Raw genomic sequence first — 136,882 nt, 5'->3', positions numbered from 1 at the left:
AGCAAAATAGACATGGTTGTGTGTTTTTTATCTGACAGCCTCTATTAAAAGCAATCAACGAAAGATAAGTAGCAGGGTTGGGCTTGAGAAGTCAGAAGGGTGCATTTCCAGTTCTGAGCACTAGGAAGTCCGCAAGTTAAATTACAAGAAAAGAGGACAAAATAAATAATGAAATTTATATTGCAAAGTTTTCTGAGTATACATTATTAAACCATATATATTAAAATCTCAAGGTGTTTACTGTGCCTTTAGATACTAGTAGATGATGACCCACCAATACCCCCAACCTCTATTACAAGTGGCACGCTATCACTAGCACAGGCGCAATATTGTGCCAGCATTAACTTGCACGTCTATTACAAGATCAAAGTAAACATGCAACGTTGAGCGCAATCTAAGTTTGCGTTTGTCGTGTTACTGCAACTGAAGACATTGCCTAAAGGGTTAGGGCTTTAAAAAAATTGCACCAAGCACAACTATATACACTATCTGACAAAAATATTCATATAAATTTATTAATGCATACATTTATAGACATATATACACAAGTATACATATGCATATATACTTTGGAGCCCTTTCCACTCAAATACCTTTAAACATGGAAAATAAATTTTATTGAATATTAATATTTAACCCTTTGATGACAGGGTTAATTTGTCTACATCGGAACAACGTTCCGATGTAAACAAATTGAAATCCTGTGATCGTGCACGCGATCGCGAGATTTCAATGATGGGATTGGGTTAGGGGGACGTCCCTGTGACGCTAGGCACGCCCTCCAGACCACAATCACATAATCGGAAGCGCAGTTGGCTTTAGGACAGCTCCTATAAAAAACTTACCAAGCCTATCACTCTGGGCTGAGTTATTGTCCTCTTACCTTGCTCCTGAAACCAAAGCATGCTTACCTGATACCTGTGTATGCTCACCTTGCTCCTGAGACCAAAGCATGCTTACCTTGATAACTGTGTATGCTTACCTTGCTCCTTAGACCAAAGCATGCTTACCTTGATACCTGTGTATGCTCACCTTGCTCCTGAGACCAAAGCATACTTACTGTGTATGCTTACCTTGCTCCTGAGACCAAAGCATGCTTACCTTGATACCTGTGTATGCTCACCTTGCTCCTGAGACCAAAGCATACTTACCTTGATACCAGTGTATGTTCACCTTGCTCCTGAGACCAAAGCATACTTACCTGATACCTGTGTATGCTCACCTTGCTCTGAGACCAAAGCATACTTACCTTGATACCAGTGTATGTTCACCTTGCTCCTGAGACCAAAGCATACTTACCTGATACCTGTGTATGCTCACCTTGCTCCTGAGACCAAAGCATACTTACCTGATACCTGTGTATGCTCACCTTGCTCCTGAGACCAAAGCATGCTTACCTTGATACCTGTGTATGCTCACCTTGCTCCTGAGACCAAAGCATACTTACCTGATACCTGTTTATGCTCACCTTGCTCCTGAGACCAAAGCATACTTACCTTGATACCAGTGTATGCTCACCTTGCTCCTGAGACCAAAGCATACTTACCTAATTCTTGTGTATACTCACCTTGCTCCGGAGACCAAAGCATACTTACCTGATACCTGTGTATGCTCACCTTGCTCCTGAGACCAAAGCATACTTACCTGATACCTGTGTATGCTCACCTTGCTCCTGAGACCAAAGCATACTTACCTGATACCTGTGTATGCTCACCTTGCTCCTGAGACCAAAGCATACTTACCTGATACCTGTGTATGCTCACCTTGTTCCTTAGAACAAGTATACTTACCTTGCACCTACGTATTCTCATCTGGTTTCTGAAAGTCAAGCATAATAACCTGATACCGGTGTATGCTCACCTTGCTCCTGAAGCTGTGCCTGCTGTCAAGAAGACTTTCAGTTGTTTTGTGTATCTGTTCCTGCATTCAGAGTTCCATACACCCTAACTCCCTCACAAATAGTATAACCTTTTCGACCCAATTTTTTTCTTTAATGAGCAGCAATTTTATAGAGCAGCAATTTTAAGCAACTTTCTAATTTACTCCTATTATCAATTTTCTTTGTTCTCTTGGTATCTGTATTTGAAAAAGCAGGAATGTAAGCTTAGGAGCTGGCCCATTTTTGGTTCAACACCATCAATAGTGCTTGTTGATAGGTGCCTACATTTAGCCATCAATCAGCAAGTGCTACCCAGGTGCTGAACCTAAAATGGGCCGGCTCCTAAGCTTTTATTCTTCCTTTTCAAATAGAGATACCAAGAGAACGAAGAAAAAAATGATAACAGGAGTAAATTAGAAAGTTGCTTAAAATTGCATGCTCTGTTGGAATCATTAAAAAAAAGTGGGTTCAGTATCCCTTTAAATTGATAGATCCAATAAAGTTCAGTCCACAACAGAACAAATATGAATAAACCACGTCTCAATACAATGATCTTTAGATACCAAGATATCTGTAAAGCACAAGTCCAGGCTGCTCCTCTTCAATTCCCAACTCCGGATCTTAAAACTCTGCAACTATGAATAAAACAAGGAGGGCGCCTCGTGTACATATCAGTGGTTCCTTCGAATATTCATCAAAAAGAATATACAGATTACTCACATATAGTTGCAGCACCCTAGTGTGCTGATAGAGACGTTCTGGAGAATCACAGTACTCCAGCTCACTAGGGAGGTTGTTCCGTATCACAAATTCTTATAATAGGTAGCAACACAATTGTACACTGATACTGGGTGTAGTATAAAGTAACAGTTTAATAAAACAAAGATAAAACAATGTTTTACAATGCGAGGGGAACTATTAGAAAGTTAACCCCTCATATGCTACGCGTTTCTCGGCTAACACGACATTTCATCAGGCATATTGAACAAATGTATCAAGCTACCTTAAATATACGTAACAGCCAATCATAGATTCCTAATTACAGGGCCCAGCTGTATAGGATTTACATACGTGAACCCATATCCACTTACCTATTTAGGGCTAGATTACAAGTGGAGCGCTAATTTATCACGTGCAAATTTGCTGTTTGCCGGTGTGCAATAAATAACCAGCCATTACAAATTATTGCTACCGCAAACTCACGGTAGCAATTAGTGCTCAGAAAGTTCACCAGAGATCAGATCTCTGATTAATTTTCAAAGAGTGCCCCAAATGTCCCTAAAATAGAGGGTCTTTTAGGTTTTTATGGGGGAAAATGTAGCATTTTATTCCATAAAAAACAACTGCACTAGGCAGTTTTTAGGGGTTAATTCTGGTGGGGTGAAATAAAAGTGCCTATACATTGTGGTATATGGGAACCTTTTTTTCCATGTAATTATATATGTATATTCTTATATACATATATATGGAGCCTATGAAAGCGTGCTCTTGTGAGCGCAATGCTTCCCACCAATGCAAATGTGAGCTTGCATTCGCATTGCGCTCAACTTGTAATACCTGTGCCCATTAGCGTGCGCTGGTATTACTCAGTGGAGAGCAAATATCGCTTTCGCATAATCTAGCCCTTAGTAACTAACCCATGATCCGACCACATACCATAACATCCATCTTTATTTCTTATATAGATAGATATATATTAAGGCTATTAGTCGAGTAGCCTGGTCCCTGTAGCCCTCTCGTTGTAATTTGAAAAGGGAGAACAGCACATTGGGACAGATCTAACCCTCATCTCAAGGTGCAATCCACTAGGTCCTGTTGCACCCAGGATAAGTGAGGTACTGTTTTCTATGGTTATGTGCAGGAGACTCCGGTAGCCTATTTGGAACAGTTCATTTTCAACCTTATCTGTTTGGAAAGGAATGTACACGAAACACAAACGTGCATGATCTCAATACTGCAGTCAATTTATTAACATTTCATTTTGATTTTTAAGCCACCTATGTGAAGTTGGCACCCCATGTTTGTAAAAACTGACTTAAAAATATACCATTCGTTTTTGTGCTGCATTTGTGCTGATTTGTGCTGCAAAAACAAGCGTTTGTTCCTTTTTGGTTTAGGAGATATTGCACATTATTTTTTTATGAAACCCCGCCCACTTTGCACCCCATGTTATGCAATTTTAAAAACAAATATACCATTTGTTTGTGCTGCGTTTGTGCCGCAAAAACGAACGTTTGTGCCGGTTTAGTTCCGGAGATATTACGCATTATATTTGCTTAAACTCCGGCCCCCATTTTAAAAATAAATATATCATTCGTTTGTGCTGCGTTTGTGCTGATTTGTGTCGCAAAAACGAACAATTGTGCCGGTTTGGTTTAGGAGATATTGCGCATTATTTTTTTATGAAATCCCGCCCACTTTGCACCCCATGTTATGCAATTTTAAAAACAAATATACCATTTGTTTGTGCTGATTTGTGCTGCAAAAACAAACGTTTGTGCTTGTTTGGTTTCGGAGATATAGCGCATTATTTTTTATGAAACCCCGCCCACTTTGCACCCCATGTTATTCAATTTTAAAAACAAATATACCATTTGTTTGTGCTGCGTTTGTGCTGATTTGTGCTGCAAAAACGAACGTTTGTGCCGGTTTGGTTTAGGAGATATTGCGCATTATTTTTTGTGAAACCCCGCCCACTTTGCACCCCATGTTATGCAATTTTGAAAACAAATATGCCATTTGTTTGTGCTGCAAAAATTAACGCTTGTGCCAGTTTGGTTTTCGGAGATATTGCGCATTATATTTGCTAAAACCCCGCCCACTTTGCACCGCATGTTATGCAATTTTAAAAACAAATATACCATTTGTTTGTACTGCGTTTGTGCTGCAAAAACAAACGTTTGTTCCGGTTTGATTTCGGAGATATTACCTATTATATTTGCTGAAACTCCGCCCACTTTGCACCCCATGTTATGCAATTTTAAAAACAAATATAGCATTTGTTTGTGCTGATTTGTGATGCAAAAACAATTGTTTGTGCCGGTTCGGTTTCTGAGATAATGGACATTCAAGCTTTTTAGATTATGTAAACTCAAGTACCGCCCACTTTGCACATATGTTATTAAATTTAAAAAACAAAAATCCTATTTGTTTGTGCTGATTTGTGCCACAAAAAGAAACGTTTGTGTCGATTTGGTTTAGAAGATACTGCATATTATATGTTATCAATCCTCACTGACTTTACACTTTATGTTATTAAATGTTACATACAACTATATTCATTTGTTCCCTGTTTGTGCCGAATTGGTGGATATTGCACATAATATTTTAGTTATCTGTTTATTTTTGCCTACTGAGATATTACACATGTGTTAGGACATGTATCCTCAGTCTGCAACCAGTAATTAATTGTAAATAAAAATACACTATTGTGCTGGATAGAGACAATTTGTGGATGTTTTTTGTAAGGGAAATATAGAACACCAGTGATTAAAGGGACATTATACACTCATTTTTTCGTTGCATAAATGTTTTGTAGATGATCTATTTATATAGCCCATAAAGTTGTTGTTGTTTTTTTAAAAAAAATTGATAGTTTTTGCTTATTTTTAAATAACATTGCTCTGATTTTGAGACTCCTAAACAAGCCCCAACGTTTTAGGAGAATACCGAAGTATACCTACTCCAACTTGCTTCTGTTTGTGTAAAGTCTTTTCATATGCAAAGGAAGGGGGAGGGGGAGTGTCTGATATTTCCCACTTGCAGTGGGTGCTCCAGTAACCTTTTAAACAGAGCTAAACTGGAAGCTTTTAAGTAAGTTTTTGAATGGTTTTATACTGGATTTTTATATCAGTATCTGCATATTATTCTTTATAGTAGTGTCTATTACATGCAGTTATATGAAAATTGGTGTATACTGTCCCTTTAACACTGCACCAGAAGGTAAAATGTAAGAGGGTTAACATTGCACCAGAGAGGTTAATGTGGCATTTACAGGGCCAGATTTGTAATGAGGCAGAGTAGGCATGTGCCTACAGGCACCCTCCATAGAGGGGAGCCATGCCCGTGCCTAATTGCTGGTGTTCTGTCAACTAATTCGACAGAACACCGGCAACAACAAGGAGGGTGCGCTCTATATAGAACACTATTCAGAGCGCACTTCCTTCTTTTCCATGACCAACGGCTTCCATGGGGGCAGAGAGGGACCTTGGTGTAGGCTGCCCATTAAAAAGCCTGTCCAGCACAGGCAGGCGTTTCATTGGGCGGCCTACACCGGTGTCCTTCCCTGCCACCACGGAAGCCGCTGGTAACAGAAAACAAGGGGGATGTGCTCTGTATAGTGCGCTCTGTGCCTATGGGCGCCCGAAATGTAAATCCGGCCCTTTGCATTAAGGGATTAACATGGTAACATACCGGTTTATACGGCATATATGGGGTTATTGAAGAGTAATGGATGGGAAGGAGCCCAAACCATAGCTTAAAGGGACAGTATACACTTATTTTCATATAACTGCATGTAATAGACACTACTATAAAGAATCAGATGCATAGATACTGATATAAAAATCCAGTATAAAACTGTTTAAAAACTTACTTAGAAGCTCTCAGTTTAGCTCTGTTGAAAAGGTAGCTGGAAAGCCCACTGCAAGTGGGAAATAAGTCACTCCCCTCCCCGCCCCCTTCTTTTGCATATGAAATGACCCTTTACACAAACAGGAGCAAGCTGGAGAAGGTAGCTGACGGTATTCTCATAAAACTTTGGGGCTTGGTTAGGAGTCTGAAAATCAGAGCAATGTTATTTAAAAATATGCAAAACTATACATTTTTTTAAAAAAAGACAAACTTTATGGGCTATATAAATAGATCATCTACAAAATATTTATGCAAAGAAAAAATGAGTGCATAATGTCCCTTTAAGTAATTTAACTGCAAAGTGAATAAGTAGAAACCCACTACTTAAATGAAAAAGGACATTTTTAATTAAATTGCAGTAAAGCCCTCTTCAACCCCATTAGGCCTAATAAACCTCCTTTAGCCAATATGGGCCTCCATTACATATAGAGCGTCGCCCGCAAAAGCCGGCAATGCCGGTTTTTGCGTGTTTTTGGTATCCTATATACAGCGCCACATCTAAATGCGGCACGTATATTTCACCCGTCGCTCGCAATTTTTACTCCCATAAGCTAACATGGGACCGCGTCGTAAATCGGTATCCAATATCCAGCGCAAGGCCTTACGTGGCAAAAATGGAGAAATCTTACTCCATTTTCACCTCGCCATAAAATGCAGCCATAGCAGGCCTTGTGCTGAGTATGGGAGCACTGTAACTCCCTAAAATGCCTGCAAAAAAAAAACTAACACCTAACGCATGCGCAATATCTATCTACCTGTCAACCGCAATCCCCCACCGCAATAACTAATAAAGTGTATTAACCCCTAAACCGCCATAGCCCACACTGCAATAAACCTATTCTATTATTAACCCCTAAACCGTCATAGCCCACACCGCAATAAACCTATTCTATTATTAACCCCTAAACCGCCATAGCCCACATAGCCTATTAAATCTATTAACCCCTAATCTGCCACCGCCAACGTCGCTGCCACTATAATTAACCCCTAAACCTAAGTCTAACCCTAACACCCCCCTAACTTAATTATTATTTAAATAAATCTAAATAATATTACTATTATTAACTAAAGTATTCCTATTTAAAACTAAATACTTACCTATAAAATAAACCCTAAGATAGCTACAATATAATTAATAATTACATTGTAGCTATTTTAGGATTTATTTTTATTTTACAGGCAAGTTTGTATTTATTTTAACTAGGTACAATAGCTATTAAATAGTTAAAGAGACACTGAACCCAATTTTTTCTTTTGTGATTCAGATAGAGCAGCAATTTTAAGCAACTTTCTAAAATACTCCTATTATCAATTTTGCTTTGTTCTCTTGCTATCTTTATTTGAAAAATAAGGCATCTAAGCTTTTTTATTAGTTCAGAACTCTGGACAGCACTTTTTTTTTTGGTGGGTGAATTTATCCACCAATTAGAAAGAACAATCCAGGTTGTTCACCAAAAATGGTCCGGCATCTAAACTTACATTCTTGCATTTCAAATAAAGATACCAAGAGAATGAAGAAAATTTGATAATAGGAGTAAATTAGAAAGTTGCTTAAAATGCCATGCTCTATCTGAATCATGAAAGAAAAAAATTGGGTTCAGTGTCCCTTTAATAACTATTTAATAGCTACCTAGTTAAAATAATTACAAAATTACCTGTAAAATAAATCCTAACCTAACTTACAAATACACCTAACACTACACTATCATTAAATAAATTAAATTAATTAACTACAATTAGCTAAAATTAAATACAATTAACTAAAATAAACTAAAGTACAAAAACACAATATAGAGAATGGTGTACACAAAAGCACACCACACCCTTTAGGGTGCGCCTCCCAATTACCAAGCTAGCATAAATGGTATAAAATCAGCTATAATTCAACTATTAAATGATGGCAGTGTAATCCAACAGTGACATATGGTAAAACAACGATCACAATATACTTTACAGTTAATAATAGTATGTGAATGTCCATCAAAAGAAAAGTCCCAAACAAAAAAGCGGCAGCACTCTGTCAAAGGATGGTCGTCCTGATGGTCAGAATCTGAGAAAAGAAGAAAACAGAGGCGCCACCATGGCCCAGTACCACCAAGACAAGTAGATGTGAAGACAACTAACAATAGATATACTCACAAACATACAGCACCCAAATGGTGCTATTGAGGCGGGCTGGAACTTCACAGTAGTCCAGCTAACTGTTAATCCTTAGCAAAGATCCAGTATACATTATAGCCTGATGAAACAGCCCATAGGAGGCTGAGAAACGCGTCGCTGTGTTATTAAAGATTTTATGATTTCTACATACACTTGCTTGTGTGTTATTTCACCCAAGATTTAGCTGTGGTGCACCACTGCACTATCCTCTGCTTTACAATCTCTCTTTGCTGGAAGCTGGGGATTACATGTTGTGGATTGTCTACTGGGCGACTTTGTGGTTCCAGCTTGCTGGTATTGCACCTGGAGGTGCTTTGGATCCTAAGAGTATACTCATTTGGTCACATCCTCCCTTTGCTCAAACGTTACTGGGCCATGTTGGTTTGCCTTTTTCTCCTGTAGGCATCTCACCTCAGGCCTCCCTAGGAATCTCTACAGGAATCTCTACTGGATCTTTGCTAAGGATTAACAGTCAGCTGGACTACTGTGAAGTTCCAGCCCTCCTCAATAGCACCATTTGGGTGCTGTATGTTTGTGAGTATATCTATTGTTAGTTGTCTTCACATCTACTTGTCTTGGTGGTACTGGGCCATGGTGGCGCCTCTGTTTTCTTCTTTTCTTAAAGTACAAAAACAAACAAACACTAAATTACAGAAAAAAAATTACAAGAAGTTTAAACTAATTACACCTAATCTAAGCCCCCTAATAAAATAAAAAAGCCCCCCAAAATAATAAAATGCCCTACCCTATACTAAATTACAAATAGCCCTTAAAAGGGCCTTTTGCGGGGCATTGCCCCAAAGTAATCAGCTCTTTTACCTGTAAAAAAAAACTACAATACCCCCCCCAACATTACAACCCACCACCCACACACCCCTACTTTAAAACCCACCCAATCCCCCCTTAAAAAAACCTAACACTACCCCATTGAAGATCACCCTACCTTGAGCCGTCTTCACCCAGCTGGGCACAAGTGGTCATCCGATCCTGGCAGAAGTCTTCATCCGATGGGGCAGAAGAGGACATCCAGACTGGCAGAAGTCTTCATCCCATCCGGGCAGAAGAGGACATCCGGACCGGCAGAAGTTTTCATCCAAGCGGCATCTTCTATCTTCTTCCATCCGACGAGGAGCAACTCCATTTTGAAGACATCCGGCGCGGAGCATCCTTCCAGCACAAAAGACTAACGACGAATGACGGTTCCTTTAAATGACGTCATCCAAGATGGCATCCCTTGAATTCCGATTGGCTGATAGGATTCTATCAGCCAATCGAAATTAAAGGGACAGTAAACCTAAAATATAATGTTATATAATTCTGCACATAGTGCAGAATTATATAACATTATATTAGTGCTATCGTTATAAAACGTAATATTCCCTTTTAATTTTTTATAAATATGACAGTTTCTCAGACCCGCTCTCTGTACTCTGCTGAGCGGGTCTGTTTTTATTCCACAGCGCATCGGGCCAGCTATATAGTCACAGCCCGGCCCGAACGCGCCATTATACACAAAGTGCAGCTTGCTCCTGCTGTCAGACAGAGCAGGAGCGAGCTGCACTTAGTGTTATGGTGCGGTCGGGCTGGGCTGTGACTATACAGCTGGCCCGATGCGCTGTGGAATAAAAACAGACCCGCTCAGCAGAGTACAGAGAGCGGGTCTGAGAAACTGTCATATTTATAAAAAATTAAAAGGGAATATTACGTTTTATAACGATAGCACTAATATAATGTTATATAATTCTGCACTATGTGCAGAATTATATAACATTATATTTTAGGTTTACTGACACTTTAAGGTAGGAAAAATCTGATTGGTTGATTTAATCAGCCAATCGGATTGAAGTTCAATCCGATTGGCTGATTGGATAAGCCAATAGAATGCGAGTTCCCTTGCTTGCGCCAAAACCTACGCCGTATATATCGGATCGCGTCCATTACCTCTTTGTTGCCATATTAATCGCCTGTAATGTCATGTTAACCACAGACAGCCCAATATTAACTTGCTTAGAGTTAACAAGCACTTAAAAGCAGTCAAGCAAGTTTTCTTATATAAGTCACTTCTTTTTTAGTCACTTTTTTTTTTAAAACATTTAGGGGGGCATTACATCCCTGGCGATGGGGAAAAAATTGTCTCACTAGTTTTCTATGCAGCGCAGCAGTGTAGTTACGCAGCGCACCAGTCTAGTTTCAGAGTAACTAGACTGTTGCGCTGAGCAGCTACACTGCTGCGCTGCATAGAAAACTGAAGCAGGTTTTTTCCCAGTTGCCAGGGATGTAATCTCCCCCATATGTTTTTAAATATTTTTTTCTGGTGTGAAAGTCACATCTGTTCTTTTGTATACCCCAAAGTTTTATAATTCTATTTGTACTTACAAACATTTTTGTTATAATACTTTTGAATCAAAGAGTACATGTACACATAATGCGCAATATCTCCGAAATCAAACCGGAAAAAAAGTTCATTTTTGCAGCACAAATCAGCAAAAACGCAGCACAAACAAATTGTATATTTGTTTTTAAAATTGAATAACATGGGGTGCAAAGTGGGCAGGGTTTCATAAAAAATAATGCTCTATATCTCCGAAACCAAACCAGCACAAACGTTGGTTTTTGCGGCACAAATCAGCACAAATGCAGCACAAAAAAATGGTATATTTGTTTTTAAAATTGCATAAAATAGGGTGCAAAGTGGGTGGAGTTTCAGCAAATATAATGTGTAATATCTCCGAAACCAAACCGGCACAAATGTTCGTTTTTGCGGCACAAATCAGCACAAACAAATGGTATATTTGTTTTTAAAATTGAATAACATGGGGTGCAAATTGGGCGGGGTTTCATAAAAAATAATGCGCTATATCTCCGAAACCAAACTGGCACAAACGGTTTTTGCGGCACAAATCAACACAAACGCAGCACAAACAAATGGCATATTTGTTTTTAAAATTGAATAACATGGGGTGCAAAGAGGCTGGGGTTTCCAAAAAATAATGCGCTATATCTCTGAAAACCAAAATGGCACAAACGTTCGTTTTTGCAGCACAAATCTCCACAAACGCAGCACAAACAAATGGTATATTTGTTTTTAAAATTGCATAACATGGGGTTCAAAGTGGGCGGAGTTTCAGCAAATATCATGCTTAATATCTCCGAAACCAAACCGGCTCAAACGTTCATTTTTGCGGCACAAATCAGCACAAACAAATGGTATATTTGTTTTTAAAATTGAATAACATGGGGTGCAAAGAGGCTGGGGTTTCATAAAAGTAATGCGCTATATCTCCAAAACCAAAATGGCACAAACATTTGTTTTTGCAGCACAAACGCAGCACAAACAAATGGTATATTTGTTTTTAAAATTGCATAACATGGGGTGCAAAGTGGGCGGCATTTTATAAAAAAATAATGTGCAATATCTCCTAAATCAAACCAGACCAAACATTAGTTTTTGCAGCACAAATCAGCACAAACGAATGGTTTCATAAAAAATAATGCGCTATATCTCCGAAACCAAAATGGCTGCACAAACAAATGGTATATTTGTTTTTAAAATTGCATAACATGGGGTGCAAAGTGGGCGGAGTTTCAGCAAATATAATGCGTAATATCTCTGAAACCAAACCGGCACAAACGTTCGTTTTTGCAGCACAAATCAGCACAAACGCAGGACAAACAAATGGTATATTTGTTTTTAAAATTGCATAACATGGGGTACAAAGTGGGCGGGGTTTCATAAAAAAATAATGTGCAATATCTGCTAAACCAAACCAGTACAAACGCTTGTTTTTGCGGCACAAATCAGCACAAACGCCGCACAAACGAATGGTATATTTTAATTCAGTTTTTACAAACATGGGGTGCCAACTTCACATAGGTCTTCTGCCGGCTTGGATGAAGACTTCTCCCGTCCCGGCTTCGTTGAGGACTTCTTGCCGATTGGATGAAGACTTCTCCCGGCTTCATTGAGGATGGATTTCCGGTCTTCAAAACTGTAAGTGGATCTTCGGGGTTAGTGTTAGGTTTTTTTAAGGGTTTATTGGGTGGGTTTTATTTTTAGATTAGGGTTTGGGCTGAAAAAGAGCTAAATGCTCATGCAATGCCCATACAAATGCCCTTTTCAGGGCAATGGGGGTCTTAGGTTTTTTTACTTAGGTTTTTTATTGGGAGGTTGGTTGAGTGGGTGGTGGGTTTTACTGTTGGGGGGGATTGTTTGTATTTTTTTTACAGGTAAAAGCTGATTTCTTTGGGGCAATGCTCCGCAAAAGGCCCTTTTAAGGGCTATTGGCAGTTTAGTTTAGGCTAGGGTTTTTTTTATTTTGGGGTGGCTTTTTTTTTGATAGGGCTATTAGATTTGGTGTAATTAGTTTAAATATCTGATAATTTATTTTTTATTTTGTGTAATTTAGTGTTTGTTTGTTTTTTGTAATTTAGTTAATTGTATTTAATTAATTTAATTTATTTAATTGTAGTGAAATGTTAGGTGTTAGTGTAAGACAGGTTAGGCTTTATTTTACAGGTAAATTTGTATTTATTTTAGCTAGGTAGCTAGTAAATAGTTAATAACTATTTAGTAACTATTCTACCTAGTTAAAATAAATACAAACTTGCCTGTGAAATAAAAATAAAACCTAAGATAGATACAATGTAACTATTAGTTATATTGTAGCTAGCTTAGGGTTTATTTTATATGTAAGTATTTAGTTTTAAATAGGTATTATTTAGGTATTAATAGTAGGTTTTATTTAGATTTATATTAACTACATTAAAGTTAGGGGGTGTTAGGGTTAGGGGTTAATAACTTTAGTATAGTGGCGGCGACGTTGGGGCGGAAGATTAGGGGTTAATAAATGTAGGTAGGTGACTGCGATGTTAGAGGCCGCAGATTAGGGGTTAATAAGTGTAGGTAGGTGGCGGCAACATTGGTGTGGCAGATTAGGGGTTAATAAGTGTAGGTAGGTGTCGGCGATGTTGGGGCGGCAAATTAGGGGTTAATAACTGTAATTTAGGTGGCGGCGACATTGGGGGCGGCAGATTAGGGGTTAATAAGTGTAATGTAGGTGTCGGCGATGTCGGGGACGGCAGATTAGGGGTGTTTAGACTCGGGGTTTATGTTAGGGTGTTAGGTGTAAACATAAATTTAGTTTCCCCATAGGAATCTGGGGCTGCGTTACGGAGCTTTACGCTGCTTTATTGCAGGTGTTAGACTTTTTTTCAGCTGGCTCTCCCCATTGATGTCTATGGGGAAATCATGCACAAGCACGTAAAACCAGCTCACCGCAGCGCTGGTATTGGAGTGTGGTATGGAGCACAATTTTGCTTTACGCTGCAATATTGCCCGCTAACGTCGGGTTTTTGTAAACCTGTAATACCAGCGCTGTAGGTAAGTGAGCGGTGACAATAACTTGCAAGTTAGCACCTCGCCGCTCATAACGTAAAACTCGTCATCTAGCAGTTAGGTTGTTGTCCTTGTCTGGGATTCTCAAGTTGCAATTCACTGATCAAGGGTGATAAGTCTGCACATCCAAGATTAGGTAAACTATACAATATAAGAGATTTTTCACCTGTGATTCTAGTTATGTAGTTTATCTCATTAAATGTCCGTGTTCTAGGATCTATATTGGCGAGATGACTAGAAAGGTATGTGATCGCATCCGGGAGCATAAATCAAATATTAGATGTGGTAATGTTGAAGCTCCGGTTTCATCACATTTCCTGGAAGCAGGGCATTCAATCAGTCAACTACAGGGGAAAGTAATAGATCAGGTTAGATTACCTAGGAGAGGGGGGAACAGGGAATTGTTATTAAAAAAAAAGGGAGTTATATTGGATATCCACTTTAAATGCATTGAAATCTTATGGAATGAACAACGGTTATGATGTTTCAGTATTTAGATAGAATTGAAATTGTACATAATTCTTCTCAGTATACAATGTAATGTTATAATGCCCCCTATTGATGAAAGGTGGCATTATTTGTGAAGTATGGAACCTATTGTTAACCTCTAGGTGGTGTAAGTCTTTGGTGATTGTTATATGCCACTCAATTGCAGTCAGGTCTTGTTGCACTTTAATTATGAGATTTGGGTTGCTATATATAGAGATGAAGGGGCATATGTATCAAGCTCCGATTGGAGCTTGATGCCCTGTGTTTCTGGCGAGCCTGCAGGCTCGCCAGAAACAGCAGTTATGAAGCAGCGGTCACAAAGACCGCTGCTCCATAACCTGTCCGCCTGCTCTGAGCAGGCGGACACACATCGCCGGAAATCAACCCGATCGAGTACGATCGGGTTGATTGACACCCCCCTGCAGGCGGCCGATTGGCCGTGAGTCTGCAGGGGGCGGCGTTGCACCAGCAGCTCTTGTGAGCTGCTGGTGCAATGCTGAATACGGCGAGCGTATTGCTCGCCGTATTCAGCGAGGTCTGGCGGACCTGATCCGCAGTGTCGGATCAGGTCTGCCAGACCTTAATAACTAGAGGCCGAAGTGTGAACAGTATTATATGGCATGACTAAGGGTGTACTACTCGAAACGTTGCATTTTGTAACCTGGATATGAATCCTTAATAAAAGAAATATACATTAAGTGAGTGCTGTGGACATATTGTTTGGTGGAAAAAAACTTCTAAAAACAGTAAAAGTATTTTAAATAAGAGCAACAAAACACTTGCCTGGCCAGACCGGTAATGCTTCTCCACTTTCCCCTATTTAGGGCCAGATTATGGGGCCCGATTTATCATCGGTTTGTCCGACATGATCCGCTCATCTATGAATGCCGACAGCATACACTGTTGGCATTTATCATTGCACAAGCAGTTTTTGTGAACTGCTTGTGCAATGCCGCCCCCTGCAGATTTGCAGCCAATCGGCCGCTATCAGGGGGTGTCAATCAACCCAATCGTATTTGATCGGGTTGATTGCTGTCTGCCGCTCAGAGCAGGCGGACGAGTCTTAAAACCGCTGCTTCTTAACTGCTGTTTCCGGTGAGCCTAAACTTGATAATACGGCCCCTATGAGTGGTGAGCTAAAAGTTGCACGTGATCGATATCAGGTTTATCGCGCCTGTTTGCACACGTTGGAAGTAGTGCGCATATTACAAGTTGAAAGTTGAGCGCACGTCGGGTTAACGCGACCTCAGAGCCTTGGTTAACTGTTATGCTTGAATAAAAATTACATGAAAAAGTAAAGTTACCCTCATAACGCCATCCAATAAAAAAAATATATATATATATTGCACAAAAAAAGTTATAAAGGCTCAAAGATATGAAATCTCAGGTGTTTGAAAAAAAAGCTGCAAAGGACTTTAACATAGAGACACATACATCTACATGTCTAAATATGTGTGTGTGTATGTATATAATATATATATATATATATATATATATATATATAAAAACATATATATATATATATATATACACACAGAGAGAAGTACACTCACAGGAACGAGCAACTGGCTCAATACTATTGTTAGCCTGTTCTATGGCGATTTACCACCTGGGTGCAGCTTCTTTTAGCCCAGTATTGCTTTTCACAGAGAAGAACTTTCCTGTAGTATATCAGTCTGATTCCGCCTATTAGGTCAGTCCAGCGCCAAAATACCAGGCAATTCCTCTCTGAACAAGGAACACAGCAACCCCAGACGATCGTTTTGGCCTTCATTGGGCCTCGTCAAAAATTCTGGTGTTTACTGTCCCTTTAATTAAAATGTAGTCACGGTTTAAAACAATTGCAATCACCATCCGCTTCTGGGCTTTAGTCCTTAGTACATCTCGAATCCAGGAGTGTACAAAAACCAGTATCGTTCCTTTCAGTCCTTGCAAGAGAACGCTCCTCCACAGACAAATGAATGCATACACTAGTCCAATCCTACGCGTTTCATCTGCCTATGCAGACTTTCTCAAGGCGATCTCGGACTGATTGTGTATTGATTTGAGGATCCCCGTCTGTTTAAGAACACTTATTGACTCCTCCTTTTCCTATGACGATTCTCCCGCTGACTGGCCGGCTAGAATCACAACAAACACGCCCATAGCCATGTGCTTGTCACGTCACACTTCTTTCATCGCACACACCATGCTGCAGTCTGTGAATACACAGTTCGTTTGCAATCGGCCCAGGTATAAACCTTCTTCTCCACACTGAGCGGGTTGCGTTAGAAAACCTAAGTGTCTCTCCCTATAGGATTAATATCCTGCACTCTCTTGCTGACTATGGTGCATTGTGGGGGCTAAAAGAAGCTGCACCCAGGGGGTAAAACGCCATAGAACAGGCTAACAATAGTATTGAGCCGGTTGTTCGTTCCTGTGAGTGTGCTTCTCTCTGTGTGTATTTACACACACACACATATATATATATATATATATATATATATATATATATATACACATACATACATATATACATATGTTTGTGTGTAAATATGTATTTATATGTGTATATATGTATTCACAGACATACATACATATTAAAAACACATAGATACTGATGTACACATATATAGACATATATAAGTGCATTGGAGCCCTTTGCAGTCAAGCAGAAGAAAACATTTAAAAGCATATTTATGCAATATTCATATTTAATAAAAGTTGTAACTGTGTATTTACTGTAAATATTTCACATCCCAATATATTCTATTTATATCTGTATATATCTATACCTTTATATAATCATGTGTGTATATATATATATATATATATAGATATACAGTATATTATTCCAAAATACCATCATATATGTATAGAAATATGTATATATGAATAAATATAACATTCTGCTATGTGACTAGTATTTGAATGTGAAATATTCATATTTTCAAGTCAGGTTAGCGCATTTGACAATATGTGATCTGGTTAGCGCGCAAGAAGGGTGTTAGTTTTACCCCCACCTTTTTTGCCCCATTTACTTCTATGAGCGAATACGTGTTTTAATTAAATAAAGATACTTATATGATGTATGTGGAAATTATTGTGCTTATATTTAGTGCTGTTTCTTTATTAAAGGGACATGATACCAAAATGTTGAAACACCTGAAAGTAATGCAGCATAGCTGTAATAAGCTAACTAGAAAATATCTAGAAAATATCATCTATGTAAAAAAGAAAGATATTTTACCTTAAAATGTCCTAAGTATTCACACCCCATTGTAAAGGACTTTAAGCAGCAAATCAGTCCCAGGACCTGCAAGTGAGCATGCCTCATGTACACTTATGTTATTTCCCTATTTAGTTTAAGGAAGTTTACTATGATATCTCTTTCACAGTAAAAGAGTTCATGGCCTCAGCACTGTGGATGCTGATTGGCTGCTGTTTATTTCTTGCTTTTTTGTTTTTACCTGCAGCTGGGCAGTAACTGAAAGAGAACTATTTATACAGCACTTACTCTGGTGAGCTGAGGAAATTATAAGGTAAAATATCTTCCTTTTTACATAGAGATGTTCAGGTGATATTTTCCTGTCAGCGTTTTACAGTTATGCTGCATCACTTTCAAGTGATTTAGCATATGAGTATTACGTCCCTTTAAATATCAAGTTACCTGAGAAATCAGATATCAGTATAGTGAAATCTGCCATCTGTTTTCCATTGACTGTTTTACCGCCAAAATTGACTGATGGGTGTGTGGCTGATCAGTCCCCTACTTGTCAGCTCTAGTGAGCACCACTGCTAAGATTGTGGGGGTTGGATCTAACAGCCTTACAAACTCCTGAGCATCAAGTACCCTCTGTATGTGAGCTTGTGAACCCTAGACCATTTGGAATAAAACCCTTTTACAGTTCTCATAGTAATTTCACCAATTTCTTTTTCTAGATTAGTAAAATTGAAAACTATTCTCCCAGCAAAGATGCTTGAATTGAACCTCAATATCCTGTTGGCACAGGGACCCATAGCATATTCAAGCAATGCTGTCCATTACTGTAAGATTATTCCTACTTTTATGGCTTTTTCAGCCCTATTGTGACACCAATGTGAAAAGTTGTTAAAACTGTTTGTGGGCATACTGCCCCACCATTTCTGCTACAGACATATTGGCCTAGTTTGCTTTGAAAAACCTGTAGGAACTTTCACTGTGTTAAAATTATTCTGTATTAGGACAAGAGCAATTGAAACAGAACGTGGATTTTCAGTGGGACCCATTGGCATTTTATCTTGTCTTATTACTTGTTTTGGCTCTTTCCTTTGTGACAGCAGTCTGCATTGTTCCCAGAAATATCATTAATTATGTTTTCTTGTTTAATTCTATTTTGTAGCTCCTTTACATTAATGTCTGTTGTCATCCATTAGCCTTACCTGACATAATGTAACTCTCTCTATGTTGTTAGTTAGAGCAGATATTTTAATACAATCTCTGTCAGTCTGTGTTTGACCTAATTTGAAATCCAGATCTTTATTTTGCTCTGCCAAGTCTCCAATGATGTCCCCTTATTGTACAAACAACTGCCTGCACTACCAGACATTTTCTTTTGTTATTATTAATATTTGTAAGAGTCTGCACTTGCTGGACTTTCATAAAACAATAGTTTATCATCAGAGGGACAGTTGGCTCCCCGAAACGTCACTGTACACAATAAATTATTGTTTTTTGAAAGTCCAGCGAGTGCGGATCTATTACTTGGAATTGGATATTGCTGTTCCTGACACCCTGGCTCGTATCTTAAGAAGTGAGAGTGCAAATCCCTATGAACTTTCGTATATATATCTATCTCATCTTTATCTTCTCAAACAGCGCTCCCATTCAGATGTTCTGCAGTGCTCACACCCTGATCTTTTACAAACAGTGCTGCCGTTCAGATCTCCCGCAGTGTCCTCCTTCTACAACCATGCTTCTATCCTGATCCTTCAAATATAGTTCTCTAATGACGATTGTATGAACACACATTGCTCCTTTCCTGAAACTATAACCTTGATATTTATCTTTGTGGTCAACTTTTTTGTACCCTTAAAAGTTTATGAACTAAAGTGTATGGCTGCTATTATACAAAGAGGGATGGATGATAAACTGATCATCAGATCCAAAAGAAATGTACACTTTTGCCTTGCTAGTCTCACAATCCGTGCGTCCGGTGACATTTTATTTAAAAAAAGTGGGCAGAGCCTCTTTGTGCTGACAAGTGGTGTTGTGCCTTCCATAGGAAATAACAGGGATTGTTGCCTTTCAAGGGTTCTCCCCACATTGCCAGTGAACATAGATCTTGACAGTTTGGAGGTAGAACATTTTCATAACATCTTTACAAAACGTAGAATGTGCGTTCACTAAAAGTAAAAATGGTTTCTCTTTAGAAACAGTTCAAATAATAGATATGTAGGCTAAGTTACACTTTACGTTCAGTAGATTTCTTAACAATTGCTAATCTCTCCACTGAAAGCGTGGTGAAATAGGTGCAGCTAAGATGGTGGATATTGTTTAAAAAAATTAAAACTCCCGGTGATGTCTCCCCATTAAAATACAGATTACTCACCTGGAACTCCCACAAAGCTCCTATGGAACACCAATAGAACGCCTATATATTCATTATGTATGTGATCACCAATGTTAACAAAGAACAAAAAAAAACCTTAATAATAAACTTATAGGAGCTGGGGATCTTGTGTGTATTGTACATGTGTATGTAGTTTGTTATATGCACATATCATACGTTAGAAAAGTAATTTAATTATTTAAACAAACATGTTTTTAACTTTTAGGGGTCAATTTATCAAGCTCCATACGGAGCTTGATGCCCCATGTTTCCGGCGGCATTGCACCAGCAGTTCAAAAAAACGATGTGCAGCGGACATGATACGCTACATCATATCATGTCCACTCGCACTTACATAAATTGACCCCTATGTGTGTTGATTTCTATTTTGTGTACGGTATCTTAATATCCAATAGAAAACAGTAACCACAGAATTGTCAGAGAAGCATTGCCTCCCACAGAGAAGTGTAGTGATAACACCTCTAGTTGAGCCTACCTTCAAACACTGATTTCTGCCATTTATAACATTTAAAAGGAAATCTCTATTTCAATATCCTTTAGAAAATAGCGATTTTGTCACAATGCTTTTAACATCGGGGGCAGGGAGAGAAGCGCTCAACCAGGAATGAACAATGGCTGAGTATCTTGTTCTTTAGCAGTCAACACCTGGGAGAAGCATCTTTTAGCCCAATTGTGCCTTTTACAGAAGGCCAAAACAATCGTCTAGGGTTACCATGCTCCTCTGATTACCTGGTATTTCGGGGCTAAAATTTATTTTTTAGACGGCATCAAACTGATATATACATGGGGAAAGTTCTCCTCTGTGAAAGGCACAATTGGGCTAAAAGAGGTTGCTCCCAGGTGGTGACTCGCCAAAGAACAAGATACCAAGCTGTTGTTCGTACCTGGTTGAGAGCTTCTTTCTCTCTACATGCATGACTGTTATTACCTTTGACCAGAAGACTTTATCTTAATATTGAAAGAAGGGGAGACGCACAATAGAAAGCAATGAATAATACCAGTAGTGGGGCCAGGGTAAATACCAATAGGGTGGCTGAGGTTAATTGTGGAGTAGTTCTGGTATGGTTAGGGTTAATTGGGCTTGACAATATGGCACCATTAGGGGAGATCCAGTGCTGTTAGAATTCATTCTGAACCAGATATTGCCCCAGTTTTCATCTGCTGTACACTAGTTATGGCTTACACCAAAGTAAAACAAAAAAACAAAAATGTCATTTAGAAAAATATTAACTTTAATATTAACGTATTCTACAGATTTCTCAATATAAAATGGTAATAGTTACAACATGTAAATCAACAATTTGTGATCCAGGATTGTTAACGGATTCTATACCATTCCTATGTGATTCTTATATATTCTTTATCTGGTCCTTATACAATCTCTCTTCTCGTCAGTCTGCCTTTAATATCCAGGGCCCTGTAAGCAGGTCAGATACCATCCTGTAAATAGAGGTATTTCAGCTTATTAACACATGTATGCTGTTACGGTACCAACAGTGTACCAAGGGTTAATACCAGATGAACAATGTCCTGCATAGGGAATCAGCAATTCACAACCCAGCCAGTTTCAGGTTTAAAACAGAATGACATTTATTAAAGGCTAGATGCCTAGTATTTATACAGGTTTGACCCCAGATGGGGGGGTTGAAAGACTCTTGTACATTTAGATAAAAAGGGGAAGACGCCCTTTTATGAAAACAGTAGAATTACATTACTTAAATACTTTACTTAGGCAGATAACAACTTAAACACATTTGGCTTGTCTTATCACCTAGCGTCTGCTCTCTGAGGGTGATTAAACAATGGCCTGTTTATTACTTAAATGTAATTATAGCACACAATAGCTGAGGCCAGAAAACCTGTCTTTAGAAATTAGTTTCTTAGCTAAACACAATTAACTCCTTCAGTCCTGACAGAAGGGTCTGTCACATATGCTTATAACCTGCCTCGCTTGGCCACATGTTGAACAAATTCTTGTGGGTTATCTTCTCGGTGACATAAACTTTATGGTTCTCTTACCTTGATGCCTTTCTCCAGTTCTTCCAGCTCACGCTCCCACCCCAAGAACTGTACAAAGCGTCTGATGCCAGAAGTCACCTCTGTGAGTTCACTCACATTGATCCCCCGGGAATTATGCAAGAACGGTCCCACTGGCTCCCGATTGATTAGCAGTCTTGGAGTGGATGTGCTGACTGCATACACCAGGCTAGCAAAGGGTTCGACCTGTCAGAAGCACAATAGTCATCGACTGTCTGTCAACCGGTTTCACATCTCTTTTGCTGTGTAAGGTATAAGTAAATTCAATCTGTGTAAGGTATAAGTAAGTTCAATCTGTGTAAGGTATAAGTAAGTTCAATCTGTGTAAGGTATAAGTAAGTTCAATTTGTGTAAGGTATAAGTAAGTTCAATCTGTGTAAGGTATAAGTAAGTTCAATCTGTGTAAGGTATAAGTAAGTTCAATCTGTGTAAGGTATAAGTAAGTTCAATCTGTGTAAGGTATAAGTAAGTTCAATCTGTGTAAGGTATAAGTAAGTTCAATCTGTGTAAGGTATAAGTAAGTTCAATCTGTGTAAGGTATAAGTAAGTTCAATCTGTGTAAGGTATAAGTAAGGCTTTGGGTAACACACACACACAACAGTATTTCTTTAAATCCTTAAATACCAGCACTGATTTTTATTATTTTTGTATCCGTGTAACTCAAAGCAGCACTTTTTAACCTCCTTGGATGCTTTTGAAACATACTATTTATTTTTTCCCAAAAATTCCCCTGCATGTCAATAACACACATACAGCAATTACACACAATGCCAGTATCATTGCTATAGCAGTAATTATGTTGCCAAAACATACAGCACTGAATTTTTATACAGTAAGTTACCAAATTATTAGATCTATTGGTCAAAAATCGTAATTTTGATATTAATTTCATATTTATTTTTATTAGTGTTGATTGATTTTTTTTAGTTTTGTAACCATTTCTTATTCCATGTTATATTAGGAACATCTGCAATACATATTTATGTGCAATTTGATGTAATATTACTAAAATATTCGGTAAATTAACAAATGTGTATGTTTTAACAGATGGGTAAACAAAGTGACTTGTTATTAAAGAAACTGGGTCAAATTGTCGCTCTATTGAAGGTGAAAAACATGCGGAAATATAAAATTGCTGACATTGGACTAGATTACAAGTGGAGCGCTAATTTGCCTGTTTGCAGGATCCGATAAATAACTAGCCATTACAACTGGCTGGTTACTGCTACCGCAAGCTCGCGGTAGCAATTAGCGCTCAGAAAATTAACCAGAGATCCAATCTCTGGTTAATTTTCTAAAAGTGCCCTAAATGCCCCCAAAATAGAAGGTCTGTTTGTTTTTTCATGGATGCTAATGTGTACAGGTATTACAATTAAGCCCAGGGCTCGCGTTCGCATTGCTAGGAAGCACTGCGCTCACGAGAGAGCGCTTCCATAGGCTCCAATGGGAGCCTTGTTCTGATGCCGTCAGAGACAGCACAGAACCTAAGCGCAGTGATGGCAGCAATATTAAATATATATGTATATGCTTATATACATATATATGTATGTGTATATACAGAAATTAACACATAAATATATATGTAAATAAGCATATACATATATATTTACAGGGGACACACAGTTCCCATAGACCGCAATGTAAAGGCACTTTTCAGTGCTGTTTTTTTTCTAACACCCCACCCCCGTAAACTTTACCCCCAAAATACTGCCTAGTGCAGTAAGTTTATTAAAAAACAAAAATGCTACAATTTTTATTTTTTTAATAAAATACACTACACTGTATTTTGGGGGCATTTGGGGCACATTTATAAAATTAACCAGAGATCTGATCTCTGGTTAATTTTAAAAGCGCTAATTGCTACCAGCCACATGTAATGGCTGGTCATTTATTGCGAGCCCACGAACAGACAAATTTGTCCGTTTGCGGGCGGCAATAAATAAATTAGCGTTCCACTTGTAATGTAGCCCTTTATGTTTGCATGTTTATCCCAAACCTACGTCACATGCTGTGTTCTTTCATTTTAAATCTATGTGTGTCTAAATTTATCTGTCTCGTTCCCTTCTCTCTCTGTATAGCTCAGTCACAACCTTCTATTTCTCACCTCTAATGACGTCCCAATAACAATCAGGAGATCTGCCCGTGGAAAGTCTGTCAGGTGCAGGAGAAAGCGAGGAGGCAGCTGCTCTCCAAAGAACACAATGTCTGGCTTGATGTATCCTCCACAGGATTTACATAAAGGAACCCGTAACTCCAACACAGCATCCTATGTATGAAAGGTAAATACAAATGTAGCATGAGGTCTGTGATCCGAATATATGTATCTCTAACAGAAAATGTATCATCATTGCACATCACAGACTATGCGCATGAGCTAAAATTCCGTAACCTCATCATGTGACCAAGACACCAACGGCACATACATAGCACTGTCGCCTGCTGTGAAGTTATATAACTCACACCAAAGGTTTCCCCTGGGTAGGATTTAAGACACTTGGTACATGTCGCAGATGAAAAGGTACCATGAGCTTCCACCAGCTTTTCAGGTGAGATTCCAGCCACTGAAACACAAACACAAGATGTAAGTAAAATCCCAGACAGACTAGAGATAAATAAAACTATATAATTAAAGGGACATAAAACACAAAAATTTTGTTTTATGATTCAGATACAACTTATAATTTTAAACAACTTTTCAATTTACTTCTTTTATCTCATTTGCTTCATTCTCTTGGTATCCTTTGTTAAAAAAAACATAATTTATGTAAGAACTTACCTGATAAATTCATTTATTTCATGGTGGCGAGAGTCCACAAGCTTGTTACTGATGGGATATACATTCCTACCAGAAGGGGGCAAAGTTTCCCAAAGCTCAAATGCCTATAAATACACCTCCAACCTCACTCATACCTCAGTTTAATGTTTAGCCAAGTTGGTGAGGTGAATAAGGAGCAAAAGCAGGAAAAAAGATGTGTTTTATATAACAAAATCAAAACCACACACAAAAAAAATGGGTGGGCCTCGAGGACTCTTGCCACCATGAAAGAAATTAATTTATCAGGTACATTCTTACATAAATTAAGTTTTCTTTCATATAGATGGCGAGAGTCCACAAGCTTGTTACTGATGGGATATATTACCCAAGATGTGGAAGTCCACGAGTAACTATAAAGGGAGGGATAAAATAAAAACAGTTATTTTCACAGAGAAATTTAAATCCAAAAATAATATTTAAGTCTTTTTAAAATAAAACAATCTAATTATAGGCACTAGAATCAAACTGAGACAGCTGCCTTTCTACCAAAAGCTGATTCTGAAGAAGCATAAACATCAAAATGGTAACATTTAGTAAAGGTAGGCAAAGAGCAAGTGGCCGCTTTGTAAATTTGATCAACTGAAGCCTCATTCTTGAAAGTCCAAGAAGTGGCAACTGATCTTGTAGAATGAGCTGTAATTTTCTGAGGCGGAGACTGTCCCGCCTTCACATAAGCTTTGTGAATCAAAAGTTTCAACCAAGACGCCAAAGAAATGGCAGAGGCTTTCTGGCCTTTTCTAGAACCATTAAAAATAACAAATAGACTAGAAGTCTGTCTGAAAACCTTAGTAGCATCTACATAGTATTTCAATGCTCTAACGATCTTTCCAAGAATGTAAAGATCTTCCAGTAGAATTCTTAGGATTAGGTCATAAGGAAGGTACAATTATTTCCCTATTAATGTTGTTAGAATTCACAACTTTAGGCAAAAATTTGTGGTGTTTACAAACCAGGTAGGCCACGCAAATGAGGCCCCTTGAAGAATAAAGTGGCCAAGTCAGAGAGAGTTGAGTGTTGGGATTTAAGAATATCAGTTGTGATATCTGAGTATAATCCCTGCACCATTGGTGCAACATGCAAAGCTGTAGATATGAAAACGAGCAAAGGGGATCTTGTCCGATGCTGCAAACATAAGACCTAAAACTTCCATACACATAGCCACTGAAGGGAATAATAGAGACTGAAGGTTTATACAAGCTGAGACCAGTTATATTCATCTCTTGTCTTTCAGAGTCATGGATACTGAATCTATCTGAAAACCTAAAAAGGTGACCATTGTCTGAGAAATCAAGAAACTCTTTGGTAAATTGATCCTCCAACCATGTTTTTGAAGAAACAACAATAGTTGTTTTGTGTGAGATTCTGTTAAATTAAAAGATTGATTAATCCAAATAAGGAAACACCGCAATACCCTGTTCTCTGATTACAGATAGAAGGGCACCGAGAACCTTTGAGAATATTCTCGGAGCTATTGTTAGGCCAAATGTAAGAGTGACAAATTGGTAATGCTTGTTTAGAAAAGAGAATCTCAGAAAACAATAGTGATCTGGGTGGATTGGGATGTAAAGATAAGCATCCTGTAAATCTATTGTGGACATATAGTGACCTTGCTGAGCAAAAGGCAGAATAGTCCTTATAGTCACCATCTTGAAAGAATCGATTTAAAGTTTTCAGACCCAAAATTGGTCTGAAAGAATTTTCCTTCTTTGGGACAATGAAAATATTTGAATAAATACACAACCCTGGTTCCTGAAGAGGAACTGGGACAATTAACCCCAAGAGTTCTAGATCTGAAACACATTTCAGAAATGCCTGAGCTTTTAAAGGGTGTTTTGGAACATGGGTTAGAAAGAATCTTCCCATGGGAGGTCTTATTCTGAATCTGATTTGATACCCCTGAGAAACAATATTCTGGATCCATGGATTTTAGACAGATTCTGCCACGATATTCGAAGTTCAGCTTTTTGCACATCTAGGGTTAGCGCTGGTGTGAAAACTTTTTATTTTTAACTTGTAATATGTGCGCTACCCAATGCACGCAAAAACCTTACTTCTAACGGAGTTAGCATGAGAGCGGGAGCGATAAATAGCGTTCCACTCATAATCTAGCCCTTTTAATGACAATGTTTGGCTATCTTGATACAATAAGACAAATCCATATTTGTATATTACTTTAGTCACAACACGGATGCTGCTTGCCATAGCAACATGGTGTGGTCGTGTTTTGATGGAGCCCCCCACGCTGCCGACGCCGGTGGATGTTGACGTGAGGGAATATGACCAATCACAAAAGGCTCACTAGTTGGATTCAACAGACTATCAATGTTTTTCAGTAAAGTGCCTAGATGCAGCACAGATCGTGATGTCATCAGTGGACGGATCTTGGCAGCCATTTCAAAGTGGCCAAACAATATTAATTTTAAAATAGCATTTTTGCCATTCCTACTGCATGATATAGAAAGTGGTGCAGGTGGCTATTTGCTGCTTAATCTAAGGTAAGACTTTAAGATGACTAAGGTGTAGACTGTCCCTTTAATATAAATAATTTCAATATGTATTATTCATAATTTTTAAGTTTTACCTTTTATTTCTTTTTTTTTTTAACTTAATGTGTGCAGTGTTCATTACTTCCTGTCATAGCCCTACAAGGTGGCGGGACTCTCTACAGGAAGGCATATACAGCTTGATGTCATAAATCTATTATTTTTTAGTTGAATGCTTAAGAAACAGGAAGTCGATTTTTTCCCCATGCTCAGAAGAGGCAGAATGCAACTTGAGTTCTCTACATGTCAGCTCTCCAATCTCCCCAAGGGCAGTGGCTAAACTAAGATTTTCTAAGTTCTCATTTTGCAAGAAAACAAGTAAGTTGTTTGCTGTTTTTAACACATTGAGGCTTATTTATCAAGCCATCAACCGCAAATATGCTGGAATTTCGCATCGTAATTGTGGCAAGCCTGATTCCGCTTATTTATCAAAGCCTACAGACCGGCAAAAGTTTAAATCTGTGACGTAACATACGATCCGCCGGTCTCAGTCCGACACAGATCGATGCTTACGTCATTACAGATGTTCCGAATGCAAATTCGGCACTATCTGAAACTTTTGCTAGTTAACAAATATCTAACAGGTACGCTCGCCACTATTCCGGCCCAGCGTACCTGGTTTTCAATCCGCCGCCCTGGAGGCCGCGGATGCCATAGGAATCAATGGGAGTCTGAAAGCAGCGAAAGCTCATGTTCGCTGCTGCCCGATATCCCTTTGATTCCTATGGGAGAATAAAAATTATGTTTACACCTAACACCCTAACATAACCCCCGAGTCTAAACACCCCTAATCTGCCGCCCCCTACACCGACGCCACCTACATTATACTTATTAACCCCTAATCTGCCGCCCCGCCACCGCCGCCACCTACATTATACTTATTAACCCCTAATCTGCCGCCCCAACACCACCGCCACCTACATTATACTTATTAACCCCTGATCTGCTGCCCCGACACTGCCAACACCTACATTATACTTATTAACCCCTAATCTGCCGCCCCAACACCGCCGCCACCTACATAAAAGTATTAACCCCTATCCTGCCGCTCCCGGACCCTGCCGCCACCTAAATAATGTTTTAACCCCTATCCCGCCGATCCTGGAGCCCACCGCAAATAAATAATGTTATTAACCCCTAAAACCCTGGCCTCCCACATCACTACCACTTACTAAACCTATTAACCCCTAAACTGCCAGCCCCCCACATCGCCATAAACTAAATTAACCTATTAACCCCTAAACCTAACAACCCCTTAACTTTACATTAAATATTACCTCATCCCTATCTTATAATAAATTAAAACTTACCTTTAGATTTAAATTAAACTATATTAAACTAATAATTAACCTACCCTATTGTACTAAAATTACATTAAACTACAAATTAAATTAAATATATTATATAGTTAAAAAGCTAACCCTACTCAAATAATTTAAATCTACTATTAAAAATTACAAAGTTACAAAAAACTAACAACTAAGTTACACAACATAACAAACACTAAGTTACACAAAATAACAAACACTATCTGATCTCTAATAGCTTTAACATGCAATTACCCTACTATGCAGCTAATGAAGTCGATCAGCAGCCTACAGAGCTCCAGTACGTGTGTGCAATTATTGATAAGGACTTGATAAGCCTTACATCTACACTAGTAACAGAGGAGAACCATACGGCTGACCCGGTCGGCACTGTAGGAGAAAACTCCCGAACACTTCAAAAGCCTAGCTCCACAGTTGAGAATGACAAAACATTCAGAACCGGGGCCGACCAGAGGAGTGAACCTTGGAGAGTACGGCTAGATTTGGAGGACCGATCTATACCGGCAAAGACACACTGGTCTGGCGATAACACTACATGCCAGGAGATAGAACAGTATGATATGAGCCAGAAGCAGCGGGGCATGGGTGTTCTCTATGTGGATAGGATCTGGTCCTCTGAACGGCTAATGGGGCGACTTACTCTACTCGGTGGATTGGCAGACCACCATGCTACTTCTGCTATTGGAGTCTTTCACAGCACAGGGGATCTGACTGATACTCCTTCAGTGACTTACAGCGACAAGACCGGTATTGGTTGAAGCCCCAGCACCACATAGGCACTGGAAACTGGTATATGTTTCTCTGTGACTAAGTATATTCCTTTGGAGACTATCTTGCCCTCATGACGGCGATTGCGCCTGATGTCGGAGAGACTCTAAGTGCCAATAACATACCCAACGGGAATGGTCTCCGCTGGTAACTACAATCTGGGGGCTAGCAAACTTTACCAGATCCTTTGTAAAATAAGTTTCCAGATTTGTTGACTTTGCTTGGTCGCTCAATTATCCTTAACAGGCCCTGGGGGTACTCTGTTTTAAGTGGGTCTGTTTATACTATGTCAGATTTGACTATATCATGGGAGAGCCGTTATTTAAATCTATACCTTATTTAGGTTCACCCTCCGTTTATCACATATTTAATTATGGTCTGTGCAGGGGTTCTATATGTTGTATTTCCTATATTATATCCCTCTTGCACAATACATGTCACTTATGAGCAGACCTTACTCAACTCTCACAAACGTAATAAGGAGGAAGACTTAGCTTATGCCTCACTGAAACCCCTGAACATGGCCCTCCCTATCTAACTACCTTCTTACTCTTATTCCTCACATGCTAAGCAGACTGTTGTTATTATTTACTAACCATATAATATGGTCTGCCAACCACAGTTATACCTATAACTGGAAATAAGCCCAGCTAGATAATTTGTTATTATCAATAGAACTACATGCTCAATTTTTACTAATGCATCTATACCCATAATTCAGTAGTACAGTCCTACACCCCCCCCCCCCCCCATTTATGTGATGGCTCACTGAGCAAATTATTATACTTACACTAATTAGTTACAAGTTCAGTTGGGGCCATTAGCCTACAATCGCTTTATTTTATTCATTTCATTATGGTTGCCTTTTTGGTTCTGAGATTGGTACAGTCCTTTTGGGACACATTTAATATATTAACCCTTGAATTAACCACTCAAGTTTTTTCATTAGACCCAAGAGTGGTCTGCTTTGTTTATACAAGGGAGTCAGGGACTAAAAAATGAGGATTTTATTTGTTCATTATTATGTAACTGACAGGTTCATGTTAAGAAGACATGCTCTATCTTGCTTTATACTTTGTTTTTCTGTTCTTATGAAAATGCATGTAACTATGAAGAATGTAATCTGATTTCATGTCTGTAAATCATTTATTTTTCCTCAATAAAAAAATTAAAATAAAAAAAAAATAACAAACACTAAGTTACACAAAATAACAAACACTAAGTTACAAAAAAAACAAAACACTAAGTTACACAAAATAAAAAATAAATGATCAAATATTTAAACTAATTACACCTAATCTAAGAGCCCTATGAAAATAAAAAAGCCCCCCAAAATAAAAAAAAACCCTAGCCTACAATAAACTACCAATGGCCCTTAAAAGGGCCTTTTGCGGGGCATTGCCCCAAAGAAATCAGCTCTTTTACCTGTAAATAAAAATACAAATACCCCCATTAGTAAAACCCACCACCCACACAACCAACCCCCCCAAATAAAAACCTAATCTAAAAAACCTAAGTTCCCCATTGCCCTGAAAAGGGCATTTGGATGGGCATTGCCCTTAAAAGGGCATTTAGCTCTTTTTCCTTGCCCAAACCCTAATCTAAAATTAAAACCCACCCAATAAACCCTTAAAAAAACCTAACACTAACCCCCGAAGATCCACTTACAGTTTCTGAAAACCCGACATCCATCTTCAACGAAGCGGCAGAAGTCCTCATCGAAGCCGGCAGAATTCCTCATCCAAGCGGGCCGACGTCTTCATCCAACCGGGCAGAAGTCTTTATCCAGACGGCATCTTCTATCTTCATCCAGGCGGCACCTTCTATCTTCATCCATCCGGCGAGGAGCTGCTCCATCTTCAAGACATCCTTTGAGGAGCATCCTCTTCTTTTGACGTCTTCTTTACAATGATGTTTTCCTTTAAATGACGTCATCCAAGATGGCGTCCCTTAGATTCCGATTGGCTGATAGAATTAAGGTTGCAAAAATCCTATTGGCTGTTGCAATCAGCCAATAGGATTGAGCTTTCATCCTATTGGCTGATCCAATCAGCCAATAGGATTGAGCTTGCGTTCTATTGGCTATTCCAATCAGCCAATAGAATGCAAACTCAATCCTATTGGCTGATTGGATCAGCCAATAGGATGAAAGCTCAATCCTATTGGCTGATTGCAACAGCCAATAGGATTTTTTCAACCTTAATTCCGATTGACTGAAAGAAATCTATCAGCCAATTGGAATCTAAGGGATGCCATCTTGGATGACGTCATTTAAAGGAACCTTCATTGTTGAAGAAGACGTCGAAAGAAGAGGATGCTCTGCGTCGAATGTCTTGAAGATGGAGCCGCTCCGCGCCGGATGGATGAAGATAGAAGATGCCGTGTGGATGAAGACTTCTGTCGGCTTGGATGAAGACTTCTGCCTGCTTGGATGAAGACTTCTGCCGGCTTCAATGAGGACTTCTGCCGCTTCGTTGAGGATGGATGTCGGGTCTTCAGAAACTGTAAGTGGATCTTCAGGGGTTAGTGTTAGGTTTTTTTAAGGGTTTATTGGGTAGGTTTTATTTTTAGATTAGGGTTTGGGCAATTGAAAAAGAGCTAAATGCCCTTTTAAGGGCAATGCCCATCTAAATGCCCTTTTCAGGGCAATGGGGAGCTTAGGTTTTTTAGATTAGGTTTTTACTTGGGGGGTTGGTCTGTGCAGGGGTTCTAGTTTAGTTTAGGCTAGGGTTTTTTTATTTTGGGGGGCTTTTTTAATTTTGAATGGGCTATTAGATTAGGTGTAATTAGTTTAAATATCTGATAATTTATTTTTTTATTTTGTGTAATTTAGTGTTGTTGTTTTTTGTAATTTAGGTAAATTGTATTTAATTTATGTAATTTATTTAATTGTAGTGTAAGGTTAGGTGTTAGTGTAAGACAGGTTAGGTTTTATTTTACAGGTAAATTTGTATTTATTTTAGCTAGGTAGTTAGTAATTAGTTAATAACTATTTAGTAACTATCCTACCTAGTTAAAATAAATACAAACTTGCCTGTAAAATAAAAATAAAACCTAAGCTAGCTACAATGTAACTATTAGTTATATTGTAGCTAGCTTAGGGTTTATTTTATAGGTAAGTAAGTATTTAGTTTTAAAAAGGAATTATTTAGGTAATGATAGTAGGTTTTATTTAGATTTTAATTATATTTAAGTTAGGGGGTGTTAGGGTTAGACTTAGGTTTAGGGGTTAATAAATTTAGTATAGTGGCGGCGATGTTAGGGGCGGCAGATTAGGGGTTAATAATATTTAACTAGTGTTTGTGATGCGGCAGTGCAGCGATTTAGTAGTCAATATGTTTATTATAGTGGCGGCGATGTCCGGAGCGGCAGATTAGGGGTTAATAAGTATAATGTAGGTGTCAGTGATGTCAGGGGTGGCAGATTAGGGGTTAATAAGTGTAAGATTAGGGGTATTTAGACTCGGGGTTCATGTTAGGGTGTTAGGTGTAAACATAAATTTAGTTTCCCCATAGGAATCAATGGGGCTGCGTTACGGAGCTTTACGCTGCTTTTTTGCAGGTGTTAGACTTTTTTTCAGCCCGCGCTGTAGGGAAGTTAGCGATGCAATAACTTGCAAGTTATTACCGAGCAGCTCTTACCGCAAAACTCGTAATCTAGCCATTAGTGTTTGTTATTTTGTGTAACTTAGTTGTTAGTTTTTTGTAACTTTGTAATTTTTAATAGTAGATTTAAATTATTTGAGTAGGGTTAGGTTTTTAAATATGTAATTTAGTTAATTTAATTTGTAGTTTAATGTAATTTTAGTATAATAGTTAGGGTAGGTTAATTATTAGTTTAATATAGTTTAATTTAAATCTAAAGGTAAGTTTTAATTTATTATAAGATAGGGATGAGTTAATATTTAATATAAAGTTAGCGGGTTGTTAGGTTTAGGGGTTAATAGGTTAATTTAGTTTATGGCGATGTGGGGGGCTGGCAGTTTAGGGGTTAATAGGTTTAGTAAGTGGTAGTGATGTGGGAGGCCAGGGGTTTAGGGGTTAATACATTTATTTAGTTGCGGTGGGCTCCGGGATCGGAGGGATAGGGGTTAATATCTTTATTAGAGTTGTGGTGGGCTCCGGGAGTGGAGGGATAGGGGTTAATACATTTAGTTAGTTGCGGCGGTATCGGGGAGCGGCGGAATACGGGTTAATAAGTTTATTAGAGTTGCGGTGGGCTCAGGGAGCGGCGAGATAGGGGTTAATAACTTTATTTAGTTGCGGCGGGGTCGGGGAGCGGCGGAATAGGGGTTAAACAGTTTAGTATAGTGGCAGTGTTTGGTGACAGTATATAAATAAAACTAGGAAAAAGCTGAATAGCAGCGAGATCGATGACTGTTAGTTAGCAACAGTCCGCTGCTCATCGCCCCGTACTTGGGGCTTTTTGACAGCTTTTTACATAAATATGGAGAGCATATTCAGGTCTGCGGCCGCGATGTTAGGCGATATCAGGCGAGCGTATTGGTGCCGTCGAATGCAAGAAAGTTAACGGCTTGATAAGTAGGTCTCATTATGTTTTTTGTTATGTTTACTTTGATTTGACATATTTGTTGTTACTAAAGGAGCACTGTTTCTATATCCCTTTAACCTCCACAGAAGTGGTAAAACTACTGACACCAATAGTGAGTAGCAAGCTGGCAAGCAGGAGTTCTTGGAGAATTGAAGTCTACATTGCATTCTCATAATCCACATAGAAAATGCAATATAAAAAAAACAACAATTTACTTTCACAAAATATAATTTGCAATCCAGTACTTTTTAGCGCATACTATACTTTTTTTTTTTTTTTAATAACTTTATTTATATAATTACTGGCTCCACCACAACATGAAAACAGTATACAGAGAGTCACTATTACATAACAGAAGTTGAAAAGCAAATGCTGCTAACAGCAAGATTCGTTCCACGTTGCTACAGAGTCCAGCATCTTTTTCTATTATGACAAACATTTAAACAAACATTAACTTAACACAAAACAAGAGAGAGAAATCTCCTAACCAAACCATCCACTCCAGGGGATAGGGGTGGGGAGGGGGGGGGTACTCGCACCCCGGCACACAGGTGAAGAAAAGGCAAGTGTGATAAGGTCAGATGAGGTCTAAGCACAAGAGGGAGATAAGGCATAACTCTCAGGATGTGGAGGGTAAGGGAGGGAGGCACCATCTGCCATGGAGATTTTCTTCCAACATGAACAAAGAGTTGCGGAAGGGGTAGATTATCCTATTTCGCACCTGCGGGGGTACATGTAAGAGGTAGGGTTCCCATTTATGTATAAAGACTTTAATTATTTTCTCTAAATCCCCCTGTACATCTGATTGTTCTATAAGCACTTGGTTATGTATGGCGTGTAGGAGCTTTCTAAAGGGGGGGGGGGCCTGCTAGATACCCAGAATTGCAAAATTAGTCTCCTAGCAAGGAGGATAACAGAGTAGAGGAATTTTCTGTGTTTCAGTGTAACCTCGAAGTTATGTAAGAATATGATGTTGGTAGACGTCAAGGCTACTCTATCGCCTAAAACCCTTTGTAACCAGTAGCTCAGTTTACCCCACAGTCCAACAAGTTTGGGACAGTCCCAAAGGAGGTGTATAATGTCAGGGGACGGGAAAGAGCACTTACTACAGCTGTCAACTGCCTGTGGTATCATCTTAGCTCGAAGCTTCGGGAGGATGTATGCCTGGTGGAGAAGTTTAGTGTGGGCTTCCCTCGAATACGCTGAGAGAGTGGCCGTGTGAACCTTGGAGAAGCTATCAGTTAGGTCAGGCATAGTGATAGATATTGTCCTTCTTCCCTGCCATTTGTCATGTATTGTCTGTAGGGCCTGTTGCTCCAAATGGGTCACTATCTCGTTGTATATATTGGTAATGGAGTGTGAGCCTCGTAGTGTAATACGATATAGCCTATCTATGCAGGAACTAGTATTTGTGAGCTGGTTAGTAGTAATGAGGGCCTTAACATAGTGTCTACATTGAAAATAGGCAAACATAGTGCCCGGTGGAATGTTGTGTGTCTCTCTCAGGGCCTGGAAAGGTAGAATTTGAAGTGTAGTGGGGTTAAGAAGTTGCGCGATAGACGTCAAGCCAAGGGTCTCCCATATTTGGAAGGCCCTTGTAGAATATTTCCCGGGATGAATTTGGGGTTCCCTTGGAGAGGTAAATACTTGGTGGTTTCATGATCAATTTTCCAGAATCTGCACATTCTGTGCCACGCTCTGAGGGGGTCCCGAAAGAGTACGTTTTGAGAAATGTGGGAGGGGAGGGACGACAGCCTAGCATGTGGCAGATAAGCCGCATTGAGGGGTGCAATTAAATAGAGTTCTACAGCGGGGCTGAAGTAGGTAGATCTGGTAAGCCACCCTATGGTCAGTTTAGCCAACGTCGCCCAATTGTACCATTTTATATTGGGAAACTTGAGGCCCCCCGCATTCACTGACATAGATAGTTTAGTTTTACTAATCCTATGTTTCTTCTGGTTCCAAACAAATGAAGCAAATGTAGCAGAAATGTTTTGAATGTCTCTGTTGTGGAGCAGGAGAGGGAGCATCTGCAAGGGGTATAAAATTTTTGGAAGGATGATCATTTTAAGGAGGTGAATTCTACCATGTAAAGTTAATGGGAGCCCCCTCCAACCCTTGATAAGAGCCTGGGTACTAGCTATGACTTTGGGAATATTGAGGTTGTAGAGGCGCATAGGGTCGACATGGAGCAGGATGTCTAAATATTTAAAAGACCCAGTTGTGACATGTACATTCGTGTCGCTGAGTGTGTTATTTTTATTATTTTGGAGCCATGTCACTTCCGATTTGTCAATATTTATTTTATAGCCAGTGAATCTACCAAAGGTTGACAGGATGTCCAGCAGTTTAGGTATGTTTATGACAGGATCGCTTACATATAGTAGCAAGTCATCTGCAAAGAGAAACAAGTGTAGGAGTTGCGAGTGGATCTGGAGGCCAGCACAATGTTGGCGTATGTAACAGGCTAAAGGCTCAATTGCCAGATCAAATAGGAGCGGGGACAGTGGGCAACCTTGCCTAGTTCCCCTACCCAGCTCGAAGGAAGGAGACAAACCACTATTTATGACTATGGATGCCGAGGGAGAGTCGTACAGCCTTTGTATGACCTCGAGGAAATGCCCTGTTATTCCAAATTTTGCCAGCGCTGTATAGAGATGGTCCCATTCCACCCTGTCAAACGCCTTTTCAGCGTCTACTGCAAGAAGGCAAGCATCAGGCAGTCGGGTATCTATGGAGGATGCCTGGGCTCTGTGATAGTGGTCAATGACCGCAAGCGTTTTCCTCAAATTGAGTACCGAGGAACGATGCTTGACGAAGCCTGTTTGATCGGGGTGCACCAGAAAGTGGAGGACTTTTGCCAACCTATTAGCCAGAATTTTAGTTAGTAATTTATAGTCTCCATTTAGTAGGGAGATCGGCCTGTAAGAGGAGGGCACCGTGGGGTCTCTATCAGGCTTGAGTATGACACAGATGTTCGCATCAGAAAATCTGGAGTCGGGGACAGAAGCCCCAGAGAGATACTCAGAGAAAAGGGTCGCCAAAGTAGGGGCTATGTCAGGAGCTAAAATTTTGTAGTACTCTGCGGGGAGACCGTCAGGTCCCGCCGCTTTGCCAAGTTTAATGCGCTTAATGGTGTCTATTACCTCCCGCGGCTGAATGGGGGCATTGAGAGAGGACAGTTGATCCTGCGTCAAGGTAGGGACACCTACATCATTCCAGAATGAGCATTTGTCAGGTTCTGAGATCTCTTGCTTAGAGTACAGGTTGGTATAGTAAGAGACAAATTCTCGCATAATTGCCGGGGTGTCAGTGCATAGCTTTCCCCCAACAGCCAGCGCTGGGATATAAGTTTTAGGTGTAACCACTCTGACCATGGAGGCCATGGTTCTACCAGCCTTGTTTCCGTACCTATAAAACTTCCCTTGCCTGTGGATAGCATACGCGTTATCTATCATTTGAATATGTGTGTCTCTCTCCTTTTTAAGGTCGTAGTACTGCTGTCTAGTTTTAGGTGTGGGATGGGAAAGATAGTTATTATACGCTGTTGCAAGATTAGTAAACATCGCGTCTGTGATCTTTTTGCTCTTGCGGTTGTGGTGTGAAGTATATGCTGTAATTCTCCCTCTCATAACAGCCTTTGAGGCATGCCAAAAGAGGTCTGAACTGTCCCTGTGTTGTGCATTGTCTGCATTGTAGTCTATCCAGAAAGAACGTAATTGCTGCCGAAAGTCTGCATTATTGTAAAGGAAAGAGGGGAATCGCCAAGTTTTCTGTAAGTTAGATGGTGGAGTGAAGTCTAAAAGGAGCAGAATAGGTGCGTGGTCTGAGATGGTCACAGGAAAGATCTTAGTGAGAGGGATATATGGTGTGAGGACGGGAGCTGTCAGGAAATAGTCAATCCTAGACATAGTATGATGCGTTTTAGAAATACAGGTATAGTCTTTGTCTGTTGGGTTGCGCAATCTCCACAAGTCCACCAATCCTAAGTCAATTTTGAATCTATCAGTAAGTTTTACCTCAGCTTTCTGTCTGCGTGAAGCAATTCGTAGGGGCGGTCCCGTCAAGACTTCCACAAATCTGTCAAGTGGCAAGAGTTGCGTCATGTTAAAGTCGCCCCCTGCGATTATTGGGAGCTCACTCCTTCTCGCTAAGCAAAGTTGTAAGTGTTGCCAAAAATGAGGCGAAAGGTTATTCGGGCCATATACGTTACAGAGTAGATATGATTTTGAAGCGATACATAAGGTGGTAATTATGTAGCGTCCCCTAGCATCTAATTGTATGTCTTTGAGGGTGACATACTATACTTTTAATGGATAGTGCAGGGAGCGCTTTTAGTTAAAGGGACATTATACTGCTAGGTATAACTACAGTAGCACAGTTACTACACACCATGCTGTTGTTTATCTTGCGACTGCAGCTCTCTTTAAAGCTGTTCTCTTATTTTATCCCCTTTACAAGTGCAGGTTAGTGAAGCTCTGCATCTTCACACTGGGCGCGGCCATCTTGGTATTTAAGTATTCTTCTTGTACCCTGTGACAGAAGTGCTGGGACATTCACAGATTAGTAATATTGTTGTCTTCAGGGGTGGACTGATCAGCCGGGCAAATAGAACCTGGATCGAGGGCCCAGCATGTAGGGGGACCCACAAATGGCATCTCCATGTGTCTGGTGTGCTATTTAACCTGGGGTTGACAGCTGCCCTGTCAGTAACTAAGCAGTTGAGTGTGGGTTTAGTGAGGGCCCTGGCTGAATGTGGGGTTTGTTGCTTGGGGGGGCCAGAGTGGGGATCTTGTGCCTGGATGTGGGGTTTGTTGCTTGGGGGCCCTAGAGTGTGTGTGTGTGTGGGAGTGCTGGAGGTTGGGGGCCCTTTCTCTGGCCCTTGACATTGGGGTCTTGGCCCTGGAGGTTGGAGGGGCTGGTGGGGGGCAGGTAGGCTACCATGATTATTTTTGCATACATTTTAATAAATCTGGGTCAGTGTGAGACAGTGGGGGCCCTTCCCTAATTTTTGCCCGGGGCCCTGATTGGTCTCAGTCCGCCCCTGGTTGTCTTTTTGTTCAGTTTACAGTGCACAATACAGAGCAGGAGCTGTACATTTTTGCAGTGGGTACATTGCTCTTTATTATTCCTTAGGCCTTTTATGTTACTAATGTTACTAGTTACTAACTAAGGGGAAAAAAAACTGCAAATAGGTAAAGTTTCTGTTTACTGTTGTGTTTGCTATTCCAAAGTGCAAAATGCAGTAACATCACTAATCTATAAAATCGCACTGCTTCTGTAACTGGATGCATCAGTTTTCGAGCTACAAGATGGCGGCCACCAAGTCTAGAGATGCAGCCTTTACCAACAGGCTTCTGTAATGGGTTAAATCAGGAGAACGGCTATAAAGAGAGCTGTGGGCAAAACACCAGCTCAATCCAAAATATCACTGTAAAATGTAGCGCTTTTTAAGACCGGAAGTAAATCATTATTATTATTATTAATTGTACAGCACAGAATTACATGGTGAACTTCACTACTTACGCACCATCAGTTTAGCACATATTTAGCTTAGCGCACCATCTGTTTAGCACATCCTCAGCTTAGAGCACCATCTGTTTAGCACATCCTCAGCTTAGAGCACCATCAGTTTAGCACATCCTCAGCTTAGAGCACCATCAGTTTAGCACATCCTCAGCTTAGTGCACCATCTGTTTAGCACATCCTCAGCTTAGAGCACCATCAGTTTAGCACATCCTCAGCTTAGTGCACTATCTGTTTAGAACATCCTCGGCTTAGCGTACAATCAGTTTAGCTCATCCTCAGCTTAGAGCGCCATCAGTTTAATACATCCTCATTTTAGCGCACCATCAGTTTAGCACATCCTCGGCTTAGAGCACCATTTGCTTAGCACATCCTCAGCTTAGCGCACCAACAGTTTAGCACATCCTAAGCTTAGCGCACCATTGGTTTAGCACATCCTCAGCTTAGCGCACCATCAGTTTAGCACATCCCCAGCTTAGTGCGCAATCAGTTTATCACATCCTCAGCTTAGCGTACCATCGGTTTAGCACATCCTCAGCTTAGCACACCTCAGTTTAGCACATCCTCAGCTTAGCGCACCATTGGTTTAGCACATCCTCAGCTTAGCGCACCATTGGTTTAGCACATCCTCAGCTTAGCGCACCATCAGTTTAGCACATCCCCAGCTTAGTGCGCAATCAGTTTATCACATCCTCAGCTTAGCGCACCATCGGTTTAGCACATCCTCAGCTTAGCGCACCTCAGTTTAGCACATCCTCAGCTTAGCGCACCTCAGTTTAGCACATCCTCAGCTTAGCGCACCTCAGTTTAGCACATCCTCAGCTTAGCGCACCATCAGTTTAGCACATCCTCAGCTTAGCGTACCATCAGTTTTGCACATCCTCAGCTTAGCGCACCTCAGTTTAGCACATCCTCAGCTTAGCGCACCATCAGTTTAGCACATCCTCAGCTTAGCGTACCATCAGTTTAGCACATCGTCAGCTTAGCACACCTCAGTTTAGCACATCCTCAGCTTAGCGTACCATCAGTTTAGCACATCCTCAGCTTAGAGCACCATTGGCTCAGCACATCCTCAGCTTAGCGCACCATCAGTTTAGCACATCCTCAGCTTAGCGCATCATCAGTTTAGCACATCCTCAGCTTAGCGCACCATCAGTTTAGCACATCCTCAAGTTAGCACACCATCAGTTTAGCACATCCTCGGCTTAGCGCACCATCAGTTTAGCACATCCTCAGCTTAGCGCACCATCAGTTTAGCACATCCTCAGCTTAGCGCACCATCGGTTTAGCACATCCTCAGCTTAGCGCACCATTGGTTTAGCACATCCTCAGCTTAGCGCACCATCAGTTTAGCACATCCTCAGTTTAGCGCACCATCAGTTTAGCACATCCTCAGCTTAGCGCACCATCAGTTTAGGACATCCTCAGCTTAGAGCACCATCAGTTTAGCACATGCTCAGTTTAGAGCACCATCAGTTTAGCACATCCTCAGCTTAGTGCACCATCAGTTTAATACATCCTCATTTTAGCGCACCATCAGTTTAGCACATCCTCGGCTTAGAGCACCATTTGCTTAGCACATCCTCAGCTTAGCGCACTATCAGTTTAGCACATCCTCAGCTTAGCGCACTATTGGTTTAGCACATCCTCAGCTTAGCGCACTATTGGTTTAGCACATCCTCAGCTTAGCGCACCATCAGTTTAGCACATCCCCAGCTTAGTGCACCATCAGTTTATCACACCCTAAGCTTAGCGCACCATCGGTTTAGCACATCCTCAGCTTAGCGCACCATCTGTTTAGCACATTCTCGGTTTATCACATCCTCATCTTAGCGCACCATCAGTTTAGCACATCCGGAGCTTAGCGTACTATCAGTTTAGCACTTCCTCGGTTCAACACACCATCAGCTTAGCACATCCTCAGCTTAGAGTACCATTGGCTCAGCACATCCTCAGGTTAGCGCACCATCAGTTTAGCACATCTTCAGCTTAGCGCACCATCAGTTTAGCACATCCTCAGCTTAGTGCACCATCAGTTTATCACATCCTCAGCTTAGCGCACCATCAGTTTAGCACATCCTCAGCTTAGTGCACCATCAGTTTAGCACATCCTCATCTTAGCGCACCATCAGCTTAGCACATCCTCAGCTTAGCGCACCATCAGTTTATCACATCCTCAGCTTAGCGCACCATCAGTTTAGCACATCTTCAGCTTAGTGCACCATCAGTTTAGCACATCCTCAGCTTAGAGCACCATTGACTCAGCACATCCTCAGGTTAGCGCACCATCTGTTTTGCACATCCTCAGTTTATCACATCCTCAGCTTAGCGCACCATCAGTTTAGCACATCCTCAGCTTAGAGCACCATCAGTTTAGGACAACCTCAGTTTAGCACATCCTCAGCTTAGTGCACCATCAGTTTAGCACATCCTCAGATTAGTGCACCATCAGTTTAGCACATCCTCAGCTTAGTGCACCATCAGTTTAGCACATCCTCAGCTTAGCGCACCATCAGTTTAGCACATCCTCAGCTTAGTGCACCATCAGTTTAGGACATCCTCAACTTAGAGCACCATCAGTTTAGCACATCCTCGGCTTAGCGCACCATCAGTTTAGCATATCCTCAGCTTAGAGCACCATCAGTTTAGCACATTCTCATTTTAGCGCACCATCAGTTTATCACATCCTCAGTTTAGCGCAACCACCCGTTTAGCACATCCTCGGCTTAGAGCACCATTTGCTTAGCACATCCTCAGCTTAGCGCACCATCAGTTTAGCACATCCTCATCTTAGAGCACCATCAGTTTAGCACATCCTCAGCTTAGCGCACCATCAGTTTAGGACATCCTCAGCTTAGCGCACCATCAGTTTAGGACATCCTCAGCTTAGCGCACCATCAGTTTAGCGCATCCTCATCTTAGCGCACCATTGGTTTAGCACATCCTAAGCTTAGTGCACCATTGGTTTAGCACATCTTCAGCTTAGCGCACCATCAGTTTAGCACATCCTCAGCTTAGTGCACCATCAGTTTATCACATCCACAGCTTAGCGAACCATCAGTTTAGCACATCCTCAGCTTAGCGCACCACCCGTTTAGCACATCCTCGGCTTAGAGCACCTTTTGCTTAGCACATCCTCAGTTTAGCGCACCATCAGTTTAGCACTTTCTCGGTTTAGCGTACCATTGGTTTAGCACATGCTCAGCTTAGCGCACCATTAGTTAAGCACATCCTCAGTTTAGCGCACCATTTGCTTAGCACATCCTCAGCTTATCGCACCACCAGTTTAGCGCATCCTCATCTTAGTGCACCATCAGGTTATCCAATCCTCAGCTTAGCGCACCATCGGTTTAGCACATCCTCAGCTTAGCGCACCATCTGTTTAGCACATCCTCAGCTTAGTGCACCATCAGTTTAGCACTTCCTTGGTTCAACGCACCATAAGCTTAGCACATCCTCAGCTTAGCGTACCATCAGTTTAGCACTTTCTCGGTTTAGCGCACCATTAGTTTAGCACAATCTCAGTTTAGCGCACCATCAGTTTAGCACATCCTCAGCTTAGCGTACCATCAGTTTAGCACTTCCTCGGTTTAGCGCACCATTGGCTTAGCACATCCTCAGCTTAGCGCCCCATCAGTTTAGCACATCCTGAGCTTAGCGTACCATCAGTTTAGCACATACTCAGCTTAGCGCACCATCAGTTTAGGACATCCTCAGCTTAGAGCACCATCAGTTTAGCACATCCTTGGCTTAGTGCAAAATCAGTTTAGCACTTCCTTGGTTCAACGCACCATAAGCTTAGCACATCCTCAGCTTAGCGTACCATCAGTTTAGCACTTTCTCGGTTTAGCGCACCATTAGTTTTAGCACAATCTCAGTTTAGCGCACCATCAGTTTAGCACATCCTCAGCTTAGCGTACCATCAGTTTAGCACTTCCTCGGTTTAGCGCACCATTGGCTTAGCACATCCTCAGCTTAGCGCCCCATCAGTTTAGCACATCCTCAGCTTAGCATACTATCAGTTTAGCACATACTCAGCTTAGCGCACCATCAGTTTAGCACATCCTCAGCTTAGCATACCATCAGTTTAGCACTTTCTTGATTTAGCGCACCATTGGCTTAGCACATCCTCAGCTTAGCGCACCATCAGTTTAGCACTTCCTCAGCTTAGCGCACCATCAGTTTAGCATTTCCTTGGTTTAGCGCACCATCAGTTTAGCACATTATCAGCTTAGCGTACCATCAGTTTAGCACTTCCTCGGTTTAGCGCTAGTGATGTCGCAAACTTAAAATTTTCCGTTCGCGAGCGGCGGACTCAAACTTCCGCAACTGTTCGCGAACGGGCGAACCGGGCGAACCGCCATTGACTTCAATAGGCAGGCGAATTTTAAAACCCACAGGGACTCTTTCTGGCCACAATAGTGATGGAAAAGTTGTTTCAAGGGGACTAACACCTGGACTGTGGCATGCCGGAGGGGTATCCATGGCAAAACTCCCACGGAAAATTACATAGTTGATGCAGAGTCTGGTTTTAATCCATAAAGGGCATAAATCACCTAACATTCCTAAATTGTTTGGAATAACGTGCTTTAAAACATCAGGTATGATGTTGTATCGATCAGGTAGTGTAAGGGTTACGCCCGCTTCACAGTGACAGACCAAACTCCCCGTTTAAAGCACCGCAAACAACCGCAAACAGTCCATTTGCACAACCACGAGATAGATAGATTTGATGGATACATAGATACATAGATTAGATAGATAGATCAATAGATGCAATATACATTTGATAGATACGATTGATAGTTAGATAGATTTGATAGATAAATAGATAGATTTGATAGATATATAATTTCCCAGCCAGAGAATTACAAGACGTGCGGTCTGGGACCAATGTTCCCTCTAATTTTTTTTCTTTGTGTGCAATTATTTTTTTCTGTGTGCGGACTTGATACTGTGTACTCGGTACTGTGTGCACCACTGAGCGAGTAGAGAAGAATAGCTAATATTTAACCTTAGAGTAAATTTTAACCAGTTATCATGTTATTAGTATATTATCAGCCACCACAACCATACCAAAATAAAACACAGAATGTCTTCTTGAATTATTTTTTGTGAAATTATTTTAATGTAGTATGTTCTATTTTTTCTGATGCATAACCTCTGAATGATAACTGGCTCTATCAATACTATAGCAAATACCTAATATACTTAATAGCAACATATTTTTTACTCATACATATGAAAAAACATTAGTTTAACATTTGAAAGATTTTTTTTACTGGATTTGTACTATTAGTCTAATAGAAACGTGCTTGAGTGCGGTGTAGACTCATAAGGAACAGGGCTCGAGTGTGGTACAATTTTTCTGGAGTCACAGGGAACAAAGCCTAAGTGCCCCATAGGTTCTCCAGACTTTGTGTTGATCTCATCCTCATCTTCTTCACCCCAACTCCTCTTCTGTGCTGTATTCTTTTCTCTTCTGTTTGCAACTTCTCCAGTGCATGTACACTTTATCAAGATTAACAGAGTCACACTGAAGAAGATAAGACTTTGTAAACATCAGCATATCAAGATGTTTCTCTTCTAGTCTGTTCCTCGATTTGGTTTTAATATTATTCATAAGGCTGAATCCCCTTTCGCAATCTGCACTGGATGCCTGAAATGTTGCACAGATATCCACAAGCTGAGATACCATACAGTGATCAGCATGATTTTGAAGAGTGAAATTGACCAGGTCTTGAAATGTTTTAAATGTTCCAGATTTTATTTTCTCTATGACTTAATATTTATAATCATTGTATTGGTTAACAACAGAATCAATAATATCAGCCGCTTCTTCTCTATCTTCAAATTTTAACACATGCTTGTATTTTTCAACAAGCCTTTCAACTTTTTCTACTTCAAAGTTGAAACTCAGTGGTTTGGCATCAGGGGACATCACACCAAATTCAAAACATTCCCATTCCTTTAATTCATTTTCAGGGAATCTTTTTCTCATGTGCTCACAAACAAGGGAAATAAACTGTAAAACAGGTTGCTGGTTGAATGGTGTTTCTTTTTTATATAGGGAAATTAGATTCCTCACTGTGCTACTCCAATACACAGCTTCACTAAGGTACTGATTGTTTATCTTCTGAATCTTGGCCATTGCAAGCTGTATTGCTTCTATGGTAGTCAGACTACTTTTCTGTAAGGACTTGCACAAGTCTGCAAGATCACCAAGAACATCATTTAAAACAGCCAGAGAAATGTGGTAGTTGTGGTCAGACATCTTCTTGAAGCAGTATTTTGCAATTGGATCATTCTCCTCTTTTTCATGTTCAAAATACTTAAGAAGTGGATCATAATTGCGCATTAGTGCAGCAAGAGCAAAATGCTTTGACAGCCATCGTACTTCATTGATTGGCTTAAATGATACCACATCACACTGGGCAACTGAGGCAATTTCATGTAATTTTTCTTTTCTTGTTGAAGATCGACAGAACCAGCCATAGACAGTTCTCAATAAAGTTTCAATTTCTTTTATTAAAGGCACTTGTTTCCAGGCATCGCCTATGCCTAAATCTTCACGATGGGCAACACAATGTTGTTCAATCAAGTGTGGAACATATTTCTTAAGCCGTGTTGCAACACCATTATTCTTGCCCAACATTACAGAAGCACCATCAGAGGTAAACATAACTTTTTTCTTTAAATCTAACTCATAGGTGCTGTAGAAATTGATAATTGCAGAGGTAACCGTTTCTGCATTGCCAGCTATCAGTTTTACTATTCCACCAAACACTGTTTTGTAGGTTGTAGTTGATGCCACTCTGTATTTAAAGTAAATAATTAGCATCTTGCTCACTGAGATATCAGTGCTTTCATCAACAATCAGTGTATGAAATTTTGCATTACGAACTTCCGCCATTATTTCTTCTCTTATGATAGAGCTGATTGAGTTGAGGAATTCAAAAGCATAATTCTTGCTTCTCCAGCTATCTGGAATCTTGACATAACGAGCCATATGGTCATGAATTTCTTGTACTGATAGCATCGAACTGTTCAGTTTCACAGCCAGAAGTACATCTCTTATAAGAATTTTTATTTCATCAGCATTTGCACGTTGGCGTTCAGCCAAGGCCAATCTATCCGCTTTCTCTTTGGCAGTTTCAGTTAACATGCCACGCAATCCAAACAGAGATTTGCTAGCAGAATTCTTTTCCCTAAGAGCTTGCACAGCAGACAAATGTATCTTGGTTGCTAGATGACGCTTCATGTAATTAAGTTTCCATCCGTCATCCCAGGTCTTACCGGTAGAGAAAGCAGTAGCAACTTTCCCTTCAGCGCATACTGTACAGATCACGCCAACATCAGGTTTATTTGTAAATATCTCCCCAAGTCGAATGCGAATCTTCTTTACTGATGTGTGTGAATCAGTTTCAACCATTTCGGCTAACCAAGCTTCCTTGAAACTTGAACGGCTTTTTTTTTCAAAAGCTGGCACTGGAAGTGGTGGCGCTGGTGCTCTACTTCCTTCCTTAGGGGTAGAAGATCTCTTTTTGAATATATCAAACATTTTTTTCTAGTTATAAAAAATTAACTTAGAATTAATGACAATGAATATCTATCTATCCATCTATATATATTTAAACAATAACATAGCCCTACATAGTGGAATATTTAGGTTACCTACATTTCTCTCAGTTTTTTAATTGAGGATCATTATATTTTTCACTAAACATACCTAGATTTGGAGGTACCTTTTTGCATAATAACCTTAGTTTCATCTTAATGCTTTGATTAATTCAGGTGGAACACTGCTAGCTGGTGATTGCTCGCTGCACATACAGGGAGTGCAGAATTATTAGGCAAATTAGTATTTTGACCACATCATCCTCTTTATGCATGTTGTCTTACTCCAAGCTGTATAGGCTCGAAAGCCTACTACCAATTAAGCATATTAGGTGATGTGCATCTCTGTAATGAGAAGGGGTGTGGTCTAATGACATCAACACCCTATATCAGGTGTACATAATTATTAGGTAACTTCCTTTCCTTTGGCAAAATGGGTCAAAAGAAGGACTTGACAGGCTCAGAAAAGTAAAAAATAGTGAGATATCTTGCAGAGGGATGCAGCACTCTTAAAATTGCAAAGCTTCTGAAGCGTGATCATTGAACAATCAAGCGTTTCATTCAAAATAGTCAACAGGGTCGCAAGAAGCATGTGGAAAAACCAAGGCGCAAAATAACTGCCCATGAACTGAGAAAAGTCAAGCGTGCAGCTGCCAAGATGCCACTTGCCACCAGTTTGGCCATATTTCAGAGCTGCAACATCACTGGAGTGCCCAAAAGCACAAGGTGTGTAATACTCAGAGACATGGCCAAGGTAAGAAAGGCTGAAAGACGACCACCACTGAACAAGACACACAAGCTGAAACGTCAAGACTGGGCCAAGAAATATCTCAAGACTGATTTTTCTAAGGTTTTATGGACTGATGAAATGAGAGTGAGTCTTGATGGGCCAGATGGATGGGCCCGTGGCTGGATTGGTAAAGGGCAGAGAGCTCCATTCCGACTCAGATGCCAGCAAGGTGGAGGTGGAGTACTGGTTTGGGCTGGTATCATCAAAGATGAGCTTGTGGGGCCTTTTCGGGTTGAGGATGGAGTCAAGCTCAACTCCCAGTCCTACTGCCAGTTTCTGGAAGACACCTTCTTCAAGCAGTGGTACAGGAAGAAGTCTGCATCCTTCAAGAAAAACATGATTTTCATGCAGGACAATGCTCCATCACACGCGTCCAAGTACTCCACAGCGTGGCTGGCAAGAAAGGGTATAAAAGAAGAAAATCTAATGACATGGCCTCCTTGTTCACCTGATCTGAACCCCATTGCGAACCTGTGGTCCATCATCAAATGTGAGATTTACAAGGAGGGAAAACATTACACCTCTCTGAACAGTGTCTGGGAGGCTGTGGTTGCTGCTGCACGCAATGTTGATGGTGAACAGATCAAAACGCTGACAGAATCCATGGATGGCAGGCTTTTGAGTGTCCTTGCAAAGAAAGGTGGCTATATTGGTCACTGATTTGTTTTTGTTTTGTTTTTGAATGTCAGAAATGTATATTTGTGAATGTTGAGATGTTATATTGGTTTCACTGGTAAAAATAAATAATTGAAATGGGTATATATTTGTTTTTTGTTAAGTTGCCTAATAATTATGCACAGTAATAGTCCCCTGCACACACAGATATCCCCCTAAAATAGCTAAAACTAAAAACAAACTAAAAACTACTTCCAAAAATATTCAGCTTTGATATTAATGAGTTTTTTGGGTTCATTGAGAACATGGTTGTTGTTCAATAATAAAATTAATCCTCAAAAATACAACTTGCCTAATAATTCTGCACTCCCTGTATATGACTTTTGTCATTAGCTCATCTGATATGATCAGCTATCTCCCAGTAGTGCATTACTGCTCCTTCAACAAAGGTTACCAGGAGAATAAAGCAAATTTGCTAATAGAAGTAAATTGGAAGGACATACATGCTGTATATGATTCATGAGAGAAATATAATTCTGTTGTATGTCCTTTAAAATGTAATTTATTTATTGGCTAATGATTCTATTTGCTAAATATGTTTTTTTTATTTAAAGGTAATTTTTTTTTTTAATTTTTAATTTTTATTTATAGTCTTTTATTTTTTTTATTTGCCTTTTTAGTTTAAAATATGGTAAATTTGAGAAATGTAGACGCCCTATTTATAAATGAATATGCAACCCCTCTGCCCTCTCTTTTTCCTAAACACTTAAAGTGACAGTCTACTCCAGAATTGTTATTGTTTAAAAATAAAGATACAGGTATACCCCGCTCATACAGCGGGTTAGGGACCGGAGCCCCGCTGTAAAGTGAAAACCGCCTTAAAGTGAAACAAGGCAGTTTTAGCTTTCTTTTCACTTGACAGAGTGTTTAAAAACTTGAAAACGTGTTTGAACTAATATATATTAGGGGTGCAATAGTGCTACATTTAGCACAGCACGCTATTCAATAAATACTGTACCTGTAAAATAGTGACAATTACTGTAGTACAATTTGCCAGACTATAGCACTGAGACACAGATTGCACTGTAATGCTGTAAACAGAGTGATCTAAGCATAACAAAATCGTGCCAGTCACTTTTCTCGCAATCTCAGGATGATTACAGCACTGTTTCAAAATCCTTGGAGGTTGACCTTCAGCTCCACAAAGCGCTGTATTAGCGAAGCGCTGTAAAGTGAAGCGCTGTAAAGTGAGGTATACCTGTAATCCCCTTATTACCCATTACCCAGTTTTGCAAAACCAACAGGGTTATAATAATATACTTTTTAGCTCTTTGATTACCTATATCTAAGCTTCTGCAGACTGCCCCCTTATCTCAGTTCTATTTAAAGACTTGCATTTTAGTCAGTCAGTGCCCTCTCATAAGTAACTCCACGGGCATGAACACAATCTTATCTATATGGCACACATGAACTAATGCACCCTAGCTGTGAAAAACCATCAGATGCATTCAGATAAAAGGCAGCCTTTAAGGGTTTAGAAATCAGTTTATCAGAATACTTGGGTTTAGCTTTCAACAAAGAATATCAAGAGCACAAAGCCAATTTGATGATAAAAGTAAATTGGAAAGTTGTTAAAAAACTACATGCCCTATCTGAACCATGAACGTTTAATTTGGACTAGGCTGTCCCTTTAAACCTTGTCCACCTGAGCCAACCTAGGTTTACTCTTTAGGAAAGGATTCCGAAAGAACAAAGCACAATTTGATAATAGGAGGTAATTGTAACAAATTGCATTCTCTATCTGAATCACAAAAGTTCAATTCTCTTCCACACACACACTGGCCTAACAAATGGATTTAAAATCTGTTTCTAAAGATCCGATACAAAGACACACATACATACTGTACATATATATATATATATATATATATATATATATATATATATATAAAACACTTTCAGGTTTCATTATTGATGGACTGCTTTACTATTGCAGCACTTTACATACTGAGTATTTGCTGCAGGACTATACAGTGGTCACAATCTGACCATTGCATACCTTTATAGAAACCACATAATGACCACTATAATATATATATAAATATATATAATATATATAGTATGTGTATATATATATATATATATATATATATATATATATATATATATATATATATATATATATAATTATATATATATGTAAGTAAAAAAGTAAGTCCTCCTGACAGAAGAGCTTAAAGTAAAATAAGACCATTTATTCCACCAATTATAAAATAGGTCATTAAAATACAACAAAGGCAACTGAAATGGCTATGATGGGAGGCCGGTGGGGAGGCTGTGGGGGCATATATATATATGGTTATCTTCCATCATTGGAGTGAAATAACTTTTATGTAGGTGAGGAATTTGTGAGGAATCTTGATACACATATATAGGAACATCTAACAAACTGCACAGCATAACATTTTTGAATTAGGAACCTGTCACTAAAAAAAATATTATTTTGTTCAATAATGTGTTTCATCTCATAATATGATGTGAAACACATTCTTGAACAAAATAATATTTTTTTTAGTAGTGCTAAAAACAAACTCGTTATGAAGAGGCACCATAACTCACCTCACAATTTGACAGCTGGTGTCAGAAAGCACTAAGCTGTGGTAGGTGCACTAACATGAGCCTGTCAGTCACCATGGGGATGACAGCTTCTCTCAACTCTGCCTGCCAGTGAGCCGTGAGTAGCCTCGCATAGGCTATTTTCATTTTGATGTCACCGGCTGGGAGGGGTCTTGCTGAAGCTGCTAGTCAATCACAGCAGACGGTCACAGACTAGTCACTGTTCCCTTTAAGGTGCAGCGCTGACTAAGTGTAATCTACTGTGTCTTATATTACTTCTTAGGTTATTGTCTAAGCAGTTTGTTTGCTCCCCACCTGAGCGCTAAGTAGCAACAGCTGTAGGGTACCGTACCAGTATTACAATGCTGTAGCAGAACCTATAAATGGTAGGAGGTCAGGTCACTATCTGTTGCTACCTATCACTCGCTAGTAGCTACTTGTTTTTCTTTACCGCAGAGCTCCAGGTGTGATGCCTGTTAATATGCTCCTTGTAACACCCACTGATGACCGTGTGCAGTACTCTCTTCAAGGAGCACTGAGCATGGATTTTAGGCATAGTTATAACATTTGTGCATTACAGAATGCTCTAACAAACTGAAGCATTTTTTATTATATTAGAATGTGTTTTTAGGGTGGTCCATTGTTATATAGACAGTACATTTTTACGATGCCTTAGCTATTAACTGACATACTTGGTTTGTGAGGAAGCAATATAGTATGAGCCTGTTAACTATGGGGAACTGTATTAATTAAATGGTTGGTGTTAAGAATAGTAAGATGGGTCCACCAGGAATGTTATGGGGAGGTGCAGAAAAGCGTTAATGTACGGATATCATATGTGATATTGCCCTGTTTTCAGACGTACTCGTACATAGTACATATGACATGGAAGATGGAGGCAGTAGTGACTGTATGGTCAGAGAAAAGGACCATAAATGGACATTAGAATAAACTGTGTGTGTTCCAGACTAGAGATAAAACTCATGAATGTTCGTGCTTGTCATTTGCTGATAGAGGGTTAGGTTGAGCACACAGCGTCACTGGTTAGGAGAGGAAAGTAGCTCTTTGGTAAATCGGCTTTTCCCTGTAACGAACCCACATCCGGAAAACAGTATCTTCTTTGCATCCGAAAAGTGATATTGTAGTTAACGGGAGCAATTTATATGTGTGTTGGTGCAAACCTAAATAATACTATTGCCTTATGCTGCATCAGCAGTGGTGGTCTAGCTATACGGAGCACTGGCTCAATCCGTCTGTAAGGAGTATAAGCGATACATTTAGTCATTTAGATCCAAATTATATGGACAATAGCTACTCTGCCAACATTTTCCAGACAGAAGGCATCCAAGTTAGTAATCTGCATGTACGGAACCACTTCCATGAACGTTTAATATTTCTCACTGAACCTATCTAAGCTTGGATTAATTGTGTATGGTAACTTGAAATGTAATTGAAGATCAGGAATACAAATGTGTTCCCTAGTCGAGAGTAGATAGATAAATAGTCATGTGCAAGTTCATAAAGTTGAAGCATTGAACTGTAAAGCAAGCAATGTGTGTTAATCCAAGCTTAGATAGGTTCAGTGAGAAATATTAAACGTTCATGGAAGTGGTTCCGTACATGCAGATTACTAACTTGGATGCCTTCTGTCTGGAAAATGTTGGCAGAGTAGCTATTGTCCATATAATTTGGATCTAAATGACTAAATTTATTGCTTATACTCCTCACAGACGGATTGAGCCAGTGCTCCGTATAGCTAGACCACCACTGCTGATGCAGCATAAGGCAATATTATTATTTAGGTTTGCACCAACACACATATAAATTGCTCCCGTTAACTACAATATCACTTTTCGGATGCAAAGAAGATACTGTTTTCCGGATGTGGGTTCGTTACAGGGAAAAGCCGATTTACCAAAGAGCTACTTTCCTCTCCTAACCAGTGACGCTGTGTGCTCAACCTAACCCTCTATCAGCAAATGACAAGCACGAACATTCATGAGTTTTATCTCTAGTCTGGAACACACACAGTTTATTCTAATGTCCATTTATGGTCCTTTTCTCTGACCATACAGTCACTACTGCCTCCATCTTCCATGTCATATGTACTATGTACGAGTACGTCTGAAAACAGGGCAATATCACATATGATATCCGTACATTAACGCTTTTCTGCACCTCCCCATAACATTCCTGGTGGACCCATCTTACTATTCTTAACACCAACCATTTAATTAATACAGTTCCCCATAGTTAACAGGCTCATACTATATTGCTTCCTCACAAACCAAGTATGTCAGTTAATAGCTAAGGCATCGTAAAAATGTACTGTCTATATAACAATGGACCACCCTAAAAACACATTCTAATATAATAAAAAATGCTTCAGTTTGTTAGAGCATTCTGTAATGCACAAATGTTATAACTATGCCTAAAATCCATGCTCAGTGCTCCTTGAAGAGAGTACTGCACACGGTCATCAGTGGGTGTTACAAGGAGCATATTAACAGGCATCACACCTGGAGCTCTGCGGTAAAGAAAAACAAGTAGCTACTAGCGAGTGATAGGTAGCAACAGATAGTGACCTGACCTCCTACCATTTATAGGTTCTGCTACAGCATTGTAATACTGGTACGGTACCCTACAGCTGTTGCTACTTAGCGCTCAGGTGGGGACTCGGGAGCAAACAAGCTGCTTAGACAGTAACGGATATTATTTTCAACTACCAATAACAGGTGCTGCTAAGATAACTGTACTAAGAGCGGGTATAGGTAATCTCCGAAGTAATACAGCAGAATAAATCAACTGTTGAGAGAGTAACGGATATCATCCGAAATAGACTGAGCTAATAACAGATACTGCACAGTTAACTTTAACAAAAGCGGCTATAGGAATCTTTCTTGACCAACACACAATTGATAGAATACTTTTAATTAGCACACTGCATCTTTAACTTTGAAGTTGAGAGCTCACGCGCTGTCGATCATAAGTAGAGGAGAGTGGAGACAGTCACAGCAGGAGTCAGTGTCTTAGCCTCCGGTGTTGCGCGGCCTGATGTGCTGACTGCGCTACACCGAGAGGGACGGTGCGCGGCAGCCCTACCGCGCACCTTAAAGGGAACAGTGTCTGGGACCCATGGTAAGGTTGCCAGAGGCAGTTGCGGCGCCAGGGGACGTGCATATGGCAATGATTTTAGGAACCGGGAGATGGGAAAAGATGCTTAGTCGGTCCTCCTACTTCAAATTTGGGGCACTGCGCGTGCAATCGTGGCCGGACTTTTAGCCGACGGCCATTTGGCCGACGGACATTTGTCCGACGGACATTTGGCCGAAACACAAGTGGCTGTCACAAAACAGTCCGGCCACGAGATGGATAGATTTGATAGATAGATACATAGATTACATAGATCAATAGATGCAATATACATTTGATATATACGATTAGTAGTTATATAGATTTGATAGATAAATAGATAGATAGATTTGATAGATATATAATTTCCCAGACAGGGAATTACAAGACGTGCGGTCTGGGACCCATGGTAAGGTTCCCAGAGGCAGTTGCGGCGCCAGGGGACGTGTATATGGCATGGATTTTAGGAACCGGGAGATGGAAAAAGATGCTTGGTCGGTCCTCCTACTTCAAATTTGGGGCACTGCGCGTGCAATCGTGGCCAGACTTTTAGTCGACGGACATTTGTCCGACGGACATTTGGCCGAAACACAAGTGGCTGTCACAAAACAGTCCGGCCACGAGATAGATAGATTTGATAGATAGATACATAGATTACATAGATCAATAGATGCAATATACATTTGATAGATACGATTGATAGTTAGATAGATTTGATAGATAAATAGATAGATTTGATAAATATATAATTTCCCAGACAGAGAATTACAAGATGTGCGGTCTTGGACCCATGGTAAGGTTCCCAGAGGCAGTTGCGGCGCCAGGGGACGTGTATATGGCATGGATTTTAGGAACCAGGAGATGGAAAAAGATGCTTGGTCGGTCCTCCTACTTCAAATTTGGGGCACTGCGCGTGCAATTGTGGCCGGACTTTTAGCCGACGGACATTTGGCCGACGGACATTTGGCCGAAACACAAGTGGCTGTCACAAAACCATTTGGCCACGAGATAGATAGATTTGATAGATAGATAGATACATAGATTAAATAGATCAATAGATGCAATATACATGTGATAGATACGATTGATAGTTAGATTTGATAGATATATAATTTCCCAGACAGAGAATTACAAGACGTGCGGTCTGAGACCCATGGTAAGGTTACTTCCTTTTGCACAATCGAGTACAGGTTGGGGATTGCCTTTTGTGCAAAGAAATTTCAGCCGGGTGCCTTCCACTGCGGTGTCCCCTATCAGGGGATGTGTATATGGCATGGATTTTAGGAACTGGGAGATGGAAAAAGATGCTTGGTCGGTCCTCCTACTTCAAATTTGGGGCACTGCGCATGCAATCTAATGTGCCACCAGATAGGAGTGGTGTGTTAAGTAGTACTATTACTATCAGTTTAATCCTGTTAAGTGTCTTTTTTTTGTTTTGTTTTTGAAGCCACAGTGCAGCACCAGAGGCCAGAAAAATTTGGCGTGTACAGATGCCTGAAAAATTAGGTATTGTTGCAGCCGCTGCTGTAGCAGCGGCCAGAAAAATTGATGTTTGTTTCCCAGGCAGAAAGTGCCCTAAAACATTGCGGCTTCAACCCTAGTTGGTGGCGGATAAGTCACGCAAGTCATCCGGCATTTGAAGATAAAATACAGCAGCGTGTGGACCCTTTTTAGCCCAAGGCAGCTCATCTCATCAGGCCTTTTTTACTCAAATGTATCGCCCAATGTCAGTCCCTTCGGGATCCATCCCTCATTCATCTTAATAAAGGTGAGGTAATCTAGACTTTTTTGACCTAGGCGACTTCTCTTCTCAGTGACAATACCTCCTGCTGCACTGAAGGTCCTTTCTGACAGGACACTTGAAGCGGGGCAGGCCAGAAGTTCTATTGCAAATTGGGATAGCTCAGGCCACAGGTCAAGCCTGCACACCCAGTAGTCAAGGGGTTCATTGCTCCTCAGAGTGTCGAGATCTGCAGTTAAGGTGAGGTAGTCTGCTACCTGTCGGTCGAGTCGTTCTCTGAGGGTGGACCCCAAAGGGCTGTGGCGATGCATAGGAGTTAAAAAGCTCTGCATGTCCTCCATCAACAACACGTCTGTAAAGCGTCCTGTCCTTGCCGGCGTGGTCGTGGGAGTCGGAGGATTACTTTCAGCTCTTCCCCTGTTAGATTCACGTTGTGCTGTGACATCACCCTTATACTCTGTGTAAAGCATACTTTTTAATTTATTTTGGAAATGCTGCATCCTTTCCGACTTGTTGTAATTCGGTAACATTTCTGGCACTTTATGCTTATACCGGGGGTCTAGTAGCGTGGACACCCAGTACAGGTCGTTCTCCTTCAGCTTTTTTATACGAGGGTCCCTCAACAGGCACGACAGCATGAAAGACCCCATTTGCACAAGGTTGGATGCCGAGCTACTCATGTCCCGTTCCTCATCCTCAGTGATGTCACTGAAGGTATCTTCTTCCCCCCAGCCACGTACAACACCACGGGTACCAGATAGGTGACAACGAGCACCCTGGGATGCCTGTTGTGGTTGGTCTTCCTCCTCCTCCTCAAAGCCACATTCCTCCTCTGACTCCTCTTCCTCACAATCCTCTTCCAGCGTTGCCACAGGTCCAGCAAGCGATGCTGATAAGGCTGTTTCTGGTGACCACAACTCTTCCTCTTCACGCTCATCTACAGCTTGATCCAGCACTCTTCGCAGGGCACGCTCCAGGAAGAAAACAAATGGTATGATGTTGCTGATGGTGCCTTCGGTGCGACTGACTAGGTTTGTCACCTCCTCAAAAGGACGCATGAGCCTACAGGCATTGCGCATGAGCGCCCAGTAACGTGGCAAAAAAATTCCCAGCTCCGCAGAGGCTGTCCTAGCACCCCGGTCATACAAATACTAGTTAACGGCTTTTTCTTGTTGGAGCAGGCGGTCGAACATTAGGAGTGTTGAATTCCAACGTGTCGGGCTGTCGCAAATCAAGCGCCTCACTGGCATGTTGTTTCACCGCTGGTTATCGGAAAAGTGCGCCATGGCCGTGTAGGAACGCCTCAAATGGCCACACACCTTCCTGGCCTGCTTCAGGACGTCCTGTAAGCCTGGGTACTTATGCACAAAGCGTTGTACGATCAGATTACACACATGTGCCATGCACGGCACATGTGTCAACTTGCGCAATTTCAATGCCGCCACCAAATTACTTCCATTGTCAGAAACCACTTTGCCGATATCCAGTTGGTGCGGAGTCAGCCGCTGATCCACCTGTGCGTTCAGGGCGGACAGGAGTGCTGGTCCGGTGTGACTCTCTGCTTTCAGGCAATTCAACCCCAAGACGGCGTGACACTGCCGTATCCGGGATGTGGAATAGTACCTGCGGAGCTGGGGGGGTGCCGTTGATGTGGAGCAAGACGCAGCAGCAGAAGAGGACACAGCTGAGGAGGTTATGACAAGCCAGCTGTCAGACGCCGGGCAAGGGGATGACTTTGTGACATTGGCTTCTTACGCTCAAACATGTCCTTGACAGACACCTGACTGTGGGCAGATGAGCAGGAACTGCTCCGGAAGAGACGGAGTGGCGGATGGTTGAGAGGGGGCAAGCACGACAGCAGTGGTTGACGTGGCTGAAGATGCTGGACCAGGAGGAGGATGGTGGCCATTAGTTTAGCACATCCTCATCTTAGCGCACTATTAGTTTAGCACATCCTCGGCTTAGCACACCCTCAGTTTAGAGCACCATTGGATTAGCACATCCTCAGCTTAGCGCACCATCAGTTTAGCACATCCTCAGCTTAGTGCACCATTAGTTTAGCACTTCCTCAGTTTAGTGCACCATCAGATTAGCACATCCTCAGCTTAGAGCACCATCAGTTTAGCACATCCTCATTTTAGCGCACCATTGGTTTAGCACATCCTCAGCTTAGAGCACCATCAGTTTAGCACATCCTCAGCTTAGCGCACCATCAGTTTAGCACATCCTCAGCTTAGAGCACCATCAGTTTAGCACATCCTCAGCTTAGAGCACCATCAGTTTAGCACATCCTCAGCTTAGCGCACCATCAGTTTAGCACATCGTCAGCTTAGAGCACCATCAGTTTAGCACATCCTCGGCTTAGCGCACCATCAGTTTAGCACATCCTCAGCTTAGCGCACCATCAGTTTAGCACATCTTCAGCTTAGAGCACCATCAGTTTAGCACATCCTCGGCTTAGTGCACCATCAGTTTAACACATCCTCAGCTTAGCGCACCATCAGTTTAGCACATTGTCAGCTTAGAGCACCATCAGTTTAGCACATCCTCAGCTTAGCGCACCATCAGTTTAGCACATCCTCAGCTTAGCGCACCATCAGTTTAGCACATCCTCAGCTTAGCGCAAAATTGGTTTAGCACATCCTCAGCTTAGCGCACCATCAGTTTAGCACATCCTCAGCTTAGCGCACCATTAGTTTAGCACATCCTCAGCTTAGCGCACCATTAGTTTAGCACATCCTCGGCTTAGTGCACCATCAGTTTAGCACATCATCAGCTTAGCGTACAATCAGTTTAGCACATCATCAGCTTAGCGCACCATCAGTTCAGCACATCCTCGGCTTAGCTCACCATTAGTTTAGCACATCCTCGACTTAGTGCATCATCAGTTTAGCACATCCTCTGCTTAGCACACCATCAGTTTAGCACATCCTCAGCTTAGCGCACCATCAGTTTAGCACATCCTCAGCTTAGCGCACCATCAATTTAGCACATCCTCAGTTTAGCGCACCATTGGTTTAGCACATCCTCAGCTTAGCGCACCATCGGCTTAGCACATCCTCAGCTTAGCGTACGATCGGCTTAGCACATCCTCAGCTTAGCGCACCATTAGTTTAGCACATCCTCGGCTTAGTGCACCATCAGTTTAGCACATCATCAGCTTAGCGTACAATCAGTTTAGCACATCATCAGCTTTGCGCACCATCAGTTTAGCACATCCTCTGCTTAGCGCACCATTAGTTTAGCACATCCTCGGCTTAGTGCACCATCAGTTTAGCACATCCTCGGCTTAGTGCAGCATCGGCTTAGCACATCCTCAGCTTAGCGCACCATTAGTTTAGCACATCCTCGGCTTAGCGTACCATTAGTTTAGCAGATGCTCAGCTTAGCGCACCATTAGTTTAGCACATCTTCGGCTTAGCGCACCATCAGTTTAGCACATCCTCTGCTTAGCGCACCATCAGTTTAGCACATCCTCGGCTTAGCGCACCATCAGTTTAGCACATCATCGGCTTAGTGCACCATCAGTTTAGCACATCATCGGCTTAGCGCACCATCAGTTTAGCACATCTTCAGCTTAGAGCACCATCAGTTTAGCACATCCTCGGCTTAGTGCACCATCAGTTTAACACATCCTCAGCTTAGCGCACCATCAGTTTAGCACATTGTCAGCTTAGAGCACCATCAGTTTAGCACATCCTCAGCTTAGCGCACCATCAGTTTAGCACATCCTCAGCTTAGCGCACCATCAGTTTAGCACATCCTCAGCTTAGCGCAAAATTGGTTTAGCACATCCTCAGCTTAGCGCACCATCAGTTTAGCACATCCTCAGCTTAGCGCACCATTAGTTTAGCACATCCTCAGCTTAGCGCACCATTAGTTTAGCACATCCTCGGCTTAGTGCACCATCAGTTTAGCACATCATCAGCTTAGCGTACAATCAGTTTAGCACATCATCAGCTTAGCGCACCATCAGTTCAGCACATCCTCGGCTTAGCTCACCATTAGTTTAGCACATCCTCGACTTAGTGCATCATCAGTTTAGCACATCCTCTGCTTAGCACACCATCAGTTTAGCACATCCTCAGCTTAGCGCACCATCAGTTTAGCACATCCTCAGCTTAGCGCACCATCAATTTAGCACATCCTCAGTTTAGCGCACCATTGGTTTAGCACATCCTCAGCTTAGCGCACCATCGGCTTAGCACATCCTCAGCTTAGCGTACGATCGGCTTAGCACATCCTCAGCTTAGCGCACCATTAGTTTAGCACATCCTCGGCTTAGTGCACCATCAGTTTAGCACATCATCAGCTTAGCGTACAATCAGTTTAGCACATCATCAGCTTTGCGCACCATCAGTTTAGCACATCCTCTGCTTAGCGCACCATTAGTTTAGCACATCCTCGGCTTAGTGCACCATCAGTTTAGCACATCCTCGGCTTAGTGCAGCATCGGCTTAGCACATCCTCAGCTTAGCGCACCATTAGTTTAGCACATCCTCGGCTTAGCGTACCATTAGTTTAGCAGATGCTCAGCTTAGCGCACCATTAGTTTAGCACATCTTCGGCTTAGCGCACCATCAGTTTAGCACATCCTCTGCTTAGCGCACCATCAGTTTAGCACATCCTCGGCTTAGCGCACCATCAGTTTAGCACATCATCGGCTTAGTGCACCATCAGTTTAGCACATCATCGGCTTAGCGCACCATCAGTTTAGCACATCCTCGGCTTAGTGCACCATCAGTTTAGCACATCCTCGGCTTAGTGCAGCATCGGCTTAGCACATCCTCAGCTTAGCGCACCATTAGTTTAGCACATCCTCGGCTTAGCGTACCATTAGTTTAGCAGATGCTCAGCTTAGCGCACCATTAGTTTAGCACATCTTCGGCTTAGCGCACCATCAGTTTAGCACATCCTCTGCTTAGCGCACCATCAGTTTAGCACATCCTCGGCTTAGCGCACCATCAGTTTAGCACATCATCGGCTTAGTGCACCATCAGTTTAGCACATCATCGGCTTAGCGCACCATCAGTTTAGCACATCCTCGGCTTAGTGCACCATCAGTTTAGCACATCCTCGGCTTAGTGCACCATCAGTTTAGCACATCCTCGGCTTAGTGCAGCATCAGCTTAGCACATCCTCAGCTTAGTGCACCATCAGTTTAGCACATCCTCATCTTAGCGCACCATCTGTTTAGCACATCCTCGGCTTAGTGCAGCATCAGCTTAGCACATCCTCGGCTTAGTGCAGCATCGGCTTAGCACATTCTCGGCTTAGTGCAGCATCGGCTTAGCACATCCTCGGTTTACTGCACCGCATCCTCAGCTTAGCGCACCATCGGCTTAGCACATCCTCGGCTTAGCGCATCCTCGGCTTAGCGCACCATCTGTTTAGCACATCCTCGGCTTAGTGCATCATCAGCTTAGCACATCCTCGGCTTAGTGCATCATCGGCTTAGCACATCCTTGGCTTAGCGCACCATTGGCTTAGCACATCATTGGTTTAGCACATCCTCGGCTTAGCGCACCATTAGTTTAGCACATCCTCTGCTTAGCGCACCATTAGTTTAGCACATCCTCGGCTTAGTGCACTATCGGCTTAGCACATCCTCAGCTTAGTGCAGCATCGGCTTAGCACATCCTCGGCTTAGCGCACCATCTGTTTAGCACATCCTCGGCTTAGCGCACCATCTGTTTAGCACATCCTCGGTTTACTGCACTGCATCCTTAGCTTAGTGCAGCATCGGCTTAGCACATCCTCGGCTTAGCGCACCATTAGTTTAGCACATCCTCAGCTTAGCGCACCATTAGTTTAATACATCCTCAGCTTAGCGCACCATTAGTTTAGCACATCCTCAGCTTAGCGCACCATTAGTTTAATACATCCTCAGCTTAGCGCACCATTAGTTTAGCACATCCTCAGCTTAGCGCACCATTAGTTTAGCACATCCTCAGCTTAGCGCATCATCGGCTTAGCACATCCTTGGCTTAGCGCACCATCGGCTTAGCACATCCTAGATCGGCTTAGCACATCCTTGGCTTAGCGCACCATCTGTTTAGCACATCCTCGGTTTACTGCACCGCATCCTCAGCTTAGCGCACCATCTGTTTAGCACATCCTCGGCTTAGCGCACCATTAGTTTAGCACATCCTCAGCTTAGCGCACCATCTGTTTAGCACTTCCTCGGCTTAGCGCACCATCAGTTTAGCACATCCTCAGCTTAGCGCACCATTAGTTTAGCACATCCTCGGCTTAGTGCAGCATTGGCTTAGCACATCCTCAGCTTAGCGCATCATCGGCTTAGCACATCCTCGGCTTAGCGCACCATCAGTTTAGCACATCCTCGGTTTACTGCACCGCATCCTCAGCTTAGCGCACCATCGGCTAAAAGGACAGTATAATCAAAAGGTATTTGCCGATAAATTGTATATTGTTTGTTTGTCACAACTTTCACGTCATTTGCCAGGCTGGAGTGCAAGCTGCAGCTCTCAGAGCTGACCCTTCAACATGCTACACAATAATTGTTTGATCAGCACAGCAGCTTCATTATATCTATATGTTTCTAACTAGCCACAACAGCTTACATACACACTCAACAGCCTTCCAGGTTAACAGGATGATAGTTTTAAAACAACATGAAAGTTTAACATTAAAGGGACAGTCAACTCCAAACTGAACTTTCATGATTCAGATACATAATACAATTTTAAACAACTTTCCAGTTTACTTCTATTATCAAATGTGTTTTGTTCTCTTGGTATCCTTTGTTGAAGAGTATAACTAGGCAGGCTGACAGGAGCTTAGCAATGTCTGTGGAAGTCTATGGCAGCTATGTTTGGAACTATGTATAACACATGTCTGGCTCCTAAATATTCTTACTGGCTCCTAATTTTTAAACAGATTTGTCAAGCACCGCTATAAACAATGATGCAAACACTGCTGCCAGATGGCTAAAGACATGTGCACGCTCCTGAGCTCACCTAACTAAGCAAAATTGATAATAGAAGTAAATTGGAAAGCTGTTTAAAACATCATGATCTACCCGAAATTTTGACTTCCATGGATTTTTCACTGTACTTCTATTATTAAATGTACTTTGTTCTGTTGGTATCCTGTGTTAAAAAGCATATCTAGATAGGCTCAGGAGCAGCAATGTACTACTTGGAGCTAGCTGCTGATTGGTGGCTGCACACAAAATGTATTCCGCTAGCTCCTGCTGCTCTAGAGTTGAATTTAGCTATGTGTTTAACCATTTACATAGTTGCATGTTAGCAACAGTGCAATAATAAAATGTTGTAACACACTAGATTATCTTTTTCTGTACTTTTATGCCTATTTAATTACTTTTTAAAACATTTATTTATATATATAAATATATATATTACAATGTAGTGTGTTATTTATTTATATATATTTATTACAATGTAGTGTGTTATTATTTATTTATATATATTTATTACAATGTAGTGTGTTATTATTTATTTATATATATTTATTACAATGTAGTGTGTTATTATTTATTTATATATATTTATTACAATGTAGTGTGTTATTATTTATTTATATATATTTATATTACAATGTAGTGTGTTATTTATTTTTATATATATATATATATATATATATATATATATATATATATATATATTACAATGTAGTGTGTTATTATTTAAATATATATATATATATATTACAATGTAGTATGTTTTTATTTATATATATATATATATATATATATATTACAATGTAGTGTATTATATATATATATATATATATATATATATATATATTACAATGTAGTGTTTTATTTATTTATATATATATATTACAATGTAGTGTGTTATTTATTTATTTATATTTATATTACAATGTAGTGTGTTATTTATTTATATATATATATATATATATATATTACAATGTAGTGTGTTATTTATTTATTTATATATATATTACAATGTAGTGTGTTATTATTTATTTATATATATTTATATTACAATGTAGTGTGTTATTATTTATTTATATATATATATTACAATGTAGTGTGTTATTTATTTATATATATATATTACAATGTAGTGTGTTATTTATTTATTTATATATATATTACAATGTAGTGTGTTATTATTTAAATATATATATATATATATATTACAATGTAGTATGTTTTTATTTATATATATATATATATATATATATATATATATATATATATTACAATGTAGTGTATTATATATATATATATATATATATATATATATATATTACAATGTAGTGTTTTATTTATTTATATATATATATTACAATGTAGTGTGTTATTTATTTATTTATATATATATTACAATGTAGTGTGTTATTTATTTATTTATATATATATTACAATGTAGTGTGTTATTATTTATTTATATATATTTATATTACAATGTAGTGTGTTATTATTTATTTATATATATATATTACAATGTAGTGTGTTATTTATTTATATATATATATTACAATGTAGTGTTTTATTTATTTATATATATATTACAATGTAGTGTGTTATTATTTATTTATATATATTTATATAACAATGTAGTGTGTTATTATTTATATATATATATATATATATATATATATATATATATATATTACAATGTAGTGTGTTATTATTTATATATATATATATATATATATATTACAATGTAGTGTGTTATTTATTTATATAATATATTACAATGTAGTGTATTATTATTTATATATATATATTACAATGTAGTGTGTTATTATTTATATATATATATATATATATATATATATATTACAATGTAGTGTATTCTTATTTATATATATATATATATATATATATATATATATATATATATATTACAATGTAGTGTGTTATTTATTTATATATATATATATATATATATATATATATATATATATATATATATATATATATATATATATATATTACAATGTAGTGTATTATTATTTATATATATATATATATTTATATATATTACAATGTAGTGTGTTATTATTTATATATATATATTACAATGTAGTGTGTTATTATTTATATATATATATTACAATGTAGTGTGTTATTATTTATATATATATATATATATATATATATATATATATATATTACAATGTAGTGTATTCTTATTTATATATATATATATATATATATATATATATATATATTACAATGTAGTGTGTTATTTATTTATATATATATATATATATATATATATATATATATATATATATATATTACAATGTAGTGTATTATTATTTATATATATATATATATTTATATATATTACAATGTAGTGTGTTATTATTTATATATATATATTACAATGTAGTGTGTTATTATTTATATATATATATTACAATGTAGTGTGTTATTATTTATATATATATATATATATATATATATATATATATATATATATATATATTACAATGTAGTGTATTCTTATTTATATATATATATATATATATATATATATATATATTACAATGTAGTGTATTCTTATTTATATATATATATATATATATATATATATATTACAATGTAGTGTGTTATTTATTTATATATATATATATATATATATATATATATATATATATATATATATTACAATGTAGTGTATTATTATTTATATATATATATATATTTATATATATTACAATGTAGTGTGTTATTATTTATTTATTTATATATTACAATGTAGTGTGTTATTTATTTATTTATATATTACAATGTAGTGTGTTATTATTTATTTATAAAATGATTACACCCTTTAATGCTATGTATTACAGCTGTAGTTTAAACCATCCTCACCTCTCTCCAGTCCGTCTATGTTTTGGGTGTATAGTCGCAATAGTAACCCCTTATCACTGAGCAGGCGCAGGAAGTGGTGCGCCGCATTCGGTTTGTGTTTCCCAGGAAGAAGCTCCAAGGAAAGACGCAGGAAAGGCTTTGGGTCCCGAAGGAAGTATCTTAAATCAAAGATTGCTTCAGGGTACGGGAGAGAGAATTCCTGCAGCTTACTGTACAGTCCGCTTGTGGGAGACCTGCCAAGGGGAGACAGTTTAAAAGGTATAGGGCACTGGATTAGAAAGGAATTCACAATATAATGATTTTAAATACTGCAGCTGCTCAGAGCACCAGTGGGGTTTGTATCATGTCAGCAATTAACAACTTTAGTCATTACCAGATGGTACAAGCACCTTAGGTTTTCTGAGCAAGTGCTGTGTTTAAAATGCTGGTGCACAAAGCATACATAAGTACACACTTGAAACAATTAGAGCTTTTATTAGAGGCTAATACATTTTTATTACAAAAAATGCTTCTATACAAAACAGAAGTGCACCTCTGTGTAATCCATTTTTGGCTGGAATGTCCCATTAAAAGGGTCGGTTTCTAACTGTTTAAAGGGACATGAAACCCAAAAAATGTATTTCAGGATTCAGATAGAGCATGCCATTTGCAACATCTTTTTAATTTATTTCTAATATCAAATTGGATTCATTCTTTTGGTATCGTTTGTTGAAAAGCAGGGATGTAAGCTCAGGAGCGTGCACGTGCCTGCAGCAGTTTTGCAAGAATGGTATCTATTTGCAAGAGCACTAGTTCCTGCCATGTAGTGCTCCTGACACCTACCTAGGAATATCTTCAACAAAGAATACCATGGGAACAAAGCAAATGTAATAATTGAAGTAAATTGGAACCTTTTTAAATATTTTGGGTGTCATATCCCTTTAGCATATTTATTTGGTCTGGACGTTGTATATTTTAAAGGGATATTCCAGCCAAAATTGGAAACCACCTGGGTGCATTTTGGTATTGTACAGAAGCATTTGTGTAATATACATGCATTAGCAAAAATGCTTCTAATAAAAGCTATAGCTGTTTCAAAAGTGTATTTAAGTATGCAACGTGCACCAGCGTTTTAAACACAGCACTTGCTCAGAGAGCCTAAGGTGCTTGTACCATCGGGTAATGACTCAATTGTTAATTGCTGACATGATACAGGCCCCACTTGTGCTCTGAGCAGCTGCAGTATTTAAAATGTGGGTGCAGTGAGAATATCTAGCTATGCTTCACGTGCACGTGCAGAGAAAAATGCTAACACTAAAACAGTGAGAACTTTTACTAGAAGCAGTTTTGCCAATACATGTATACTACAAATATGTAATTCATCTATGTGCATTTAATTTTTGACTGGAATGTCCCTTTAAGTAATAGGTAACCTGAAATCTGGAATTCCGCTGTCTGTACTGATCCCCGCTCCAACCATAACCAGGATCTTCTGATATAGACCCTTCTGTATCCCCACAGCCACATCCTTCAGAGATGGAGAGCTGTCCTGGCCTCTTGTTCCGTTAGAGACTGAGCTGCTCTGCCAACGAATCCAGCTGAGACACAATACAGACAATGACACTTTTATATCAAACAATCTGCTATCCAAAAGGCCTAGAGACCCCAAAGACCCCTTGTCCCTTCTTAAAACTAAAGCCCCTATGTGTTAATAGTCAGGTGACCACTGTGGTATTAGTGATCACCTGGTGTGAAACATGTGCAGTTATTGCTTAGAGGCTCATGTAAACCCCTATGTGCAGATCAAAGTTACATAAATAGACCGAAAGCGCCTTATTTATATGAGGATAGCCCCTTCTTATTACTATAGCCTTTAGGGAAAAACACACAATATTGTTTATAATGTTGTTTATTAAAAATCTTATTAAAAAATGCACTTTTCACACTTTTTGTTGCAGGTTTCATGATATATACATAAAATAATTGTATAATTTGAATCTGCTGGGTCTCTGGAGAAAAAAAGATATATATTATGTGTGGGTTTCTCACAGAAAATTACCTACAGTAGGGCCTATATATGAGTAGCATCTAAAAACTACAAAACAGCTCAGCACAGGGGTGGAAATGGCTCAGCAGTTAAAGGGTTAAGAGGACTCCTACTAAGTGTCATGAAACCAGACCCTCAGAAACTCGTTTTCCCTTCATCAAGCCCATCCACACACATTAACAAGATATGGAATTGTGAAATAGTTATTAAATGTGATATAGAAAACTCTTGTGATTAAAGGCATAGGAAAGTCAAAATCAAACTTGCATCATTCAGATAGAGAATGTCATTTTAAAATGCTTTTAACCCCTTGGTGACCGAGGACATGTCAGGCACGTCCTACAAAAAGTGTCAGTTGAGGACCAAGGACGTGATCACTTCCAGATGCTTTCAGGGTATTGCAGCGATGCCTCCATATTGAGGCATCGTGCAATACCCTTTTTTAGGCAACCGATGCAGCGATGCCTCCATATTGAGGCATCGTTCAATACCCTTTTTTAGGCAACCGATGCAGCGATGCCTCCATATTGAGGCATCGTGCAATACCCTTTTTTAGGCAACCGATGCCTCCATATTGAGGCATCGTGCAATACCCTTTTTTAGGCAACTGATGCCTCCATATTGAGGCATTGTGCAATACCCTTTTTTAGGCAACTGATGCATTGGCCAGCGATGGTGCCGATCAATTATGGCGTGGGAGGGATCGGAGGGAGGCGGGTGGGCGGCCAATCGCTGGGGGAGGCGGGAGGGGGGGTGAGAAAGGTGTGAGGGGGCGGGGTGGTTGGGGACCGCTACAGAAAATAACTTTAGTGCATGAGGAGGGAGAAGGGGGTATTAGGATTACTGCTTGGGAAAGTGACCTGGGAGGGGGGAGGGGGGTAGGGAAATGAGGGGGGCAGCTACACTACAGAAAAAACTAAGACAAATAAAAAACAAAACAAATATATTGCAAAATGGGTACTGGCAGACAGTACCTAACATGACAGATAATAGGTAGAGGGGGGAGGGTTAGAGAGCTGTTTGGGGGGGGTCAGGGAGGTTGGGAGGTAAGGGGGGAAGAGTACCCTGCAGAAAATATATATTAAAAAAATGTTTTTTTTTGTTTTTTTTAACCCTTTTATTTTTATACTGGCAGACTTTCTGCCGGTATTTAAGATGGGGGTGACCTTTGGCGGGTGGGGGAGGGAAGAGAGCTGTTTGAGGGGGGTCAGGGAGGGATCAGGGGATGGGATGTGTCAGGCTGATCTCTACACTAAAGCTAAAATTAACCCTACAAGCCTACCTAATTAACCCCTTTACTGCTGGGCATAATACAAGTGTGGTGCACAGCGGCATTTAGCGGCCTTCTAATTACTAAAAAAACAATGCCAAAGCCATATAAGTCTGCTATTTCTGAACAAAGGGGATACCAGAGAAGCATTTACAACCATTTGTGCCATGATTGCACAAGCTATTTGTAAATAATTTTAGTGAGAAACATAAAGTTTGTGAAAAAGTGAACGATTTTTTTTATTTGATCGCATTTGGCGGTGAAATGGTGGCATGAAATATACCAAAATGGGCCTAGATCAAACACCACAGAAATGTAAAAATAGCCCTGGTCCTTAATGGTAAGAAAATTGAAAAGTGCTATGGTCACTAAGGAGATTAAAGTCACTTCTATTTTTAAATGTGCTTCGTTCTCCTAGTATCCCTTGTTGAAAAAGAATATCCACATATCCTACACTATTGGGAACTAGCTGCTGATTGGTGCCTGCACACATTTGTCTCTTGTGATTGGCTAACTAGATGTGTTTAGCTAACTGCCAGTAGTGTATTGCTGTTCCTTCAACAAAAGGATAACAAGAGAATGAAGCAAATTTGATATTGGAAGTAAATTGGAAAATTGTTTAAAATTGTATGTTCTATCCAAATCATGAAAGAAAAATGGTTGGGTTTCTTGTCCCTTTAAGGACTTTAAAAAGTTGGTATCACAAGATCAAGATGCTACATTTTTAATGAAACTGAAAAGTTTCATTAAAACTTTTAATAAATGTTCAACTGATTAACTTCAATCAGACTAGATAACAATGTCATTGATCTGTGAATGTGCACCACTTCTGTCACAGAGTACGAAGATACCGAAGTTCTAAGATGGTGGCTCCCTGTATGAAGATCTAGAGCTTCACTAAACAAAGGAAAGACTTTAAAAAGGAGAAAATCTAATAGCGTGGCAGGTATACTGCAGATGTGACCAGCAAATTAATGTCACTTTAAATGCAAATCTTAGTCTTTGTTTTTGTTTTTTGAAGAGAGTATTTCAAAATGTTTTAAAGTTTGTTTTTTTTAAAAATCAAGTTCCAATCCTGAGTAGACAAATGGTTTCTTAATAAATTTGTGGATTCAGGTCCCTCTCCACCTACATAGCTGTGGCAGTTGCCGCTATCAGCCGGTGACACTGCAGCGGTAACTTCTATTTGAACAGCTTTTTTTAGTGCAATTCATTGTTACTGAATTTTAATAAACGACAACAGATAAACGTTCACACAAGGACGTGTAGTAAATATACATAAATACAGTGCAATAATAACATAAAGGGAAGAATATAAAATGATATACACTAGCAATAAAACGGGATAAGAAACAAATACTTGGCAATGTCTATTTCAATGGTATTTAACGCCCCCGCTCACACGCTAATTCTGATGGAAGTTAGCTTTTTGCACGTGTCGGGTAGCACTCGTATTACAAGTTGAAAGTAAAAAAATTTCACTCACGTGCTAACCAGATGTGTACAAAAATCAAAAGTTAGGATAATGTATTCTCCCCCGATCGCATATTCTCATGTGTGCTAACCCCACATAAAAATATGAATATTTCACATTACAATGTTCTTCACATAGAAGAATATGTTTTATTTATTCATAATAAATATTTCTACATATATCTGATGGTATTTTGGTACAATATATATATATATATATATATATATATATATATATATATATAATCAGTTATTTGTAGAGCGCCAACAGATTCCCCAGCGCTAAATATTATATATATATATACACACACAGATATAGAAATATATATTTATAAATACTTAGAACATATTCCCCTATGTGCAGAACATTGGAATGTGAAATATGTTCAGTAAATACACAGTATAACACTTTATTAAATATGAATAATGCATAAATATGATTTTTCATGTTTTTATCTACTTAAAGGGACATGATACACTAGATTTTTCTTTGCATAAATGTTTTGTAAATGATCCATTTATATAGCCTATACAGCGTTTAAAAAAAAAATAGAAATAAAAAAAAGTATAGTTTTGCTTATTTTTTAATAACATTATGCTGATTTTCAGACTCCTAACCAAGCCCCAACGTTTTAGGAGAATACTGATGTATACCTACTCCAGCTTGCTCCTGTTTTAAAGAGTCTTTTTATATGCAGAGGAAGGGGGGTGTCTTTTTTTGCTATAGAATAACTTGCAGCTTTTAAGTAAGTTTTTATACAGTTTTATACTGGATTTTTAGATCAGTATCTGTGCATATTATTCTTTATAGTAGTGTCTTTTACATACTGTTAAATGAAAATTGGTGTATACTGTCCATTTAACTGCAAAGGGCTCCAATGCACGCACACACACACACACACACATATATATATATATATATATGTCTGTATATGTATACATATATACAGTATTTGTTTTTATATGTGTATATATGTCTATAAATACATATGTACACATATATATATATACACATACACACACATACATATATATATATATATACACATACACACACATACATATATACATATTTAAAAATGTATATGTATGTGTCTCTATGTTAAAGCCCTTTCCCTGCTTTTTTTTCTAACACACTTTGAGCCCTTATAACTTTTTTTGTGCAATTGTATTCTTTAATATTTTATTAGCTAGTGTTATTGTGAGTGTAACTGTATTTTTGATGCGTTTTGTGACACTTTTTTGTGACCAGAGCTCTGAGGTCGCACAATCCCAACGTCTGTTAACTTCAATTGCGCTGAAGCTATCGAGTTTACTTTCAACTTGTAATACGAGCTCTTCACCTGACACGCACCTTTTCACCCCTTTTCGCTTGTGCGTAATTGTTAGCGCGCCACTCGTAGTCTGGCCCTTGGTGGTTTATTATAGTGATTTTTTTTCTTCTCCATTAACTTCTATCTGGGAATCCGTAAAAGTGCACGCAATATTCTAACTTTGTTTTTTTGCACTCTTCGGGTTAGCAACTCATAATGCAAGCATAACCCGACTAGCGCAAAAAGCTTACTTCTAGCGCAGTTAACACTTGAGCGGGAGTGTTAAAGTGACACTGAAACCAGTTTTTTTCTTTAATGATTCAGATAGGGCATGCAATTTTAAGCAACTTTCTAATTTACTCCTATTATCAATTTTTCTTCGTTCTCTTGGTATCTTTATTTTAAAAGCAGGAATGTAAATCTTAGCAGCCAGCCCATTTTAGGTTCAGCACCATGGATAGCGCTTACTTATTGGAGGCTGACATTTACCCACCAATAAGCAAGCATAACCCAGGTTCTCAACCAAAAATGGGCTGGCTCCTATGCATCACATTCCTGCTTTTTAAATAAAGATAGCAAGAGAACGAAGAAAAATTGATAATAGCAGTAAATTAGAAAGTTGCTTAAAATTGCATTCTCTATCTGAATCATTAAACAAAAAAATTGCGTTTAGTGTCCCTTTAATTAGCGCTCCACTTGGAATCTTGCCCTAAATAGGACAAGTATGTCTTAGTCCCCTCTCAATCCCACCACATATGACTTAGGGTTCCCTCCTCCCTACACTCTCTCCAGCATCTCTCAGAAATAGAAGGATAAATAGAATGTAGGCGAGTTGGAGTCAGATTGAGGATTTTTCTTTGTGAACAGAAAAAGTTTGTTAATTGTAACAGCATCAATTTAGCATTTGTAAAACGTCGCTTAAAGGGCACTCAGTAGCTGGGATACCAGAATATCATTTTAAGGTGTAGATCTGTACCTTTTGTGTATATGCCCCTCTCCAGCGCAGAAACTTGATGCAGCTTTGGGGCAACCTTCACAAATCTTTAGCAGCGATGGATTCAGTTTTCCTGCCAAAGAGATAATATAGTGCTTAAAGGGACAGTAAAGTCAATATTATACTTTCATGACTCAGATAGAGCATGTATATTTAAACAATTTATAATTTATATCTATTATCTAATATACTTTGTTCACTTTGTATCCTTTGTTGAAAAGCATATCTAGGTAGGCTAAGGAGCACCAATGCACTACTGGTTGATTGGTTGCTGCACATTTATGGCTCTTGTCATTGGCTCCCCCTATGTTTACAGCTAGCTCACAGTAGTGCATTGCTGCTCCTTCAACAAAGGACACCAAGAGAATGAAGCAAATTTTGAAAGTTGTTGAAAATGTTATACTATGGGGCCGATTTACTAAAGTGTGGACGGACATGATACGATGTATCGCATCATGTCCGCCGCACATTGATAAATGCCAACCGCATACGCTGTTGGCATTTATCATTGAACAAGCAGTTCTGGTGAACTGCTTGTGCAATGCTACCCCCTGCAGATTGGCTGCTAGCAGGGGGTGTCAATCAGCCCGATCGTATAGGATCGGGCGGATTGAAGACCGCAGCCTCAGAGGCAGCATACCAGTTATGGTCTTGCGAGGAAACAGGGGCATCAAGCTACATTAGGAGCTTGATAATTCAGCCCCTATTTTTCAAATCATGAAAGAAAACAAATACAGTGAAAATATTGCATTGCAAATGACATTGCTTTTACTTGCTTTTGCTGTAAAATACATAAAAACATTGTGCTTGTTCCACTCTCTCTAGAAGGCCCGGGGCTCAGATGTGGCATTTAAAGATTACTCAGGAAACAGCTGTGAATAATTATATTCAAAGCAGCTGCAGGAACACCATTTTTAAATGGTCTGGGCTCTCTCCCAATGCCAATAGTAGGTTGGGTTTCACTGTTCTCTCTTGCTTACATAGCTTTTTTATAGGCTGTAAAACGTTTTTTGAGCCTCTCCTGCCTCTAAGTAAGCCTTGTGAATCATAATTTTTTTTCACCAAATATCTTTTATTGAAAGCCAAGGTCATACAGTATCAAAGAAGGACAACAAAAATTATTGGCATTTTACATCTGATCCTTGTCAAAAACATTTTTCGTCTGATTTATAAGGGAAAAGTGGAATGGGGGGAGAACATAAGAAACAAGGAAAAAACATTAATAGTTTGTAGTACGGCATTTTCTATAATTTTGTTTAGCTGAGAGTAAATTTTTATCCAACCTTTGTAATTCCTGATAGGGGAGTGATGTGTAGTTTTCGAGGTGATATTCAACTCTTAGGGTATAGTATGGTGTATTTAAAGGGACAGTCTACACCAGAATTGTTATTGTTTTAAAAGATAGATAATCCCTTTATTACCCATTTCCCAGTTTTGCATAACTAACACAGTTATAATAATATACTTTTAACCTCTGTGATTATCTTCAATCTAAGCCTCTGCAAACTGCCCCTTTTTCAGTTCTATTGACAGACTTGCAGTCTAGCCAATCAGTGCCTGCTCCCAGATAACTTCTCGTGCACGAGCACAGTGTTATCTATATGAAATACGTGAACTAACACCCTCTAGTGGTGAAAAACTGTTAAAATGCAATCTGAAAGAGGTGGGCTTCAAGGTCTAAGAAATTAGCATATGAACCTCCTAGGTTAAGCTTTCAACTAAGAATACCAAGAGAACAAAGCAAAATTGGTGATCAAAGTAAATTGGAAAATTGTTTAAAATTACATGCTCTATCTGAATCATGAAAGTTTATTTTGGCCTAGACTGTCCCTTTAAGTAATACTATAAATCGACAGAAACAAGGTCTGTATGTGGTAGAGGACTCTGTGTGATGTTATATGCAGGTAAGGGGAGATTTAGGGTATTAATTAGGTCTGGTGTATGTTTCCCATAGAGATTGCATTTGTGCGTTCAAGATTTTTGTTTTTTATATAGTGGAATTCTGCTAAAGAAAGAGTGTTAGAGGTTTCTTGGAGCCATTGTGCTATTGTAGGAATTTTATCCGATTTCCAATTTCTTGCTATTATGATTTTAAAGCTATTACTCAGAATATTAAATAGTTTTCTTTTGGGTCTGGTACATTTTTTGGGGGTTTTATTAAAGAGCTATAGGCATGGTTCGAGGGGGTGGACGTTTCTAAAATTTTACTTGTTTCTTGTGATATCTGTGTCCATATGTCTGTAATTTTGGGACATAGCCACCAAATATGGCCCATGTGTCCTATGGGTGCTCTGCATCTCCAGCAGTTTGAAGTGCTGAGGTTTTATAGTTTTTTGCATCATGCTGGTGTTAAGTACCATCTCTGCAATATTTTCATATTGAGTTCCTGGTATCTACAGGAGATGGAGGATTTTTTAATACGTGTATAAATGTTTAGTGAGTCTGTGTGTGTAATGTCTGTTCCTAATTCTAAATTCCATCTATCTATATAATATGGTATATGACCAGGGAGAAATTGTTGTAGGATGGAGTATGTTAGGGATAGAGCACGCCTGGTTAGGGATGATTTTACACATAGAGATTCAAAAGTTGTTAGGGGCCTAATCATGTTCCTATTTTGCGGGTGTGCTGATATATATGAAAGACATCGCCTGTAAAATAACCAATTAGTGAAGGTTGGGTAGCCCATTGTGACCAATTCAGCCTTGTCTGGTGCTGTTTGAGATAGTGAAAGGGGCTCATAGTGATCCATTTACATGTACACGTGCTGAGGGAGAAGAGTACATTGCAAAGGTTTTGGCTATGAATTTGGGTCCTATTCCCATTTTGAGGAGCACATCTTTCAAAAATTGCCAACTAACACGGTCAAAGGCTTTTTCTGCATCAGTTGACAAAGTCAGAAGGGGGATGTTGTGGGTTGTCGCTTAATCAATTAGGTCTATGGTTCTAACTGTATTGTCTTTTGCCTCCCTGGAGGGGACAAAGCCAACTTGGTCCCTGTGGATCAAGTCTTGGAGGACGGTGTTCAATCGGTTGGATAGAATTTTGGCATAGATCTTAAGATCTGTGTTCAGTAGTGAAATAGGTCTGTAATTTTCGACGTGTGCGGGGTCTTTACCTGGTTTAGGAATAATAAAAATATGTGCTTCCAGGGTTTGGGTTGAGAAAGGGTTAGTGTCAGAGATTGAGTTAAAAAGGGTAAATAAATGGGGGGAAAGGATATCGACATATCGTTTATAATATAAATTGGTAAAACCGTCTGGGCCAGGGGCCTTATCAGTTGGTAGGTCTTTAATGGTTCTTTGAATTTCGTTAAGTGAAAATGGGCTATCCAGGATGTTTTGTTGTTCCTGGGATATTTTGGGTATAGGAATGTCTGATAAGTAATGGCCTATTAAATTAGTAGTGTCTCCTGAGTCATCTGAACGTAGTATGGTAGTATGGTTTGGTAGTATGTCCGGAAGTTTTCTGCAATAGATATAGTATTGTTATGAGTGGTGTTATTATGCGATTTGATCGATAGGATGTATGTTCTGTTAGTCTTACATTTGAATTTTCTTGCGAAAATTTTGCTGCATTTGTTGTCGCCTTCATAATAAGTTTGGTGGAGTTTGAGAGCTAGTTGTTTATATTCTCTGCCTAGCAAGTGGTTAACGTTATTCTTTTCTGTTTGGAGGTCTTTAATGAGGTTTGTGTTGGTAGGGTCTATTCTAAGCTACAATTCCAGGTCAGAGACTCTGTTGAGAGAATTGTGTAGTGCCAACCTTTGTTGTTTGGTGAAGTGAGAGTGAGCACTCATCAATTCACCTTCCATGTTTATGGGCTTCCCAAACTGTTTGGAAATGGGGTACAGAGCCTGTGAAACCATCAAGTGGTCTGTCCATGTGGTAGGTAGGATGAAGGAGTGTGTTGCAAGTGCTAGGGTGTTAACGTCTAGAAAGAAGTAATAAATTCGGGAGAATCGTGAATGGGGGTGGGAGAAAAATGTATAATCTTTGGATTCCGGAAGGTGTACCCTCCATGTGTCATGAACAGTAAGGTCTCTTAACTGTCATTTGATTTTATTGATTATTCTATGTGGGGTAGAGAAGGAGTGGTTAGAATTGTCTAGTAGGGGTTCTAGGGTCACATTGAGATCCCCTCCTACAATTAGGAGACCTTTCGCTACTTCTAATATTTTTTCTGTGAGGGCTGTTACGAATTTATCTTGATTTGTGTTTGGGGCGTATTGTATCGTTTACCTAGTAGGATAAGGTATCTACCCTCACTATCTTTGTGTGTAATGTGTAGTTGGAAGGGTATTCCTACTCCGTTAGTTTTAAAAGTGTTTGAAGCATAGTGGGCTGGGCCAAATTTGTATAGGAAAGTCTTGGGTTCTTTACCCTTTATGAAATGAGATTCTTGTAGGAAAATAAATCTCCTTTTTATTTGTAAAATCTCTGAGAGCTATGTTTCGTTTGTAGGGGTTATTTAAGCCCTTTGTGTTGACCGTGAGGATATTTAATTTTTTTCTTTTCTTGGTTAGACATAGGGAAATTGAATCGTTAAGAGGCATTTGTAGCAATGTTGGGGGCAGAAACTGAGGGGATTGTGGAGTCATATTTTTGTGAAGAGTCTGGGTTGGTATCAATGAGCTGAGGTTGGATGAGAATCCTATGGAGTTACAATGCCATATAAAATAGGTGATAAGATAAAACAAACAACAATAAAAACAATAATAACGTTTAACCAGTGTTCCTTGGTAAAATACCAAGAAATGGTATAGAACAGTTTTCATTTAAAGTGGTGGTCCGACAACCAAAGAGACCTATAAGTTTATCTAATAAGTAACAGTAGTGATAAAACATAATAACTTTTCATATGTATGGGTGTTTATACTCTGCGAGAAGGATGTAACTATTTTCTTAAGGAGCGGTATAGTGGTCTCAGAAAAGACTGAGGATTGTCATATATGAAATGCGAGGTGATGTATGTCTTGTGTGAAGATATTTTGATGTAACAGGTTTATTTTATTCAAGTTTTTGTGTTAAACTACAATTCCAGGTCAGAGACTCTGTTGAGAGAATTGTGTAGTGCCAACCTTTGTTGTTTGGTGAAGTGAGAGTGAGCACTCATCAATTCACCTCCCATGTTTATGGGCTTCCCAAACTGTTTGAAAATGGGGTACAGAGCCTGTGAAACCATCAAGTGGTCTGTCCATGTGGTAGGTAGGATGGAGGAGTGTGTTGCAAGTGCTAGGGTGTTAACGTCTAGAAAGAAGTAATACATTCGGGAGAATCGTGAATGGGGGTGGGAGAAAAATGTATAATCTTTGGATTCCGGGAAGGTGTACCCTCCATGTGTCATGAACAGTAAGGTCTCTTAACTGTCATTTGATTTTATTGATTATTCTATGTGGGGTAGAGAAGGAGTGGTTAGAATTGTCTAGTAGGGGTTCTAGGGTCACATTGAGATCCCCTCCTACAATTACGAGACCTTTCGCTACTTCTAATATTTTTTCTGTGAGGGCTGTTACGAATTTATCTTGATTTGTGTTTGGGGCGTATTGTATCGTTTACCTAGTAGGATAAGGTATCTACCCTCACTATCTTTGTGTGTAATGTGTAGTTGGAAGGGTATTCCTACTCCGTTAGTTTTAAAAGTGTTTGAAGCATAGTGGGCTGGGCCAAATTTGTATAGGAAAGTCTTAGGTTCTTTACCCTTTATGAAATGAGATTCTTGTAGGAAAATAAATCTCCTTTTTATTTGTAAAATCTCTGAGAGCTATGTTTCGTTTGTAGGGGTTATTTAAGCCCTTTGTGTTGACCGTGAGGATATTTAATTTTTTTATTTTCTGGGTTAGACATAGGGATATTGAATCGTTAAGAGGCATTTGTAGCAATGTTGGGGGCAGAAACTGAGGGGATTGTGGAGTTATATTTTTGTGAAGAGTCTGGGTTGGTATCAATGAGCTGAGGTTGGATGAGAATCCTATGGAGTTACAATGCCATATAAAATAGGTGATAAGATAAAACAAACAACAATAAAAACAATAATAACGTTTAACCAGTGTAAAATACCAAGAAATGGTATAGAACAGTTTTCATTTAAAGTGGTGGTCCGACAACCAAAGAGACCTATAAGTTTATCTAATAAGTAACAGTAGTGATAAAACATAATAACTTTTCATATGTATGGGTGTTTATACTCTGCGAGAAGGATGTAACTATTTTCTTAAGGAGCGGTATAGTGGTCTCAGATAAGACTGAGGATTTTCATATATGAAATGCGAGGTGATGTATGTCTTGTGTGAAGATATTTTGATTTAACAGGTTTATTTTATTCACGTTTTTGTGTTAAACTAGCAACACATATTATTTAAAGGGTTAAACATTGTAAGTTTTGTGTAAGGATACATACTAGTTCTGTCTCTCTGATATGAAGTAGAGTGGTGTTATCAGCATCAAGTGTTTTCCCCACTTGGAGAAGTGGGAAGGTTAGGTCCTTCTTTTCTCTTCTTAGATTGGACCATCTGCCAGGGTGATCATCTGAAGGGAGTGCTATTGCTTCTGAGATTGAGGGATGAGGAATCAGTCAAGGTCGTAGGCGGGCATGGAAGTTTCAATGGGATACCTAGTCCTTTTGAAAGTATGTCAAGATCTTGTGGGCCTTTGTAGACAAGAGTATTTCCTTCATAGGGGATGATCAAGCTGAAGGGGAACCCCCATCTGTACTTTATGTGTTTTTCCTGAAGTACAGTTGTGATGAAGCGTGCTTCTCTTCTCTTCTGAATGATGCTAGGTCAAAGGTCTGGATAGATCTGGATTGAGTAATCTAAGTAGGAGATTGTGTGCGATATCCTTGCTTTTTGACAGATTTCTTCTCTGTCTGAGAATCTGAGAAATTTCATGATAACATCCCTAGGGGAAGCGTTGGGGGGAGGAGGGGGTCTTAATGCCCTGTGTGCTCTCTCTATTTCAATTGAAGGTCTCTTTGACATGCAGGAACAATCCTTGGAGATAGGGCAGAAGTTCTGGATTTTTGACATGTTCAGGGATACCTCTGATGCGGAGGTTACTTCTTCTGCACCTATTTTCAAGGTCTTCTATCTTCTCTTGAAGCGAATAAATTTTCGTTTCTTGTTTATTGGCTTTTGTAGAGATTGTTCCCACCATGTCACTGAAGGTTTCCCGTGTGTCTTCTATTTCCTCAATTCTGTTCCCCAGATCTGTGATGTCTTTGCGCATATTTATAAGTTCAGATGTAATAAGGGATTTAAGAGAGTCAAAGTCCTCTTTGTTGGTAGTTTTGCAATATCCTGCTTAGGTTGAACTATATATTCCAATGAGAGTGGAGCTGTTGGTGTTAATTATTGTTCCGTATCTATTGACATCTGTTTGTCTGCTGTAGTTTGAGAGATATTATCAGCTTGTTGGAAGAAGGAACTGACAGATATCGTTGAGGCAGATTGTGTTTTAAGTTGTTTGTCCCTCTTGGGGTGTCTCCTAGAAGCCATCTTGGCAGAGTAGTTTAAACAGATCTTTGCAAAGAGAAATAGGCAATAATAAATATTTGCTCTTATTAGAGTTTGCTAGTTATTGGTAGATTGAGGTCTGTATTTAGACTTGGAGCAAACTCACTATGTTGTTTATAAGAGAGAGCACAGTATCATAGTACACTCTAATGATTCACTCAGATAACTTATGAATAAACCAGCACATTAGTTAATATATTGCAATAGAAGAAGTTTGTTATTCCATTATGGTTGTTATGTTGCTGAAGCCATCAGCTCGTTAGTATAGGATAATGTCCTTTATAATGGAAAGTGGCAATTAAGCGTACCTGTCAGCCTCATTGCGCAGTTAGTATAGCATGGTAGCCATAGGCTGTCATCCTAGGCCTAAATGTACTGTCAGGCTGTGTGGTTTGTCTGCTGTGGTGCTCGGGACGATTTGGGGATTGATTGGCGCTTTGTGCGAGTCTTAAACTATGATCCGGTCCTGTCAAGGAGCATCCCTACCACTGTGGTAGCTGATTTCATGATGTGCAGCATCTCGGGTCGGGCCACATGAGATCCAAGATGGCGGAGGTTCAATTATCCTCAGTGAGAAAGAAGCTCCAGCGGAAGCAGAATGCCGTAAGTTTCAGTCTGTTGGAGTCACATTGGGGTCTAAGATGTCCATCCAATGTGTGGAGCTAGTTAGCCTGTTACTGCTGGCTCGCTATTTAGCTACGGTCCGTCGGGTGTCTCGGAGCTAAGAGACTATGCGGCCATTTGCCTGCTTGGCCAAACTCCACCTCGTGAATCATAATTTTTAACCATAAGCTAAAGAAACTGCAGAGTCCCTTAGGCTTTTATGTGGACCCGAGAAATGAATACATAAATTAGAAGATTGACTAAAATCCTTCATATCTTGCAGAAAACTTTGAAAAGCCCAACAACTTCCAAATTATGTAAAAGTCTTTCCTTAGAATTTTGAGGATTAAGACAATGATATAGCTAGAAAAAAAAACAATACTTTCCATGATAAAAACTAGATCTCCAAACTATGCATGGATTCAAAAGGACAAACCTGTAGACTCCAAGAACCAAATTTAGGTTTCAGGGAGGAGAGATTGGCTTGATTACCTGAATAATCCTACCTAAAGCTTAAGTGAAAACTCTGAATGTCAGGAAGATTAACATTTTTTTTAAAGGAATAAAACAGAAAGAGCTGAGATCTAACCTCTTAAAGAGCTAGCAGATAAGCCATCCTGTAAAAACTGAAAAATTCTTGGAACTCTAAAAGAATGCCAACTAAAACCATTTTTCTTATAACGGTTAAGAACAACTTTCCAAATCTTATGACATATTTCCTTGATACTGGATTTCTGGCCTGAATTAAGGTTTCAATGACCTTATAAAAAAAAAACTATCTGGCATAAAAATAGGCATTCAATCCCCAAGCCTTCAAGTTGAGAGACTTGAGATCTTGATGATAAATGGGACTTTGAGATAGAAGGTCTTCTGGCCTTAGAGGAAGAAACTATGGGAAACAGCTGGACATCTGAACCAGATCTCAAAACCAAGTTGTGCGTGGTCAAGATGGAGCAATCAAAATCTCTGACAATTGATCTAGTTTGATCCGAGATATTCCTCTGGAAACAGAACTGGTGGAGGAAAAAAGAAAGGGCCAGCTGTATTGGCGGTTCAAGTGGAGAGTCTTTGGTTTAACGGCTGCTATAGTAATGTACAGTTTTTGAGGATTGGAATATGAAGGTAAGCATTCTTAAAGTCTATCATGGACATATATTGACCGTATTGAACAAGGGATAGAATAGTCCAGTTGTTTCCATTTTTAAAGTAGGAGCCAAATCCACAATTGGCCTGAAAGCTCCTTCTATTTTGGGAACTATGAAAAGGTTGCAGTAACAAACTTGGCCTTATCCTGATATCAGAACTGGAGGTATCACTCCCATGAGATCGAGATCTTGAACACAAAGAAATATGGCTTACGTATAAGTTGTAAGTTAACATATGCACTTGATGTCACTAATTTTAAGATTATTAATTATAACTATAGCAATAGAAAGATGGTAATAAATCAATGGGATCTATGAAATATAATCGGCATAATTATTTTATTAATTAAAATGTATAATTTTTTATATATTTATATTTTTTATACATTTGAAAATGTCTCTAAATGAATAGGGGTTCACCTCTGAAACTACTCTAAATCGATTGTAGGATTTATTACAGACTACACAAAAAAAGACTCTTTCTTTGCCCAACTACGGATTGGATGTTTCTTTACACAAGATCAGGAACTATCATATAAGAACTACTTGATTGGGAACTTAACAGAATACGGCACAGGATTGGTGGAATTTCTATTAATATGATCTGCCATTTTAAAAATCTTTTCAATGCATTGATTAGTTGGATTTTATTATTTTTTATTCTTATGTTTTCCGCTTTGTGATGTTGCTTTACGGCTCTTTTTACTTTACGATATCGTGAAATGGAAATAATAAAATGTTTTAAATGTTTTTATATTGAACAGGTGTAAATCTGCTCTCATCCAATGAGAGAACAAAGACGGTAGAAGCAGTTGAAACGCGTTGATTGAAATAAAAGCTGCTTTTTATATTTGTAAAAAGAAGCTACATATGAGTTTTTTTTAATAAAGAGGCCAACTATTGAACTCTATTTTGTGAGTATCTACATTTGTTGTTTATGATGTCTGGATGCACTACACAATTGTGAAATCTCATTTCAGCATTTGGGGATACTACACTACATCTCAACGAGAATTCTGGGGATACTGTGTGATACCGCACTCAAGCGAAAAAGATGAAAAAGGCCCACCTGAGGTGAATAGGTAATTTGAATACATGTGACTTTGCAGAGGGGTCCTAGGGAACCACAATTATTCACCAAAACAGGAGTTGATTGTGGAAATTTTAAAGAGTCTCATAGAGTATGATGCCACCAGGTGACTAGCTTTAGAATAACGCACACTATCAGGTTTTTTAAATCTGCTCAAGGAACTTTCCCATTGGAAGATGTAGATAGTCTTCAAAAAATAGAGGGTGGGATGGGGCACAGAATATCTCTATGAGGCCCTTATGATTGAAACATCATCGAAATAGTGATATATTCAAAAGGGATCCATCACAGGATCAAGATTGCATGTGAAATATTCAAAAGGGCTGAAATCAGTGTTTGAAGGCTGTCTCGCAGAGAGGCGTTATATACACAATGTTTTATTTATATGTATTTTATTGTATAAAGCTATAATATGTATTTTGGTTATTGGTTATTGTTTTAAAAAATTGTGTATTTTGCTTTTGACAGTAATATTCAAAGCACTGTCCTCCATCTTGGATGAACCGTTTCAGCCACATCAGTCTCGCCAGATTTTCAGTGGCGAGAATTTCTGTTGTGAGAAATCTAGTGAATGTGCAGTGAAACTTAATTTATATAGGCATTATTTGAAGTGTTACTACACAGAAACAGTTTTTTGTTTAAGCGAACGCAGTCTATGTTGTGTAAACATACTTTAAATACAGCCCCTCCGCCGAAATTGTAGATAACTGGTGATGTTGTCGGACTTTTGCTGAAGCTGTGATCCTATGGGAGACACATCGCCACTCGTTGGAACCATTTTGTTTGAATATATCGCCAGACTCACGGATTGTAAGACTGGCAAAGTCAAGGCGGCAATTTCTTGTGGGTTTGACAATATATTGATCATCAGGGCCTTAGTCTCTATAATTAATGTCTGGTATCCCATTCTTACTCATAGGGAGACATCATAGTAATTTGCATACAAAAAAAGAAAATAGAGAGACACACTCAGTTGAGAATAAACAATTGCTATAACAACCAGTTGTTGATCTGGGGAGAGCTATCTGGGCAAATAATCAAATCTTAGATCAGACCATACAGCCCCTGCCAGTTATATCCCATACCAGCCCTCAGATTAGACCTATAGTGCTGTATCCCATTAGCCATATGCCAAAATCAGTTCTTATAGTGGAGTTTAAGGGACAGTAAACACCCTGAGATTTTTTTTTATATAAAATGGTTAGTTATGTATAAAAAAAACAACTTTGCAATATACTTTCATTATTTATTTTGCCCCTTTTTCTTGTAATTTAGCTCTGAAAATTGTAGATTTTCTAATAGGCATGTATGGAGAGGGGCAAAAGGGGAAAACGCCCCTCCCTAGAATTTTGCAATTTATATCCAAACATAAAAATCCACAAGTTACTTTTTTAATGCCAATGAGCCACAATTTTTAAAATGTTGTGCAACTCTCGCCTGCTGCACCTGCTGCTAATGATATTGTTTTGTTTAAGGGATATTTTACTTCCACTAACCTGGAAATATTTCTGCAGACACCCATTCTAATATGCTGTATTTTTCAAAGTAAATTCAGTATTTAGTAGACGTAAAAAAAATTGGAAATTCACTAACGAACAGAAAAATGGCCACGGTTTGATTTGCGTGGGCATCAGATTTATTAGAAAAAAAAGCCATTGCCAGAATGATCTAAATGCCACAAAACTACAGCCATTTTTTGTGATTTGTTTCCAAATGTGTCTAGTATTTAGTATAATTAAAAAAAATGATATATATATAATTTGATGTCTATATCTTATGTTCAGCAGACTTTAGACAGAATGATGGTTAATATGATTTCAGAAAGACTGAGGGTTAATAATAGTATTATATTCTTCAGGTTAATGACAGAGAGGGTATAATTAATTAATTAATGTTCTGAGCGTCCCTTACAGTTACCTGATGTCCCAAGCTGAGATGGGGGTCTCAAAATGAGGCGCCTAAGAAAGAGCCCACGGGATACGCAAATGACAGCCATCTTTTATATACAGCAATTTCTAAATACTGAATATTTGTATGTACAACAGCAACAGTGAGACTGCCAACCTTTGTGTTGTTGTAAAATGATGTGTATGCAGCTATATCTGTACTAATTATGTATCTCTCCCTGGATATAACTGCATGTGTAGCTGTTCAGTATATAACTGGGGAGCTTACTAACTGGTGTCAGAGCTAAGCCTGTGTGTGTGAGATCTGCATATGACTTTAGTATCTACTTATGTGAGTATTGCTCTGTATCTAGTTGCATATTAGATGGCTGTGCATATAAATGTCTATTAAATGTGTCCTGTATCTATACTGCAAGCTCAGTGTTGTATATGGAGCTATAATGTGTGCTGTGTTTGATAGAAGGGCAGCCACTTGTCTGTGTCAGTGTGACCGCCCCTGTCCCTCCCTCCCAGCATACACCAATAGCCACCTCCTTATGTAGACATAGACACTGCCTTACAGGGACAATATACAGTCCAGGAGTGAGTTGGGCTCTCTCACACCCACTACTCTTTTGGTGGTTAACTTCTGCAGCAGTCTCTTGTTTACATAACTTTTCTATAGACAACAATACTGTAGTATTGGACAAAATAAAATTAACTGTTTGTGTTAGTAAAAATATTTGTTTTTTAAACAGTGATCAAGAAAAACAAAACAAAATGTTATTATATACATTTGTCACGTTAAGTATTATGTCATTAAAAAAAAATCTGTTAAGAGTTATCCGTAAAATGACACTCCAGCAGGTACAAATAGACCTTGAGAACCTTTTACTGAACAATGTCCTTTACCAGTTGAAGGAGTGTGTAATATTAATTCAAAATAATAAGTTTGACAAACAATGGTTTGTTTTATATAACGTTTTATTCGTAATACGTTTATAAAGACTACAAAAATAAGTGCACCGATTATCGGGGGCGCGCCTTATGTGTAGCTAGCAAAAGCCGATAGACCTCTGTGCTCGCAGACATTGACGCGTTTTATCAATTCAATAGTATCAAGCCCAAGTGGCTGGCTCAGCTGGCTGACGAGAGCAGGTTCAAGCAAAGCATGCTGGTATTTGTAGTCTTCGGTTTGCTTTACGGCTTCAATGGATGCAGCATACCGGAAGTGAGTGTGCAGGTTGTAGGGGATACTTCCGGTTTCTGCGACCGGTGTGTTTCTCGCTTTACCCTGTTGGAGATTTATTTTATTCCTCGCAGAAATGAGGGACGTGACCGGATATTTGCAACAGCAGCAGAGCCAGAGTACCGTGCCCGACAAGGCTGCTGTATGGCATCGACTGGAGGAGTTTTACAACAAAAAGTAAGCGCGTATTGTCAGCATTCAATACCTACTCACTCATAAAGCAATAGTACACTGCCATCACACAGTAGCTACACACTCATACAGGCAGAGCACACAGTAGTTACACACGCATATAGCCAGAGCACACTGTCAGCACACATTAACTACACACTTATACAGCCAGAGCACACAGTAGCTACACACTCATACAGCCAGAGCACACTGTCAGCACATAGTAGCTACACACTCATACAGCCAGAGCACACTGTCAGCACATAGTAGCTACACACTCATACAGCCAGAGCACACTGTCAGCACATAGTAGCTACACACTCATACAGCCAGAGCACACTGTCAGCACATAGTAGCTACACACTCATACAGCCAGAGCACACTGTCAGCACATAGTAGCTACACACTCATACAGCCAGAGCACACTGTAGCTACACACTCATGCAGCCAGAGCACACTGTAGCTACACACTCATACAGCCAGAGCACACTGTCAGCACACATTAACTACACACTTATACAGCCAGAGCACACAGTAGCTACACACTCATACAGCCAGAGCACACTGTCAGCACATAGTAGCTACACACTCATACAGCCAGAGCACACTGTCAGCACATAGTAGCTACACACTCATACAGCCAGAGCACACTGTCAGCACACAGTATCCACACACTTATACAGCCAGAGCACACTGTCAGCACGCAGTATCCACACACTTATACAGCCATAGCGCACTGTCAGCACGCAGTAACTACACTCTCATACAGCCATAGCGCACTGTCAGCACACAGTATCCACACACTTATACAGCCAGAGCACACTGTCAGCACGCAGTATCCACACACTTATACAGCCAGATCACACTGTCAGCACGCAGTATCCACACACTTATACAGCCAGAGCACACTGTCAGCACGCAGTAACTACACTCTCATACAGCCATAGCGCACTGTCAGCACGCAGTAACTACACTCTCATACAGCCATAGCGCACTGTCAGCACGCAGTAACTACACACTCATACAGCCATAGCGCACTGTCAGCATGCAGTAACTACACACTCATACAGCCATAGCGCACTGTCAGCATGCAGTAACTACACACTCATACAGCCATAGCGCACTGTCAGCACGCAGTAACTACACACTCATACAGCCATAGCGCACTGTCAGCACGCAGTAACTACACACTCATACAGCCATAGCGCACTGTCAGCACGCAGTAACTACACACTCATACAGCCATAGCGCACTGTCAGCACGCAGTAACTACACACTCATACAGCCATAGCGCACTGTCAGCACGCAGTAACTACACACTCATACAGCCATAGCGCACTGTCAGCACGCAGTAACTACACACTCATACAGCCATAGCGCACTGTCAGCACGCAGTAACTACACACTCATAGAGCCATAGCGCACTGTCAGCACGCAGTAACTACACACTCATACACCCAGAGCACACTGTCATCATCACTGTACCTACACCCTTATACACCCAGAGCGCACTGTCATCATGCCGTACCTGAACGCTCATAGAGAGCACACTGTACCTACACCCTCATACAGCCTGAGCGCACTGTCATCACGCTGTACATGCACACTCATACAGCCAGAGCGCACTTTCATCACCACTGTACCTACACCCTTATACACCCAGAGTGCACTGTCATCAAACTGTACCTGCACACTCATAGAGAGCACACTGTCATCACATAGTAGCTACACACTCGTATAGTTAGACAACATTATCAGTATCTACACACTTATATAGCGAGAGTACACTGTCGGCATGCAGTAACTACACACTCATACAGCCATAACGCACTGTCAGCACGTAGTAACTACACACTCATACAGCCATAGCGCACTGTCAGCACGCAGTAGCGACACACTCATACAGAGCGCAATGTCAGCACGCAGTAACTACACACTCATACAGAGCGCACTGTCAGCATGCAGTAGCTACACATTTATACAGAGCGCACTGTCAGCACGCAGTAACTACACATTTATACAGCCAGAGCACACAGTTCCCACACACTCATACAGCTATACCGCACTGTCAGCACGCGGTAACTACACACTCATACAGCCATAGCGCACTGTCAGCACGCAGTAGCGACACACTCATATACAGAGCGCAATGTCAGCACACAGTAACTACACACTCATACAGAGCGCACTGTCAGCACGCAGTAGCTACACATTTATACAGAACGCACTGTCAGCACGCAGTAACTACACATTTATACAGCCAGAGCACACAGTTCCCACACACTCATACAGCTATACCGCACTGTCAGCATGCAGTAACTACACACTCATACAGCCATAGCGCACTGTCAGCACGCAGTAACTACACACTCATACAGCCATAGCGCACTGTCAGCACGCAGTAGCGACATACTCATACAGAGCGCACTGTCATCACGCCGTACCTGCACTCTCATACAGAGCGCACTGTCATCACGCCGTACCTGCACTCTCATACAGAGCGCGCTGTCATCACGCCGTACCTGCACTCTCATACAGAGCGCGCTGTCATCACGCCGTACCTGCACTCTCATACAGAGCGCGCTGTCATCACGCCGTACCTGCACACTCATACAGAGCGCGCTGTCATCACGCCGTACCTGCACACTCATACAGAGCGCACTGTCATCACGCCGTACCTGCACACTCATACAGAGCGCGCTGTCATTACGCAGTAAATACACTCATACACCCAGAGCGCACTGTCAGCACGCAGTAACTACACACTCATACACCCAGAGCGCACTGTTAGCACGCAGTAACTACACACTCATACACCCAGAGCACACTGTCATCATCACTGTACCTACACCCTTATACACCTAGAGCGCACTGTCATCATGCCGTACCTGAACGCTCATAGAGAGCACACTGTACCTACACCCTCATACAGCCTGAGCGCACTGTCATCACGCTGTACATGCACACTCATACAGCCAGAGCGCACTTTCATCACCACTGTACCTACACCCTTATACACCCAGAGTGCACTGTCATCACACTGTACCTGCACACTCATAGAGAGCACACTGTCATCACATAGTAGCTACACACTCGTATAGCTAGACCACATTATCAGTATCTACACACTTATATAGCGAGAGTACACTGTCAGCACGCGGTAACTACACACTCATACAGCCATAGCGCACTGTCAGCACGCAGTAGCGACACACTCATACAGAGCGCAATGTCAGCACACAGTAACTACACACTCATACAGAGCGCACTGTCAGCACGCAGTAGCTACACTTTTATACAGAGCGCACTGTCAGCACGCAGTAACTACACATTTATACAGCCAGAGCACACAGTTCCCACACACTCATACAGCTATACCGCACTGTCAGCACGCAGTAACTACACACTCATACAGCCATAGCGCACTGTCAGCATGCAGTAGCTACACACTCATATAAAGCGCACTGTCATCACGCCGTACCTGCACTCTCATACAGAGCGCACTGTCATCACGCCGTACCTGCACACTCATACAGAGCGCACTGTCATCACGCCGTACCTGCACACTCATACAGAGCGCGCTGTCATCACGCCGTGCCTGCACACTCATACAGAGCGCGCTGTCATCACGCCGTGCCTGCACACTCATACAGAGCGCGCTGTCATCACGCCGTGCCTGCACACTCATACAGAGCGCGCTGTCATCACGCCGTGCCTGCACACTCATACAGAGCGCGCTGTCATCACGCCGTACCTGCACACTCATACAGAGCGCGCTGTCATCACGCCGTACCTGCACACTCATACAGAGCGCGCTGTCATCGTACAATAACTGCACAGTTCTACAGAGACACCAAGAGAGGACTCGTTATACACAACACCACATTGAGAGAGAACGCAGAAGCTACATATATAACAAGACATTATAAAGACTAAACACAACATAGAGCAGCTGTTCCCGGCACATATTGACCGCTGGATCACTGAATTGTCCCCAAACAGTAATGATGATACATTCACAGAACATAATAAATATATTATAGCAGATCATTGTTGGATCTTAGGCGGCGGGCAGGAGTATATTTGTTGTTAAGTGAGGACGGGGGGTGCTTTGTAGGTCAGGGTGAGAATTTTGAATTTAATTCTGCTGTGAAGGAACTCGCAGAGAGGTGCAGCAGATACAGAGCATTGGGAGAGGTGAATTAGCCTAGCAGAGGCATTTAGGGGGGAAAGAGCAAGGCCAGTTAGTAGGTTATTACAGTAGTAAATTTACAAAAGTCCCACAGCGCTACCCCAGTAATTATCTAAGCTGTACCAATAAACAGCTTTCCCCAAAGGCTGTCAAATATATCAATAGAACAAAGGGCGGGTAAGGACAGCGCTAAAAAAGCTGAAAGATAACTCCAACCACTGTATGGGTAAAAATATATGTTTCATTAATAAATATGTTAAGGTAAACAACAACTACAAGATGCCATATACTAGTGGCTAAATTTAAAATGTATAAAATATATATGTGACCGGTCACTCAATACTAAATTAGTGTAGTCCTAAATATACAGTCTTCTAAAATTGCTACAAATGGCTAAATGCAAATACTCTAAAATCGCTACAGACTATGAAAATCCTGCAACAGGCTAAAAATAGCATAAAAAATAAAAAGTACATATGAACGGAAGAGCGGATTTCAACAGATTGTATGATAGCAATAATGTGTAAAAACAATCATAACAAAGCTGTAGAACTCGAGGCACTATGGTGGTCCGTAATATACAATAACAGCGTATTGAAACGTCAGAGATCAGCCTTAGAAACGGTTTAGTGATTCCCTTACAACGGGTATGACGATATAACTTGCCAGTCACGCCACCCACTTTGCGGGTATAAGGGAAAACTGAAGTGGTGTAGCAAGAGGTAAGTACCTTTCCAAAATGTCCAGAGTACTGAAACAAAAATGAGCCTGCTCGTAAGCTTACATTCCTGCTTTTTCAAATGAAGATTCCAAGAGAACGAAGAAAAACTGATAAAGGGAGTAAATTAGAAAGTTGCTTAAAATTGCTGCTCTACCTGAATCATGAAAGAAAAAAAATTGGGTTCAGTGTCCCTTTTAGCAGATTTGAAAATAAAAATAAATTGTACATTTTTTTTTTTTGAGTCTTAAAGGGACACTAAAGCTAAATTTTTTTTCTTTCATGATTCAGATAGAGCAGCAATTTTAAGCAACTTTCTAATTTACTCCTATTATCAAATTTCTTTGTTCTCTTGCTATCTTTATTTAAAAAGGAGGAATATGATGCATAGGAGCCAGACCATTTTTGGTTGAGAACCTGGGTTATGCTTGCTTATTGGTGGGCAAATGTAATACTCCAATAAGCAAGCGCTATCCATGGTGCTTAACCTAAAATGGGCTGGCTGCTAAGATTTACGTTCCTGCTTTTAAAATAAAGATACCAAGAGAACAAAGAAAAATTGATAATAGGAGTAAATTAGAAAGTTGATTAAAATTGCTGCTCTATTTCAATCATGAAAGAAAAAAATTGTGTTCAGTGTCCCTTTTAAAAGGACAATTTTGAGTTTGATTTCCCTTTTTAATACATTTTGTAACCCTCTTCCCTTCAGAGAGGCTGGGGTGCATTTTGTGCTTGTAGCTTCATCAGTAGTGAACACAGCCCACAATGTCAGAAACTCTCCGTTTATTTCCTAAAAATGAAATAACAATGGTGCTGCACCTATGAAGTACGGCATACAAGTGCTTTGTAAATGCTCTACATACGTTGTGTGTTTGTTTCAGGTTGTGGCACCAGCTCACTCTGCAGCTTCTTGACTTAGTGGAAGATCCTGAGATCGCTAAAGGAGATGGACTCATTAAGGTGATTATATAACTTCTCTATCAATATCATGAGCATTGATTACACAAATCTGTTTAAAAATTAGGAGCCAGGCAGTTTGTATTGTATATAGATATATGGAGAATAACCCAAAAAGTTAGGAGCCAGTAAGAATATTTAGGAGCCAGGCATGTTTTTAGTAGCCAGACAGTTTGTATTGTATATAGATATATGGAGGATAACCCAAAAAGTTAGGAGCCAGGGGTGAAATTCTAGGAGCCAGTGGCTCCCAGGTTTGTCGAGCCCTGGATTACAGGGACATTAAACACTTTGAGATGGTAATATAAACAGATAAATCATATTTATATAAAAAAAAAGTCTGCAATATACGTTCATTATTTATTTTGTCCCCTTTTCCTGTAATTTCATTCTGAAATTTTGAGCTGTTCAATTCCTGCTAGAAATGGAAGTGCAGAACACTGTTCTATTCCGCACAGCCATTGGCTGCACACTCTAGTCTTACCGCCCAGTGGTAAAATAGTAAAAAATAAATACGTTTTAAAAAAGGCTTTTACGGATGAGGAGCTTGGGGGAATTTAAAAAAAAAAATGCTATGTTGCTAAAATAGCTAATTTGAAACATTGTGTGTCAATTAAAAAGCAGAACAATAAACAGTAAGTGCAATGTAATACTGTAATTTAAAGGGACACAAAACCCACATTTTTTTTCTTTCATTACTCAGAGCATGCAAGTTTTAAACAAATTACCAATCTACTTCTGTTTTCTATTTTGCTTCATTCTCTTGGTATCCTTTGTTGAAAAGCATATCTAAATAGGCTCAGTAGCTGCTGATTGGTGACTGCACATAGATACCTCGTGTGATTTGGCTCACCCATGTGCATTGCTATTTCTTCAAAAAATGATATCTGAAGAATGAAGCAAATTTTGATAAATTAAGTAAATTGGAATGCTGTTTAAAATTGTATTCTCTAAATGAATCATGAAAGAAAAATTTGGGTTTCATGTCCCTTTAATCTATAGGTGGGTGTATGCCTCTGTGTTTTCCAATAAATATAAATTGCAGACCCCTTTCCACGTCTCTTCCCTCTTTGATTTTTGCCTTACTCTGTATCTCAGTTTGTCATATTTCCAGGCCCTGACACTTTTTTTTTTGTACGCAGCTGTATGAGAATTTTATCAGTGACTTTGAGCACAGGTAAGATTCAGAACTGATGTTTTACTGTAAAGTATTTTGTTTGCTTGTTCTGCCCCTGGTTTTGTATCGATTTCATTCTTGACTGTTTGTTCTATTTCATTTTTTTAGAATGAATCCTTTATCCCTTGTGGAAATTATACTGCATGTGGTGCGTCAAATGACAGGTGAGGAAATGGCAGAGAGGACCTGGACTGAGGGCCTAGTGTGTAGGGGGCCACTAGTGGCATCTCCATGGCTCCTTGTGTCACAGCCGGTTAAATGAGCTAATTTACTATCAGTTACTAAACAGTTAAAGGGACAGTATACACCAGTTTTCATATAACTGCATGTAATAGACACTACTATAAAGAAGAATATGCACAGATACTGATCTACAAATCCAGTACAAAACCTTTTAAAACTTACTTAGAAGCTCCCAGTTTAGCACTGTTGATGAGGTTAGACTGTGACACCAATTGAATTGGGCTGAGAAAGCAGGAATAGCAGACACTCCCCCCTTCGCTGCATATGAAGACAGATTACACAAACAGGAGCAGCAGGAACTTGTAGACTTGGGTCTACATCTGGCACTGTGGGGTTTGGTTAGGAGTCTAAAAATTATCACAATTATTATTAAAAAAAATATGCAAAACTATACATTGTTACAAACACATTCCCAGATGAGCTATATAAATGGATCATCTGCAAAACATTTATTTAAAAAAAACCAGTGTACAATGTCCCTTTAAAGTGATTTGTAAAGTTATGCACTTTAAGACATAGTATATCAAAGTAATCTTAATAAACAGAAGCACTTTCATTCATTAATTTTTTTTAAGATGGTTCCTTTGTAAAATAATTACCGTTTAGTTATGGCAAACCTCCCACTGTTCCTCCGCCCACATCTCATACTGTATTTAGTTGATCGATGACGAATCCGGCTTCATCCAGTGGTTACGTGCCCCAGACGCAAAGGGGGCACATAAAGATTGGATGAAGCCGGATTCGTCATCGATCAACTAAATACAGTATGAGATGTGGGCGGAGGAACGGTGGGAGGTTTGCCATAACTAAACGGTAATTATTTTACAAAGGAACCATCTTAAAAAATGTAATGCATGAAAGTGCTTCTGGTTTTAAGATTACATTTATAAACTATGTCTTAAAGTGCATAACTTTACAATCACTTTAAGTGTGGGTGTAGTGGTCTGTTGCTCTGAGGGTCATGGATTGTGAGGTCTATCCCTGGAGGTTTAGGGCCCTGTCTCTGGCCCTTAAAGTTTGGAGCCCACTCCCTGGAATTTGGGGGGCCTGGTGGGGCAAGGCAGTGAGGCTGCGGTTCTCATTAGCATACATCAGACAGTGATTTTTGCCCTGGTTGGTCTCAGTCCACCCCTGGATGTCCGTTAACATAAGTTGGGTTTGTGAGGAAATAAGGTATTTACCTGACGTGTCATGATTTGGGGAGTATATGGGTTAGGGATTAAATGTATGAAATGTTCCATGTCCCTTGTGTTGCTCTTCTAGATCCAACGGTGGCTCTGACCTTCCTGGAGAAGACACGAGAGAAGGTCTGTGTGTCTGCTATATTTCCATAAGCTGATTTTACACTGTACACACACTCTTGCTTTTCTCATTTGGTATACACTAAAGGGGCATTCCAGGCGAAACGGAAATGTACATAAGGGCATTTCACTTTTAAAAGACTACTGAATACAGTATAATTGCATAATGATCAAGTGCATAATAAAAAGACAATGCCATAGCACTCAAATAAGCAGTAGATTTTCTTTAACAGATTTATTCCCCCTCATTTGCCGGACCCCTGTATCATGTGACAGCCATCAGCCAATCACAGACTAGTATACGTATACCCTATGAACTTGTGCACATGCTCAGTATGAGCTGGTGTTTCAAAAAGTGTGTATAAAAAGACTGCAAAATTTGATAATAGAAGTAAATTGGAAAGTCACTTAGAACTGCTGCTCTATATGATTCATAAAAGTTAAAGTGATTGTAAAATTTCATCAAGTAGTACCCGGTTTTTAAAAATACTATTAAAAACAGGGGCACTTTCATTGATGAAACTTTACATTGCACCATATTTGTAGAAATACTTACCTCTTCGTCTTGAAAGCCGCTCCAGCCCGTCGCAAGCCTCCGGCATCCTCCAATAACAGCTTCCCCCGGGGGGAAGCATTGCCTAATGCAACGCCGTGATTGGAGGAAGGCCGGAATCGTCATTTTTGACGTAGGAAGAGGCTTGCGACGGGCTGGCGAAGTAGTGGAGCGGCTTCAAGATGAAGAGGTAAGAATTTCTACAAATATGGTGCTTCTAACTAAAGCTATCAATGTTTTAAATGACCGCTTTTATTGCGCATATTTAAATATATTTTAAACAGTATGTCCAGAGAGCTAGTGGGGACTTGTATTGTAATGATGATGAGTCCGTTTATATGATACAAGTTTCCCTTTTAGCTCTCTGAGCAGACATTATTGTCCCTGGTGAATATTCTGATTTACATTGTGACTTATAAAATATACTTTGTCCCTTTTTATTTAATTTTTTCTGTTCTGATTGTAGGTAAAAAGCAGCGATGAGGCAGTGATACTGTGCAGGACAGCCATTGGAGCCCTGAAACTAAACATTGGAGACCTACAAGCCACTAAGGTGGGTGTCCAGCTCGTCCGAAATGCCTGTCCTCTAATTTACATAAAATATGTAACGTAGAAATGTTGTGTATCATTTTTGCATTGCCTTTTGCTGCAGTTTGGAAAGGTTTGTAATTTATTTATTTATTTTTTAGCCAAAAGTGTTTTGTTTCGTGTGTAAAAGGGGTACACTCATGTCCCTTTTTTAAATTGAGTCCAGAAAATAAGAGGTGAAAGGTTATCTTAAAAATTATTGGTGACCATGTTTTTGTGCTCCCCCCCCCCCCTCCTCTATATGCAGGAAACTATAGAAGGAGTAGAGGAAATGCTTGGGGGACTTGCTGGTGTAACCTCTGTGCACAGCCGGTTTTACGACCTGTCCAGCAAATACTATCAGACCATTGGCAACCACGCCTCTTATTACAAGGATGCATTACGCTTTTTGGGCTGCATGGACCACAAAGATATACCAGGTGAGGACAGTGATGATTGAGGTTACAATACAGTGGTTTCCAAAGTGAGTCCAGGTCACTTTTTAGGTAATCAAAAATGTTCAGGCAACCTTAGTACTTTAAAACTTCTCCATTAAAGGGACACTCCAGCCCAAATTGTACGTCCCCAGTAGTACTATGGTGCTCCTGAGCCTACCTAGATATTCTTTCAACAAAGGATCCCAAGAGAACGAAGCAAATCCGATAATAGAAAACGATGGTTATTGGTGGAGCGACAACAGGTTCCACAGCGCTATAAACAGAGACCTAATATGCAGGTAACGCTTATAGGGAGCAAGTGGGTAGAGGGCCCTGCCAAGAAAGAGTTGCATCATGAAGGAGATCTACAAACTGCTGGGCTCATAGGCTTACATGCTAAGGGGATAACAAAAGGGGGATAGGAACTGAGGTTACAAAAGGTTAGCGTATGTTGTTTGCCTGCAATTGGAAAGTTGTTTAACCCCTTAAGGACCACAGCACTTTTCCATTTTCTGTCCGTTTGGGACCAGGGCTATTTTTACATTTCTGCTGTGTTTGTGTTTAGCTGTAATTTTCCTCTTACTCATTTACTGTACCCACACATATTATATACCGTTTTTCTCGCCATTAAATGGACTTTCTAAAGATACCATTATTTGCATCATATCTTATAATTTACTATAAAATTTTTTTATAAAATATGATGAAAAAAATGAAAAAAACACACGTTTTCTAACTTTGACCCCCAAAATCTGTTACACATCTACAACCACCAAAACACACCCATGCTAAATAGTTTCTAAATTTTGTCCTGAGTTTAGAAATACCCAATGTTTACATGTTCTTTGCTTTTTTTGCAAGTTATAGGGCAATACATAAAAGTAGCACTTTGCTATTTCCAAACCACTTTTTTTCAAAATTAGCGCTAGTTACATTAGAACACTAATATCTTTCAGGAATCACTGAATATCCCTTGACATGTATATATTTGTTTTTAGTAGAAAACCCAAAGTATTGATCTAGGCCCATTTTGGTATATTTCATGCCACCATTTCACCACCAAATGCGATCAAATAAAAAAAATTTGTTAACTTCTTCACAAACTTTAGGTTTCACACTGAAATTATTTACAAACAGCTTGTGCAATTATGGCACAAATGGTTGTAAATGCTTCTCTGGGATCCCCTTTGTTCAGAAATAGCAGACATATATGGCTTTGGCATTGTTTTTTGGTAATTAGAAGTTTGCTAAATGCTGCTGCACATCACACTTGTATTATGCCCAGCAGTGAAGGGGTTAATTAGGGAGCGTGTAGGGTTAATTTTAGATTTAGTGTAGAGATCAGCCTCCCACCTGACACATCCCCACTCCTGATCCCTCCCAATCAGCTCTCTTCCCTCCCCCACAATTGTCCCTGCCATCTTAAGTACTGGCAGAAAGTCTGCCAGTACTAAAATAAAAGGCTTTTTTTTTTTTTAAATTTTAAATATGTATTCAGCTGTGATGGACCCCGCGCTACCTATTTGCCGCTATCTTGAGTACTGGCAGCTGTCTGCCAGTACCCAATTTGCCCTCCCAAATTTTTTTTTTTTTATAAAATATTAATTTCTTTTGCAAGATGTACCGAGTCCACGGATTCATCCTAACTTGTGGGATATTGTCCTTCCTGACAGGAAGTAGCAAAGAGAGCACCACAGCAGAGCTGTCTATATAGCTCCCCCCTTAACTCCACCCCCAGTCATTCTCTTTGCTGGCTCTAAGCAGGAAGGCTAAAGAGAAGAGGTGTTAAACTGTTAGTTTTATTTTATCTTCAATCAAGTGTTTGTTATTTTTTAATGGTACCGGTGTTGTACTATTTACTCTCAGGCAGGACATAGATGAAGATTTCTGCCTGGAAGAGGATGATCTTAGCATTTGTAACTAAGGTCCACTGCTGTTCCCACATTAGCTGAGGAGTACAGGAAAACTTCAGTGTGAGGAACGGTTTCTTGCTATACAGCAATGAGGTATGTTCAGTCATATTTTCTGCAGAGACTGTGTTAACTCAGAAAGGCTGACAGTGTCCCCATTAGGGGAAGGGTAAGCAGTAATCCTAGTGTTATCAGAGGTTTTTACTAGCTTGCATAAAGGGTTAATTTTTTGTGGGCACTCAGTTTGTTATGTGAATTTGGGACAAACGTTTTTGTGTCTGGGAGTAACGTTTTCTGTTTTATGGGACATTTGCTTGAGGGTTCTTTGGGGTTGTTTATAACCCACATGGCTTTCAGGCAGAGTTTGTTAGTTTTGTGTAGGCCCCAGCAACATCGAGTGAGGTGGGCGAGGCCTACATTTACAAGCAGCAAGCAACTTCTCCTGAGGTTCTGAGAGTCTTCTGAGGGACTAATTGAAGCTTTAAACCCCATATTATCGCTTCCTAAGGGCAGGTAGGGCCACAGCAAAGCTGTGGCAAGGTGCTTTAGGGGGTTTTAACCGGTTTTAGACAATTATCAATCCGTTTTTTCAATTTGGGGGTCTATTGCTTTTTTACTTGTGGTGCAATCCTTCTAAAGCTTAGTGGGTACACTGTTAAAATTTCGGAAATTTTGAAGTAATTTTAACCTGTTTTGCAGTTTGTGTATGCCTTTTTTTTTCTCTTAAAGGTACAGTACCGTTTTTGCAAATTGTGTTTTTTTTTCATTAAATAAAGTGTTTTCCAAGCTTGCTTCATTACTAGCCTGTTAAACATGTCTGACACTGAGGAAACTCATTGTTCAATTTGTTTAGAAGCCATTGTGGAACCCCCTCTTAGAATGTGTCCCACTTGTACTGATATGTCTATAAATTGCAAACAGCATATTTTGACTTATAAGAATTTGGCATTAAATGATTCTCAGACAGAAGGAAATCAGATTTCGCCATCTAGTTCTCCCCAAGTGTCACAACCAGTTACGCTTCGCACAAGCGACGCCAAGTACTTCTAGTGCGTCTAATTCTTTCACCTTGCAAGATATGGCTTTAGTTATAAATACTACCCTCACAGAGGTTTTATCTAAACTGCAAGGGAAGCGCAGTAGCTCTGGGTTAAGAACAAATGCTGAGCCTTCTGACGCTTTAGTAGCCGTATCCGATATTCCCTCACAATGTTCTGAGGTAGGGATGAGGGATTTGCTGTCTGAGGGAGAGATTTCTGATTCAGGAAAGATTTTCCCTCAGACAGATTCAGATATGACGGCATTTAAATTTAAGCTAGAGCACCTCCGTTTATTGCTCAGGGAGGTTTTAGCTACTCTGGATGATTGTGACCCTATTGTTGTTCCAGAGAAATTGTGTAAAATGGACAAATAATTAGAGGTTCCTGTTTACACTGATGTTTTTCTGGTCCCTAAGAGGATTTCGGACATTGTTACTAAGGAGTGGGATAGACCAGGTATTCCGTTCGCTCCCCCTCCTGTTTTTAAGAAAATGTTCCCCATTTCTGACACCATGAAGGACTCATGGCAGACGGTCCCTAAGGTGGAGGGAGCTATTTCTACTCTGGCTAAGCGTACAACTATACCTATTGAAGACAGTTGTGCTTTCATTGATCCTATGGATAAAAAGTTAGAGGGTCTCCTAAAGAAAATCTTTGTTCATCAGGGTTTTCTTCTTCAACCTATAGCGTGCATTGTTCCGGTAACCACTGCAGCTGCTTTTTGATTTGAGGCTCTTCAGATGGAGACCCCACTAGATGATATTTTGGACAGAATTAAGGCCCTTAAGTTGGCTAATTCTTTTATTACAGACGCCGCTTTTCATCTTGCTAAGTTAGCGGCAAAGAATTCAGGTTTTCCCATTTTAGCGCGAAGAGCGTTATGGCTTAAGTCCTGGTCTGCTGTTGTCATCTAAATCTAAGCTTTTGACCATCCCTTTCAAAGGTAAGACCCTATTCAGGCCTGCTCTGAAAGAGATCATTTCAGACATCACTGGAGGGAAGGGTCATGCCCTCCCTCAAGATAAGTCAAATAAGATGAGGACCAAACAAAATAATTTTCGTTCCTTTCGAAACTTCAAGGGTGGTCCCGCTTCCTCTTCCCCTGCTGCAAAGCAAGAGGGGAACTTTGCTCAATCCAAGCCAACCTGGAGACCTAACCAGGCTTGGAACAAGGGTAAACAGGCCAAAAAGCCTGCTGCTGCCACTAAGATAGCATGAAGGGGTAGCCCCCGATCCGGGACCGGATCAAGTAGGGGGCAGACTTTCTCTCTTTGCTCAGGCCTGGGCAAGAGACGTTCAGGACTCCTGGGCCGTAGAAATTGTAACCCAGGGGTATCTCCTAGATTTCAAAGATTCTCCTCCAAGGGGGAGGTTCCATCTTTCTCAATTGTCTGTAAACCAGACAAAAAGAGAGGCGTTCTCACGCTATGTAGAAGACCTTTTTACTATGGGAGTGATCTGCCCAGTTCCGAAAACAGAACAGGGGCAAGGTTTCTACTCCAATCTGTTTGTGGTTCCCAAAAAAGAGGGAACCTTCAGACCAATTCTAGATCTCAAGATCCTAAACCAATTCCTAAGAGTTCCATCCTTCAAGATGGAGACCATTCTGACTATTTTACCAATGATCCAGGAGGGTCAATATATGACTACCGTGGATCTAAAGGATGTGTATCTACACATTCCTATCAACAAAGATCATCACCAGTTCCTCAGGTTTTGCCTTTCTGGACAAGCATTACCAGTTTGTGGCTCTTCCCTTCGGGTTGGCCACAGCGCCAAGAATCTTCACAAAGGTGCTAGGATCTCATGGGTGGAAGGTGAACGTGAAAAAGAGTTCTCTTATTCCTCTCACAAGAGTTCCATTCCTGGGAACTCTGATAGATTCGGTGAACATGAAAATATTTCTGACGGAGGTCAGGAAATCAAAGATTTTAACCACCTGCCAAGCTCTTCATTCCATTCTTCAGCCGTCAGTGGCTCAGTGTATGGAGGTAATCGGACTTATGGTAGCGGCAATGGACATAGTTCCGTTTGCTCGCTTGCATCTCAGACCACTGCAACTATGCATGCTCAAACCGTGGAATGGGGATTATGCAGTTTATCTCCTCGGATAAATCTGGATCAAGAGACCAGAGACTCTCTTCTTTGGTTGTCACAGGATCACCTGTCCAGGGGAATGTGTTTCCGCAGGCCAGCGTGGGTTATTGTGACGACGGACGCCAGCCTACTGGGCTGGGGTGCAGTCTGGAATTCCCTGAAAGCACAGGGTTTGTGGACTCAGGAGGAGGCCCTCCTACCGATAAATATTCTAGAATTAAGAGCGATATTCAATGCTCTTCAGGCGTGGCCTCAGCTGGCTTCGGCCGGATTCATCAGGTTTCAGTCGGACAACATCACGACTGTAGCTTATATCAATCATCAGGGGGGAACAAGGAGTTCCTTGGTGATGATAGAAGTTTCCAGGATAATCCGATGGGCAGAGACTCACTCTTGCCATCTATCAGCGATCTATATCCCAGGGGTGGAGAACTGGGAGGCAGATTTTCTAAGTCGTCAGACTTTTCATCCGGGGGAGTGGGAGCTCCATCCGGAGGTGTTTGCTCTACTGGTTCAGCTATGGGGCACACCAGAATTGGATCTGATGGCGTCTCGTCAGAACGCCAAACTTCCTCGTTACGGATCCAGGTCAAGGGATCCTCAGGCAGTACTGATAGATGCTCTAGCAGTACCCTGGTCGTTCAATCTGGCTTATGTGTTTCCACCATTCCCTCTCCTTCCGCGTCTGATTGCCAGAATCAAACAGGTTTCAGTGATTTTGATAGCGCCTGCGTGGCCACGCAGGACTTGGTATGCAGACCTGGTGGACATGTCATCTCTGCCACCATGGACTCTGCCACTGAGACGGGACCTTTTGATTCAAGGTCCATTCAAGCATCCAAATCTAATTTCTCTGCAACTGACTGCTTGGAGATTGAAAGCTTGATTTTATCAAAGCGGGGTTTCTCTGAGTCGGTCATAGATACCTGGATTCAGGCTCGAAAGCCTGTCACCAGGAAGATCTATCATAAGATATGGCGTAAATATCTGTTTTGGTGTGAATCCAAAGGCTACTCATGGAGTAAGATCAGGATTCCTAGGATTTTGTCTTTTCTCCAAGAAGGATTGGAGAAAGGATTGTCCGCTAGTTCCTTAAAGGGACAGATATCTGCTTTGTCTATTCTGTTGCACAAGCGTCTGGCAGATGTCCCAGACGTTCCGGCTTTTTGTCAGGCTTTAGTTAGAATCAAGCCTGTGTTTAAACCTGTTGCTCCTCCATGGAGTCTAAATTTGGTTCTTAATGTTCTTCAGGGGGTTCCATTTGAACCCATGCATTCCATAGATATTAAGCTTCTATCTTGGAAAGTTCTGTTTCTAGTTGCTATCTCTTCAGCTCGAAGAGTTTCTGAACTATCTGCATTACAATGTGACTCGCCTTATCTTTTTTTCCATGCTGATAAGGTGGTTTTGCGTACCAAACCTGGGTTCCTCCCTAAGGTTGTTTCTAACAGGAATATCAATCAGGAAATTGTTGTTCCTTCTCTGTGTCCTAATCCTTCTTCTAAGAAGGACCGTCTGTTGCACAACTTGGACGTGGTTCGTGCCTTGAAGTTTTATTTGCAGGCAACCAAAGATTTTCGCCAATCATCTTCTTTGTTTGTTGTCTATGCTGGAAAGCATAGAGGTCAAAAGGCTACGGCTACCTCTCTTTCCTTTTGGCTGAAAAGCATCATCCGTTTGGCTTATGAGACTGCTGGACAGCACCCTCCTGAAAGAATTACAGCTCACTCCACTAGAGCGGTGGCTTCCACATGGGCTTTTAAAAATGATGCTTCTGTTGAACAGATTTATAAGGCTGTGACTTGGTCTTCACTTCATAACTTTTACAAATTTGATACTTTTGCTTCTTCAGAGGCTATTTTTGGGAGAAAGGTTTTGCAAGCAGTGGTGCCTTCCGTTTAGGTTCCTGTCTTGTCCCTCCCTTCATCCGTGTCCTAAAGCTTTGGTATTGGTATCCCACAAGTTAGGATGAATCTGTGGTACATCTTGCAAAAGAAAACAGAATTTATGCTTACCTGATAAATTTAATTATTTTGCGATGTCCACGGCCCGCCCTGTCTATTCAAGACAGACAGTATTTTTTTATGTAAACTTCAGTCACCTCTGCACCGTATAGTTTCTCCTTTTCTTCCTTGGCCTTCGGTCGGATGACTGGGGGGTGGAGTTAAGGGGGGAGCTATATAGACAGCTCTGCTGTGGTGCTCTCTTTGCTACTTCCTGTCAGGAAGGACAATATCCCATAAGTTAAGATGAATCCGTGGACTCGGTACATCGCAAAAGAGAGAAATTTATCAGGTAAGCATAAATTCTGTTTTTTCTGTAGTGTAGATGCCCTCCCTCAATACCCCCTCCCAGGTTCTTTAACCCCTTAACGACCAACGACGTATGGGGTACGTCCTGCAAAAAAATGCAGTTAATGACCAAGGACGTACCCCATACGTCGTTGGTCTTTGAAAGCAGTGGAAGCGATCCTGATCACTTCCAACTGCTTTCATGTTATAGCAGTGATGCCTCGATATTGAGGCATCCTGCTATAACATTTTTTAGCCGTCCGATGCAGAGAGAGCCACCCTGTGGCCCTCTCTGCATCGGCCATTGATGGCCATGTTCGTTGGTGGGTGGGAGCTTACCCAGGGAGGCGGGTGGGTGGCCATCGGTGGGAAGGGGGGCGGGATCGAGTGCGGGTGCGCGCGCGCGGGTGCGCGCGCGTGAACTGGAGCAGATGCGCGCGCGTGCACGGGAGCGGGGGCGCGCGCGCGCGGGTGGGAACCCTACACTATGGAACAATAATAGTACTCGGTGGGAGCACAAGGTTTTACTCGGTGGGAGTGAGGGTGGGCATTTAAAAAATGTTGAGCGATCTGGCAGGGGTTGGGGGGTTGGGGGTTGAGGGAGGGCAGCTACACTACAGAAAATAGTATGTTTTAAAAAATAAATAAAAAAAAACCATATTTGATTTCAAACTGGGCACTGGCAGACAGCTGCCAGTACCCAATATGGCGCAATAAGGCAGAGAGAGGGGGGTTAGAGAGCAGTTTGGGGGGGATCTGGGAGGTTGGGGGCTAAGGGAGGATACTACAGAACAGAATTATTATTTTAAAAAAAAAAAAACCAAAAAAACCCTCTTATTTTAGTACTGGCAGACTTACTGCCAGTACTTAAGATGGCGGGGACAATTGTGGGGTGGGGGAGGGAAGAGAGCTGTTTGGGAGGGATCTGGGGGTGTGATGTGTCATGTGGGAGGTTGATACCTACACTAAAGCTAAAATTAACCCTGCAAGCTCCCTAAAAGCTCCCTAATTAACCCCTTCACTGCTGGGCATTATACACGTATGGTGCGCAGCAGCATTTAGCTGCCTTCTAATTACCAAAAAGCAAAGCCAAAGCCATATATGTCTGCTATTTCTGAACAAAGGGGATCCCAGAGAAGCTTTTACAACCATTTATGCCATAATTGCACAAGCTGTTTGTAAATAATTTTAGTGAGAAACCTAAAATTGGGAAAATTTTACGTTTTATTTTTATTTGTTCGCATTTGGCGGTGAAATGGTAGCATGAAATATACCAAAATGGGCCTAGATCAATACTTTGGGTTGTCTACTACACTACACTAAAGCTAAAATTAAAACTACAAGCTCCCTACATGCTCCCTAATTAACCCCTTCACTGCTGGGCATAATACACGTGTGGTGCGCAGCGGCATTTAGCGGCCTTCTAAATACCAAAAAGCGATGCCAAAGCCATATATGTCTGCTATTTTTGAACAAAGGGGATCCCAGAGAAACATTTACAACCATGTATGCCATAATTGCACAAGTTGTTTGTAAATAATTTCAATGAGAAACCTAAAGTTTGTGAAAACATTTGTGAAAAAGTGAACATTTTTTTTTATTTGATCGCATTTTGTAGTGAAATGGTGGCATGAAATATACCAAAATGGGCCTAGATCAATACTTTGGGATGTCTTCTAAAAAAATATATATACATGTCAATGGATATTCAGGGATTCCAGACAGATATCAGGGTTCCAATGTAACTAGCGCTAATTTTGAAAAAAAGTGGTTTGGAAATAGCAAAGTGCTACTTGTATTTATTGCCCTATAACTTGCAAAAAAAGCAAAGAACATGTAAACATTGGGTATTTCTAAACTCAGGACAAAATTTAGAAACTATTTAGCATGGGTGTTTTTTGGTGGTTGTAGATGTGTAACAGGTTTTGGGGGTCAAAGTTAGAAAAACTGCGTTTTTTTCCATTTTTTCCTCATATTTTATAATTTTTTTATGGTAAATTATAAGATATGATGAAAATAATGGTATCTTTAGAAAGCCCATTTAATGGCGAGAAAAACGGTATATAATATGTGTGGGTACAGTAAATGAGTAACAGGATAATTACAGCTAAACACAAACACCGCAGAAATGTAAAAATAGCCTTGGTCCCAAACGGACAGAAAATGGAAAAGTGCTGTGGTCATTAAGGGGTTAATCTTTATTTTTTTTTCCCTCCTTCTCCTTCCCATTCTGTTACATTTGTGGCAGTAGTTGCTGCACTCGCACCCCCCGCAGGCCCCCTTGCATGCACCAGGCGTGCACATTGCAAGTACAGGAACCGGATGCCAGGTAGCGATGGGCTGCCCACCTGCCTCCCTGCTAAGGCTCCCACCCGCCAACCATCGGCACCATCGCTACCGGTGCAGAGAGGACCACAGAGCTCTCTCTCTCTCTCATCAGTGTGTAAAAAAAAAAAAAAATGGTATTGCAGGATGCCTCAAAATCGAGGCATCACTGTAATACCATGAAAGCGGCTGGAAGCGATCAGGATCGCTTCCACCATTTCTAACCCCTGTACGTTCTTGGTCGTTAAGGGGTTAAAATGACTAGCTGAGAGTCATGAAGTTTAGTTTGGAAAGGTTTATTCTGGTCACAATTTATATGCACATCAATTATTTACATCTTTGAATAGAAACATATTGGCAAAATGCTTGTAGTAAAAGTTATCACTGGTTTAGTGTTGGCATTTTATCTGCACGTGCATGTGAAGCATAGCTAGATATTCTCAGTGCACTAGCATTTTAAATACTGCAGCTGATCTGAGTGCCAGTGGGGTTTATATCATGTCAGCAATTAACAAATTGAGTCATTGCCAGATGGTACAAGCACCTTAGGCTCTCTGAGCAAGTGCTCTGTTTAAAATGCTGTTGCACAGTGCATACTTAAAGGGACACTCAGGTCAAATTAAATTGTATTTATTCAAATAGAGCATGCAATTATAAACAACTTTCCAATTTGCTTCTATTAAAAAAAATATTCAGTCTTTTTATATTTACAATTTTTGAGTCCCCAACTCCTACTGAGCATGTGTAAGAATTCACAGAATATGCATTTGTGATTGGCTGATGGCTGTCACATGGATTTATTTAAAACTGAAATTCATCCATGTGGATTCCACTTTTGGCTGGAATGTCCCTTCAAGTTAATTAAATACTTCCGTTAGTCACAATTGGTGTATATATGTGACCCATTCCTATCTTCTTGCAGTGTCGGAGCAGCAGGACAGAGCCTTCACGTTGGGACTGGCCGGTCTGCTTGGGGACGGAGTGTACAATTTTGGAGAGTTGGTGAGTAACTTACACTGGTGTAGGAGAGTGGACTCCTTAAAGGGACATGATGCCCAAAAAGTTTTTTATGATTTGGATAGAGAATACAATTTTAAAAATGTTTCCAACTTACTTCTATTATCAAATTAGCTTTGTTCTCATGTTGTTCTTTGTTGAAGCAATATTTAGGTCGGTAGCGTTACATGACGGGAAACAGAAATTGCTAATGTATAACACTGTTGCCAAACTGCTGCCATATAGTTCTGCAGACACGTGCACAGTCTTGAGCTTCCCTTCCTGCTTTTCAACAAAGGTTAACAAGAAAACAAAAAAATGATAATAGAAGTCAATTAGAAAGTTGTTCACAATGGTGTATTCGATCTGAAGCATGAAAGTAAATGTTTGTGTTTTATGTCCCCTTTATCAAACAGAAATGTATAACTTAATGTTTGCTCATTTCCTCTCCAGCTGATGCACCCAGTGCTGGAGTCCTTGCGCGGGTCAGAGCGACAGTGGTTGATAGACACGCTTTATGCCTTCAACAGTGGAAATGTGGAGAATTTCAGGGCCTTGAAAACAACGTGGGGGCAACAGGTATGGCTGCAGAAGACAGAAGATATAACATCTACTGTTGAATGTCAGAAAACTGCAGACTCTGTTCCTGTCCGTTAGAAAGTGGTATCATGTGACTTATACGGCTGTTGTAGGGTTTTCATATTCTACGTTATTCATTTCTAGGCAGAAATCTTCATTATCATTGTGTTTTTTAGTTGCTTCACGCTGCATTATCGTCACCAGTACTGTGCATTGAGAGATTTACACTGTGATATTTCAGTCTATCAAATACTATTTTTATACAGATCATGAAATTATTATTTTTTTTAGCGTCTTCTCAGCAGCCTCATCTTTACTGTGGGCACATTTTGTCTCCGTTTTTTTAAAAGTTTTTTTTCTGCCTGCTTAAAGGGGCATGAAAATGTTTTTCATGATTCAGATGGAACATACAATTTTAAACAAGTTTCCAATTTACTTCTATGAGCTAGCTAGCTGCTGATTGGTGGCTGTGCACCAATTGGTGGGAAATCCAGCTTGGCGCCGTGTTTTGCGGCACCAAGCTGGATTTCCCGCACGGCTATTGGTTAAGAGGTGGAAACGTCACCTCTCGGTCAAATAGCATTCTGCCGTGGGTTGCTTTTAGCAGTTCAGCGAATGCTGGACAGATAGCTCAGCAATGACGGACAGATAGCTCAGCATGCTAAGGCACTGTGGCTGAGCTCTGTAGCAACCCAAGGGTTGTAGGTTCGATCCCCGGCGAGGTTCACTCAGCCTTTCATCCTTCCGAGGTCGATAAAATGAGCAGCGCCTTGAGACCCTTACAGGGGATTAGCCGCGCTTTACAAGTACCCAATACATACAAACAAATAAAGAGGTTTTCAGAACAAAGTATTTTATTCTAAATGAATGAAAGTCCCCTTTATTTGTTACAATGGTAAATCCTAGTGTTTCACAAACGCTAGGATTTACCATCACTTTATCTTGCAGGGTAATTTGACTTTAATCACTAGTCAGTAGGTCTTGATTTAAATCCTGCTTTTATACATAAAGGTTTCATTTTTAGAGTAATACCTTCAGATTATGCTTCCAGTTATATCAGAAAATTACTGATTTAGCTGTAAACCATTAGAAATACATAGATGATTATGAAATTATTGGAAGGTAAACTATCTCCAGTTTAATATTATATCATTAATATTTGATTAAAGGGATAGGAAAGTCACAATTAAACGTGCATGAGTCAGACAGAGCAGGTCATTTTAAGACACCTTTTTAAAATGTACTTCTATTTTCAAATGTGATTTGTTCTCTTAGTATCCCTTGTTAAAAAAGAATATGTACATATCCTACACTAGTGGGAGCTGTTGCTAATTGGTGCCTGCACACATTTGTCTCTTGTGATTGGCTAACTAGATATGTTCAGCTTCCTGTCAGTAGTGCAATGCTGTTCCTTCATTCAAGGATAACAGGAGAATTAAGCAAAGTTGATAATCCAAGTAAATTGGAAATTTGTTTAAAATTGTATGTTCTATGCAAATCATGAAAGAAAATTTTGGGGTTTCCTGTCCCCTTTACCTTTTCAGCTGTACTTTATTAAAAAGAGAAAATCATAACATGAATAACAATTTAAAATAGCTTTATTTAACTAAAGAAAAATAATCATTGCCTTAAAGGGACACTGAACCCAATTTTTTTCTTTTATGATTCAGATAGAGCATGACATTTTAAGCAACTTTCTAATTTACTCCTATTATCAAATTTTCTTTGTTCTCTTGCTATCTTTATTTGAAAAAGAAGGCATCTAAGTTTTTTTGTTTCAGTACTCTGGATAGCACTTTTTTATTGGTGGATGAATTTATCCACCAATCGGCAAGGACAACCCAGGTTGTTCACTAAAAATGGGCCGGCATCTAAACTTACATTCTTGCATTTCAAATAAAGATACCAAGAGAATGAAGAAAATTTGATAATAGGAGTAAATTAGAAAGTTGCTTAAAATGTTATGCTCTATCTGAATCACAAAAGAAAAAATTTGGATTCAGTGTCCCTTTAATAATAATTTAAATAGTTTTATGTAACTAAAGCAATACTATTTATAGGTTTCATTCTATTTTTACTGCTTATCCCTCCCTCCCTCACACACAAGACTAGCAGTGTCCCTAACTAGCTCAAATTGTGATTGTTCAAACGGATTAGAGTGGCTTAGAAATGAAAATCCCGCTGCATACAGTTTTCTCATGGCAAATTATGAATTGTGGCACTGGAGCCAATTTGTGTTTTGTAATCTCTCACTCCAGCTCTGTCTTATTTAATTCTTATTTCTTGCTTTTTTTTTGTACATAAAACAAAAATTCTTGTTCCTTGTTCAATTATCGCTTAACCTTTTTTTTTTCTTCTTTAAACGTTAGCCCGATTTAGCTGCCAATGAGTCTCTTTTGTTAAAGAAAATCCAGCTGCTGTGTCTGATGGAGGTAAGAAATATGCTATAGTATGGTGTTAAGAAGTGAACTATTTTATTTATGTTTTGAAGTACTAAGAAATGCTTTTATATAGAAAAGTGGTGAATTAAAGTCATGGTAAACAAACTCTATATTGACGTTAATAATAAAATTGTTTATGAAAACAAAATTGAATGGTACCCTTACTTTATAGCAAGATCGTGCCTGAAAGGGTCTGTCGTTTCTTAGTCTTGCCACCACTACTGCCGTCCCATGTAGAAGAATGCTTTCTTTTCTTCAAGCGGTGACATATTCACTGCTCATCCAATGTTTGTGCGAGTCGTACGGCAACAATCAGATGAACATTGGATGAGAGTTTACCATGACTTTAAAAGTACTAATAGGGGTTGATTTATCAAAGGCTTTGCCTGCCTTCTCCTTCCTTCGACTGCAGGTTCTCACAAGAGAACCTGCGGTCATCAAACTGCTGCTTCCATAACTCTTCTCCACCTCTTAGTCTCGTCCAACCAGGGAGATTGACAGCTCCTGCCACATGTGATTGGCTGTGCGCGGGCAGGGGGGCTGCGTTGCGCAAAATAGCTTTCTTGTGCAATGCTGAATTCCGCCAGTGGCGAGCTGGGCGGACAGGCCCCTGTCCATCGTACCTTGATAAAGAGTCCATAATGTCAGAAACTTCCATAAGGTGGTGCTAGTGTCACATTTGATGAATTCTTCATATTCATTTTAGTAAAATGTAAGATGAGTTATTCTTATTGGTTGGTTTGGGATTATTATAATCTAAAAGAAATAGGGATACAACTTTATTTTCAATTGATGTAAACCAATATGTGTCTAGACCTTATTTGAATTTGTATTTTTCTATTGAGGTGTTTTTTTTTTGGTGTTTTTTTTTTTTTTTTTTTTTAAAGAATAGTACCGTATAGATATAGTTTCTGTATTTATATTATATGAACTGGTGTTTAACCCCTTCTCGCCGTTAGGACGTTCCATGCCGTCCTAACTGTGCTGAGCTTTAGCTCTGTAAAAATGGCATGGAACATCCTAGCAGTTTGGCTGTACTGAAGCCATAGCGCTGGGATGTTGAACCTTGGGCCTCCAGATGTTTCAGAACTAAATTTCCCATGATGCTCAACTGGACTTCATAGTGGCTAATGCAGTTCTGAAACATCAGGAGGGCCAAGGTTCCCAATCCCTGCCATAGTGGCTTGGTAAATGGGATCTCGGGCTGGAGAGCGTGCCTAGCGTCATAGGTACTACCCCCCCGACCCGATCCCATCATTGAACTCTCACAATCACATGAATGATCGAGTGATTTTAATTTGTTTACATCAGAACGTTTTTCCTATGTAGACAAATTGGTCCCGGCGGGAAAGGTTTAATGTTTATAAAAAAAAAAATGTGAGGGCACCAGAGTTTGTCTCTTATACAGTAACACTGTATTATAACATTAACTGCTCTATTTAGTTTTAATAAATATTTGTTGTTCTTGTAAAGAAAGTGAACTAGTAAGAGCATTTACTTTTGTTGCACATTCCTGATTCACGTTCTTAAAATGACAGTTGCATTTATAGTCTCATACTTTGTTTCCCAGATGACGTTCACACGCCCCGCTAATCACCGCCAGCTAACCTTTGAAGAGATTGCTAAGAGCGCTCAGGTCAATGTAAACGATGTAAGTGTAAATAGTGTGCTTTCCGCTACTAAATTGTTTCCATGGCGCCAAAAGGCAGAGAGATGGATTTATGATCTAGCACTGGGCCTTAATCCGTTTATTTTCTATAAGTGTTTTTTTTTGTTCCGTGCATTTTTTTTTTCTTTTTTCATGTATTTATGCTACAATGGTCCTGTAAAGGGTTTGCAAAACATTTTATTGCACAACTGCAGCAAAGTTCTGCAATTACAACATATTATTATATGAGACATTTTTTTAATGCGTTAATACCTTGTTTGCAGCAATTTTGTTTAAAAGTCAATCGCCACCACTTGCCTTATTTGGAAGAGCCAATCCGGGCTTATTACTGGAATAGACACAGCTAGTCACGGTCGTCACGTTAGCAAAACCGCCGTTGCTTTACAGTCTGTGATCTTAACAGCTCTGCTGAAGCCAGTTAGGGGCAGATATGTGTATGTCTTGGGGGCATACAACGCTGTAACATGATGAAAAAAAGGCCTAGAGACCCCCATGCCCCCTTGTTTTAAAGCCTATAAAATTAAGCTCCTATATATGTTTTAATAGCCAGGTGATCATTGTAGTGAATAAATGTTCATTTGTTTGAGCAGAGACTCATGGGAGCCCCAAATAAAATCAAAATCCTTTTTTTTTTATTTGTTTTTAATTTATTTAATATATGTAAGGATCTCTATGCACTCATAACAGGCAATCAAAAAACCCTAGAAACCCCCACGACCCCTTGTTTTAAAGCCCAGAAGCCCCTCTTTTTAAAATAAAGTCCTTGTATAAGTTGTTTGTTTTTTGTATTTTTTTAAAACCCTTACCCACCTGGATGCTAAGGTTTTTTTTTTTTAAAGGTTTTTTTATTTTATAGTTTTAAAAATATTTGTTTTAACTTTTTTTTTATTTATTTCAGATCCCCTAGACTTACACTGTTGTAAAAGTTAGGCGATTACCTTTCCAACGGTGGGTCCTGGGGGTCTGTAGCTGCTTAGATGCCTGAGAATACAGGCTTCTAAGCAGCATGCCCCCTGCTCCTATATTTAACATAAATAAAGTTGCGCGGTGACATCATTGTGCAACGTGAAGCCCCGGCGATGCCTGTCACTATGCAGGCCCGATCGCCGGTGTAGGAGCCAGTGGGAGCTCCCAGATCTCCCTCTAAGTGGGAGAGTGCAAGTGACGGCTCAGAGCCGTCATTAGCACTCAAGGGGTTAATAGCCAGGTGATCACAGGTGGTTACCTAGCGTGAATAAATGCCCATTTATTTGAGAAGAGGCTCATGGGAACCCCTATGTGTGCATCAAAGTTATAGAACTATACCCAAAGGCTCTAATGTAACCCCTTCTTTTTTTTACTATAGAGTTAAAAAAACACACATTACTGTTTGTAACCTTCTTTATTAAAAGTTTATTAAAATATATAGGTTTTTCACCCATTTTGTTGCAGAATTGAAGAAAAATGTATAATTTGTGGGTTTATCATAGAAAAATTGTCTTCAGTAGGTGTTAAACATAATATCTCCCAAACAGCTCTGCACAACCGGTGAAAGTGGCTCATCGGTTAAGGGGATAAGTTCCAGAAAAAAAGGGGCAAAATAAATAAAATATATATGAAAGTTTTTGCTATGCATAATTATTTGATATTACAATCTCAAGGTGTTTACTGTTCCTTTTAAAGGGCCAAAAAAAATATTTCATGATTCATATAAAACATACAATTTTAAACTACTTTTCAATTTACTTCTATTACCAAATGTTCTTAATGTTCTTGTTATCTTTTGTTGAAAAGCAGGGAAGGTAAGTTCAAGAGTGTGCACGCTACCTATCTACATGTCCCTTCAACAAAGAATAACAAGAAAAGGATGCAAATCTTATAATTATAAAATTAAACTAGAACCTTTTTTAAAATTGAATTCTGTCTCTGAATCATGATAGAAAAATTATTTGTTTCATGTCCGTTTAAAGGGACAGTCCGTACTATAATTGTTATTGTTTAAAAAGATAGATAACGCCTTTACTACCCATTCCCCAGCTTTGTACAACCAACATTGATATATTAATCTACTTTATAACATTTAAACCTCTACATTTCTGCCTGTTTCTAAGCCACTGCAGACAGCCTCTTATCACATGCTTTTTTGTTTGGTTTTCACAATGGGAGACTGCTAGTTCATGTGGACCATATAGATAACATTGTGCATATTCCCGTGGGTTGTGCACAACACTGCTAAAATGCCAGTTAATGTATAATAAATAGCCATGGGATCAGGGGGCTGTCAGAAGAAGCTTAGATACAAGGTAATTACAGAGGTAAAAAGTGTATTAATATAAGTGGTTATGCAAAACTGGGGAATGGGTAATAAAGGGATTATCTATCTTTTTAAACAATTAACATTTGTTTGAGTTGACTGTCCCTTTAAGTCTGTGTATTGTCTCCAATCTAGTTCTTTCTCTCGCTGTCTGACACTTGACATCCGCCTGTCTCTCTACAACCTTGGTTCAAATAATGTTACTTTCTCACTCCAGTGAAGGTTTATAATTAGTGACATAAGTAAAGCTTATTCAGGAATGTAGTTATCAGCTTTGTTCTTTTTGTCCCCTTTGATAGGTGGAGCTGCTGGTTATGAAGGCGCTATCAGTTGGGCTCCTCCGCGGAAGTATTGATGAGGTAGATAAGAGAGTTCACATCACCTGGGTCCAACCACGAGTTTTGGACTTGCAACAGGTAAACTTCTAATTCTCACCGTATCAGGAATTGTTGTGCAGTTTTACTACTGAAACTGAAATGTGCCTTTTGAAAAGAAGCTTTCTGCAGTATACTTCCATTCACAAAAATACTTCTAGTAAACATTATTACTGTTTTTCAGCGGCATACACACATATGCTGTGAGGGCCCGTGCACCAGTATTTAAGCTCAGAGAGCTGACAATAGCGTGTAGACTTAAAGTGAATGTCAAGTTACTAATAGTGCCCCACGGCATTGGATAGACTTTTAAAAATGAACAAGGGTTTAATTTATTAAATCTTTTATATGTATATATTTTGCAGAATTTTTACCTATTTACCACTGCGATGATAAGCGCAGCTCTCCCGTTCGCCATTTTGTCAAATAAATTGACAGGTGACGATTTGTAAAAGAACCAATCCTCGTTTCCCCCCGTTCCGTGACGTTTACCCAAAGGGGGGGGAACGAGGATTAGTTATTTTACAAATCGTCATCTGTCAATCAATTTGACAATTAATTTTGACAAGAGCTGTGCTTATCATCGCAGTGATAAATAGGTAAAAATTCTGCAAAATATATACATATAAAAGATTTAATAAATTAAACCCTTGTTCATTTTTAAAAGTCTATCCAATGCCGTGGGGCACTATTAGTAACTTGACATTCACTTTAAGTGAAATATATACATATAAAATATATACATATAAAATATTTCATGGATTAAACCCTTGTTCATTTTTATAAGTCTATCCAATGCCGTGGAGCACTATTAGTAACTTGACATTCACTTTAATTTGTGTCATACAAGCCACTGCTGACTCTCTGAAAAGGTGAGGTGTTTTGAATATTGGTGCATGCGCACTCACCATATGTGAGTATGCTGCTGAAATACAGTAATAACGTTTACTACAAGCATTTCTGCTAATGGGAATATATTGCAAAAATGCTTCTATTTAAAATTGAAATACTGTACACCAGTGCACATTTTATTTTTGACCTTTTATATCACTTTAGTTTTTAATGTAAGTAGTCTTCAGATTCTTGAGGGGAATTATACAAATTTTAGACAGGTTTTTTTTTTTTGGGGGGTGTGTTTTTGTTGTTGTTGTTTTTTTTTTTCCCCTTTGAAAGGGACAGTCTATGTTATATACCCAGAGGCAGAACTTTTTTTTACATTCTGCAATGAGATATATTTTTTTTATTGAAATATTTTCTGCAGTAAAAATATAGTTAAAATTGCTTATAAGAAAGTCTTACATTCAGGAGTCACAGCTTTTACAGACCAAGAAAGGCTATGGGGCGGGGTTGAAAAAATCCCTCCGAGCCAGTCATCATTTAATGCGCTGCCCCTTTGCAGCGCTGCTCTGTATTTCACTGTCCTTTTTTTTAAACAGCGCTTCTCTCTGGCTGCACTGTGTTGAGGAAAACACAGTGCAGCCAAAGCACAACACTGCTTGAAGAGAACAGCCTGGTGTGGAGCAGCGCTGTAAAGTAAAAGCGCTAAGAGTTCCTATATGTGTCCCGTTCTTTCTGCAGACCTGCTGCATTTTGTGCGATGACATCTCAGATCACAGCATGTTCTGCCTTGGGGGTTGTATAAAACTCAGCACTTATGCAATCTTCAGAGTAAATAACTTATATTTAATCTGTAGAGATTTGTACATTTTGCATCAGTTTAAAAAAGGGCCAATAATGGTGAAAAAATGTCACCCTCTCATTTGTTAGAGCATGTTATTTTATCAACCCTATAAAGTACCGACTGGGAGCCACAGAGAACTATTTGTCCTGAATGCAAACTGCTGCTCACCCAATCAGCAGTCAGTCGTACAACCCAGCTGTACTTTACCTTTCTGTTTAACCTGTTTGTAGGTGTTAAACGCATAGATTTGCAGGGTCTATAGTGATAAAATTACATTCTCTAACGAATGAGAGCATGTAATGTTTTCACTATAACAGCCCTAAGAAAAAGAAATCCACTTTGAAATCCCCTTATGTAAAGGGACATGAAAAACATTTTTTTTTTTCTTTTCATTGTTCAGAGAGAACATACCATTTTAACCCCTTAATGACCGACGACGTGCAGGGTACGTCCTCTAAAAAAAAATACAGTTAATGACCGAGGAGGTACCCTGTACGTCGTCGGTCTGGGAAATCGGTGGAAGCGATCCTGATCGCTTCCAGACGCTTTCCGGTTATTGCAGTGATGCCTCGATCCTACAATAACACCCTTTGGCTATCCGATGCAGAGAGAGCTACTATGTGGCCCTTTCTGCACCAGACATCGATGGCCGGTATCCTTGGTGGGTGGGCAGCCGGCCATCGATGGGCCCTATGACATCGAGGTGGGCGGGGGTAGCAGGGGGCACGCACTGACGCGCGCGTGTACGGGGAGGGAGCGTGTGGGAACCGCTACACTACGGCAAATTTCTTGTGAACAGTGGGGGAAAGGGGGGAGGCAAGCGCTATTTTTTTTTTTTATTTTTTTTTTTTTTAACGATCAGGCAGGGGGTGGGGGGTTGGTCTGTGGGGAAGCTACAATACAGAAAAAAAAACATATTTTGCAAACTGGGTACTGGCAGACAGCTGCCAGTACCTAAGATGGCTCCCAATAAGGCAGAGGGGGAGGGTTAGAGAGCTGGTTGGGGGCTAAGGGGGGATCCTACACAGCAGCATATTCTGCCAGTACTTAAGATGGCGGGGACAATTGTGGAGGAGGGAAGGGAGCTGTTTGGGAGGGATCAGGGGGTGTGATGTGTCAGGTGGGAGGCTGATCTCTACACTAAAGCTAAAATTAACCCTGCAAGCTCCCTACAAGCTACCTGATTAAAGGGACAGTTTACCCAAAAACTGTTCAATTTTTAAACACAATAGCAGGAGTAGTTGAGTATAGTGGTGCTGAACATTCTGTTTTAATCATGCTCTGTATTTAGAATTATTTTTTTGAAATGTCTGTTTACAGTGTACTTTGCCTAAACCCCTTAGAAAATGTTCTGGCCGTGCGGCCAGTCTGCTGTTACTCCCCCTCAGTGCATTGGGCATGTGCTCTCCTCTCCTAAAGCTATTGTAAACAAGCTGCCTGATAGCTGTGCCTGATGACCTGAGCACACGCTATATTTCAATACATTGCATAGCTGTTTTTACTTGCTCAGATGCCGTGGCTTCCCTGCATTGCCTGCTAAAAATTCCTATGTTTAATAAAAGTCAGAGCTTGGACTGCAGACATGAAGACATCAGCTCTGTAAGATTGATGTGAGTGGGACAGGCTATAGAACGGCAAGACAAGCAGGGAGATCACTTCAGCTAAACTTCTCACAGCGTGTAGTGAGCATATCAGGAGAACTACGTACTTGCAACAAAACAGATTCTCACAGCAGAAATACATACACTGCACAAATACAGAGGTAAGAATTTTTAGGTCTAATGATTTTTGTTGTTACAAGTACGTAGTTCTCCTGATATGCTCACTACACGCTGTGAGAAGTTTAGCTGAAGTGATCTCTCTGCTTGTCTTGCCGTTCTTCAGCCTGTCCCAGTCACATCAATCTTACAGAGCTGATGTCTTCATGTCTGCAGTCCAAGCTCTGACTTTTATTAAACATAGGAATTTTTAAAGCTGATGCATGTTTACTGTTTTTAACAGGAATTAGAGAGGATGTGTGCAAGCAAATTTCTAATGCTCATTTGACATAGGAATTTGCATATAGCCTATGATTGGAGGGTGGGCGTGCTAGACTAAAGCACAGCTCAGCCCTTTCCTGGGGGAGTGCCAGCACAGTTGATAATACTCACAGAAGCAGGAATAAAAAGCTAAAATTTGCTAAACATATTGTTAGCAAGTTGAACTATATATGTCTAATTTCTTTAGTCACTGTATTTCCTTTAGGGACATAGATTTGTGACTGCTGTGTACACTGGCCCTTTAACCCCTTCACTGCTAGACATAATACACGTTTGATTGCAGCGGCATTTAGCGGCCTTCTAATTACCAAATAGCTATGCCAAAGCCATATAGGTCTGTTATTTCTGAACAAAGGGGATCCCAGAGAAGCATTTACAACCATTTGTGCCATAATTGCACAAGCTGTTTGTAAATAATTTCAGTGAGAAACCAAAATTGTGAAAAATTTAACTTTTTTTTTTTATTTTTTTATTATTTTATCACATTTGGGGGTGAAATGGTGGCATGAAATATACCAAAATGGGCCTAGATGAATACTTTGGGATGTCTTCTAAATAAAAATATATATACATGTCAAGGGATATTCAGGTATTCCTGACAGATATCAGTGTCCCAACGTAACTAGCGCTAATTTTGAAAAAAAAGTGGTTTGGAAATAGCGAAGTGCTACTTGTATTTATGGCCCTATAACTTACAAAAAAAGCAAAGAAGATGTAAACATTTGGTATTTCTAAACTCAGGACAAAATTTAGAAACTATTTAGCATGGGTGTTTTTGGTGGTTGTAGATGTGTAACAGATTTTGGGGGTCAAAGTTAGAAAAAGTGTGGGGGGGGTTTTTTCATCATATTTTATAAAAAAAATATAGTAAGTTATAAGATATGATGAAAATAATGGTATATTTATAAAGTCCATTTAATGGCGAGAAAAACTGTATATAATATGTGTGGGTACAGTAAATGAGTAAGAGGAAAATTACAGCTAAACACAAACACCGCAACAATGTAAAAATAGCCTTGGTCCCAAACGGACAGAAAATGGAAAAGTGCTGCGGTCATTAAGGGGTTAAACAACTTTCTATTTTACATCTATTATCTAATTTGTTTTATACTATTGGTATACTTTGTTGGAAAGCATACCTAGGTAGGCTCATGAGCTGCTGATTGGTGACTGCACATAGGTTATTGGCTCACCTGTGTGCATTGCTTTTTCTTCAGCAAAGGATACTAAGAGAATGAAGCAAATTGGATATTAGAAGTAGATTGGAATGTTTTAAAATGACTTTTATCTGAATCATGTGAGAACAATTTTGTGTTTCATCTCCCTTTTTAAATTATCAGTGAGCGGTTCTCCAATCTGAAGGCAGCTGCTCGCCCCGATTTTCTTCTGTATCTCGCTCACAGAGGAGGAGCAGCTGCCGCCAACGCACGGAAGATTCACTCAACCTCCATCTCTGTGAGGACATAGGAAAAAGATTTGGGGTGGGAGCTTGCGTTCTGTTAGGCAGATCTAATTGCTGCTAATTTATTTTTATTAAATGTCAACATGCACAGAGATTCAGAATTATTGACTTAATCTATTGGGCAGAGCATACTTAAAGGGATGGTAAACTCTCCCCTTTTTAAATTCAGATCTGGTATGTTGGTTATACTTTAGATGCAGTTTCATTCATCAGTTATAATGAAGATGCGCTGTAACATACTTTTTAATATAGATATGATATTCAAATACCCCGCGCTCTGCCGCCAACTTCAAAAGTCAATGTTTCTGTGAGCTAACAATTGTTGTCCAATCAGCGCTCTAGCTACAACAAAAGGGCCTGTTAGGTGTTGTTTTCAGGGGGGGAGTGTCAGTCAGGACTGGGCCTCGGGCACACCATACCAAATGGAAATGAGTATATTATTTGATAAGGATATCCTGAGAACAGCACTTCAGACCACGCAGCAGTAAGTCTAAAACCATTCTCCTTTATTGAAAGACACACAACATGTCTTATAGGCGACAATTGCAGCATACAGGGTTAACATGATGACATGTTATGACCGTGTCATTTTACACAGTGTTTGTCAGGAAAAACACTAGCTAGAAACAATATTTCTATAGTCATAATAAGGAGGGCATCTAGTAGCAAAGCAAGGTTATTTGAGCATCTTATAGAGAGAGTATTTTCCAGGCGTTGTGCCAGGAACATCTGCAAGGCCACCTAGCTCTAACACACTAATAACAAAAATGTATTTCCCACTACAGAATTATTGCTATAATAAATATTATTCAGACAAGATGGATGCCAAAGACAAAATGGCAGCCAAGAACAAGATGGCGCTAGTCATGCTAACAATAATCCCTAACAGGGCCTTAAGGGGAGAGTGTTGATTGGACAACAATTCAAACTATTAGCTCACAGAAAAATTGATTTTGGAAGTGGGCGGCAGAGCAAGGGGTATTTAAATTTTATATCTATATTAAAAAGGCACTTATAGTGTATCTTCATTACAACTGATAAATAAACGTCCATATAAAATATCACTCATGTGCATTCCAATTTTGCCTGGTATGTCCCTTTAAGCGGTTTTCAACCCTGTACCAGTGCAGGTCTTGCTGACTGAAGCAATATTAGGACACTCCAGGAAGCATTTGGAAATAGCACCATGTTGCTGTCTGCGAGAGCCACGCTATATTTAACCCAATAAGTGGTTGTTAAGGGGTTAATGATCTTTAATTCAATATTTTTAAAAGCCATTTTACTCTCATGATAATAAACGGATCACTTTTTTTTTTTTCTTTTCGTTCTCAGATCAAGGGCATGAAAGACCGGCTAGAGTTCTGGTGCACAGACGTGAAGAGCATGGAGATGCTGGTGGAACAACAAGCGCATGACATCTTGACGTAGATCCCACCCTGATATGTTGCTGTGAAGAACACGCCTGTCCCCTCTGTGAAAAGGACTTTTCAGTACAGTTTTGGGGCTAACATAACCGAACTCTGGAAATCATCCAGTCCCTCTGACCTGTGTTGTTTTGTTGGCTTTGTCTATAGGACGCAGCCTGTCTGTGATACAGATTTGTGTCTGCACTGAGATGGAAAATAAACCAATTTCTGTAAATTTCCTGTCTGCATATTTGTGAGCAGCTGTACCTAATGCAGGAACCTCTGTATACTGAAATCATCTATTGTGAACTTAAAGGGACATTATACACTAGATTTTTCTTTGCATAAATGTTTTGTAGATGATCCATTTATATAGCCTATACAGGGTTTTTTTTTTTTAAATGTTTTGCTTATTTTTAAATAACATTGCTCTGATTTTCAGTCTCCTAACCAAGCCCCAAAGTTTTAGGAGAATACAGACGTATACCTACTCCAGCTTGCTCCTGTTTGTGCAAAGAGGCTTTTCATATGCAGAGGAAGGGGGAGTTATTTCCCACTTAAAGTGGGTGTTCCAGCTACCTTTTCAACAGAGCTAAACTGGGAGCTTCTGAGTACGTTTTTAAACGGTTTTATATCCGTATCTGTGCATCTTATTCTTTATAGTAGTGTCTATTAAATGCAGTTATATGAAAATTGGTGTATACTGTCCCCTTAAAGGTACTATACAATGGTTATTCATACACGGTTAAAAAAAGTCTTTATTTTACTCGCCTTTCATGTCTCAGAATCCTGACCAGCCAACATGCTACACAGAAACATTTGTATTTGTGCCAAAAAATACTAAAGCAAATGGGATAAGAAGCGGCTTGATTAATCTATGTGCCAGGCTGTCTGTGTCCCTTTAAAAACTGATACTGGCACTCGGCAGGACACCAAGAGAATGAAGTAAATGTATCATTGTATGTTCTACCTGAAACATGAGAACACTTTTGGGATGCTTGTTCCTTTTAAATATCCCACTAATTCGAATAAACTGAAATGTGTGCATAAGACGTATTATAAAACTAAAGCATGTTAACCCCTCGAGTGACAGAGAGGACTTACTGTCAGCCAAGGGTTAAGTTTGTTGTTTCCATTTATCAGCTATGACTAAACATTTTTTTAAATAAATTAACATCTTGTGTGCTGTAACGGTTTTCAATACCCACCATTTGCCTTATTTGAAGGAGCCAATCTGGGCCTGCGCTTGCAGCTAACAAGACACTGTCATTATGTTAGTATCGTGTGCATTGTTTTGCTGTTATCTGCTGAAGCCAATTGCATTAAAATACAAAAAAAGTACATGAGAAGATCTTAATTATATGAAAGGGGAGCAAAATAATGTATCTTGCAAAGTTGTTTTACGATGTATAAATTAACTTTTTATATTAAAATCTCAAGCATTTACTGTCAATGTAAGTGTAAATATTATGTTTTTGAATTCTGAGAACTGCTACTGCACATGGCAAGTTTCACAAGACTAACCCTGCCACATATGTCTCTAGCTGGCCTCAGCAGAGATTTTTAAGAACTGCAAGACAATTCATAGATTGCTAACATAATGACAGTGACTAGCTGTGTCTATTATAGTAGCAAGTCTGAATTAGATCCTCCAAATAAGGCAAGTGGTAGGTGAAATTGGGCTATAGAAAAACAATTGCAGCAAAAAAGCGATCGTGCTTTCAAAATATTTCTAAACTCATCCTGTATGATCATTTTTTAGATGCATGTAGAACAAATATGTCATTAATTACAAGGTCCCTTTAATCTGACAGTTGCCAGAAACACAGACTGATCTGAAATACACACCAGGTACTGCAACCTCACAAATTGCATTTTCAATTTAAAGTGACACTGTACTGTTTCGTTTCTGTAATGTCTACTAATGACTTCTTATACCAGCTGCACAGTATTCCATGTATATTAAATAGCTCCTTTACGTTTATGTTTGTAACTGAAATAGCTCAGTTTACTCATTAAATCCACCTCCTATAATGACAATGTCAGTAACTAAGTATTGGCATCTATGTATAGTGAGAAATAGATAAGCAAGTTTCCTGCAAGCTAAGCATGTTTGAATGGGCATGTTGAGATCAATTAGTTTTGGTTTCAAAAAGTAAAATCAGCTGTTTCAAATAATAAAATATGCCTAAATTAGCAATTTCCAGTACAGACTGGTAAAGCAAGTCATTGAAAATTCATTTAAAGGGCTATTAAAGGGACAATTTACTTAAAAATGTTATTGTTTGAAAAGATAGATAATCCCTTTATTACCCATTCCCCAGTTTTGCATAAACAAGTTATGTTAACCCCTTAATGACCACAGTACTTTTCCATTTTCTGTCCGTTTGTGACAAAGGCTATTTTTACATTTTTGCGGTGTTTAGCTGTAATTTTCCTCTTACTCATTTACTGTACCCACACATATTATATACCGTTTTTCTCGCCATTAAATGGACTTTCTAAAGATACCATTATTTTCATCATATCTTATAATTTACTATAAAAAAATAAAATATGAGGAAAAAATGGAAAAAAAAAACTTTTTTTTTAACTTTTAGCCCCAAAATCTGTTACACATCTACAACCACCAAAAAACACCCATGCTAAATAGTTTCTAAATTTTGTCCTGAGTTTAGAAATACCCAATGTTTACATGTTCTTTGCTTTTTTTGCAAGTTATAGGGCCATAATTACAAGTAGCACTTTGCTATTTCCAAACCATTATTTTTCAAAATTAGCGCTAGTTACATTAGAACACTGATATCTTTCAGGAATCCCTGAATATCCCTTGACATGTATATATTTTTTTTTAGAAGACAACCCAAAGTATTGATCTAGGCCCATTTTGGTATATTTCATGCCACCATTTCACCGCCAAATGCGATCAAATACAAAAAATCGTTCACTTTTTCACAATTTTTCGGTTTCTCACTGAAATTGTTTACAAACAACTTGTGCAATTATGGCATAAATGGTTGCAAATTCTTCTCTGGGATCCCCTTTGTTCAGAAATAGCAGACATATATGGCTTTGGCGTTGCTTTTTGGTAATTTAGAAGGCCGCTGAATGCCACTGCGCACATACGTGTATTATGCCCAGCAGTGAAGGGGTTAATTAGGGAGCATGTAGGGAGCTTTTTGGGGTAATTTTAGCTTTAGTGTAGTAAACAACCCAAAGTATTGATCTAGGCACATTTTGGTATATTTCATGCCGCCATTTCACCGCCAAATAAAAAAAAAAACTTTACATTTTTCACAATTTTTGGTTTCTTACTGAAATTATTTACAAACAGCTTGTGCAATTATGGCACAAATGGTTGTAAATTCCTCTCTGGGATCCCCTTTGTTCAGAAATAGCAGACATATATGGTTTTGGCGTTGCTTTTTGGTAATTAGAAAGCCACTAAATTCCGCTGCGCATCACACATGTATTATGGCTAGCAGTAAAGGGGTTAATTAGGTAGCTTGCAGGGTTAATTTTAGCTTTAGTGTAGAGATCAGCCTCCCACCTGAAACATCAGATCCCCTGATCCCTCCCAAACAGCTCTCTTCCCTCCCTCACCCCACATTTGTTCCTGCCATCTTAAGTACTGGCAGAAAGTCTGCCAGTACTAAAATAAAAGGTATATATATTTTTTTTGTTATAGCATATTTACATATGCTGCTGTATAGAATCCCCCCTTAGCCCCCAACCTCACGGATCCCCCATCAAACAGTTCTCTAACCCTCCCCCTCTAACCACCCCGTGCACCCGCCCGCCGCCCCCGGACACTGCCACCTCCGATCCCGCCCCCCTCCACATCACATGCCCTTGGCAGGCCGCCCACCCACCAACGACGCTCCGGTGCAGAGAGGGCCACAGAGTGGCTCTCTCTGCATCGGAGGCTTGTAAAGTGGTATTGCAGGATGCCTCCATATCGAGGCATCACTGCAATACCCTCAGAGCTGCTGGAAGCGATCGCAATCGCTTCCAGCACTCTGTTAGACAACTGACGTACCAGATACGTCTATTGTCATTAACTGCTTGTTAATGCATGACGTACCTGGTACGTCAGTTGTCATTAAGGGGTTAATACACTTTTTACTTCTATAATTAACCTGTATCTAAGCCCCTGCAGACTCACCTGTATCTCGGTGTTTTGTTTTGTTTTAAAGCTTTATAAAATCTTGCATTTCTCCGAGTGAGCACAATATTATCTATATGGCACATGTGAACTGAGTGTAAATATCTTGGGGCTTAGAAACAGACAATGTTAAAGGCATTATCTATCTTTTTAAACAATACAAAGATCAAGTAGGCTGTCCCTTTATAGGCCTCTTGCATTTGTATTAAAAAAAAAAAAATGCGCTTTGCCTCACACCATTTACAGAATTTGCTTTGTGGCCCCCCAGGGACCGTGGGACAATCCAGTTTACACCAAAGCATTTTTTTTCCTTTCATAATTCAGATAGCATAAAAACTTAAAATGTTTTACTTCTTTGTTTTTATGCACTACTGTGAGTTAGCTGAACACACCAGATAAGCCAATGAGAAGAGACATGAGCAGCCACCAAATACCAGCTAGCTCCCAGTAGTGAATTGTTCTGAGCCTACCTAGGTATGCTTTTAAACAAAGGGATACCAAGAGAATGATGCAAATTAAATAGAATTGAACTGGAAAGTTGTTTCAAATTTCATGTCAAGGCAAAATATTTTACATTTCACTGTCTCTTTTAAAGGGATATTAAACAGTGCCCCTTTGGTAAAAAAAAAAAATCTAATGTAAAATCAGAGTAAAACTAAAAAGAAAAAAACAGCAAACAACTTACTTGCATAATGAGCACTTAGAAAATCTCAGTGTAGTCCTGCCCTCAGCGTGATATGGGAGCTGACATCTTTGAAACTTAGGTTATAGTCTGACTGATCTAAGCATAAGCAAATCTGACTCCCTGTTATCTAGTCTATTCACTTAAAGGGACACTGTACCCAATTTTTTTCTTTTGTGATTCAGATAGAGCATGTAATTTTAAGCAACTTTCTAATTTACTCCTTTTATCAATTTTTCTTCATTCTCTTGGTATGTTTATTTGAAAAGCAAGAATGTAAGTTTAGATGCCGGCCCATTTTTGGTGAACAACCTGGGTTGTCCTTGCTGATTGGACAGCACCAATAAACCAGTGCTGTCCATGGTTCTGAAACCAAACATTTGCTGGCTCCTTAGCTTAGATGCTTTCTTTTTCAAATAAAGATTGCAAGAAAAGGAAGAATAATTGATAATAGAAGTAAATTAGAAAGTTGCTTAAAAGTGCATGCTCTATCTGAATCATGAAAGAAAAAAATTGGGTTCAGTGTCCCTTTAAAAGGGATAGTCAATAGAAATTGTTATTGTTTAAAAGATAGAATAATGCCTTTACTAACCCTTCCTCAGCTTTACACAAACAACATTGTTCTATTAATATACTTTCTAACATTTAAACCTCTAAATTTCTGCCAGTTTCTAAGCCACTACAGACAGCCTCTTATCACATGCTTTTTTTTTTTTTTTTAATTTGCTTTTCACAAGAGGAGACTGCTAGTTCATGTGAGCCATATAGATAACATTGTGCTCACACCCGTGGGTTCAGCACAACACAGCTAAAATGCAAGTCAATAAATGCAAAGTCATGTGATCAGGGGCAGTCTGCAGAGGCTTAGATACAAGCTAATCACAAAGGTTAAAAGTATATTATTATAACTATGTTGGTTATTCAAAACTGGGGAATGGGTAAAAAAGGGATTATCTTTCTTTTTAAACATTAAAACATTCTGCGTTGACTGTCCCTTTATTAGTAACCAGCCTAGAAGTTTTATGACATCAGGCCAAGATAAACCTTAGAGGCCCCTCCGCCTTGTAAGGCTGTGACAGAAAGTAAAGGACACTACACATTTGTAGGGGGGAAAAAAAGGAAATAAATTTTAAAATGTCAATTAAATAGATGAATAATACATATTGCAATTATTTCTATTAAGTATAAGCAGCTGCTTAGTGCTTTTTTATTACACCAATAAAACAGACTGTTATAAATTCCCTGACAGTTTGCGTAGTAACGTAGCTTTAAGAACTAAAAAAACTTTTTTTTTTTTAACCATTTGATTATTGTGTATAATTTTAAAAGGACCAAGGGCACCATGTTTGACGACATTACCTGCAAATACAAGAACATGAGACATAATTTTAACTGTATTGAACTTTTATTGAAAATTAACAAATATATAATGGAGTGGCCAATATATTTTTGTACAGATTTATATTTATAATACATCCTTGCACATAGCGCCAAATAAATGGAAGATAAACATTAATGGTGCACTTCAGGAAATTAGTGCAGCATTGAATACAACCCACAAAGTGCATTTTTAAACCACCTAATAGGTGGTTTAAAAATGCACTTTGTGGGTTGTATTCAATGCTGCACTAATTTCCTGAAGTGCACCATTAATGTTTATCTTCCATTTATGAATTCTAATTCTTTATATAAGAATGTAAAAAACAAACACACATTTTTGGTATTAAATACACCTGCAGACAAAGTGCTGGATCACATTCAATATGCAAACTTTACACCTGGTAGCAATAGCAAAAATGACTTTTTAATAAGGTTGTGAAAATGTTAACTCCTTCCAGTAAAGTTTACAGATGAAATGCCATCTAGACCTTTAGTCTGAAATACAATACTATTATTTTATTTGTAACAAATACTAAATCCTGTGCCTGTTTAAGCACACTTTGTCTTATTCCATTAACAAACTTAACATATCTAAAATAATAGCAACCAGTATCAGATAACTTGGCACATAGATAAGCATTTTTTTTAATCCAATGCATTTTAAGCAGCTAAAAGCCAAATTATAAATTGTCCAACATGCATTCGTCTTGGTATTTTACAGTGGCAAAAAAATGCACTTTAATCAACCTCTTCAATGGTGGGGCCTGGCTTAGATTGGGCACCAGAGCTGGCACCTGGCATTCCTCCGGGCATGCCCCCTGGCATCCCTCCCTGATACAGTTTTGTGATGATGGGATTGCACACCTTTTCCAGCTCTTTCTGTTGGTGATTATATTCCTCCTTCTCTGCTAGTTGGTTACTTTCTATCCAAGAGATGATGTCATTGCATTTGTCCAGAATGGTTTTCTTATCACTGTCACTGATCTTGCCCTTAAGCTGATCATCCTCCACTGTACTTTTCATGTTAAAGGCATAGGACTCCAACGAGTTTTTAGCTGCAATTTTCTCTCGCTGAGCTTCATCATCTGCTTTATATTTATCTGCCTCTTGTACCATCTTTTCAATTTCCTCTTTGCTTAGACGGCCCTTGTCATTGGTAATAGTAATTTTGTTCTGCTTGCCTGAACTCTTGTCAACAGCAGAGACATTGAGGATTCCATTAGCATCTATATCAAATGTCACTTCAATCTGTGGCACACCACGGGGAGCTGGGGGAATACCACTGAGGTCAAACTTGCCCAAAAGATTATTGTCTTTGGTCATGGCCCTCTCTCCCTCATAAACCTGGATGAGGACTCCAGGCTGGTTGTCTGAGTAGGTGGTGAATATCTGAGTTTGCTTGGTTGGAATGGTTGTGTTGCGCTTGATCAGAACAGTCATTACACCTCCAGCAGTCTCCAAGCCAAGGGACAGTGGTGCTACATCTAACAAAAGCAGGTCTTGTACATTCTCAGACTTGTCACCCATCAGAATCGCAGCCTGCACAGCGGCACCATAGGCTACAGCTTCATCTGGATTGATGCTCTTGTTAAGTTCTCGTCCATTAAAGAAATCTTGGAGCAACTTCTGGACCTTAGGAATGCGAGTGGATCCTCCTACCAGGACAATGTCGTGGATCTGTGCCTTATCCAGTTTGGCATCTCTTAATGATTTCTCCACAGGCTCCAGAGTACCTCTAAAAAGATCTGAGCATAGTTCTTCAAAGCGAGCCCTGGTGATAGAGGTGTAAAAGTCAATACCTTCGTATAGTGAGTCAATCTCTAGACTGGCTTGGGTGCTGGAAGATAGAGTACGCTTTGCTCTCTCACAGGCTGTTCTCAATCTTCTGACTGCTCTCTTGTTTTGGGACATGTCTTTCTTGTGCTTACGTTTGAATTCCTCTACAAAGTGGTTCACCATACGGTTATCAAAATCTTCACCTCCCAGGTGGGTGTCTCCAGCTGTGGCTTTAACCTCAAAGATGCCATCATCAATGGTGAGAATGGAGACATCAAAGGTACCACCTCCCAGGTCAAAAATCAGAACATTATGTTCTCCTCTGGAACTCTTATCAAGTCCATAAGCAATGGCAGCTGCAGTTGGTTCATTAATAATTCTCAGTACATTCAATCCAGCAATAACACCAGCATCCTTGGTAGCCTGTCTCTGTGAATCATTGAAGTAGGCTGGTACAGTAATTACTGCATTGGTTACAGGAAATCCCAAATAGGCTTCAGCAGTCTCCTTCATCTTTGTTAGTACCATAGAGGAGATCTCTTCAGGAGAGAAGCACTTCTCTTCTCCTTTGTATTCTACCTTCATTTTAGGCTTCCCTCCATCACTTACAACTCTAAAGGGCCAATGCTTCATGTCTGACTGCACCACGGGTTCGTCATATTTTCTGCCAATCAGCCTCTTTGCATCAAAGACGGTATTCTGAGGGTTAAGGGCTACCTGATTTTTGGCAGCATCACCGATCAGCCTCTCGGTGTCTGTGAAGGCTACATAGCTGGGAGTGGTGCGGTTCCCCTGGTCGTTAGCGATGATCTCCACTTTGCCATGCTGAAAGACACCGACGCAGGAGTAGGTGGTACCCAGGTCAATGCCGATCGCTACGGACTTTCCGGACATCTTAGGGAATAGCTGGAACCAAGATCGGTGTCGTGTCAGATAAGTCTTCTTTAGCAGTAGCTTCACTCGCCTGCTCTATTGGACTACCTTTCTTACGGTTCCGAGTAGCTTTATTTATATAGTCCAGACGTCGCTATAGTAACTGCTGGAAACTTCACGAGCTTTCTATGGGATAATAACCAATCAGCAGAGGGCTCGTGCCATTACGTCATGTCCAGTAACTTCTAGAAAGCGCCAGCAAATGTTCGCCCAATCATAACGTCTCTTTCTTGTGAGGTAATGAGAATATTCGCGAGAGTTCTCGGTTGAGGGGGGGGGGGGGGGGGGGGATTTGTTATTAGAGCGTTGACCAATCAGCGCGCTCCTAAGGGACAAATGTGTGTGGATGTTTGAAGAACTTTTGTAATGTTATATAAATACTTGTGATAGGCTGTGGTATTATAATTAATCTGGTGGTTATAAGCAGCTACATGAGTCTGCTAGTCAGGCATTCTGTGACGGGCTGACTATATATGGCCATACTGAAAAGGATAAATAATCCACAATCCATTTGTCTGGGGAAAAATGTTGAGAAAATGACCATTTTAGGACAATGAAACTGATATCAATTGATATAAAAATAATTCAGATTTTCTGAATGTTAAATAAGATGGATTGTGACACACTACTTTATGTCTGTTCTCTATATCAATAAGTTATAGTTACTATGAAAGGAAAAATCAGAAGTCATCACCCATACCCTGAAATATGCAACAATATTACTGGAGAACAAAGTCAATTTTATGATAAAAAAAAGTTTTTTGTTTTGTCTTTAAATATCATGCTCTATCTGAATCATAAACATACATAACCAGACTTCATCAGATTGATCCTGTTTCTTTACTGTTGCCTTCATTTTCTAAAATATGATTATTTCAAGACATAAATAGTTATCAAGAGTACAATAAATCATATTTTCAAGTGATAATTCAGTTAATTTTTTTTATATTTCATGACTGTACAGTTTTAAGTGTTAACCCTTTAACTGCTGATGATGACGTGGTCGTCATCCATATAATGCCGTTACGGCAGATTAGGACTACGTGTTGACCACAGACAGTAACACTGAGGGTCATATTACAACTCGAGCGCTAACTCCGCTAAAAGTAAGCCTTTTGCGCGCACAGGGTAGCGATCATGTTACAAGTTAAAAAGCAAACTTTTCGCTCGCGCTGACCTGACGCGTGTAAAAAGACAAACAGGTTTTTTCCACTTTTTTTTTTGCTCTATTGCCTTCTATTGGGGAATCTCCTAACACCCTACTTCCGTGCAAACCTGATCACAAATTCTCAAGTGTGCTAACCAAAAATATGAATATTTCACATTCCAATGTTCTTCACATAGACAAATATGTTATATATATATACTGTATATGTGATTTTTTTTGCACAAATATATATCTCTATATAGATATAAATAAATACAGATATATAGGAATATCTATTTATAAATACATAGTACATATTCTGCTATGTGGAGAACATTACAATGTAAAATATTTGCAGTAAATACACAGTATAACACTTTCTTAAAACATCAATATTGCATACATATTCTTTTTCATGTTTTCATCAATTAAAGGGACACTGAAACCAATTTTTTTTCTTTCGTGATTCAGATAGAGCATGCCATTTTAAGCAACTTTCTAATTTATTCCTATTATCAATTTTTCTTTGTTCTCTTGCTATCTTTATTTGAAAAAGAAGGCATCTAAGCTTTTTCTTTTGGTTCAGAACTCTGAACAGCACTTTTCTATTGGTGGATCAATTTATCCACCAATCAGCAAGAACAACTCAGGTTGTTCACCAAAAATGGGCCGGCATCTAAACTTACATTCTTGCATTTCAAATAAAGATACCAAGAGAATGAAGAAAATTTGTTAATAGGAGTAAATTAGAAAGTTGCTTAAAATGTCATGCTCTATCTGAATCACGCAAGAAAACATTTGGGTTCAGTGTCCCTTTAAAGGGCCAGTAAACGTACCAAATAATGTAATATAATTCTGCACATAGTGCAGAATTACACAACATTAGCTGAGCGCTAGCTTTATAAAACAAAGGGCTGCATAGATATTTACCTAAGAAAATGACTTTAACAGAACGCCGCTCCTTGCTCTGCTGAGCAGGTCTGTTATTTTCAGAAGCGCATTGTGGCATGCCGTCTATTCACAGCCGGCCCGACCGCGCCATTAAACTGAATCTAGCTCGCTCCCACTCTGGTCTGGTAGTGGGAGCGAGCTAGATTGAGTTTAATGGCGCGGTCGGGCCGGCTGTAAATAGGCAGTGTGCCACGATGCACTTCTGAAAAAAACAGACTCGCTCAGTAGAGCAAGGAGCGGCGTTCTGTTAAAGTCATTTTCTTAGGTAAATATCTATGTAGCCCTTTGTTTTATAAAGCTAGAGCTAAACGATTCGCATCTTTGTGTGCTACATGTCGCTATTTTATTAGTAACCAATAAAGCCGTTTTTATTCATTTTTGGATATTGGTGATTTCTCTCTTTTTTTCATCTAGAGCTAAGTTAATGTTGTATAATTCTGCGCTATGTGCAGAATTATATAACATTATTTGGTACATTTACTGTCCCTTTAACTGCAAATTGCTCCAATGCACATATATCTATATATGCATGCATATGTATTTATGTGTTAATATGTGTATATATGTCTGTAAATACGTATATACACATATAAATACATATGTACACACACTCACACATACTGTATATAAATATAAATACATATACATCTTTAGACATGTATCTGTATGTATCTCAATGTTAAAGCCCTTTGGCTGCCTTTTCGTTCTCTAACACCTGAGACCTCATATTTTTGAGCCCTTATAACTTTTTTTGTGCAATATTAAAAAAAAAAAAAAAAAAGATGGTGTTATTATGAGTGCAACTATATTTAGTAATCTATTTTTGATGACACTTTTTTGTTTCACAAAACAGTTAATTTGAGCTCTGAGGTCGTGCTAACTTGTAATAGTGCGCAAACACCTGCAATAAAACTTTTTTTGATCTCAGGAGCTGGATGGGGGGGGGGGGGTGCTTATAAAATCCCCAAAATCTCAGCTCCCTCAACTCCTCCAGACCTCCAAGACACCCGTTGAAATGGTAATCGCCTGCCCTTTCCTGTAGTTCTTGGGGGCATACAATGTATAATTTAAAAAAAACAACATTTTTTTATGAAGGGGGTCTCTATGTGCCTATAACAGGATCAAAAAGGCCTAGAGACCCCCAAGTCCATAGCCCCTATTTAAAATTAAGCCCATATGTAAGTTTTAATAGCCAGGTGATCACTGTGGTAATAGTGATTATCTGGTGTGAATAAATGTTCATTTATTTGAGCAGAGGTTCATGGGAAACCCAAGTGCAAATCAAAGTTATATAAATATACAAAAAGGCCCTAAATTATATGAGGATAACCCTTTCTTCTTTCCCATATAGAGTTTAGGGGAAAAACACACACACACACACTCTTTTTTTCAACCTTGTTTATTAAAAATTTAATGCATTTTTTAAACGATTTCTATGCACTTATAATAGGCCATCAAAAAAGACCTAGAGGCACCCAAGGAAATTATTCCACAGGTTTTCAAAACGTCTGTTAACCCCTTGCATCATCTGAAAGTAGCTACTATATGACACAGTACTTTGCCGAATGTACTGTCTAAGCATAGTACATACATCCAGCGCAGAGGCGCATGTTTCAGAGCTGCAACCAAGGGGCAGACAAAGTCAGATCGCCAATCGTTACAAAGAGTGACATTGTTTTTATCACACTCTGTAAAGATCTTCCTTTGGTACCGGGTAGGATCGGTAAAAGGGAAGGAGGGAGGCGGGTAGGCTGCCTAGCGGGTGGGGTTCCCTACACTACGGAAAAAGGTTATGAAGGGAGAGGGAGGGATGGGGCCCTACACTATGGAATAATATCAGCTTTGGGGGGTACACTACAGAAAAAAAAGATATAGCAAATATAATAATACAAAAAAATTATAATAATTTGTTACTGGCAGGCTGGCTGCCAGTAACAAACATGGCGGAGAGCAGTTGGAGCAGGGATGGTTAGAGAGCTGTTTGGGGGGATCAGTGAGGTGGTAAGGTGAGGAGGGTTTCCTACATTAAAGAAATTTTGAACAAAAAATATTTGTAAAATAAATAAATAAAAGCCCTTAACTGCATACTGGCAGACTGTCTGCCAGTACCTTAGATGCTGTTGACCAGTAATGGGGGAGGGAAGAGAGCTGTTTGGGAGGGATCACTTAGGGATCAGGGGATGCAAGGGTAATCCCTAAACTGCAGCAAATATTAGCCTTACAAGCTGATTAACCCCTTCACTGCTGGGAATTTTAGAAGTATGGTGCACAGCTGCAATTAGAGACCTCCTAATTGCCAAAAACCAATGGCAAATCCATGCATATCTGCTATTTCTGAACAAAGGGGATCCCAGAGAAGCTTTTACAACCATTTGTCATATGACTGTAGTAGTTTACTTTTTTATATGGTCATATTTGGTGGCCAAATAGTGGCATCAAATATACCAAAAATGGGCCTAGATCAATACCTTGGGTCACTTTCCTCTCAAAATTGTATTGATTGATATATATATATCGCATTGTATAAAGTGCTGGTGTATTTGACAATCGCATTACAGATGATTGTGGCATATTTAGCAACAATATTTCCATATCATCTATATCATTTATACGGAACAATATAATCAGATAAAGCAACTTAAATTGGAACGTTATTTGCAATATATACCAAATGATATTCAGCCAATAGTATCCCTTTGCAGAAAGTTGAAATTGCAATAGACACCTCGATTGAGTAAAAGTAAGACTTAAACCTATTGGCTCATGACGTGTTTAGGAGGCGGAGTAAACGCACCAATAAAAAAGCACACCTGATGCCGCGCTTGTACCTTTGAAAAAGCCAAGTATGTTGAAACATGTCAGGTCATAGGGATTGTTGTAAATAGTTATTTTCATTTGCAAAGTGAGCTGATTGGTATCACTGTTTTAGCCAATACTTACTCAAACAGGGCGACACGCTGTGGATGTTTTGCGCATGGTCATAGCTCTACATAGTTAATTCATTTTTCGGTTATCTAATGGCAGTACACATAATCACTTAGCCGACACTTGTTTAATGGTTGACACGCTGCAGATATAGGCGCGTGTATAAAGCACCTGAGAATGAACTCCTCGGCTAAAAATATCAAAGCAGCTAAGCACATTTATAAGTGTGTAGGGTATAGAGGATATAAACGGTGATAGATATAACACCACACGTTGATTAAAGTAACCTGAAATTACTATTTGATAAGTGTCAGCAAAACGTTCCAAGTTGACTTTATTTAAACCACGATAATAGTGGAATCAGAATTCCCCCTACTATATTATAGTCATTATATAAGTGTAACAAGTGTGCTTTATGCAATAATAATATAACATTTTCCTCGTGGGACAAAAAAGAACAACATTAAGCAAATGGGTCACACAGCACCTTCCATTATATATGTAGGAGGGGAGAATCAACGCTATTATTAGTACCTAGTATACCGTATATTTGTGTAAATATTATCAGGCCTAGACCAACTCAGTATGGAATCCAGGTTTTCTTAGTAAGATTAACACAATTTAATTTCAAGTGTAGTATATATCATTGTCAATCGTGAACACACTCCTAAGGACATTGTTCCTAATTATTTGCATATCTAAAGACCATGGATTAATACCGACATCCTATGCCTAGTTTGATTTACAAATACATAGTATCCTACCCACAATACAAGTGCTAATATATTCCCAGCCAGATAAGTTCCTTTGCGTTTTTTAAATTCATATGTGTGTGACGTGTGTGTTGTTTATATTTTAAATATCCTAATAAAGGTTACATTTTAATATACAGGCAGTCCCCGAGTTACAGACATCCGACTTAAGTACAACTCGTACTTACAAACGGAGAAAATAGAGCTTTATCGCCAATCCTTCTTTCCAGGATAACCCAAAATACTCAAAATCCAATTGTCACAAGGACAGAAAGTGATGTAAAATTGTCTGAACAGGGGCACTGATAGCAAAACAAACTTTTCCCTATGCTATCCAAAACTAAAAAAATGTTTGGCTAGAGTTTCACCTAAAAAGTGCCTGTTCCAAATTACATACAAATTCAATTTAAGAACAAACCTACCGAACCTATCTTGTTCGTAACCTGGGGACTGCCTGTAGTGTAAACTCAGACCTGAATATTGCTATGTGCAATGGCCTATTAGGAAAGTGAGTTTCTTTAGCCAATACCTTGGGTTGTCTACTTTATATATATATATATATAGTTTTCATGGGTTTAAAAAAAACACAAGAAAAAAAACCAACAACAAAGGCTTGATTTCTGTATA

At 39.6% G+C, this 136,882-nt stretch overlaps 3 protein-coding genes across 3 annotated transcripts; 1 reads left to right on the top strand and 2 right to left on the bottom strand.

The window, feature by feature from the left end:
• Nucleotides 1-21,357: 21,357 nt before the first annotated feature.
• Nucleotides 21,358-85,886, bottom strand: SIRT3 (sirtuin 3). Its single transcript, XM_053720143.1, has 8 exons — nt 85,408-85,886; nt 73,122-73,212; nt 67,476-67,640; nt 66,064-66,296; nt 24,644-24,744; nt 24,288-24,449; nt 22,166-22,369; nt 21,358-21,586 (listed from the first exon to the last, which is right to left on the bottom strand). Exons 1-8 carry the CDS (start codon nt 85,484-85,486, stop codon nt 21,575-21,577), a joined length of 1,047 nt encoding a protein of 348 aa, XP_053576118.1. The 5' UTR covers nt 85,487-85,886; the 3' UTR covers nt 21,358-21,574.
• Nucleotides 85,887-86,614: 728 nt separating this feature from the next.
• Nucleotides 86,615-121,779, top strand: PSMD13 (proteasome 26S subunit, non-ATPase 13). The gene is made up of 13 exons (XM_053720142.1): nt 86,615-86,802; nt 92,588-92,666; nt 93,806-93,840; nt 93,949-94,004; nt 95,347-95,390; nt 96,404-96,490; nt 96,773-96,944; nt 107,527-107,606; nt 108,054-108,179; nt 110,549-110,611; nt 112,191-112,271; nt 114,882-114,998; nt 121,471-121,779. The coding sequence occupies exons 1-13, from the start codon at nt 86,702-86,704 to the stop codon at nt 121,564-121,566; spliced, it is 1,137 nt and encodes a 378-aa protein (XP_053576117.1). The 5' UTR covers nt 86,615-86,701; the 3' UTR covers nt 121,567-121,779.
• Nucleotides 121,780-127,986: 6,207 nt separating this feature from the next.
• On the bottom strand, nt 127,987-130,620 carry LOC128665894 (heat shock 70 kDa protein). The gene has a single exon (XM_053720141.1). The coding sequence runs from the start codon at nt 130,439-130,441 to the stop codon at nt 128,510-128,512; it is 1,932 nt and encodes a 643-aa protein (XP_053576116.1). The 5' UTR covers nt 130,442-130,620; the 3' UTR covers nt 127,987-128,509.
• Between the last annotated feature and the right edge of the window lie 6,262 nt (nt 130,621-136,882).

This window comes from Bombina bombina, chromosome 7, assembly GCF_027579735.1.
Source record: "Bombina bombina isolate aBomBom1 chromosome 7, aBomBom1.pri, whole genome shotgun sequence".
Lineage (NCBI taxonomy): Eukaryota > Metazoa > Chordata > Amphibia > Anura > Bombinatoridae > Bombina > Bombina bombina.
Note: the sequence above shows the minus strand (reverse complement) of the source record. Positions and strands in the feature narration are given on the sequence as shown.

Excerpts from the sequence above, each read along its gene's own strand:
- SIRT3 (XM_053720143.1), bottom strand. The coding sequence starts at position 85,486 with ATGGCTGTCATTTGCGTATCCCGTGGGCTCTTTCTTAGGCGCCTCATT. Across the intron at positions 67,641-73,121 it reads GAGGGGCATATACACAAAAG|CTGGATTCGTTGGCAGAGCA; the intron begins GTACAGATCTAC and ends ATTGTGTCTCAG. Across the intron at positions 24,450-24,643 it reads ACCCAGGGGAAACCTTTGGT|GATGCTGTGTTGGAGTTACG; the intron begins GTGAGTTATATA and ends TTTCATACATAG.
- PSMD13 (XM_053720142.1), top strand. The coding sequence starts at position 86,702 with ATGAGGGACGTGACCGGATATTTGCAACAGCAGCAGAGCCAGAGTACC. Across the intron at positions 93,841-93,948 it reads ATCAGTGACTTTGAGCACAG|AATGAATCCTTTATCCCTTG; the intron begins GTAAGATTCAGA and ends TCATTTTTTTAG. Across the intron at positions 112,272-114,881 it reads CTCAGGTCAATGTAAACGAT|GTGGAGCTGCTGGTTATGAA; the intron begins GTAAGTGTAAAT and ends CCCCTTTGATAG.
- LOC128665894 (XM_053720141.1), bottom strand. The coding sequence starts at position 130,441 with ATGTCCGGAAAGTCCGTAGCGATCGGCATTGACCTGGGTACCACCTAC.